General features: G+C 40.2%; 2 long non-coding RNA genes and 1 other non-coding gene across 4 annotated transcripts; 1 reads left to right on the top strand and 2 right to left on the bottom strand.

The window, feature by feature from the left end:
• Positions 1-4,094: 4,094 nt before the first annotated feature.
• LOC144370445 (uncharacterized) lies at positions 4,095-18,413 on the bottom strand. 2 transcript variants are annotated; one of them, XR_013430413.1, is made up of 3 exons: positions 18,190-18,413; positions 4,458-9,542; positions 4,095-4,353 (listed from the first exon to the last, which is right to left on the bottom strand). It is a non-coding gene; the product is annotated as an uncharacterized LOC144370445 (long non-coding RNA). The 2 variants fall into 2 exon arrangements; XR_013430412.1 differs by having other exon boundaries at positions 8,663-9,542.
• Positions 18,414-41,186: 22,773 nt separating this feature from the next.
• On the bottom strand, positions 41,187-41,293 carry LOC120884362 (U6 spliceosomal RNA). Its single transcript, XR_005726779.1, has one exon. It is a non-coding gene; the product is annotated as a U6 spliceosomal RNA (small nuclear RNA).
• Positions 41,294-58,037: 16,744 nt separating this feature from the next.
• Positions 58,038-133,206, top strand: LOC120884110 (uncharacterized). The gene is made up of 4 exons (XR_013430536.1): positions 58,038-58,151; positions 123,522-123,668; positions 124,152-124,308; positions 132,896-133,206. It is a non-coding gene; the product is annotated as an uncharacterized LOC120884110 (long non-coding RNA).
• Positions 133,207-141,257: the final 8,051 nt, after the last annotated feature.

Raw genomic sequence — 141,257 nt, 5'->3', positions numbered from 1 at the left:
CTTATTTCACTTAGCATGATAGTCTCAAGTTCAAATCATTTACAGGTAAATACCATAATTTCATTTTTCTTTATGCCTGAGTAATATTCTATCGTGTATACATACTGTAACTCCCCTCACCATATACATACTGTAACTCCCCTCACCACACCACACACACACACACACACACACACACACACACACACACATTCTTAAGAAGTTAACTTGGGGCATTTTCATAGGCTATCCTTTAAAAATGGATTACTATGGGTGGAAGATTTTTTCACAGTTTGCAAAATTTTCTGGGCCAATTTGTAAATTCTATGGTTATGCAAGCCTTTTTGTGTATAGGTTACTTTTTCATGTTCTATACATTGATTGTCATTCTTTAAAACAATTTTTAATATTGGTTGTTTTTAACTGAATCAAGTACACACCTGAACTTGTAGCTGGCTAATCATGCAAGTTAAAAATAACTTCAGAACCAGAGTAGAATTTAATGCTTGAATTTGCTTGTCCCTTTTCCTACTTTTCCATATTTATCTATTGATCATTCATATAAATCTATGTCAATGTCAACAATAGTTTCTGCATTTTTCAATTAACATTTCAATACAAATTTTTAGCAGCTGTGATTATGCCATGTAATTGGTTTTAAGGCTCACATCTAACCAGTCTGGGGTTTTTCTATCTTCAGTGCTTCACCTGGAATTATCTCTCAGCTTATTTTTCAAGGAGTTTTCTGAAACTATATAACTGATATATTCTCCCAGAAACGGGATTGCATTTTCCTTTCTCCAACAGCTTAATTGAATATAGAATTCTTGATCTACAAACCACTTTTCTCAAAATGAGCAGATGTAGCCTCTTCATCTTGTGCTTATTTTGTACCTGGGAGGAAAAGTGGGAAACCAGCCTATTTCTCCCCCTGAATTCCTGTTGGGATTTCTCTTGAGATTCAGTGTCCACCAGGGCCTCTCCCTTGGGGAGTCAGTGAGCCCCTCTCTCCTGGAGTCGCTCTTTGCCTTCGGTCGGTCACTGCTTCTTGTCCTATCCCCCCAGATCCCTCCGTCTTGGCCCTCCGCCCTCTGTTACCTCAGTTATCAGTCCCCTCTCCTTTTCTTCTTTTGTATCATGGATGTATTTCTCCGGCTTCATCTTGACTTCGTGGATTCCACTTTCTGGGATGCTCATTCTGAGTTTTACCAGCTCTATTGTGCATTTGGACCTGGTTTCTGATAATTGCCGCAGTCTGGCTGGGCACAATTCAGGAGCCACTTGTCAAAAGAAACAAACGCCAAACAAAACAGCTCCTCAGGAAAAAACCCTCAGAGCCCAACTGCCACCACCGGCTTCCCACCAGCCTCTCACCCCCACCCCAGCCTCTCCACCTCCCACAATCCTCCTGCTCTTGAGGTCGATTGGCTGGGTCGTGTGGGCGGAGCCAAAGAAGTCCCCCAATGAGCAGCTTCGTGGTCTGAAAGGGCAGGGAAACAGCCCAATGAACATCACCGCAGAGGAGCCAATCAGCTAGATGTTGCTGGGGCCGCTGTGAGCCAATCATCAGCCAGCAGCTGGAAGTTTGCTGGCAGCTGGAAGTTTGCTGGGGCCCCTTTGGCTGTGGCTCTCAACAGATAATGCCTTGTTCTTCTTTTCCTTCTTCTTTATTTTTATCAGCTATTTGACACCCATGCCATTATTATTGTCTGTTTGACTATGGCTTTATGTTTTACATAGGTCTTGCCGTTCTTATGCCCTTCTCAGACCACCATGTTAATATCTTCTAAGTTTAATTTTTTTTTAATTTTAAATTTTTTGGCAGAAGAGATTGAATCCAGGGATGCTTTGCCATTGAGCCACATCCCCAGCCCTTTTTTATTTATTATTTTGAGATAAGGTCTTGTGAAGTTCCTTGGGGCCTTACTAAATTGCTGAGGCTAGTCTCCATTTTGTGATCCTCTTGCCCCAGCCTCCCAAGTCCCTGAGATTACAGGCATGATCCACTGTGCCTGGCTTCCAACAATGTATTTCTCAGTCAGTATGCTATGGTTTTGATTTTAGATGTCTTCCAAAGACCCATGTATCTAGGACTTGGTTCCTAGTTTGTGGGAAGGAGTAGAACCTTCAGGAGGAGAAACCTAGTAGGAAGAAGTGATACCTTGAAGGGGATATGGGGAATTCAGCCCTTTCTTTTTCCTTTGCTGGTCAGCTACCATGAGGTGAACAACTTCCTCTACCAAATGTTCCCTACCATAATGTGCTGCATTGCCGCAGCGCCAAAGGCACTGGAGTCAAGCACATATGGAATGAAACTTCTCCAACCATGAACTGAGATAAACCTTTCTTCCTTATAAATTGCTAACCTTGGGTATTTTGCCACAGTGGTGGAAAGTTGAATAATACACAGTCCATGTTGAAAACAATCCTGTGGCAACATTGCATGGCCTTGAACACATGTTCTCTTACATGGACTCCATGGTGCTGACTTCAGATTTTTTTCTTTGTTGTATATCTTTAGTTGAGAAAAGATGTTGTAGGTATCTCTTTGCTTCATCACTCAATTACATTTGTTTGTTTCTTATATTTTCCATGAAGTTAATCTTAAAACTCCCTCATAGCCATAGATAACAGAGTGTCTTCATGTTCATACCTTTGGCCAGATTTAAACCATGATAGCTAAAAAGGAAAGCAGAGATTTCAAGGACCACTTCAAAATATCCACGACTTCTGACATGCTTCTCAGAATGGGGTGTTCCTCCATCTTTGGCAACTCGTACGCTCTCCTCTGCTTTTGGGGTGCCTCAACAGAGAAGTGTGGAGATCTGAGCTCCTGGTTTGCGGGAAGCCACGAGTGACTTTCTAAGCAGACATGTTACATGAAAAGGAAAGGGAGGTACCCCTAGCGGGAAGGGACCGGTAGAAAACACCTGCAATGGCTCAGGATAGACTAGTAGCATTGGGTGAAAGAGGAAAAAATGTACTTGAGATATAACCCAAAGAACAAGTAAAGACATAATCAAAATGTAAAAAGAAATGTTGAGGAGGTAGAATGGCACAGTGGAAGAAACGATGAAACAGAGGAGACACACAGCGGCTCCCCGGTGGAAGCCATGGGTAGGTGGGAGAAAGTCGGTTCCATTACAAGGACAGAGGGTTTAGGAGGAAGAGCCTCTCAACTGTAGGGGGGTTGCCCCAGGGGCAGTTCCCTAACGAGGGGGCTGAAGCTTGATTTAGATGACTTGTTTAGTGCTCCTTCTGTTAATATCTAATAAAGAAGATATGGGGAAACACGTTGCTCTGATCCTAGTGATCACCGTGAGGATTAGTGATCACATGGAAAAGTGGCCTCAGACTGAGCTGAACACAATGGGCCCTTGTCATATTTGCAGAAATCCTCTTCTGTCATCGAGTCACCTCCCGCCCCTATCCAGGGATGTGATCTTTCAGATGGGATCTCTTGTGCTTTCCTTCAGTCTTCACGTCTCAAGCAGGCAATGGGACAGCCAGGGGGCAGGGGGCAATGACGCAGGTCTGTGATCCCCGCAGCTTGGGAATCTGAGGCAGGAGGAATACAAGTTCGAGGCCCAGCCTCAGCAAACGAGCAAGGCCCTAAACTTAGAGAGAACTCATCTCAAATTAAAAAAAAAAAAAAAAAGGGCCGGAGATATAGCTCAATGGTTTTATGTCCCTGGGTCTGAATCCCAGTAACTTCCCTCAACACACACACACACACACACACACACACACACACACACACACACAAGAGAAAGCAATGGAACAAGACTGGGACTTTTGGAAAGTGTGGATGGGGAGGAAATTGCAGTCCATGCAGCGGCCATGCCCCGAGCTGCCAAAGAGGTGAGTGGAAACAGGATTCAGCATGGACTTGTTTCTGCTGAGACTTTTCGGTGGAGCCCAGTGGTAGAAAGAGCACTGGACTGGGAGCAAGAGAGGTGGGCGTGGCCAGCGCTCCACAACACCTGCAGCCTCAGGAGTCACTCCTCTGCTTTGGGTCTCCGTTTCCTCATCTGCCACCGAGCTGCAGTGTGGCTGCAGCAAAATAACTAGGGGGAGCGGAGCAACTTGTGTACATTGATACAGCAGGAGTGGGAGCCGTTTATTGTAGGACAGGAGGGGTATATATACATTACACACAGCTTATCTTAATTAACATAAACTAGATACAGCAGTCAACCAATAAGGAATCTCCACACTTAATGGCTCGCTGGCGTTACTTTACAAACCACTCCCTCTGGCAAAATGCCAGGCACCATCCTGACTTGTTTACAGACCCTAACAGCCACGTGAATAGGTTCTTGCAGTTCTAAAGCACAGAGGGTCTCTGCTTCTTCCTGGTGGTCCATGGCGAATCTATGGCAAACAACAAGGAAAAGTATCAGTGACACATAAAGAACTACAGCTGATCAAATCAGCCATGTGCAAATGACTTCTTTGCATAAGAGAAGTTACTAGACCTAGGCTCAGAATCAGGGTGTTCTGATGTCCAGATTCGGGGTGCAAGTCTCAGAGGGCTCCACATCATTTAGATGGCACCTCCTCTTCCGGGTTCTCCATCACAACCCATCAGGAGAGTGGTGACCATCATGGGATGACTCGGGACCAGCGCACCACATTCTCCAAACTTGGGAATGGAGAGACTAAAACCAGGAAAAAAAAATTATGCTGGCCTCCTCCAGGTCACAGAAGACATTGCAGGATAACACCCTCAGCAGGCAGAGATCCCACCGTGCACAGGGTGACGTGACCTGGGGAATGTCCTCCTCTGTCCATCAGGTGATGCAGGTGGTGTCATCCCCAAGTACAGCAGTACAAGTTTTGCAGGTGACGTCATGAAGAGGTCCACAGAGGAGGGACTCTGCCGATCTTTCCCTGATCCAAAGGTAACAGCAGTGCTCTGCTTTACTGGTTGGACCTTGCCATCACTGAGCTCATCGCGGAAGAATAAACTTAAAAATTTTTAAAAATTAAGGTGAGCTGTACTTGGCAACAGTGTTGACCCTGTGACACAGCCTATAAGCTAGGAATGCTTTTGGCTACAAGGAACTAGAATTCCATTTAGCAAAGGTTTTTATGACCTAAACACATTTATCGCTGAATTATCAGGGAATTCAAAAGATAGCAGTCTCCTAACTGATTGAACAGTTGGTTTGTCACAAAAAATTCAAGTTTTTGTCATTTTTCTCTGCTGTGCCCTTCCTGAGATTATTGGCTTTTGGTTTTTTTTGTGTTTGTTTGCTTCATGGTTATAAGATGGCTGCTGTGGCGCTGAGCATCCCAACCATATTTGAAAGTAGGTAGTATGGATCAGGACAATGGGCTTTCTACTTATAAGGTTCTGTTTATTTATTTATTTTTTTAAATCACTTCCTTTACTAGAATTCCCTTTCAACTGTGTTGGTCATAACTAGGACATGGGGCTTTCGTTCTGCAAGGGGAGCTAGGAGAGGGCAAAGAAGATGGGGGCGCTGGCTCTGGAGAATCAAACAGTCTATCTCCTCCGACTTCCAGTGAATGGCCTTGAGGCAGAGCAGCCTTCACCTTGCTTGAAGGAGGCTTCTTTTGTTTTCTAGAGCTACAAAGACCTTTGCAGGAGGAGCCACAAACTATAGCTGCCTGGGACAAAAATCTATTCAAGCTTAAAATGCAAGAGCATTAACTGCTCAGAGCCGTCACCAAGGAGAGATAAAATACGTCTGCTCTCTCAAGACCTGGGAGATGCTGGCAGCGTGATTATTTTTTTGGCTGGGAAAGCTGCTTAGCCGACAGAAAAAGGAACGTACCTGAACATTTATGAGTCGGCTTTTCAAAGACAGTGACCCATCTTCCTCTTCAACCCCCCCCTTCCCCTTCCCTGTAAAGGAACACTTAGCAAAACTAAATAAATTATCAGCCTCGCCATGAAGAAATGCTCTCCCAGGACCATGAGGGGAGTCTGAAGCCATAAAGGCAATCTTGAGAGCTGAAGTCATCCACAGGGAAGAGGCAAGGAGGGAGATGCTCTGGAGAGAGCAGGGGGCATGGCATTGGGCTGCAGCCCAGGGACCCGGGGCTGCTTTGTGCTGACCCCAAGGACTGGCTGGCCAAACTGTGATCATCCGGGGCCAGTCGAGATCATGCGATTATTGAGCTAGAACAAAGCCCGGTGGTGCAGGGGTTGGGGGTGGAGGGCGGAGCCGGCAGAGCTGGCTTCCAGGCTCTGCTGTTTTCATGCTGATGAATTGTTCTGGGCTTTGCCTTATCTGGAAAATTATAGAAATATTTATCTCTGCTAAGAACTGAATTACATCCTCTCCACTCTCCCTAATTCATATGTTGAGGCCTGAACCCCTAGTGTGACTATTTGGAGGCATCTTTTGGGAGGTAATTAAGGCTAAATGAGGTGATAAGAGCAGATCCTGAATCCTATAAGGCTGCAGGCCTTAGAAGATGAACGAGAGAGGGCGGTGGGCGGGGCTCTTCCCCTCTCCCTGTGCTCCGAGAGGTAATGTGCCTACACAGCATGAAGGCAGCTGTGGACGGGAGTACATAAGCCAGGAAGAGGACCCTCCCCAGGAATCAAATCTACCAGCACCTTGAACTTGGACTTCTAACCTCCTGAACTCTATAAGAAACACATTCTTTGAAGCCCCCAGTCTGATATCTTGTTGTGGTGGCACAAGCTGACTAATACAATCTCTTCGGGTACTTGAAAGAAGCAAGCAGGGGGTAGGTGGGGAGGCACACTGGGAGCTGCTGTGCTCCTTATCAAATGTCAATCAATGTCATGCCCACATGGCCTGGTCTTTTGATCACCACCTGAGCAGTCTGTCACCGGACTTTCTCAAGGTAGGCCAGCCTGTGGGGGCACATGGATGGCTGGTTTGGAAGATGTGCTCTTGGCACAAAGAGACAACCCTCTCCTGCCTCTCACTTGCTGCAATGGAAACCCATTGAATTCATAATCCCAAGCTGGGTGCTGAAAATGAAAATGTTTTTTGTGACAACATCGTCTTTAGGAGATGCTGTTTAGTTAATCAGATTCATGTTTCTGCTCTTTCATGTGTGCATTCTATCCCTCATGGACTGAATTAAAAAAAAATTAAAAATATTTTCTAACTCTCTTAGGGCTCATTCTCTAGATGACCTGGGCCAGATGCTGAGCCTGCAGGTGGCTTGGTGGCCTTGGACAGTCCAAAGGGATGGAGGTGTCAATTGCTGGAGAGTCTTAAAGGGAACCTCAGGCCTCCTGCAGGAGCTCTGCTGACCCTCCTCTAGTTAACACAACACTGGGACTTGGGGTCTGGACTTGGAACAAGGTTGGGCTCAGAGTCCTGTGTGCTGGCCAGCAGCAGAGGGAACTGGGCAAGTGTCCTCAGCCTGGAGCCCATACAAGGGGATGAGGTATGGCTTTTCTCTGGCTAGGAAGGAGTGGGGGTGCTAGCTCTCGGTGCATGACATTTACACTGAGCGCTCCTTGTGGTTTCTGACGTGGTATTTATTTTCACATCAGCATTTTCATTTGTCTTTGACTGTCAGGGAAGTACTTGCTTGCGCACACATGTGCGCACACACACACACACACACACATACACACACACACACTCCACTACCACCACTACCACCACAACAAATCTCCTTGTAAGGAGAAAAGCAAGGTAGGTTACAGTTTCCTTCTGGGGAAAAAAAAAAAAAGCCCCACAAACTTCTCACAGTATGATTTCATAGGCCATGCTAATTATTTTTTAGGGCGAGCATAATAAAACCCAGGTGATTTGCCTTCAGCCATTTCTCCTTATCTTCACACAGCTCTGGATCATTTCCCCACATGGCAAGCAATTACCGCGAGCCCTGCAGTTTTCACCAGACACTCTTTGTCGGAACCCTGCTAGAGTACACAAAGGTTAATATGCTTTTGCACTACAAAATCTGGGCATTATCTTGTGGATTGTAAGACATGCGTGTGACACTTTGAATTCAGACGATTTACAAGATCAGCAAAACAGAAGGGGATCCCACGGGGAGCCTTTTCCGCTAATGATTTCCTCATCAGAAAGTGGCTCAGGGAGGTGGAGTGGTTTGCACAGGCTTTTCTGCAGGGGGGCAGAGCTGCCCCTCCCCCAGATTCTCCAGGGATACCTGAGAGTGTGGGCTACAACCTGCTCACTGGTAAGCATAGATACCCAGAACGATACCTCCTTTGGGAAAAGTAATTTTATTTTTATGGTTATTGTATAATTTATATAAGTGAGGACTTAAATGTTAAATTTGTCATCCTTAAACAGAGATAATGGGACTAATCAGGAGAGCTGAAACAAATATTGGGAATGACTTTCTAGAAAGGGAGATTGGGACCTAGACATTGATGGGGACTGTGAGGCACATTATCTGCTCTTCATTAAGACCTCAGCTCAGAGATGACCCAAGGGGTTTCCCTGACTGAATGTCCTACATTTTTTTTTTTGCCACCTTGTCACCAGACCCTCTCCTTTAAATTGGGCTTTGTCTTCTTGACCTCACTGATAGCTTTCTGAAATAGCCTCATTCATGTGTAAAACTAGTTCCCTGGCTGTCTTCTAGGACATGACCCCTTGCAGCAAGGACCCTGCCTGTTTTCACTGTTAGATCCTCAGAACCCAGAGTAGTCACTGAGAAGTACTTGCCAAGTACGTTGTCTCCATACCTATGCAGGAAGCAGATGTCCCAAGAACCAGGGTGTGGTTGTGTTGGGCATCTTCTTCAAGCAGATAGCCACCCTGTTTAAGGATCCATCATTGACTTGTTCTCTTTTACTCATTCATTAAGTGGCCATTAGAATCTTAACACGTGTCCACACACTCTTAGGAAGTTTCCATGTAGCTGTTAACCCCGTAGCTCACAAGTATATTGCTTTGAGAGCGCCATCTGGGACCACAGAGAACCTGGAACTTGGGCTTTCTGGCTCCTCAGGCTGACGGTAGCACAACTGGAGTCTATGGCGCTAACTTCTGCACCACCATGGGGGATGAATGCATCAGATATACTGGATAAGGATGTTCCTCTGGAGGTAACCATGCCTTTCAATCTCTGGTCTGTCCACTCATTGTATATTTCATCATTTTGCAGAAGTGAAAATCAAGGCTTTGGAAGAATGAGCAGTGTGCAGGAACGCCCGCTTGGCACAGAAACCTCAATGGAGAAGTCCTTCCTCTGATTCCATGTGGTTGGATTTGCCTGGTAGATCACATTGTGGCCTTTGTTCACAAAGCCAAAGAAGTGGGCTCTACTACCCTTTCTCTGTGCTGCTATTCAGGAACAGGTAAAGCATGGCAAAGAGGTGGTCATGGCAATCTGAATATTAGAGTTAGAGATGACTTTCCAAATTGTCCAGCTCCTTCTTCCTAGATGAGGTCCTGAGGTCAGGACAGATAATCTGTTCAATGTCATATAACCAATCAAGATCAAGATCAAGGTCAAGGGGCTGGGGATGTGGCTCAAGCGGTAGCGTGCTCGCCTGGCATGCGTGCGGCCCGGGTTCGATCCTCAGCACCACATACCAACAAAGATGTTGTGTCTGCCGAGAACTAAAAAAAATAAATATTAAAAATTCTCTCTCTCTCTCTCTCTCTCTCTCTCTCTCTCTCTCTCTCTCTCTCTCTCTCTCCTCTCTCACTCTTTCTTAAAAAAAAAAAAAAGATCAAGGTCAAACCCCAGAGTTTGGGAATCCTGGACTGGAGCTTCAAGGCAAACGAGTCTCTGTGACACGGCTGGGTGGAGGGAGGGGCAGTGGACCATCTTACTCCCTGTCTTCTACTCTTCTTGCTCTAATGCCTCCCTAGCGCCATGGTCCCCCCTCAGGGTTTTCCAGCACAAGCCCTTTCATTTCACCCTTAATCTGCAATTCCTCAGATGGAACTCCTGGCCAAGGCTGGGTAACAGATGTCATGGCCCCTGACTGGACTGTCCCAGCAAGTTCATACTAATGCTGATTTCTTTGCTCCTTTTCTTCTTTGCTGTAGAAAACCCTATTTCATTGGGTCTATGGGATCTGCCTAGCAGTCAAGGCATCCCCACAACCCATTCCACCATAGTGACCCCCAGGGTTCCCTTCTTCCCTCCCTTCTCTGTGTCTCACAGCACTCTGGAGTCAATCCCTTTTCACTGAGTTCTTTCCCCTGGAATGACCCCATAAGCTGCAGAACAGTCCATCCAAGAAGCACAGACTTGGGTATCTCTTATTTCCATGATGACTTCAGCCAGAGATGAGTGGTCTACCTCTCCAAATTCCTATAGTCGTGGTGGTTTATACTATCCGATCCTCAACTAGCTATATGGTCTCTTAGACTGTTTCCTGTTACTTAAGGTGGGACGGGCTGTCTAGTCTTCCCAGGCAGATTATGAACTCAGATGATGTGAGTGACATCCTGGTCTCCAGTAATTACACATCAATTGACTGACTGATACAGAGCTTTCCATTTTTTTGATTTTTGAGAAAAACAACAGATAACAAGATACTAGCAGGGTCTTTAGTAGTTGCAGGAAGCTAAATAGATTGGGCCTAGGTTAGTTCCATGGTCTCATGTTCCCTGGCTTCTAATGCTTCCCACTGTTAGATTTAGGCATATAAATTCAGAGTTCTCTGTGCACTACCCCTAAACTTTCTGTAAATTTCTATGAATTATCCATCAGCCCCACCCACCCCTGGTCTGGAAGTACTAAGTCTTCTTTTAGCCTCTGCTTTTCCTGAAAGGGAAGCTGACTGTAAGTTCCCGACATCATTCTGATGACTATAGCAATAGTCCTTGATGTCACCAGCCCCTGATTATCATTTTGTTGCTGGATGTGGTCAATGAAAGAAACCACTCGGTCTGGTTGAAAAGCAGCTTTAAATTTTTCTTCCCAAACAAAATCAAACCTGCTTTGACATCAAAGGAGGTACTGGGGAGTATCAGTCTGAGGGATTTCCGTTTTTATCAACATTCTCTCCAAACTTCCTCCACTTTCAGCAGTGTGACAACTCCATTTAAAACACAGACCTGACCTTGTGACGGCCTTGGAAAGGCTGTTGAACATGAATGCCATAAAAGCAGGGTTTTAATGTCACAAAAATAACAGCTGGTGAGACTTGAATGGAAAAGGTTTTGGAAACCCAGAGCATGTTCATGGACATGTGCACACCCTGTAACGCTCTGCTTGGATCACATCCCTCATGGCTTATTAAAAATGTACAAACTTGAAAGAAAATTTAAAAAAAAAAAGAGGAGTTTAAATCTGGAGTGACTAAATCTGAGAGGGAGAGAAAATCCAGGGCTCTGACTTTGTACCTCATTGCAAGGCGTCCTCTCCTTTCCACTCCCACCCAACGGCTCTGGCCTCTCCTCCCTACCTCTGGTTTGCCCCCGAACAAGTCATTTACAAGAGATGGCTGTCGTGGAGCATAAAGAAATAATTTAAAAAATCTTCAAAAGGCTGGCAGCATAAAAATCCCTGGCTCTGTCGTTTCTCTGTTTCTGCAAGCAGCAAAAGATCCATAATTCTCACACTTAATATAATTCCAAGGCATCTAAAGTGATTTACAGTCGGTTTACTCAATACTTTCAGCTTTATTTAATGTAACAGTTATGGCACATAAAAAGTTTATTGAAAATCCTTTGGGAGTGCGATTGAGTAAGAAAGAGTCGTTGCTAATACCATTACAGAAACAGAAGGAAAGGATCTCAGCCTGTTTTCTCTGTGACCTTTATGGTTCCATGAACAAGGGTTATGCAGGAAGGGACTCTCTCACCCTTGCCATCACGTAGACCTGCACGTTGCCAGTGATAGGGCCGCCATCTTGGCTGTTTGAGACAGCTCTCTTTTAAGCTTAATTGGCAAAGCCACTTGGATGAGAGCCCCTAGTGTAGCTTACTCTGGAGTCTCTATTATTATGTAGAGTCCAGGTTCAGAAAGACCTGCTAAAGGGGAAAAGAAAGCATTATGCTTTCCTTCCCTCTCATGTTGCCCTGTTCTCTATTAAAAAAAAAAAAAATACTAGGCCCATCTTCCACTTGGGCCACTTTGCCCTGGAGTTCAGGTCAGTCTCTTAAAGTCCCCACATGGAGATTGTGACATGGAGAAGTGGGGAGACTTGGGAAAATGCCTTCCAGACCCTTTTGAGATAAGGTTAGTTATGCTATAGAGACCGAAGCTCTTCCATTTCCTGTGGTCTCCACACTGGTTGTGGCAGAAAGGAAATAATCTATTAAAGTGGTGCCTTTCACCAAGTCCATCTCAAAATACTTGACATTTGCCCACGTATCTGCCCAATGACTGTAAAAGGAAACATCTGGGAAGGCCAACATGAGGATCTGGACTCCTTGATATCTGTCATTTCAATGAAAATGGCCACTTGTCTCTTGGCGAATAATGTCATTACATGTGAACACTCTACCCTTATGATCACTTATATGGAGGAATTCTAAGAACCCTAATGGGGATAGAGTGGACTCTTCAGCAGATACACTATCAACATTTACTTTTTAAATACTCTTTTCCACTAAAAGTGCATTTAAATCCTAGTTATATTTGGGCATCTCTTTGGTAAATGTAGTACTCTTGGGAGTCCCCCCCATTACACACACACACACACACACACACACACACACACACACACACACACACATTCCTATCCTCCTGTCTTTGGGAAATGACATATTCTATACTTGTTGATTTTTATGCTAACTGAAAAAATGTTTTTCTTCTACATGCAAATTTAAAAAGCAAACCAAGCATTCTCCATGAATATAATTTCAAAGTAAATTACTCACTTTTACTTCCGTGTAAACAAAGTACCCAGCACTAAACATTTTTAATGTTTCTCATATTGTCTCAAAATCATTATATAACAGTTGTTTTACTGAGTGGTAATGCCCTGATGCTTTCTGTAACACTTGAAACTACTTGTTCCAGCTCTGAAAGGCTTCTTTGGCCTTCTGAGCTCCCATGAGCTCTCTTTCCCTTTCTCTCTCTCTCTCTCTCTCTCTCTCCCCCCCCCCCCCCGCGCGCCCCACTGTCAGCTTCTTTCTTTTCTTATTGTTTTACATTTTATTTTACTTTTAACTTTTTTTCTGGTATCTATACTGAAGGCACTGGCTAGTCACATTGCAGGCATGATTTTTGACATGTGAGTTTTTCTGAGATGTTTTTCTCTTGTTTTAGATTCTTGCCTGTGCTCCTAATATTTGTTGCTTCTAGTTAAGTGTTGGGCAAGTTGTATATTACATATGGGTATGTGGACATATATATTCATACATATACTTGTGAGTTAGTTTGAAAATTAATTTGCAAAATTTCCTACAAGGTTTATATTCGAGAGAAATGAAACATTGCCTTGCACTTCAGTTTTCTGATAGAAATGCCTATGCCCCTGTAACTTGGTGAGTTTTGGTAAATCCTTGTGAACTCTCAGACATGATGGGTGAAAATGATCGAAAACATTCCATGTGCCAACAGTCTGATGATTCAGTTCTACCATAGCAATCTCTTCTGTCTTAAAAAAAAAATGTAGTTCCTCTACATTAAGGAAGCATATGCCCAGGAGAGTGGGTCTTGGGAAGGAGAAGTGAACCCAGCTCACCTGTCACTGACACACTTCCTAGCCTTGCAGCAAACCTGGTAGGGTACTCTGCCATCCCCTGTGGCATTTCCTCCTGCCCCTGCATCAGAGAGTAATTTTGTGAAAATACAAAGGTATAGCAAGGCTCATAGTAAAGTTTGTATTTCTACCCATTTGTCTTCATCCCTGCCTGTCCTTCAGTGATGGTTGTAAGAAAATCCTTTTCCCTTGCTGGAGGTCCTTACATGAATCCCAAGAACTGTTGTTGCGATTGGCTGAGCTTTGTAATACTGAGTCACTGTTACGGAGAAGAGTGTTTAGGGGTTCATTGGAAAAATATCTTTAAATTGGTCTTTCCATAGTAACAAGCTACTGGGTAACATAGTATTTTGCAGTGTGGCAAGTGCATCAAATTTAATATCCTTCAAAGAACTTGTTGAGTAGGTATTATCACATTTTACAGACACAGAAACCGATCCCTGGATAAGTGATTCAATCAGTACTACATAGTCAGGAAGTGGCGGAGTTAGGACTAGAAGCCAGACCCAGTGTACTCCAAACCTTGTGTTTTTCCCATCATGAGACTCTGCCTCATGAAGAACAGATGTTCCCTGTAGTTTTCAAAGCAAAGCATGTCATTCCATCAACTTTGGGCAGCTCTCAGCCTTACAAAAGTAGAGAACATCTATATTAGATTCCTCTTGACTCTCGTATCTCACATTTTATTCCCCGAAAGATCCTGCTCTCACCAAATTCTACTGAGGAATTGTTTAATCATAAATGATGTTGCCACCAGTCCCAAGGGTATTTTTATTTTGATCAAGAACCTCCAAAGGAAACAAAAGCTTTTAACACTGAAATAAATGCAGGTCTAATGGCAGAATTCAGTTTCCTGTCAGACACGGTGGCAGAAAAAAACAGAGAGAAGGCTTTCCCCAGTGCTAGGGAGATTTCAGCATTTTTTTCTAGTGCTGATTTTCTTTGAAGATGAGCTTTGCATTACAACTTAGTCAATATGGACCAATGCCTTGCCACATGGGGGTCAAATGGGCTTTCCTGGTTGGGGGCAGTTGTATCAGTAGCCACTAGAGGGCAGCAGAGGGCCGGAACTGCTGGTGGGAACTGGACTTTGGCTAATTTCTCAGGAAAAGGCTTGAGTAGTCAAGAGAGACCCAAGGGGATTGCTACATATAGTGAGTTCTGGGACACTTCTCCCAGGCAGAGCCCTTCTTCGGGGCCAATGCATCTGTCCCTCAGCTGCTGGGAACACTGGCTGCTGACAGGTCACAGATGCACAGTCACTAGGAATTGCCCTATCCAGGGAACTGCTCTCTGCCTAAGGGGGCTGACCAATGATTGACCAATACAGGACCAGAAAGAACTGGCCTCCTTGCTTCAGTTTGTGACATGCCTCAAGGACCATCCAAGATCCAAAGTTTCAGGATTGATTGGGGCCTTAATTTTGGGTCAATTTCTCCTATCCAATTCTGCCTTCTTGAATTCCTTATACATCTGTTTCCAGAAACCACCTCTTGATTGACATGTGCCTCTCAGATTCAGTTTCCAGAGGCTCCCAACCAAGACACTCAATGGCTTGGTACAGCAAAGGCCAAGAGTTAAGCCGGAAGACGGAAGGAGTAGACCAGCGTTCTTCCTGGAACCCTCATGGAACATGGGCAGGGAATCCAAGGTCAGAGCTGGAAATAGACCAGGCTAGGATTATATAGGAATTGTGGATGCGACGGCTTGAATCCAGTTCAAGGCCCCAAATAGCATGGGGACCACAAAAGCCATTGCTAAGATCAGCAGAGTGGGCCAAGGGTGGAAGTAAAATTCCTTCAATAACACCAAGCAGGCTCCTCCTCTACCTTCCCTCTCACCGAGGCCTTGAACATTAAAGGCTGGCAGTACACCCTGACTCAAAGCCCCACCTAAGTCCCGGGTGTACTTGTGTTGACTGTACTTGCATTTCTCCCTCTTGGGATGATCCCTGGGCTGCTAAACTAGGATCACACAGCACATTCAGTCACGGTTCCTATGAAAACTTGGCCAAGGAAGGTTGGCAAAGAAATGGAGTTTTATTGCTTTCAGGCGCACTCTCACAGTTTCCCTGAAATTATTTTTAACCCTGGGTCAGTGTAGGCCATTGCCTGATTTTGAGTCCATAGTTGGATTTTTCCACTCACATAATAAAGGGTCCATACCTTTCCTTAACTTCAGCAGGATCCTGCTATCAGCCTCCCGTTGTCAAAGAAACAGACTCCTACCATCAAATGCAGCAAATCCAGCATTTTGGAGCATGTACCAGAGGCTGGGCCCTCCACAGGGAGATGACTGAACAGCCTATGGATTAATGTACTATTATTACATTACTCTTTAAGCTTCAAAGGTCTGCCAGGAGGGCTAAGCTCACTATCTATTCCATGACATTTTAAGAACAAATAATACATTAATATATTTAATTTGAGAATAAACACATACATTACAGGCAGGGGATTTTGTCTATGCTGATAAGGCACCAAATGACCTTTCCAGAGCAATCCCAGCACGCAGAGCCGAAAGGGGATGTGTTCCAAAAACCCTTTTGTATCCATTGGCTGTAATATGTGGGCTTTAATGCAGGTTTGGCCTGCGTGGAGCTGCAGCTGCCACGCTCTTTGGAGATGGGAGCCGTAGCTATAATTACCCCTTCGACACTAATCTGCAGGAACACTAAATCTTGTTGCCTCAAATTAGTTAATCAATTAAGTGTCAAACCACAAAATGTTGGAGATTTGGGTTTGTATTTATTATCTTGGCAGGCACTTCCTCCCTCAACCCCTTGGCTTCCTCTCTCTTCCCCTTGCTGGGGAACTGGCTTTTAAAAATGACCAGTCACTCATTGTTTATTTCTGGCCTATTAGCAAACAGTTGAAGTTACATAAGCCTGGTGCCCGGGACTGACGCAGCCCTAAGATTGACAGCTTGGCTGGCGTTGTGTGTTTTCTAGTGCCTTTCCTGGGAATCACTTAGAAGAGCACATAGCTGATGTGCCAGCATCTTCTGCTGTGTTTGCTAGGGTCAGCCATTTTGGAGCCTCCTTTAATTGACGGAGGGTCTTGTTTATTATTACGTCACTCTCACGAGGTGAGTAAGGAATAGGCAGTGGTGTTTCTAGAATTCTTTGGTCAGAACTTCTATTTTCTCTAAGTTGCTTGGCTTCCCAGCAGATGTGTCCAGCATGCTGCAGCTGTGGGCCCCAGGGGGTACCAGGGTGTGGCAGTATCAACATCCCAGGAGCTGTATCTAGAGCTCTGCATCTGAGCATCTCATAGGACTTGGTCCCAGACAAACAAATCACCTCCAGCGACCCTAACTCTTACCACTGGCTCAGCTTCGCCACACAAATGGGGTTACCTTCAAATTTAAAATAGGCATGGCTAGATGACAAGATTCATCAAGCTGTGCCTATGTCAAGGTAGGACATTGTCCCAATATTTAAGGAGTACATAGTCTCATTGAAGTAACAGAGATCATGTGCTTAACACACACACACACACACACACACACACACACACAAGAAATGCATATATGTTCAATTGCTGAACTATTCACTACATGTATATGTGGTTCCCACCACCCTTTCTTGAGACAATATATCTTTTTTAATTTGATAGGTGAGTAGTCTGTGCATTGGTGCCTGTCTCTAGTAATTACCTCTTTTATAAATTTTAGGGAGTTAAAATGTCCTTTCTTTGTGATAGGATGGTGAGAGTAGATCATTATTTTTGAAAATGTCCTTACCTCATGAAATAGAAGTTGACAAGACCACATGAGGCCTGAAAGATTTTATTTATTTCATATTTTTGCTTTGAAATTTTACTTCCCCGTGAAATCCAAAATTCTTAGTTGCCCAAATCAGCATCTTAACCAAGTCCAATACTCCCCTATTACAGCTGAGGAGAATAAAAATCAGCACATATTTGCCCAGAACCTGTTGCAAACCCTCTTTGATGCAGTGCCTCAGGCCCCTGAGGAGCTGGGGACAGTCAGAACGTCATTTCCAGGGGTACCACACTCTGGTCTGTGGAGTGTATTGGTCTCACTACTGCTACTCCCTTGGCTCCAAGTTCCGACAAGATCCCTGAACAGATTATGGCGACTTCACGTCTAGGAGAGATCTTGACATTCTAGGGTTAACTTCTGAGTTTTAAAGTTCAGGAAACTGAGACTCAGAGAAGGGAAGGGACTTTCTCAAGAGCGATGGCAGTTCAGCCCTGAAGTAGGAATGGATGTCCCCTCATACAGTGTAACACTCTTTCCTCCAGCCCTACTGGGTTCTGCCTGAGAGACACCCTACTGGGTTCTGCCTGAGAGACAACCTTGAATTTCCTTTGTCACCAAACCCACCACAGAAGCTTGGGGACTTGGGGTAGGAAAAAGTCTGTTCTCTTAGACCAGATCTAAGCTCTCCCCATAGAATTCCTGTGGGATCTCCCAGGACTGATGTCAAATGACTCCTATGACGAGAGTTAATGTGTGGTACTAGAAAGGCCTGGGTTTGCAGTCAGAGGGTTATATTGTAGTTTTACAGTGTGGACAGATATGTTATGCTCTGTATAATTCACATATCCTTGAGATATGGGCACAAAACTTACCTGGCAAGCTGCCGTAAGTATCCACACGTCAGTTTTCTATAAAGCACTGGAAGCTGAGTAGGTATGCAAAAGCATGAGTCTTTTCCCCTAATTTCCATTAGCCGGTGTGATTCTTCATTGAGCGGAGAGAACTCGTAGGAAGAGGGACTTTCCAGGTCACAGTGATTACATAGCAAGTCCTGTGACTGGGTTCGCTGCTAGCCACACTACCTGGAAGCCCTAAAGTGGTTCAATAGTTCAAAGAGTAATGGAAAAACCCAATAAAGATAGAAATAGGCCAGCATGCTTTAATCTTCACTCAGTACTGGTTTTTCAAATTCATATTATCTTACCTGTGTCTCAGCTTGTTCTTGAGGAAGTGCTGTTAGAATGGGGTAAAACCAATATATATATATATATATTTTAAATCTCTCTAATTTCATAGGGGACTCTCTTGCCTTCCTGGAGCTTTCCAATTCAGGCACTGCTGTACCTCTCTGCGGACACTAACGGCAAGCAAGGGCCCCATGAACTTGATGGGTCTGCAAGCCGTGAGGAGGTTTACTGAGCCAGTCAATTCCAGGCCCATTTGCCAGCCTGGTCTTATAGGTCTGCTCATTTAAAATTCAGCCTTTTTTTTTTTTCTTTTCTCAACACTTCAGACTCTTTCATTTTAATTTTCTCTGGACACGTATAAAACAATGTGAAGAGATTCCTGGAAACCGGTGTGCCTCACATCCAACAAGGCTCGGGTGGGCGAGTCCCTCTGCCTTCTCTCCTTGATGCCTTTCCTGCAAGACTCACTGCTCAAGCCAGGTTTTGTTTCCCGGGTTATGATTTACGCGAGTGGACCCTGGGCAGGGAAGAGTCGAGTATCAATTTCACTGGGTTACCGTGTTAAATGACCGATGCATGGATGGTTATTGCTGCCTCGGGAGCAAATGAAAGCCCTTTGCTTCCCTGACACCGCTGTCCCCCCTCTGCTGATGATCAGTTAAAAATGTAAATAAAAAGACTGCACTTTGGAGAGAGTCAGCTCAGGAGGGGGGGGGGAAAATTGCAAAAGCGGAGTTTATTGATCCCCTGGTCAAGATTGATGGCACAATAAGAGCAGGAGGCGAAGAGTGATTTTGCTTTTGAAAACGTTGATGAATAAGCACTGAGGGGCAACAAATAGCCGGGCTCGCCGAGTGATGGACGGTGGTGGGGGAACAAGATGCATTTTTATAAATGGGTGAAAGGAGAGGAGGACTTATTAAAAAAATGAATGACCACATGTGGCAGGGATATGCCAGTAGGGAGAAGAAAGCCATTGATTTATGTGTACTACTGGCATTTGAAAATTCAATAATAACATTGACAAATGAGAGGCAAACCTGGCCACAGGACAGCGCTGAGCCAGGAATGGAGAAAGAAAATGCCAAGGTCAGAGAGAAGGAACAGAAAAACATGCTTATGTTGGAAAGCCTTTACATTAACTCATCTATATAAAGACATTAAGAAAAATCCCTCCACTATCAGTGGCCGGCTCTCTGAGTCGGCGGGGCTGGCAAGAGGAGGGGAAGGGAGAGGGAGATCAGGAAACCAGAAGTCCTGCTGCTGCCTGCAAGAGAAGCCTGCCCTGGGCCTCTGTGCCTGTTGCTCCAGTCTGAAATTTTCCCTTGCAATTTGGGGGAATTTTCCCATTGACACCTGTATTTTTTTTTTTCCTGAGCAATTCCTAATGCAGATTTTGTTGCTAAAACTATCTGTGTGGCCTTTGTGACTATTAGTGCTTTTATTCACCCCAGTTGGTGCATATGTTATCTCCCCCACTTGTGGATCATGCTCCCTGAGGACAGTCCTTAGTTGGGTATCTCTGTGGACCTCCTTCTGGCTTGCAAATGAATAAGTGGCCGTGATGTGCCAGTTCTTTGGTTCCAGCTCATCTGACCCTTCTTATCTCCCTTTCTCCTCTCTCTTCTTAGCCTTAATGCCTTTTTTAAATTTTTTTTTTTGTACTGGGGATTGAACTTAGGGGCACCTGACCATTAAGCCACATCCCTACCCCTATTTTGTATTTTATTTAGAGACGGGTCTCACTGAGTTGCTTAGCTTTTGCTGAGGCTGGCTTTGAACTCACCATCCTCCTGCCTCAGTCTCCTGAGCCACTGGGATGATAGGTGTGCACCAGGCCCTAATGCTTTTTTTTTAAACTGAAATATCGTTCCCTTTGGTCCCATTCATTCATTCCTTCCTTCAGCCTGCATGAAGTACTTGGGCAGTGCTAGGCACTATGCTAGGTGAAAAAAAGAGACATAATCCTTGACTCCCAATTGGTTGTTAAGAATCTCATTGAGAAACAACACTACAGAGTTTTTTGTGCCGATTACTGTTTCTAATTAGCTTGACTCTCAAATGCCACCCTAAATTTCTGTGGGAGAGGTTGAGCTGCTTTGGGGAAATAGTGGGAGGGGAGTACTTGTTTTGCTTTGCTTTGATTCACCCATGGCAATATTTTATCTATTCCTTCCCCCACTCTTCTCTTCCCTCTTCTTCTTTAACTCTCCCCAATTTATTATCAGTTGTTATTCAGCTAAAGAAGGACACTGCAAATATAATAAGCTGAAACAATGTTACAAGCTAATGTGATTTGGGGACTGTAACATTTTAGCCACAGTACTGTCTTTTGTTTCTGGCTCTGCCTTAAATGGCAGAGCAGTGTTAGTGGAGGAAATCCTTCAGGGAGGAGGTTGGTCACCTGTCAACCAGCCCTCTTTGTCTGTCCCCCACTTTTGCTGCTACTCCCCTGTGGCTGGGGCTGGTTCCTATGATGTGTTTTCCAAATGCTAAAAGGTGAGAGGGGGTTTGAGCAGAAACATAAATCCTTGCTAATATCCTCCTGGAAAAGTCTGAAGCTGCAGTGTCTCCCAGGAGCCTGTCCATGGGCCTGATCCAAGTGGCTGGAATGGCTACAAGGCCCCAAGTGTGCATGTGTGATGTTTACTTGAGGTTTCTATAGGACTCCATAGACTTTTAGCAGTTCATCAGATTTTTCAACTTGAAAGTTTTTATTAACTTTGTCATGCTACCATTTCTTCTCTCTACTCCGCTTTACGTTCTCAGTGGCATAGAGGGCAGGAGCCTAGGGTTGGGATGGGGTGATCAGTAGTTTGTGAGAGGAAATGCAAGATTTTGCCAGCCTCCTGTGGATTCCCAAGCCACATTTTGAAGAAGACCCTTGTATATACATTCTTGTAGTCCTAGTGATCCCAGGCATGGCTGGCTATCAGGTACACTGGCTCCCATTCTTTGAGAAACTCATGTGAAACACTGTTTTAGTAAGTTTTCTTTCACTGCTGTGATTAAAAGATCCAACCAGGTCAATTGTAGAGGAGGAAAAGTTTGTTTGAGGGCTTATGGTTTCAGAGGTCTTAGTTTATAGGAGGCTGGCTCCATTCTTCAGGGCTGGAGGTCAGACCAGCATCATGGTTGAAATCTATGGCAGAGGGACGCAGCTCACACGATGATCAGAAAGCAGAGAGATTCCACTTTCCAGATAGAAAATATATACCCCACAGGCATAACCCCAGTGACCCACCACCTCCTCCAGCCACACCCTCCCTGCCTACAGTTACCACTCAGTTAATCCTACCATGGGATTGATGCACTGATTGGGTTAAGAGCCTCACAACCCCATCATTTCTCCTCTGAATCTTCTTGTGTTTTTCCACACATGAGCTTTTGGGGATACCTCACATCCACACAGGTAAACAAAGCACCTTGGTTGAGCCACTTAGCTGGGCTGATGAATGCAATAGGAGTGTGCTCTCTCATGGTGTGGGAGCTCTAAGGTTAGAGAATCATTCATAAATAATATTTTTTTATGAGGGTGGGTATTGAGGATTGAACCTAAGAGGCTTAACCACTGAGCCACATCCCAGCCATTTTTTTTTGGGGGGGGGGGAGACAGGATCTCTCTAGGTTGCTTAAGACCTTGCTAAGTTTCTGAGGTTAGCTTCAAATCTGCAAACCTCCTGCCTCAGTCTCCCAAGCTGCTGGGATTAATGGCGTGCACCATCCTGCTCAGAATAAATCATCCACTTCTATATGCCACTGGTCTATCTTATCCATCTCTGTCTCTCTCTCTCTGAGTAGCACATTGCTAAGTTAAAGCTTATATTTGTTGACTGAATAATAAAGTTTGTTTAGCTTCAAAGCATCACTTGCCATGAGGCTTCCATCTGCTTTATTGAGGAGAATCCTCCAATTTTAAATATTTTATTCCCTGAATCTTAATTTTTTTTAAAAAATGAATTCATTCTTTGTTCACGTGTATGAACTGGATTGAGGTAGAGAGATGGGGCATGGGGAAAGAGAAGAGGCTGGCCACCTCCCTCTGAGCATCATTGCTCAGGGGAAGGGGAGACAGAGAATCTGATCCCCATCTGTTTTCTGTAGAAGCAGATTCAAGGTATAGATTGTATTTTTTAATGGGCATCTGAATAATGAGCATCTCCCACCAATTCTGTTTCCTCTGAGGAGCGGGCAGATCATAAGCCCTTGAGGACAGCAGAGGCAGCCTGGTGTCAAGGTGGGTGCAGATGTTCCTGCCTGCTTCCTCGGACACTTGGTGGGAAGTAGTCCTGAGCAGGCCAAGGTGAGTCCACTAGGCAAAAAGCTTTGAGATGAACTAGCCTTTTCTCCCATGAAGCAGACGAGTTCCTTCCACTGGGAGCAGATCATTCCTCCAGGCCCACTCTGGCCTCAAACCATTTCTGAGCCTGAATTTCCTTATCTGCAAAGTGGGATCATACCACTGACCTCATAAAAATGTTGTAAGGGTTGCAGGTCAGTGTAACTTCGAACATACTGTGTGTATGTGCCCTGTCAATGAAAAAGCCACGTACTATGGCAATTGATGCAATGAGGTTTCTCTCCTCTTCTTATCTGACTATGTGGGAACAGTCTTAGAAGCCACAGGGGAATTTCAGATCCAGCAACATCCTTTAGCCTGGAAATCTCATTCCTGTGGCAAGGGCTGCTTGCTTTCATCATTGTGACAGTCACCGAGCAGATTCAATTGAACTGTCCATCACCAGGGTCTGGGGTCTGGAGGGTGGGAGTGAGAGCAGGAAGGAGGCCTAAAATGGTAGGCATGCTCTTGGTCAGGATTTGTTTTTCTCTCTTGTTTATGGGTGGGTGGTTGGGGCCTCTCATTCCACACTGCATGAGTCATCAAGTGGGAAATGTGCACAGTCTCTGTCTTCATTTACACAAAGCCTTTGCCTCTTTTCTGATGTGTGGGGTCATGGTGAGACGTGGTGGGTGGAATGGTCTGGTTTAACTTAGTCCATTTCTGGTCTAATCACTTTTTTGGCAGAGGGACTGTTATTTGTCATTTGCCGTCTTCCCACCCAGAGCTGCTGTAGTCCCTGCGTTCCATCAGAGCCTAGGCAGTGGTGGATGCAGACAGTCAGTCAGACAGACAGACAGACAGAGCCAGGAGGCAAGCTTCTGGGAAGCTGGGAAGTGGGTCTGAGAAAATGGATCTCCCTTCACTGCTGCAGAGGTCACGGCAAAAAGGAGGTCAAATTTATGCGCCTGAAGACAAAGGCAAGAGGATCCTTGAGTCACAGTCTACTCTTCTTCTATTAGGGTGAGAACACGGAGGCACATCCAGTCACACGGGAAGCAAAGAGCCACGACTGAAAGGGTGCTGAGGACCTCTTCCCAGATTTTTTTTTTTTTTTCTACTTCATTTTTCCTTGATCCTCATACCCACAGTGAGCAGAGAGAGAACGCTTTTGAGATGAATGGATAAGCATTGCCCATTTTCCTCTATGCCCAACACAAAGACCAACTTAAGATGTAGAATAAAATAAAGAGAAAGAGAACACTACCTATCATGGGATAGTTAATGCTTGATGGTTTATATCATGTGATATTCAAAGGTTCTTAACCGGGACATATGTGTGACATTCTTTTTTTTTTTTTGGCAGTCAGTCAGAACCCATAGGAAAGTGTAGAAATCGAGCATGAATTCCACTGGATGAACATACTATGTCATGTTGGATCATGGGTAAAATATATCAGCAGTGTGACCAGGGTCGGTAGGGAATTAAGAAAAAAGCAAAAATTGTTAATGACAGTTTCCTTTAGGCTTGGTTCCTGGCTTTGGTTTATGGGTTTCCTGGCATCTGAAATATGGGTTCTACTCTTCATTCCCCATGTGTCCCAGGGCAAGGTAGTTATCCTCTGCTTCCCCCTGTGTCTTCATCTGTAAAATGGGGATAATATTAATAATCACTCTCTTGCTGCTACAAAGATTGAATGAGTTAATATACGTACATCACACAGAACAGTGTTTGATGCATAGTGAAGCAACCAAAGTGAGTGACTGATTTTGCTCCAGTGGAAAGTGCCACTCACCTTTGAGCTCTATTTGCCAGGGGCATAACCATCTACCATCAATGTTTAGCACTGTGCTTGGTGCCTAATAGACCCCTTAAAAATATTTTTTGACTGAATGATAGGTAGAGTATTGATTGTTCAGTTCACAAAGCACTGTAAGACATTGTTTGTTATGGTGAAGATAAAGTCAGTCTCTTTTCTGCTTAGAGCAGCTTCCAGACTCAGTGATGACTGAGAATCCAGAGAGGCTCTGGTATTGTGTGGTTGAGGCTCCCACATGGAGGCTGACACTGGTTTTTGGCCTAGCAGGGTCCAAAAGCTAGTGAAGTGTCCAATTCTCTGCAGCCTCCAATTGGGGGAATTGAGTTCCAACAGCTGTTCATCAAGGTGTACAAGGCATATCCAAGTGAAGCAGCTACTCCTCCTTCCCCCAGACTCCAGTGCACAGTATTTCTAGCCATGTTGCTTTGGTGAGGCCCAGTGGTCAGGAGGGAAATGGAGGCTGCCATGGAGTGTGGGGGTTCTGGGGAATGAAGTGTCTTTCTTCAAGGCAGCTGGGCTTATTTTAATGGGCAAGGTCAGCAATGAAATGACCAGGAAGAGAAATTGCTGCCATTATGCATCAGTTGCAATCTTATATCAATTATTCCCTGTACCATTCCCTTTGCCACGGGCTGAAGCAAACATGGCCCTAATCAGTTTTACATCTCCGTTTAATTTTATTGGAAAGAAGAGCTGGCAATGCATCACAGAGGCCGGGTGTGACACAAAAGGTGACCCCCCTGCCAACTTAATGGCACAATACATAACCCTTAATGAAGTCGCTATCTTGTCCCTCTTTTGCTGTCTCAGCCCCGTGATTTACGATGGCATCATTTGGCTTTGCCCTCTTTTCATTTCAGCTTTGACAAAGTGGATGAAACAATTATCTTCGTTATCGGCCAGAGCAGCAGAAATGTGATAGTTGGGGGATTTCTGCAGGTGGACGGCCTTGGCTGGGGATCAAAACCAATGGTGAAATGTGCTTAGGAATTTTCCCCTGCTCTCCCCTTCTTCCTGTGACTATGAGCTTCTGAAGATGGATGGTGTATACCAATGAACAGTGTGAGTCCTATATCATTGTGGCAAGAAGTAATTTCAGGAGAAGGGAAGCTGCAGAGAGAAGAGAGCTTGGAATTTTGCGATTTGTTCTCTTCGAGCTTCGAATAATTTGGTTTTCCACACACACCCAGGCACGGGCAGGCACGGTTCTCTATTACACCATCATCTTACATCTATCCACCTGTGTGAATAGCCACACATTTTTCTACATGATAAATGATACCTTGCATTTATTCAGTATAATTAAAAATAATTTATTCATTCACATATTCAACCAGTGCATATTGGGTGCCTTTTAGGTGTTAATGAAAATTAGGTGCGGTGGAGAAAAAAGGAGGAAGAGCTATGGGTTTTATCCTCAAGAAATGAAATATTTTGCTAACAGATATGAGGCATGAGTATAAGAGAGAAAGAGATGTAAACAGTGGACACTATGGTTGTTCAGAGCAAGAAGTTATTTCCAAAAGGAGAGAGCAGGATCATAAAAAGGAGTAGAGTTTGAACAAACAAAATTGAAAATGCATTTATATCCATCATTTTAATCATGTAGATATGTAGATGGATAGCCACCTCTATAAATAGATTGGACTTTGCTAGCTGTTTCACGTTACTTTGCCAAAAGTACATGGGAGTTGGTGGGGAATAAAAAATAGTATAAGCTTTGGGCCAGAGCAACCGTGAGTCAATATTTCACTTGGTCGCTTTGGACACCCAATAGGGGTGAGAATATAGCACATCTTTTTGAAGAGTCAAGAAATTCAGTTATATTCCAGTGTCTAATACATGATAAAGACTTGGGCATCCATGGTAAAGGCTTAGTTAGATTTGTTATGTCCTTTTTCTATGGAGATTTAAAGATGAATACATATAAATACATGCTGTCATTGACTAAAGAACATTGTCTCAGAGCTCCAAATTTTTCTAATAGATTCGCTTGCAGAATTCTATTCCCAGGATCTTTCTTTCCCTAGTATCAGACACAGGGAGAATTGCAATTAGTTTTTACTAACTTACAGATTCTATGAAGTCCAAAGATAATTGGTTGGAGGTTCTTTAATCAATGAGATTCTCTTTGCAAATACCACTCAAGCAAGGCCTCTGTTATTAATGGGATTTTTGAAATGGTGAGGGTTTTCCCACCGCATTCTTCTCAGGTAGTTGGAGAGCTATAAAGTTGATATGGAGTACTGGGGTCTGGAGTGGATCCTTCAGAGAAATCTGCATGTAAGCTAGATTAAAAATAAATACGTCATATAAATTGACATATGTGTATACAGAGAAATCATTCCCAGGAAAGTCAATATACAGTCCATTTAGTCTCTGCCACCACTCTGTCCTCCTTCAGGGTAGAGAATGCGAAGAGAACCAGGAGGAACGTCTTCGTTCCTCTCCCTGAGTTTATTTTCTAAAGTAGCCCATATACAATACTTAAATTTAATATGTCGACACGACGATTGTTTAAGTCTATAGTGAAAAATATTAGTAGTAGCATTGAAAGAAAGTAAGAGTTGCCATTCAATATGCCACCAAGTGGTTAATGATCAAACTGTGAAAGACACCCAAGGGAATCCAAAAGGGTGTTTTTTTATGGTCATGGGGTCATGTCTAATTGCTCCTGTAGGCTTCCCCCTCCCCACCTGCCCAGTACCTGCATCCCATCTCAGCAAGGGTACCTGCTCTGCCCGCAGAGGCTCATTGATTGACTTTTGATACTAAATCTGGCCTGCAGTTTTGTCCCTGATGGGCGCCTTGCAGAATAAAATAATAGCAGCAACAGCAAAGCTCACAGTTCAGTTTCCCTTTACGTTCTCTTGGCATGGTATCCAAGAGAAGGGGGAGGCCATTTTCACCTGTCCCCCATTAACTGGGGAATTGAAAGGGCTCAGTGACCTGAATTCAGCTTGTACATCGTGTGCAGCACCACGTGCCAAGGACCATCCAGAGAGTCCCCCTGAGCAAGCAGGGGTGGGTGATGGGATAATCTCTGGGAAAGAAAACAAGACATATTTTGGCTGGAGTTGGGGGGAAAGGGAGGCAGGAGAGGGGAACCCTGCAGTTACTTCCTTCGATCTCAGTAAATTGGAAAGGTCTTTCCCTGATGCCTGCTGATATTTCCTGATGGAAATTTCTTCCATTGACAGAGATACAGATGGAGTTTGCCGACATGGGACTGCAGACACACTCTGGGATAATGAAAAACTGCCCACGGTAGCCATATGCTCAGCGGCAGTGTGCTAGAAGGAACTCCAGTTGGGTGAATACATAATAGCATTTTTGGCAGCATCGACTAAGGGGGATCCTCTGTATTTCCATGTCTTTTTTTTTCATCATTTTTTTGATCTAATTTGTGTGAATTTAAAAATTGCAGTCCTCTTATTAACATTCCTTATGAAGTACTCTTTCCTCCAATCCTGAGATTTATTTCCCAGAGATTAGGAAGACCTGGGGCAAGTCTAAGTTCAGAGAACAGATTCTATCTTTGGTTCCATTTCTTTAAAATTTCAATTATGACCATTCTTTCCTTTTATTTGAAAGTATCATATATTTGATAATGGCACTATAACCACAATGCAGTATTCCCATATAGTTTGGATCATAGTCTTTATTATCCTTGTTGCACAATTGTAGAAACTGAACAGGAATGGGTAAGAGTTAAAAGTCTGGTTTTAAGACATTTGCTACTGCATTTCAAGTTTAGATTCCTAGTTCATTTTATAATATAACATTGAGGGGCAGTTTTTTGTTTTGTTTTGTTTTATTTTGAATACTTGCCTTTCTTACCAGGCATAGCTTTGTGGACCTCTTTTAAAAAATATTAGAGGCTAGGATCTCCCTCAATATCATGTAATTGTATTTATTTATTTACTTCTGGAGTGTTGGTGTAATTTGGTCAAACTGATAGCACTGTTTGGGAGATGAAAACTTAATGCTTCTTTTTTCTTTCCAGTGACTGGACTCATTTTATGGGAAGCTGAGTCTCCATGGTAGAAATCTCACCAGAATGCTTTTAGGTGTGAAAATTTGTAGGCGTAAGGAAGCCCAATAGAAGGCGAACTGTTCTGACCCAGAACTGAGCCAGGAATATTTGAAGTCAGTGTTTTGAACCCAGTGTGCACAGTGAATAATTTGCCTCAGGCTTTCTGATGTAGACATAAACTGAAAATGTGCACAGGGCCTGAAAAACATGCTCTGGATCGAGGCCAAAGGAGCAGAGGTAGGTGATTTTTCTTTGCTTCCAACACTGTTAGCCAGGTCCTCTTATGGATCATGCGTGCCATCTTGCTGGCTAAGGTGCAGCTGGTGGACTGCACGGTCAAGGTAAGAAGTACAACCTGTCAGGTTGAAGGTAAGCAGCTCATTTCATTGATGCACTTGCTTCTTTCCTTTGGAAATATAGTAAAAAGATACACACCCTACTGTAGGACTGTGTGCCCTCCGTTTAACCTCCCAGTGTTCCTACTCCTCCTCCCCAGGCTTGGTTCCTTGCTAGGAAAATGTTAGCTAGATCAACAAAATCAGTCTAGTTCATTTCTGTGTAATATAAAACATGTTCTAGAGCAAGTAGAAATAGAGGAAGAGTTTGTGATAAAATGTCCCTGGTGCACCTAAGCCACAATATGAACCAGATATCTAGGCATAAAATGGGTTTGTTGATGGGAATTCAGTGGAACCAGTCTGTCTTTGGTTTCCTAAAGCTTCATCTGTCTTCTTCCAATGTCAGTTTGTATGTGGATATGTGTGAGTGTGTGTGTGTATGTGTGTGAGTGTGTGTGTGTGAGTGTGTGTGTGTGAGTGTGTGTGTGTGTGTGAGTGTGTCTCTGTGTGTGTGTGTATGTGAGTGTGTGTATGTGTGTGTGTGAGTGTGTCTATGTGTGTGTGTGTGTGTGAGTGTGTGTGTGAGTGTGTGTGTGTGTGAGTGTGTATGTGTGTGTGTGAGTGTGTCTCTGTGTGTGTGTGTGTATGTGAGTGTGTGTATGTGTGTGTGTGAGTGTGTCTATGTGTGTGTGTGTGTGTGTGTGTGTGTGTGTGTGTGTGTTTGATCAATGCACCTGAATGGCAGAGTTGAGGGTTGGGGTAATAAAGAGAGAAGATGAATTAACTTAAGGAGATATGAAGAGACTCAAACTGTGCCTTTTAAGTGAGCTTCTACCTGTTTAAGGGCATCAGAGGTGGCCAGAGACAGTGTCTTAGAGGAGCAGCCAACAGTTCCTGCGGTAGATTGCCTGGATCTTGCTGTGAAATGCTATTTGCTCAAGATAGCTCAGGAGAGATTCCTGACTATTTTTGCAGACCCCTGGTAGCCTTAGTCATTGAAAGGTTCTGAGAGGGGAAATTACAGCCCTGGCCACCTGGAGAATAAGTGGAATGAGCATGTAGAAAGGACCCTTGCTCTCTCTGGCGCTGGTTTCCATTGAACCCCCACCAGCAAACCCATTGAATGCCTAGATGCCTGGTGCCCATTGCAGCCTAGGTTCCCCAGAGACATTTTATCACAAATCCCTCCTCTACATCTACTTTTTCTAGAACATGATTCTGCTGATATGTTTCCTTCTGGAGCAGAGAGGAAGGAGAATGTTATGTTTTCACATAGGCCCATCACTTCAAAGCCTGCACTGAGGTTGTTTTTGCCCTAATTGCTCAGGCACTGATTTAGGGCCAGGTTTTTTTCTCTCTTTCTTTCTCAGAGAACCCATGCCAAGGCTTGCCTCTGCTAAAGGATTTGTCCTCAGAGCAGGCAGCAAATCTGTTCCTTTGGCAGAGGACAGAAGCCATGGCTGGTGACATTCTCCTGATAACCCAGCCAGGCCACCGGGCAGCCAGCATTTCCGCAGGGGGTGGACATCACATTATGTAAACAGAAATTGCTTCCCTATAGGAAGCAGTTTCCACTGACATGGTTTGTCACCTCCAAGAAGCGCAAATGGCACGACACATTCTGTTCAGGTGGGAGGGTGAGAAGGGGAATCAGGGGACGCTGCTTTCTTATTTATTTTTATAGGAGGGGAAGCTAAGTCACAGAAAGGCCAAAGGGCTATGGCCAGACTCTGACACATATGAAGGGGGTTGCTAGAACATAGGGTCTCAGGGTCTCTGTTGCACTTCTAATCCGGAGGCTCCCACCCAGTGGGCTGACCATGATTCATCATGAAACCCTGGTTACAGATATGGGAACTCTGACATCTTCTAATAGAAAAACACATTGTTGTCGTGTACAAACAATTAGTTAGTGACAGACACAGGAGACAGCAGGTGCCAACAGGGAGCTGGTGCCTATGAAGTCAGCGTAACTGGGTGTTTGTGGCTCAGCAGGTTGACTTCCTGGTCCCAGAATCCCTCTGCTGGCGTTTTTATACCTGGAAAGGGAGACAGCAGGTACTGCTGCTTTTCTGAGCCAGGGGATAGGTTTGTACCATGGCCCTAGAGCTGATTGGGGTAGAGGAGAGTGGGCTTGTGCCCTATGCCTCAAAGGCTGGGTCATGAGCAGGATTCTTCTTGGGAGCAGAAGATTGGGGGAATGCCACTCTCTTTCTTGGTTAACTCTCTTACCTCAAATCAGAGCCTTTCAGGCAAGGCTCTTGGGGGTTAGACTTTCTGAGATGCAAAAAAAAGAAGTGACAAGATGGCCTAGAGCCCATTCAAGCTCTGCCTGCAAGATTGCTTGCCTTCTCCTCTCTCCTTCCTCCTCAGCAATCTTTTGGATTCTGTGTGCCCCACATTCGAGGCTCTACACTTCTCCTTGGGCCCTCTCACTTTCTTTCACTCTAAAAGAAGTTAGGTAGAAGAAAACAAGGACAGATACGGTTTTCCATTATTCAGTCCCTAGCTTCTGGAAAAGACCATGTTAAAATGTAAAGAAGATGGAATTTAGAATATGACCAACAAGAACCTGAAACCCAGCTCTAGTATTTACACACCATGTAATTGAAGTAGGCTACTTAATTTGAATTTTGTATGACTTAACATCTTCCCCTGGGATGACCACGTTGGTCTAGGGTAGTTTCATTTGCTAGCTTTGAAGAGATATTGGAAGTCTCGGACCTGATTAAATGGGTAGCAACAGACAATGATAATAAAAATATGAAGAACAGTGGTAAATATGCCTATGGAAAGATGCTAAGGATCATATATCAGGAGAACTGCAAATTAAATCCAAAACACCAACCATATCAAATGCTGGCAAGGATGTGGAGCAAGGAGAACTCACATCCACTGCTGCTAAGAATGTACACTGATACCAACCAGTTATTTGTTTGTTTGTTTGTTTCTTTCAACAGTGAGGGAATTGCATAGATGTTTTAATGCAGAAAGATCATTATGTGCACTTCAATAACTAGGAAGTCTAACCTAAAACCTGAACATTCCATCCTAACCAAACCATGCTGACTGGTTTCTGTGTTCTGGCAGTTCCTTACAAAACTAAATGTACTGTTACTATATCATCCAGCCATGATGCCCCTAGGTATTTACCCAACCCATCTGAAAGCTTTATGTCCACACAAATACTGGCACATGGATGAGTATAGCTGCTTTATTCATAATTGACAAAACTTGGAAGCAACAAAAATGATATTCCGAAGACGACATTGGAATATTATTCAAAGAAGGAATGAGTTGTCAAGCCATGAAAAGACACAGAAACTTCAGTGCATATTACTAAGTGAAAGAAACTTGTTTGAAGCTAGAAAAACAAGAATATTCCAGGATACAACATTCTAGAAAATGATATTCTGGGGAAAAAAATAACATTCTGGGAGAAAAATACTACTCTAAAGATGTAAAGAAAATATCAGTGGTTCAAATAGTTTGGATTGAAGAAAAGAGGAACGAGGTAGAATACAGGGTTTTTAGGGCAATGAAACTATTTTGTATGATTCCGTATCTGTGAACACATGGTATTACACACTCATCAAAACCCATAGGATGTACAATAAGGAGTGAAGCCTAATGCAAATCACTCCCTTTGCTTAATAATAACGTGTCAATATTGTCTCATCAGTTGTAATAAATGTAGCACACTAATGAGGATGTTTAAAATACAGAAACTGAGTATGGGCATATGAGGGACATGTGGGTGTGCTCTGCACCTTCTGCTCAGATTTCCTGTAAACTTAGAAATGCTCTTAAAAAAGAGTGAAAAATCGAAAGGAAAAAAAAAAAGGGCCAACAATAACAAAAAGATCAAACACACCCAGAATCCTGAATAGTAGCAGGCTCTTTACAGTCCCCCCTCCTGCAGAGCTCCCCAGGTTCCAAGGTAGGAGAAAAGGAGGAAGTCAGGAAAAGTCTTGCAGATGGAATTAGGCTCTAGTTGAGCTTGGGAAATAAATGCCTAGATTTTTCAAGTTTTAAGGATCTGATGAAGACCTCATCTCAGACTTTGGCTTCCACTGCTTCTTCTCATTTCAGGGATATCCAGGCTTCCCTCTGCGCTGTTGCTGGACTCATGCACTAGTAATCGAATCATCAAAAGAGGGGTGACTAAGGGAGACCACCTATGGCCTGGGCTTTGTGGTAACCAGATATGAAGTCACATGGAAAAAGAGGCCCTCAGAACCTCACGGGTTTGACCTCATCTTCCTAATTGTCACTATGATTTAAAATCGTTTCCCTTGAAAACATGGTCTCACAATACTGCTATTTGTTAGGTGTATCATAAAAGTCTGGTGTCTGAGGAATGGGTAGGATTTGAAATGTCATCTTGGCTGACTCTCCTTATCTTTCCATACGGTCGTCATCTGTTTGAATTCTGATGACTAAGAGTTCTTTTTTTTTTTTTTAGAGAAACCTAGCTCATCTTTGGACAGCCTCAGATTGAAAGCTATGACTTCATAAAACGTGATCATTTTTTAATATAAGATTTAATGCTTTCAAAAATTTGGATGAGCCAGGCACTCTGGCCTATGTTGATAGTCCCAGCTACTCGAGAGGCTGAGGTTGGAGGATCACTTGAACTCATGAGTTCAAAACCAGCCTGGGAAACGTGAGTGAGACTTCATCTGAAACAAAACGAGACCAAACAAAACATAACAAAACTGAATATTGGATGAATAGCTGGAAACTGGTTGATTCCCTAGAGTTAATGTGCCTAGTTTTTTTTTTTTTTTGTAAAGCTATTATTTTCAGAGTTCTGCATTCTAATTTGTTCTCCTTTATGACAGCTTGGGTTCTACCTCTCTTGCCCATTCTACAGAAGGGGAAAACTGAGAGCCAATGGAACAACAGTGATTACCAACATCTGGCAGCAGAAAATATAAGTGCTCAGAGAGGAGCACAGAGATGGAACTGCAGAGGGGATTCTACGAGGCTGAGTCTCGTGAGACACTAGGAAGGAGCTCCTGAGTGCCCAAACTGCTCTGAGTTCTCCAAAACTATCCTTCATTTAAAAGGTACCATCGCATAATCCTCAGGAAATAAAAGGATGAGCAGCTGCCACTGGACTCAAGTCCATTATCCCATAGGTGGCCGTAGCGAATTCTTTCTAATTGGGCTTATTTTAGAGCATCACCATTTTTGGAGTTTGATATCGGAGTCTGTTGACAGGAGTCTAGAGCAGCTATCACTCAAACCTGAACCAAATAAAATAAAAATAGAGAGAAATAAATAAATAAAAGTGAGATTCAGCCAAAAATAGGAGAAAGAAGAAAATGGGAAGAAAGAAAGGGAGCTCACATTATCAACCAATAAACCCAATAATCCATTAGTGACCAAGGTTGTTGAATAATATAGTACTTTCCCAGTGCCATAATTTATACTGCAGACTAGAGAATAGACACGGTTATTAGAGTGAGGGCTACTGGATGACACATGATGCATGACCGAGCGGCATTGATCTTCACACAACAGGAAGGTGTCTAGACCGGGAGATGTATGGCTCTGCGATTCAGAGCAGGGCATATTTCATGTGAGGCCTAATGGAGTAGTGGAGCCCGTGATGGATGGGTTTGCCCAGTTTCAGTAGCACTGCAGTTACAGCAGTGCTAATGTCTGACCTCTTCTGAGCCTCGTGTCCTTCATTCAGTCAGGGTGACCTCATCGAAAGGGACAGAGAATGAGAGGGGGAGATGGGAGAGGGAGGAGAGAGGCAGGGGGCTTCAGGAAAGGTGAAGGAGACAGGGTTGGAGGGGATGGGTCAAAGGGGTGAGCGTAGGCATGCAGGAGGGATTTAGACAGGAGAATAAAAGAAGGGAGGGTGGGAAAGAGGCACGTGAAGGGCAGCTCTAATATCTAGGGCCAAAATCATTTGTCAATCAGATGAATAAGAAAAAGAGCTCTTCTGTGCTTCTTCCCCAATTCTGCAGCAGTTAGGAGTCTGATGTGGTTTTCCTGGGGTTCTCTTCACTGTAAGAATGGGTCTTCATCCCCAGAGGAAAGAACCAAGGGAAGAGGTGAGAGACTGCATGCTAGTGAGCCAAGTCTGGTGCTAATGGGGTGAGGAGATTCTGGGAGCAGCTTTGAGTAATCTGCATCGATTATGCAATAGCACAGGGAGAGAGCTGGTCCTCCTCCCTGCACTCCATCCCCTGTTAGATGATGCTTAATGCATCCTAATGACACTCTTGATCATTCCTAGGGAAAATTAATGATCCATGCTGCAGCCAATCCAAACCCACGGAGCTTTGTGGATGGAGTTCTTCCTTTCTCTCTCTCTTTTGTAAATTTTTTTCTCTGTGTCAGTGTTCAAGACTTAGAATTCCCATCTTGCTTCTTAGCTGATATTTATTTAAGTAAAAACCATCTATTATTCCTTAGACTTCCTTTCCCTGTTCTCCATCTTTCTAGGACACTCCTTATTTAGAGTTGACTGGTTTAGATGGGGCAGCAAAGGTTCAGATACTTCTATAACAACGTCCATTGTGCACCAAAGGGACACATTTTAGTCATTCATATTTCTTTTATATTTTCTTGCTGTCACCCATCTACTCCCCGGCCAAAATTAACACAGAACTTTCTCCATCAAGTTATGTCTATGATTTTTCAGCCCACAGTGAGACCTTAGAAGGTAATTTGACTTACTCTGTTAGGTTTTAAAATCTGAAAGGATTGTGTGGGTCAAGTTGGTATTTGTTTAGTTCAAATATCATGGATGGTACGTGTGTTGGAGGTCATGGCTATTATGGCATAAGGGATTTTCATTATTATGAACTTTGAAAGATTTTTTTTTCATAATACTAGCCTTTTTAAAATTCTTCCCCAAATTATACATTATGCCAATTCCACACAGAAGTTTTTTGCTTGGGTCTCTTTGTTTACTCTAACAAAATACTTGAGACTAGGTCATTTATAAAGAACAGAAACTTATTTCCCCCAGTTCTGGAGGTTGGGAAGTAAAGAGCAAGGTGTTAGGTTTGATGTATGGCAAAGACTGCTCTTGGCCTCCAAGATGGCACCCTGTTGCTGCACCCAGCAGAGGGGAGGAATGGTAAGTCCTTGCCTGATGAAAAGTGGAAAACCAGACAGCCAAATGGTACTTGAAGCTGATTTTATAATCCAGATTGAGAGGGATCTCATAGTCAAATAACCTTTCAATACCATGATTTGGCAAAACCTGAATTTTGGAGGGGACACATTCAAATCATATCAGCTATTCTTAACCATCAAGACATCTATTTACTGGCAGAGATGAGTGCAAGAGGACAACTAATATTGATGGAGAGCCTATAACAGGTTGGGTCCTGATCTTTGTTTGAGAAACAGATGAGAAAACAAAATAAATCAATTATTTTGAAATTTTAAGAGGACAAAAATTAAACAGGTTATCATACAATAGATACAATAGATACATCACAGAAAACGAATCATATTGTTGGGAAGAGAGTAAAAAAGCAACCAGTAGTTTTGAGCATCTACTTTATACCTGGCTCTGTACTGAGGAAGTGATATGAGGTTGATGTTATTGTGTTCTTTTTTTTTTTTTTTTTTTTTTTTTTTTTTTACCAATGAGAGCACCAAGACTCAGAGAAGGAAAATAAGTTCCTCCTATGGTCACATGGAAAGAGGGATGCCAACTTAAGAGTTATTTGGTTCTATGTGACATAAAACCCTCTCACAAAATTATAAATCTGCTTTATATCATACATAGAAATAAATTCTTTTCAGTATTAAAAGTGAAATATCTTGTGTGGAAATTTATAATCCATAGTCAAAAGACACATATTACAAAGCAAAAATATTAATAAATTTGCTTACATTAACATCTATCCAAGATACAGTAACAAGAACTGGGTTTACTTGTTCACCTGAAACAATTGAGAATCCAGATGAAATATGCGCAAAATAGGTCCCAGTGAAATGGGACACTAAACCTTGAGAGGAAGAAGACAATGAGTGAAGGGTTATGTGATTACCCCTGTGTCCTGCCTGGAGAAGATTCCCAGGCTCTAGAGCACAGAGGATGTGATAGTCAGTTTTGTATGTCAACCTGATTAGGCTACAGGTTGCCCAGATTAAACGTTATTTATGGATGCATCTGTGAGTGTGCTTGGGATGAGGTTAGCCTTTGAATTGATGGACTCAGTAAAACAGATTTACCTCCTCAGTGGGGATGGGGATTATCCCATCTGTGTGAGGCCTGAAAAAAATAAAAAGCAGAGGAAGGGAAGATTGATCCCCTTCTTGTCTGTCCACTTTAAGTGGGACATTAGTCTTCCAACTTTGGACCAATATTAGTATATATTATATATGGGGGTACTGGGGATTGTACCCAGGAGTGCTTTTCCACAGAGCTACATCCTCAGTTCTTTTAATTTTTTTGTATTTTGAGACAGAATCTCACTAAGTTTTTGAGGGTCTCACTAAGTTACTGAAGCTGGCCTTAAACTTGTGATCCTTCTGCCTCAGTCTCCCAAGTTGATGGGATCATAGACATGGGCTCCTGAATTGAAGACACAGGGCTGGGTGTCCAGAAAGGCAAAGGCAGCTAGTTTTCCAGGCAGAGGATTGAAGAGGAGAAGGTTGAACAGAGAGGACTTTGGAAACCTAGGGAAGGACATCTTAAGTATTTAAAGGTGCATATATGTGACAAAATGACCTGAAGAAACACCAGAAATTGAAGGAGAATCACCTGAAAGGTTAAAGAAAATAATATTAGTTCTAATATAGCTTTAAAATAGTAATATGTTAGCATTACTGTAATTGAAATGTTGGAAAATTAAAAATGTAGATTTAAAAAACTCACTTTTTTGTTTAAACATTTTTTATTTAAACCAGAATTTATTATAATTTACATTTTCTGGTTTTAATGGAAGCAAACTGATCAATAGATTTTTTTTCTAATTTGTTACATATGACAGCAGAGTGCATTACAATTTGTATTACACATATAGAGCACAATTTTTCATATCTCTGGTACACAAAGTAGAGTCACACCATTCGTATCTTCATACATGTACTTAAGGTAATGATGTCCATCTCATTCCGCCATCTTTCCTACCCCCATGCCTCCTCCCTTCCCTTCCCTTCCCTTTGCTCTATCTAGAGTTTGTCTAATCCTTCCACATTCTCCCCTGCCAACACTACTATGAATCAGCATCTGTATATCAGAAAACATTTAGATTTGTTTTTTGGGGGGGATTGGCAAACGTCACTTAGCATTATATTCTCCAACTCCATCCTATGAAGAATCCTTGGAAAACTGGGAATGAAACCAACATTTGACCCTGCTATTCCATGCCTCAGTCTATAACCAAAGGACTTAAAAACAGCATACTACAGGGACACAGCCACATCAATGTTTATAGCAGCACAATTGACAATAGCTAAACTGTGGAACCAACCTAGATGCCCATCAGTTGATCGATGGATAAAGAAAAGGTAGTATATATAAACAATGGAATACTATTCAACATTAAAAGAGAATATTTTTCAAGTTGATCCTTTGCTTATCACATTTTCAGTTGAGAGGGTTGCCATATTTGACAAATTCTGTTTACCAATGTGTGATCAACATTCAATATGTCTGTAGTATAAGGTTTTCATAGATGCTTTTTTTTTGATTGACAAAATTCCTTCAATTCCCACCTTAATTAGAGGTATCTAACACAAATGTGTGTTGAATTTTGTCCGATGCTTTTCTGCATTATAGAGTTAGTTCCCTTCCTTTCTTCCTTCCTTTCCTCCCTCCCTCCCTCCTTCCTTCTTTCTTTCTTGTCTTAGGGATTAAACCTCAGGTGCTCTACCACATTGAGCTATGTCCCCAGTCTTTTTTATTTTTTATTTTTAGACAGGATTTTGCTAAGTTGCCCAGGCTTGCCTCAAACTTGGGATCTTCCTGCATCAGTCTCCCGAGTCCCTGGGATTACAAGCATGTACCCCTGTGTCTGGCCTCTTTTTTATTCTTTAATAAATAGTTCTGATAGTTGGTGAATCACACAGAATATTAAATGTTTAAACCGCATTGTACTCAGTGATGAAACCACTTGTTCATCTTGTATTATACTTTTTATATATTATTAAATTGGATTAATATTTTCTTAATAATTTCTGTGTCTGTGTTCATGAGAAAAATCAGTCTGTTAGGGGTCTGTTCTTGTTTCTCTTCTAATTTTTATATCAGGGTAATGCTGGTCTCATGTGGTGAGTTGGGAAGTGTTCTTTCCTGTTCAATTTCCTGTGAGAGAGTACATAGAATTTCTATTTTTTTAATCCTTTCAAACATACTTGGTAGAATTGTCTGGTGAAATAATCCAGGCAAGAAAGTTGTGTTTTAGAAGGCTTTCCTGTGTTAGCTCAATTTCTTTCATAGATACAGATATAAAATGACTTCAGATTTCTACTTCTTACATCAGTTTTGGTATTTTTCCATTTATTGTTGGCAAACTCTCAAAATGTTCTTCACTTATTTTCTTATTATCTACTCAAGGGGACTGTCTTTGCTGGAAAATTATATTTCTCCTATTTTTTGCCTAGCATACTTATAGCTTTGCAAATTTATTGCTCTTACAAAGCATCAAATTTTTGTCTCATTGATTTTCTCTATTATCTTCTCTATCCACTCATATTTATTTTTATTTTCTTCTACTTACTTTCCCCATCCCACTCCTATCTTTATTATTTCTTTTCTTTTATTCTACTTACTTTGGTTTTAATTAGCTCTTTTTTTCTGTGTATTTTTTATTAGTTGCTCAAGACAATACAATGATCTTGACATATCATAAATTTGATTCAAATGAGGTATGGATTCTTATTTTTCCACGTGTACAGATTGCAGGATCACTGTTTTAAACTCAATAATATATTATAAGCATTTAAAATACAAATTTCCCTATGGCTATACCCTGCATGGCTTACATAACTCGTGTGTTTTGTTAAGTGTGAAATTTAGAACAGCATCAAATTCGTAAGAAATTGCAAAGGTAAGTACAGATATTTCCCATGTATGCTATACCCAGTTTCCCCTGTTATAGTATTTTATACTGTGGTGCCTTTGTTACAATTAAAGAACAAAGTCTGCATTTTATTTTTGTTTCTTTATTTTCCTAATGCCCTAGTTCTGTTCCAAGATCCCACCAAGGATACCACTTTATATTTATTAGTTGTGCAACTTTAGACTCCTCTTAGTTATGAAAGTTTCTCAGATTTTCGTTATTTTTTTAGCACTTCAACAGCTTTGAGGATTACTGGTGGGGTGTTTTGTAGAACTCCCTGAAATTGCATTTGTAAGATTTTTTTTCGTGATTAGACAGTAGTTATATATTCCATTTTTGTGCAATTATAAATAATGCTATTATAAACATTTATGGGCAGGTTTGTTTTGGACACAAATTTTCAAATTAATTGATTAAACACTTAGAAGCATTTTTGCTAGATAATGGGCTTAGAGTATGCATAGTTTCATAAGAAATTGCCAAATTGTCTTCCAGAACGGCTGTATCATCAGTGAATGAATGAATGGGATTCCTCCTGTTTCTCAACATCTCCCCACTTGGTGCGGTCAGGTTTTGGATTTTAACCAATCTTGTAGGTCCACAGTGGTATCATATTATTGTTTTAATTTGCAATTTTTCTGATGACAAAAGAAATTGAATATCTTTCCATAACTTAACTTCCATAACCATATTACTTTGTTAAAGTGTCTGTTCATGTATTTGCCCATTAGAATTTTTTTCATATTGCTGGATTTTAAGTGTTTTTACATATTTCGAATATAAGTTCTTAGTCATACATGTGTTTTTACCCAAGTCTGTGACTTGTCTGTTGGTTTTTAAAAAATTTTATTGGATTATTCATAACAGTTCCTTTTGATATAATTATATATGCATGGAATGTATCTTATTCTAATTAGGATTCCAATCTTGTGGATAAACAAAATGTTGAGATTTACTGTGGTATAGACTTACATGTGCACAGGAAATTTATGTCAGATTCATTCCACTGTCTTTCCTATTCTTATCCCTCCTCCCTTCCTTTCATTCCTCTTTCCCTAATCCACTGAACTTCTCTCTCTCCTGTGCCCCCTTATTGTGCATTAGCTTCCACATATCAGAGAGAACATTTTCCCTTTGTTTTTTTTTTTGAAGGGGTTGTCTGAAAATATGAAATATTTCAGGAATTTGCATGTCATCCTTGTACAGGGACCATGTTAATCTCCTCTGTACCGTTTCAATTTTAGTACATGTGCTGCCAAAGTGAGCACTATTGATTTTCTTAATTTCGACTTTCACAGAAGAGTTTTTGATTTGAAAGTCAAAATTAATCATTTTTCTTTTAGGGATTGTGTTTGGAATGTTGTGTTTAAAAACTCATCCCTCAATCCAGGGTTTTCTAGATTTTTCTCATATGTTTTCTTCTAAAGTTCTTCAGTTTTTCATTTTACATCAAAGTCTATAAAATTTGGGGGTCATTTTTTGTGAAAGAGTGAAGTGTGTGTCCAGCTCTTCTTTTTTCTTTATTCATAAATGTCCAAAGGTACCACCATTATTTGTGGGAGAGGCTTTTCCCACTGATTATCTTTCTAAATTTATATTCACTTTGTCAAAATATACAAACTAGTTTGTTGGAATTTTGATTGAAATTTGATTGATTTATAGATCAAGTTGGAAAATATTGACATCTGAATCCTATCGACCTTTATTTCATAAATATGGGATATCCTTCTATTTGTATGGATCTTCTTTTATTTCTTTCCTCAGAGTTTGTAGGTTTCTGGATATAAATACCATACATATCATTGTACTCATCTTGTGAGATTTATACCTAAGTATCTTTTATGTCATTGCAAATCATATTGTTTTTAAATTTCAGATTACAGATGTTTTAATGCTGCTACATAGAGAAGCAATTGACTTTGGTATATTAACCTTGTTTTATTCACTTATTCACCTCCTGTTTTTTTTTTTTATAGATTCCTTGGGATTTTCTACATAGATAATTAATCCAGCTATGAACAAAAGCAGTTTTATTTCTCTTTTCTAATATGTCTATCATTTCTTTTCTCTTTCCCTTTCTTTTATACTTGCATTAATTGGGACTTCAATACCATGTTAAAATAGAATAATAAGAGAAAAAATAATCTTTCATTTATTTATTTTTTAATCATAGGGAGAAAGCATCCAGTTTCCTACCATTGGGTTAACTGTGGTTCTTTTGTAGGTGTTTGGTAGAAAGTTAAGGAGTTTTCTTGATTCCTAGTTTGCTGAGAGTTTTTTGTCACTAATAGATGTTGGATTTTGTCAAATGATCTTTATGTACATCCATTGATGTAATAATGTAGTTTTTCTTCTTTAGCTTATTAATGTGGTAGATTACTTCACAGATTTCCAAATGCTGAACTAGCCTTGCACCCCTGGAATAAATTCCACTTGTTTTTGGTGTGTAATTATTTTTATTTATTTTTTTGGATTTAGTTTGTTAATATTTTGCTGTACATTTTGCATCTATGTTCATGGGGAATATTGGTTTGTGATTTTTCTGTTCTTATGATGTCTTTGTAATGTAATTTTCTGTTATTGTAATGTCTGGTTTTATATTACAATACTCTGATCTCATTGAATGAGTTAGACAGTGTTTCCTCTGCTTCTATTTTCAGAATTACGGAAAACTATCATTTTATCCTTAAATATTTGGTAAAATTTACAAGTGAAAACAGGAATAATATTTTCTTATTGTAAGGTCTTGATTATAATTCAATTTTTAAATAGATATAGACCTTTTCTGATTATCTATTTATCTTTGAATAAGTTTTGGTAGTTTGTGTCTTTTGAGAAATTGGACTAATTAATCTAAATTATCAAATTTGTGAGCATAGAGTGCTAATGGTATTCCTATATTTTCTTTTTAATATCTTCAGACTCAGAGTGTTGACTGCTTCTTTCATTTCTCATACAAATAAGTTTTATCTTTCCTTTGTTCTTTATTATTCTGGCTATAAGTTCATTACTTTTATTGACCTTTGCAATGAATCAGCCTTAGGTTTTATTGATTTTTCCCTATCATTTTCCTGTTTGTTATTTCATTAATTTGCTTTAATTTTATTATTTCTTTTCTCCATCTTACTTGAGGCTTAAATGGCTTTTACTTTGTTTTTATTTATTTATTTACTTATTTATTGTGGTGGTGGGTATTGAACATATTGAACATGGGCTTTGCCCATGCTAGGTAAGGACTCTACCACCTAGTTTCATTTCTAGGCCCCTTAAAGCACTTTTATTCATCTTGTTTCCCAGGTGAAAACTTATATTATTGATTTTAGATCTCTCTTTTACACTTACAAATGCACTTAATGCTAATATTTTCCCCTTATGCCCTGATTTTTTGGTGCAGCTTATAAATTTTGGTAAATTGTACATTCATTTTATTTAGCCTAAAATATTTTGAAATTTCTTTTAAGATTTTCTTCTTTGGTATGTAAGTTATTTTAAAGAATGTTGTTTAACTATCAAAAATGTGAGCATTTCTCAACTACCATTTCATTATTGTTTTTTATTTTAATTATACTTGGTGTAAGAGCTTACTTCTATTATCTCTCTCTCTTCTTAAAAATTTGTTATGGCGTGTTTTATGCCCCTGCTCCTGGTTTGTAGTGAATATTTCATATAAGCTTGAGAAGAATGTGTATTCTGCAATTGTTGGCTGGAACATTCTATAAGTGTCAATTAGATCAAGTTGATTGATAGTACAGTTTAGGTCAAGTATATTCTTACTGATTTTCTGTCTGTTTGATCTATCAATTACTAAAAGGGAGATGTTGAAGTCTCCAACTATAATAGTGGAATTTTTCTGGTTCTCCTATAAATTCTGTCATTTCTTTTTGGCTCTGATATTTTGACTTTCTGTTATTAGGTACATACACATTTAGGATTGTTATATATTCTTGGAGAATTGACTTCTCTGTTGTTATGAAATATCTGTTTTTTGTTCTTTATAATAACCCTTGTTCTGTAGTTTGTTGTGCCTGAAATTAATATAGTTACTCCAGCTTTCTTTTGACTAGTCTTAGCATGTAATAGCATTTTTCAGAATTTCCCAGAGAAACAGAACTAATGGAACACATCTATATAAGGAATGAGATTTATTATAATGAATTATTATAGTGAATGATTTGTTATAATGAATTATTCATTATGAAGGCTGATACGTCCATATTTGGCAGCATGGATTGGCAGGCTTGAGGCCAAAGAGAATCCCTTGTGTAGTTTCAACCTGAAGGCCAGCAGGTGGAGATCCAGGAGATCTGATGGTACATTTCTTTTCTAAAAACAGTTCATTTTAAAATTCCTTCTTGCCTGAGGAGGATGGTCTTTTTTGTTCCATTCAGGCTTTCACCTGATTGGCAAGGCCCACCCACATTAAGGAGAGCATTCTGCTTTCTCAGAGTTCATTGATTTCAATGTCAATCTTCTCTGAAAACCCTTTCCAAATTGACATATGAAGTTAATTATTGTACATCCACCTCTTATCAAATCAGCCAGTTTAGGCTGCTATAACAGAATACCATAGATTGGGTGGTTAAACAACACACTCACTTCTTATGATTCAAAGGCTGGGAAGTCCAAGATCAAGACGTTGGCAAATTCAGTCACTGGAGAGTGAATCTTCTTGCTTTTCAGATGACCATCTTATCACTGTGTCTTCACATGGAACAAGACAACACACTGACCTTTTTTTTTTCTTCTTTTTATAAGAGCACTAATTCCATTATGAAGGCCTGTAATGAACTGAATGTTTATGACCCTCCATTCATATCCTAATCCCTAAATTGATGATATCAGGCAGTGGGACTCTGGGGGAAGAAATTAGATCATGAGGGCAAAGCCCTTGTGAATAAAATAAGTTTCCTCACAAAGGAGACTGTGGAGAGACCCCTCATCTTCCCATCATATGAGGACACGGTAAAAAGATGATTTTCTTTTTTCATCTAGGTACAAGGAAGCTGGCCTTTACCAGACACCACATCTGCCTGTGTCTTCATCCTGGATTTCTTAACCTCCAGAACCCTAAGACGTAAGTTTCTGGTTTTTATAAGCCACCTAGTTGATGGTAGCTTGTTATAGTAACATAGATGGACTGAGAGAAGGCCCTGCTCTCATAACCTTATCTAACCTACTTACTTCCTAAAGACCACCACTTAGGGCTTCAACATATAAATTTTGAGAGGATGTAAACCTTCGATCTATAATAGCACTCACACACATCCTAAACTAGACTCAGCCTCCAAAAAAAGACAGTAACAAGGTCATACTTTCACCTAACATGGTATATCTGAAAACCCTAAGAGATTGCAATGCCCTTAGAAGATACTCCTCTTCTTGATTTATTGTAACTTAATGAAATAAAGTCAATATACTTATATTTTATGGTAAAAGGATAAGAAAGGGAGGGAAACAGATATATTTAATATACACAAATATATTCACAACCAAAATCAGGAAGAATAATCCATGATGACAGTGGTTCTTATTTCTGTAGCTGCTCACTTGGCCATAGATGGTATTCATAACTACTTTCTTTTACTGCAAGGTTCACATTACCTTTGCCTCAAACAAGCACTTCAGCTTGTCATTGGTTCTTTGACTAGGATGGTGATTGGAGCCTTTTTTCCCTATGAGTCAGGGCCATTATGCCTAAATGGGGCTGTTATAGTTTTCCTTTGGCTTTAGTCACAAGGCACGATGATGCTAAGTATACCTTAGGGGATCTCTTGTATTTCCGATGAACTCTTTCTTATGTTTGTTGTAGAGAAGAAAGCTAATTTCTCCTTGGTAATTAGGGTCAATAACTGCATGTGGTACAGTAACTCCTTTTATCTGCTGATTCAGAGGCTTGAGAAGTCCAAAATGAATGAACAGTGACAATCTTAATGTATAGTTTAATGTAATTATTGTCATTTCTCTTGGTGGAAGTATTTTTCCCTTTGAAACTAGGCCATCAAATTATAAGGTCATGGAAACAGAAATGATAAAATTTGCTAGAGATCACTAGGGGTAATAGTGAGCAGTCCCATTCCAATGTCTGCTCTTTGATTCCTGGACCTATAATCCTGGTTACAGGAGGAACAACACCATATATTGGACACCAAATCAGAGCATATATAACCCTCTGAAACACCTTGCCTTCATTCTGCAAGGTATTGTCACATGGTATTGTCAGTGCTGTAACTGAATCTTTAAAAGGATACCCCATCATTCTATCAAGACAGTTACCTCGGGAATATGAGATGGGAGCACATGGTAGAACCATTGAATTCCATGAAGTTGGATATACTACCATTCTTTCCTACCTGTTTACTTGATTTGCTGTAAAGTAAGTCCCCTGATCAAAATAAATTCTTAGCAGAATAACAAGCTGGTGAATAAAGCACTCTATAAGTTTGAAGGTGGTTTTGGCAGAAAACTGTGTGCAGGGAAGGCAACCCCATAAAAATTCAGAATAAGGGTCAATTCCAGTAAGATGATAGCATTGCCCCTTCTCTGATGAAGACAATTTAATGTTAACCTATCAATAAGAAGCTGTCTGATCATAATGAAGAATGTACTTTAAAAATAAACACTTTGCAAGGCTGGAAATTCAATTTGCTTTGTAAGTCATTGACTCATGGGATGAGATTCTGGGTTTAGTTTTCAGCCATCTCAGCTCTGGGGTTATAACAAAAAAGGGTTTCTTTCAGGACAGACATAGATTACACATCATTTATGCAGTGTGCTTGATCTGTAAATTTTAATCCCTTAGTGTATCCTCACATCCACCCCACTTTGTCCATCAACATTAGTAGCAGCCAGCCAATCTCATTTTACATATTAGTTTGATGAAAAATTTCAAAAGTATCATTACTTCTATAATTGGTTGATTAGGAATATTTAGTGATGATAGTTTACATGTTTCTGTTTTCATATCGTGGCATGGGCTATCAGTGCTCTTTTTACTACTGAAAACAGCCATTAGTGTCTTCAATTCCAATAAGACTAGAGAACCAATTCCAGGAACTCCAAAACCAATTCAGAAAATTCATACTTATGGCTCTGTTCTTCCAAAGCTACCCTCAATACCAAAATTTTTATTAGTAAAAATTCTCCAGAAACAAAATTAACTGATCATTTAAATATAAAATTGACTCACATGATAATGTTGACTAGCAGGCAAAGTCTTCAGTGTGGGACAGCAGATTGGTCACCCTGGTGAGCTAATTGTATATTTCTTAACTGAAGGATGACATATTGGAGGCTCAGGAATGCTGATGGTGCAGATGAAATCTGAAGATACTGTGCTAGAGAATTCTCTCTTGCTTTAGGAGGCCAATCATTTTGTTCCATTATTCAGGCCTTAAGCTGATTGGATGAAGTTCACTTACATTATTAAAGTTATGCTTACTTAAAGTTTGACAATTTAAATTTTGGCCTCCAAAATTGTCCTCCAAGTTGAGAAATAAAAGTAACCATTACATCACTGTATATCTTTTCTTATCTGTTTATTTTTTTGCAATGCTATAAATCAAACCAAAGGACGCATGTCACATGCTGGGCAAGCTTTCTACCACTGAGCCACATCCCCAGTGTTTTATTTTGGTGGTGGGGGGTGGATTGTGTCTCACTAAGTTTTCCAGACTGGCCTTGAACTTGCATTCCTCTTCCTAAGCCTCCTGAATTGCTAGGGTAACAGGCATGTGCCACTGTACCCAGCTTCATTTAGTTTTAACTTATGTAGAGTCTTTATATTTAAAGAGTGTTGTTGTTGTTGTTATTTGAGCAGTATGGAGATCACTATTGGTTTCCTATTCCATTATGACACTCTCTGTCTTTTAATCAGTGTGATTATACCATTCAAATATAAGTGAGAATTGATGCACTTGTATTCAACTTCCATTACAAGTATTTTTTTATATTTATTCTTTGATTCTCCCCCTTTTGGTTTTTTGCCTTCTAAAGATGTATATAAGCATTTTGTATAATTCCATTTTGTTCCCTCTCTTAATACATTAGTTCTATTTTGATCTTTTATATTTTTTTTTTCTAAATTTACAATATACATTTTTAACTAATATAAATTCACCTTCAAATAATACTGTAGTATTTCATGTAATACACTGTCAACTTATAATATATTATTTCCAATTTCTTCCCCTATTTCTTATTCTTTTTTCTTTTCTTTTGTTTTTCTAGCCAGAGATAGACACCAGGGGTACTTAACCACATTCCCATCCCTTTTTATGCAGTGTGCTCAATCTGTAAATTTTAATCCCTTAGTGTATCCTCATTATACATATTAGTTTGATGAAAAATTTCAAAAGTATCATCACTTTTATAATTGTTTGGGAATATTTAGTGATGATAGTTTACATGTCTCTGTTTTCATATCGTGGCATGGACTATTAGTGCTCTGTTTACTGATAGTATTTTATATTTTATTAGAGACAAGGTCTCACTGAGTTTCTTAGGGCCTTGCCAAGTTGTTGAAGTGGGCTTTGAACTCGTGATCCTCCTGCCTATGCCTCCCGAGTTGCTAGAATTACAGGGTTGTATCACTCCTGTTTCTTTTTGACAGTGATATCATACTTATTCATATGCTATAATCACCTTAAATATTTTTCCTGTAATTACTGTTCTTTGTTACGTACACAGTTATTATCAATACCTGCCCTGAGAGTATGTGTTTTCACTATCATTCATTAAAAATATTTACTAGTATTTCTTGTGATTTTTAATTTCACCCTTAGTTATAAGTATATCATTTAATTTCCAAATATCCATGAATTTTCAGCTATGCTTTTGTTACTAACTTTTAATTATCCCCATTGTGGTGAAAAAACATGATCCATGTGATCTCAATACTTTTATACTTCTTGAGTTGCTTTTGTGACCTTTATTTCTTGAAGAAAGTTTTTGGTGCTCTTGAAGAGACTTTTTATTATTGCTGGATAGAATATACTATGATATATGCTGATAGTATTGTGTACATTTTCTCTGATTTGATTGCTCTTCTCTATACTAGTTATTTTGGCTACTGATGAGAATTTTTAAATGTTCTAATTATAATTATGGATTTTTTCTAATTTTCCTTTCAGTTCTGAGAATGTTTTACTATGCCTTTTGAAGCTCTGTTTAGAGCATACACATTTGGAATTATTATTATGTCACCTTGATGAATTGACTTATATACCATTATGAAAATCCCATTTTTACCTCTGGTAATATTTACTTGGATATTGATATAACCATTTTGGTATTATAGTCAGTGTTTGAATAGTATTTTCTTTTCTGCCCTTTTATGTTTAGCTTATCCTTCCCTCTGCTTTAAAAATCTGTATCTTTTAGACATTGTCTATATAGCTCTTGCTTTTTTTCACATTCTTATAATCTTTAAGATTTACATAGAATTTGTAGAATTTTTCTATTTAATATTTTTATGAACATGTTTAATTTTCCCATCTTACTTTTTATTTTCTATTTATTTCATCTGTATTTTGTTCCATTTTTCCCTCTTTTTATTCTTTTGAAGTAATTGATTATTCTGTGATGTCTGCTCTATTGATGTATTAGTCATGTATCTTGGTTTTATACTCTAATGTTTATAGTTTAAAAGTTGAATTTCTAACACATCCCAAATTATTTCCAAATAATATTCTATCACTTTACATGCAATGCAAGGACAGCAAAAACTGTATGTTTCTGAAATAACACAACTCAATAGTAAAAAGACAATTCAGTTTTTAAAATGGCAAATGATCCAAGTAGATATTTCTTGAAAGATGATTGTAAATGGCTAGTAAGCACATTAAAAGATACTCAAAACCAGCAGCTGCTAAGTGAAAAAAGTCTGCCAAATATCTTACTGTAGGAGTCCACTCACTTGAAAGTCCACAGTAAGAAAATCTACAGGGACAGAAAGTAGATCAGGGATAACTTGGGATTAGCTGCGGGAGGTGTGGGGTGGGGGTACAAATAGTAAGGGGCTGATAGCTAAAAGAGATTCAATTTTTTTTTGAGGTGGTGAAAATATTCTAAAATTGATTATGGTGCAGTGGCACACACTATAATACCAGCAACTTGGGAGGCTGAGGCAGTAGGACAGCAAATTCAAGACCTGCCTCAGCAACTTAATGAGGCCCTAAGCAACTTAGCAAGACCCTGTTTCAAAATAAAAATATAAAAAGGGCTGGGAGATAGCTCACTGGTATGGCACTCCTAGGTTCAATTCCTACTACTCACCCATCCCCCCAAAAAAGGGAAGAAAATTCATTATTGTTATGGTTGCCCAACTCTGAGTATTTTGAAAACCATTGACTCCATTGAATTGCACATTTTAAATAGGTGAGTTAAATATGTGAATTACAGCTCAAAAAAAAAAAACAATTAGCAAACAATGGAGTACTTCCAAATTAATTCATTCTATCCCTTCAAATATTTTTGTCATTTTACTGCCCCAAACACTATAACTTACACAATATATTGTTGCTTTAATTTTTCTAAATGACTATCTTTGAAAGGTAAATAATACATAAGTGTATTTTACATATACCCACATATTTGATATTTATTGCATATTTTATTATTTTATTTAATCTGGATTTCCACATGGACTTATTTTACTTCAGTGCAAATAATTTTCTCCTTTTAAATTTTTTTTAATGATGCTGGGGATTAGAAACAAGGACCTTGTACATGCAAGGCAAGCACTCTACTAACCAAGCTATTTCCCCAGCCTCACAAAGAATTTTCTCTAAATATTTTTGTTGTTGTTATGAAATGATGATAAATCACGTCAGCTTCTGTTCATGGAAAAAATTCACCTTCCTTACATTTTCACAGGAAAGAAACTTTTGAGATCAGTTTTTGTTGGCTTTGGTTTAGGTGTTAGTTGGCACTTGTTACATATCATTCAATTGTTTTCTGTCTATCATTGATTCTTACAAGAAATCAGCTGATATTCTCATCTTTGCTTCTTTCTATTTATCTAACTATTTTAAAGATTTTTTTTCTTAAACAAAGTTTTTCCCCTAAGCTTTTTAAAATGATTCAATTTCATACTGCTTTCTTTGTGTTTATTATCCTTGGAGTTTATTATCCTTGGATTTTCTAGAGTAAATTTGATATGTTGATTTGTATTTTTCATCAAATTTGAAAACATGTAGCTGTTATTTTTTAACATCTTTTGTTTTTCTACCACAGCTCTTCTGGAAGTCCAGTCATTTATATATATATATATATATATATATATATATATATATATATATATATATATATATAATTTATATATTATACATAATTTATATATTATATATAATATTTATATATTATATATTTATATATATTTATTTAATATATATATTTATATATATTATATATATTTTCCCTATTATATATACACACATGTGTGTGTATGAATGTGTGTGTGTGTGTATATATATATATATATATATATAAATATCTCACTAAAGTTCTAAGAGCACCTTTAAAATATTTTTACTAAATACTTTAGAGAAAGAAGTTTTTAAATTTTTAGATTTTTTTGTTATGTCTTCAGATTTATTGTCTTTGATTCTTTAGTATCTAATTTTGTGTTAATTCCAGTGAAAAAAAAATTTTTGCAGTACTGGGCATTGAACCCAGGTCAACACAATGGCAGGCAAATAAGCTCTACCACTGAAATTTTAATTTCATATATATTCTTGTCCTTACCATGTCCACTTGGATAATTTTTATAGTCTTCATTTTATTCTTTGTTATGGTCTTATTTTCTTTTAAATGTTTAAACATATCCAACAGAATATTCTGTTGATCTACAATATTCTCATGACTGATTTTTTTCATTATAATGACTTGTATTTTCTTTCTTTGTATGTTTCATAATTTTTATCAGATTTTTCACATTCTAATTACTACATTTTTGGATGTCAATAATAACACAACTCAATAATAAAAAGACAACTCAATTTTTAAAATGGAAAAAGGATCCAAATAGACATTTCCCAAAAGATTGTTGTAAATGGCCAGTATGTCTGAATTTTATTTTCTTCTTTTTACTGAGTGTTAAGTTTTAATCCAATAGGTAGTTCATTCACTTATGAGACTTTCTTATAAGATTTGTTTCATTGAAACCATATTTTTTTCTCAGTCATTGAGTATCATAATGCATAAAAAAATTTAGGGGAGCTTTACTTTTTGGTATAAGGATAAATATGTGCATATTCTTCTAGTCATACTGTTCTTCCAGAATTTGTGAAAATTTTGGAATGGAACCATTGGAGGAAGAGAAATAAAATGATAGCATGTTCCATTGCAAAAATAAACAAACAACAAAGATTTGTTTCTTTTTTTAGGATAGGTCTTAAGTTAGGGGTAATATAATAAAATTAAAAGTCCTGGTCTTCTGAATTCTTTTATTCAGTGAATTCTCTTTTATTCTGGTTTGTTATAACTCAACATCTCCCTATAATCTTGAAACTTCAGTAGTTGCTCAGGCTTTATATCCCAGATAGTTGGATTTTTCCTGGTCAGATAAATACTGATGGTATAAATGTATCATTTGCTATTAGCCAAAGACTCTCTGGTTCCCATACATTGGTTTCTAGTCCTCTTTCCTTGTGTAATTTTTTGGTGTTCTTCCTTACAAATGCAAACTTTCTCAACTTCTCTGAACTCCAATCTTATTCTCCTTTGTTCAGCTTTCTGCTGGTCCTGCTTAGGTTTCTTCTCCCTGCACTGGGCCCTTATAAACCTCAGGAACAGAAAGCCAGATATGGATGAATATGAGGAGTAAGTCTCTTCTCAAGTATTTCTCTGCTGTCTGTATTCACAATCCATCATTACCTGTTTTACTTTGAGTGAAAAGGGTTGTTTCACATATTTTATAGTATTTTAGAGTGGTAAGACCAATTTTATCCAAATACATCATTATGGATGGAAAGAAAACTTCTTTCATACTTTCTTAACTGCCTCTCAATTTAGAGGAAAATTGTTGTATTATTGATACAATGGTAAAATTTTGTCAAAAATGAAGTACAGTGGCTCAGCGGTAGAGTGCTCTCCTAGCATGTGCAAGGCCATGGGTTCAATCCTCAGCACTACATAAAAATAAATACATAAAATGAAGGTATTGTGTCAACTACAACTAAAAAATAGATATTGAAAAAGTAAAGTACAGTCATGTGCCACATAACAACATTTCGTCAACAATGAACTACATGGATAATGGTGATCCTATAAAATTATATTGCCTATTGATGTTGTAGTTGTCTTAATTTGTGAAAGTACACTCCAATATTTGTACAAAGATGAATTCACCTAAAGACACATTTCTTAGAATGTATCTCTTGAATTAAGTGATGCACGATTGTAAATACATTGCAAAAACACAATTTGTTCTTTGACCATATTTTTGCTACTGAGGTTTTGATCATTTATATTTCTATTATCTGCATCAACCGTATCTTCTTGTTGTGGCCTTTGCAAAAAAAGACTCGAGTATTGTAAAATCTGTGTGCGATAATGATTTTTATGTAGCTTCTAAAATAATAAAATTACCTATGGCACTTGTTAAAAACCACAGCATGCTTTCCATACATCTTCCCAAGACACTCTGGTATCCAGGGTATTAGGAAAAGCATAGAAATTTGTATTTCAAGAGATATCTTATATATATATATATATATATATTTTATTTTAAAAGGTAAATTTGGGAGCACTAACATAGTGGTTTAAAGTACAGATACTAAAGCCAGAATACATGGGTTTGAATACTGACATAATATCTAGGACGCCTGTTATCTTGGAGAGGCTATAGTCCTCCATTTCCCTCAGGGTCACTGCATATGATTCCATGTTTTGTGTCCTACATGAAGATATGTAGCCAAACTGGAAAGAATGGGCTGGAATCCAGCACTCTGTTTGTAAAGCCAGAAAAAAGACATTTGTTCTTATAATTGGGCTGCCCAGAGGGGATGTCTTTCTCATTTTCACTGAATCACTGTATATGACTACAGTGGCTCCATTTTCCTTATCTTTGAAATAAGAGTAATAACAGAGGGCCAGACAAACAATTTGTGGGGCTCCTGTGCAAAATGAATATGTAGAGCTCTTTGTTTAAAACGCAGGAAAAAAATCTTTTTCCTTCTTTCTCTTCTCTCTCAACCTCCTTTTCTATTTGCCATTTAACTTTGTATTTCTAGAACAATGGGGGATACTTGCAGAGTAATGCAGACTCTCAAAGGCATCCAGGGCCCCATTCTAGGACTTAGTATGAAGGATATAAGTACCCAGTCCTAACCTTCCCTGTGCCCAAAGGTGTACTTACTGGGCAGACCCGGGGAAACAGTTCACTGAGAAGCCGTACTGGAGATGTGGGAGGGTGGTATGGCTGGAATTATGCATATGCTGAGGCTCCAAACAACTTCCAATACATCCTCCTTTGCCTCACCAGATCTTGCTTGCAGGTCACAAATTTCTAGATGGTGTCCATAGAGCATAAACTTAAGAACAGTGTCCTGGGAAGCTTCACTGGTTGCACACCCATTAAGCCATCTTTGAATAATAGTACTTCTGTTTAGTGTTTGAAATATAGTAAAAACTCAAAGATGTCAGCTATATTTTTTACAAAGTATCCAACTAGAAAGCTCTACTCAGTCCCTGGCAATGCACACAGACACAAAACCAGTGGGACTGTAACTCATCTAGCATCCTGATTCTGTGGAGCATTGATTTTATGAGATGCACGATCCCTGCCCTAAACAGGTCACCCAATCTCTGGGCACAAGAATTCACAGCATAGGAAGGGAGACAATTATATCCCAAATGAGATGAATTCTAAAAACAGAAACAAGGGTGAGATAGAATACAGGGGGAACTCACAGAAGCTTCATGTCAGTCTGTGGATGAGGAGTGATTTTTAAATTGAGTTCTAAAGGACAAGTAGGATCTAACTAGGTAAAAACAGGAGGTGAGGGATATTTCCAGAGTTCCAAATAGCAGAAACAAAAACCCTGAAACAAGGAAGAGAGAACGGAGTAACTGCAAGATTTTCACTATGATTAACAAATTAAGTTATATATGATTGGCAGTAGGAAAGGGAAACAGAGGCAATCAGTATCCAGAACCTGATGATCATTTTAAAGAGTCTGACCTTTATCCCGAAGGATAAGTGGGACATAGTAGGTAGAGAGTAGAAGTGAAATATCTTAAACATTTTATACAAAAATTTTGTTATGATACTTGCATTTTAAAAAGATTCCACTGGGGATATCTAGGTAAAAGAGCTGTAGTAATGAATGTCTAATTTCTGCCTTTCCTATCCTATGAAAGTGGCTAATTAAATTGTAAAAATAAAAGAAAAACATTTTAGTGCCAACAACTAGGAAATGTGTTGTCCACGGTCCAGCATATGAATTCAACAAAGTTTGGGTAAATAATGACATGTGATCTAATACATTTTCATAACTCTTAATATACACAGAATCATGTGCTCTCTAAATAGAAATATATCTTCTTTTGAAAAATCCAAGCAATGGTTGTGAAAATTAATTCTACTCTTGACTATGAATATATCTTCAATAAATTCCAAAGATCAGAAATTGTACAGACTCCATTGTCTGATCATAATGCAAAAATGAAATTTTAAGAATTGTAATAAAAGCATACACATAAATAATCCAATTATTTGGATATCAGAAAGAAAAAAAAATGCACTTTGTGTAGAATTAAGACAAGTAGAATGTGCAATCATAGACTATGTAGCAACTGACCAGTAATATGGATACACATGAAAAAATGATAATTATTTACCCCAAGATATTTGATAGATGCATTCAAGGAGACAATAATTCCTATGCTATTTAAACCATTCTAGAATATAGGAAAATTTGGAAATCCCCCCGATTGTCCAGTTGTCAAAATACTGAACTCAAAACTCCACAATTAGCACTTTAGATATAAAAAAATCATAGGTCAACCTTACTTTTGAGTATAAGTCCAAAAATCCTTGATAAAATTTTAACAAATTATATCCAACAGAATAATAAAGAATGGCTGTTCTGAGTGCCATGGTACATCCCTGTAATATCAGTTAATCAGGAGCCTGAGGCAGCAGGATCACAACCTCAAGGCCAGACTGGGCAAATTAGTAAGATCCTCTCTCTCTCTCCCTCTCTCTCTCTGTCTCTCTCTTACACACACACACACACGCGCGCGCACACACACACACACGAGACTGAGGATGTTGCTCAGAGGTGGAAAGATTATGTATGACTAAGATAGGATTATTCCAGGGATGCAAAGATGCCTTAATATTAATCTATTTTAAATAAAACTCACCACTACAAATACCCAAGCAAAATCATAACATTATCCTGACAGATGTCTCAGAAGAATTTATAAAATTTAATTTCCATTCCTGATTAATTGCAAACATAATTCCTACTAAAATTGAAATATAAAGATATTTTAACTCAATGGATGATATGCATATTAAATAAAAAGCCATAATTATATTTAAATAATAAAACACTAGAGACAGTCCCATTAAAGTCTAGGACAAATTAAACATACTGGCTACTATCATTATCATTTAATAGTATTCTGAGAGTTCCAGAAATAGCACGAGAAAATGTAAGTCTTAAATGTTGGAAAGGAGGAGAAAACAATTTATGTAATTTGCAGATTATATTCTTGATAATTTGGAAAGTGGTAAGTATTTGGAAATTTATTAGCATGAAAGAGTATTTAATAAGGTGGCTAGTTGCAGAATAAATATACAAGCATCAATAGTTTTAATCTATACTAAAACAACAGGTTAGAAAAGATGTAAATAATTCATTCATATAATATTAGAAGTATGTTTAACTCCTGAGAAAATAATCAAACAAAAAGTGGGCAAGAGCTATAGGAAGAAAATGTCTTTCTTCTATGGAAACATGCAAATGATCACTTTAATTAATGTGGATGCCTGACATTTTCTTCAACCAGTAGAAATGATATTAATTTGTAACTTAGATGTAATCACAGTTTAGTTATCTGGGGGACATCAATGTAGAGATGAATACTGGAGCCGTACTGGATCCCCCAGGGAGGTTTTGCAAAGAAGGAGGGTAAGCCCAGAACGTTGAGAAAAAAATTGCATTTCAGGGATGGCATTGAATATATGGGCTGAAAAAGAAGAGATGACAACAATGTCTGAAAGAAAAAGAAAAAAAGCCTAGTGTAGAGTCATTGAATTGTAGGAAAAAGAAGCTGTCCAAGAGCTAAGGTGGTGTGGGAGCAGTGAAAATGCGAAAAGGGCAATTGGGAGAGGGTGCCTTTAAGGAAAGAGGGAGACGTCAATCATGATACATGCTGCCATGGGGAGAGGAAACCAGAGCTTTAGAGGTAGCAGTAAGGAGGTCGATGGCATTTGGGTAAGACCTAGGGTGGGGAAAGACCAGAAGTGAAGATCTGTGCTCATTGTGGGCCATGCTTCATCCCCCACATGATGCAAAGAGACTAAGTGGCCAGGATTTTAAGCTGGAGAGGGGAGGAACACAGGGAACAGATGCTTCCCAGAGCACATTCTTCATTTGTGACTGATCTCTGTTATAGTTTGGATCTTTAATGTCCCCCAAAGGCCCATGTGTTAAAGGCGTGTTCCCAGCTCACAATGCTATTGGAAAGTGGTGAAACCTTTAAGATGTGGGGCCTAGTGGAGAAAGGTCGGTCATTGGGGGTGGACCCTTGGTGTACCCCAGCCCCCTCCTTTCTTTCTCTTTGCTACTTGGGCATCATAAGGTAAATAGCTCCCTGCCATGATGCTCTGCCTTGTCACAGGCCCCAGAGCCACAGGTCCACGTGACCATGGACTGAAACTCCCGAATTTATAAGCTAAAATAAACCATTTCTCCTTATAAGTTGATTCTTTTAGGCATTTTGTTATAGTAACACAAAGCTGACTAACACACTGATAATTCTTTTACAGATAAAGTTGAGAAGCATTGTGAAAGCCAAAGTCAATCTTTTCAAAAACCATTGATAAATGGCAGATGAAGAGCCACTTGCAGAAGGAAAAGAACAGCAAAATTGGGTGTGCTTGCTCTCCTACCAGTGAGTCCTATCCCTAGCATGTTGCTGTAACTTTTCCTACAACCTGTTCATCTGTCTTCAGCAACCAAGGGTGGCACTTTTGAGAGTTTTATCTCTCCCATTCCATGCTAGATTTTAAAATTGTTATAAATAACTTTAGGATATATTTAGACATCATCACAAAAGCAATGGGATATAATTTGCTCTAATTCAGTCCTAGAACTTCTCCTCTCCCTCTACTTTACTGATCTTTGTTGGAAGAGATGCAAGATAATCGTAAAACATGGAATTTGAGAATAGGTAAGAAGGTTTAGAATGACTGATGTAACTATCTGGGAGAGACCATTTCAGATAGAGGAAGCAGCAAGGGTGAAGACCCTGAGAAGAGGACCTGTGAAACTGTTGTAGGAATAGAGGTCAGGGTGACCAGAGAGTGTGGAGGGAGGAGAAGGTAAGTTCACAGGGGGAGCCGGGGACACTGATGGTGTAAGTTGGGAGGTGACTGATACAGAGGTCTAGGGAGGAATGCTGCAGTAAAGAGGGAGGTGGTGAAGAGTAGTCCTCCAACATCGAAAACATTTTGTCCTAAATGACCTGTAGATGGATTAGAAGTCAGGCAAACGTGTTATAGGTGTGTGCACAAGATGGTGCTGCAGATTTCAGGCTCTCTAGCTAATTGCATGGTGGTGTACTTACTGAGATGGGGAAAGGTTGATGTACTAGATGGAACTCAAGCAAATCTGATCCAAAAAAAGGAGGGAGGGCTGGGGCTGTAGCTCAGTGGCAGAACGCTTGCCTAGCGTGTGTGAAGCACTGGATTTGATCCTCTGCACCCTATAAAAATAAACAAAATAAAGGCATTCTGTCCATCTACAACTCCAAAAAAAAATAGAGTGGATGCAAATACACATAAAGTATAACTATAGGTAAGATAGATTTTTGAATATGTTGAATGAAGGCTTTAAATAATTATAGATTCAGTTTTCCTTATCAAAATGCATGGGATCAGACATATTTTGAATTTTGGATTATTTTTGTTCAATTTGGGAATATTTGCATATACTCTAAATAATGAGATATCTTAAGGATGGAACCCAAGTCTAAACAAACTTCATTTATGTTCATGTAGACCTCATACATGTAGCCTGAAAGCAATTTTATCCAACATTTTAAATATTTTTTGTGTGAAACAAAGTTTCATGTTATAAAAATTTTTTACCTGTAGCAATATGTTGGCATTCAAAAAACTTTCAGATTTTGCAGCATTTCAGATTTCAGATTTTTTAGATTAGGGTTGCTCAACCTGTACATGCCAGTATATTAATAAACTAAGTTTAAGTGGAAAATGTTTGAGAAAAAATATCAAAATTGAACAAAGTGTAATGTAAGGTGGGGAAAAAGTACTTTGAAACTAAAATAATTTCTATTATTTCCTCCTCCAAATCTGCATTATGTATATGAATGTTATAGACATATAGATAAATGCATTTCTAGGCCTAGATTGTTTTATATGTCAATTTCATTAATTTTAAGAGAGCATTTTATACATTTCACGGGACAGGAAATGGGAGGTGTGTGTAGAGGGGGTGAGGGAGTAGGATGGGCACTTCCTTGACACACACTTGGTGTTAAAGACAATTAGGGCCACGTCTCTCCTGTATCCAGAAAAGTAATATGCCATCTTTTTCTATTGGAAGATTCCTGATGAAAAGACCTCCGATAGTCCCTTATTCCCGTTGGTTGGAACTATTGTCCTTACAACTTTTGAGTGAGCATCTCCTAGTGTCTGTCCCCGGTGGCTGCAGGGCCTCCCCTATTCTGTGGGCTTGGATTCATCGCGTTCTTCCCTAAGCCACCCTTGTGCCTGCTGGTGGGGGTCTGTTCCTTCATATTCTCCTGTACCTTCTCAGCTCCAAAAAGGGCAGACATTGACTTTGGGCTCCTTCCCACCATCTGGGTTTATTATAAAAAGCTGAGTGGCAAATGAAAGGTCTGGGGAGTGACCAAAGTGGCACAGGAAAGTCTCACTGCAGTTTTAAAAGGTGGGATGGCCATCTGGCCTAGCAAAGACACTCATTTTACATTTCCACTGGAACATGACTGAAGCCATTTACCATTAAGTTCTATTTGAATAAAATGGTAGTAGACATTTAGGTAATATTACAGGGCAATAAATGTTTAAGAGCCTTAGGGGTATGAGCTTTCCAAATGTAGTTCAGACCCAGATGCTAAAAATACTTGTGTGTGTGTGTGTGTGTGTGTGTGTGTGTCTGTGTGTGTAACCTTTTTCAGACTTTTAGCTTTTGCCCACATAATGGAAGAGTTTTCTCCCCCTTTTCCTTTTCTTTCACGTTCTGAATTGTTTAAGAGTTTCCTGGCTACGGTCCCCACCTCCTCCCCTTTTCCCTTTTTTTACTACACTGGGTAGAAGAAGCATGAGGGAAATGTAGTTAAAATTCAAAATGCTTCCCCTTTATCATTACCATGAATCAACACAATAAATGAGCCCCTTCAGAGCACAGTAATAAGAATTTGATAAATCATCAGCCAAAAATTAACTAGATGTCAAAACAATCTTTGGGAAGTGTGATGGATTAGGGGTGATAGCAGCAATTAATCTCCCAGCATGAGTTCACCGGAGAGACACAATGTAGGGAGATGGATGGGGGGGATTCAGGCCTCGCAAGGTCAGGACACTCCTGAAAGGAGTGGGTGGAGGGTGGAAGCTGGTGGAAGAACAGAGAGAGAGAGAGAGAGAGAAGGGGAATCATCTGAGTCTGCAATACCCAGGCACCCAGCAGCTGAGCTAGAGGTCAGTTACGTGCCTTTGAAAAGCCCTGTCTCCAGCTGCTCTCTCTGATGAGGCAAGCACTTTCCCTCTTGCGCTAATAAATGCCACAAGTCGACTCATGGGGATCAACACATGGCCTCCAAGAGGGGGAAGCCTTCAAGGGCTTCATTTAGAGAGCCTGGTAGCTCCTTGTAAACAACAACCAGCAGGAAGAGGAACAGGCGGGGAGGGAAAGGAAGAGAGAACCGGAGTCTGGGAAGAGCCAGAGTGGTAACTGGAGCGCGCCTCAGGAACGCAGGGTTCAGCTCTGGACGTTCCAGGGCGCAGCCCAGGGAGTGCTGATGGGTCCAAGGAAAGAGGAGGGAGGAGAGCCTCCACAGGCGCCAAGCTCATAAATCTGCCCCTTTGGGATGCGGCTGCCTCTTTTATGTGTATTTTTTTTTTCAAGGAGTTTGTAATATTGGAAGAAACAATGTTGGAAACGATATTGGAAGAGGATGCAGGAAAGGTCCTGTCTCCCTCTCCCCAGCAAGCTGGGATCCCCGAGTCAGGCCACATATCTGCATTCTGCCATCACAGGCTCCTGGGCCTACATTGGAAATGTGAGCTGGACTTGGTGCAATGGGTGGCAGTGAGAGACGCAGGAAGGGGAGAAAGAAAGGGACCCGGAGTCCAGCTGAGCCAGTCAGGGGATGAGATCTCAAACTATCCCGGGAAAGCACTTTGTTCTGAAGAGAGCTCCTCCAGGTCCCATATAATGGCTACAATATCGGAGAGACCCAGGTCAGGCCCAGAGGGCTGGCATGGCTATGCTGTTGCCTTACTCCTCCCTGGAAATGGAATTCTTTATTTACTAAAGTTCCTGCAAGATTTACCTGATCAGGCTTTGATGCTGCCCCTGTTAACACGGATAAGTGCTTCCAGGATGGCTTTATAATAATCATAGAGCAATCATAAGCTTGATAACTATCCTATGATTTTTGTTTACAAAGCTCTGTGCGAATCCTAGATCTTCCCCTAGGGTTGGTCTCTCTCTCTCTCTCTCTCTCTCTCTATATATATATATATATATATATATATATACACACATACAAACATATATGTATGTATATATATGATGTGTTAGAATATATTTATATAGCGATGTTATTTATATTTATAACACATATTCCTAATATACAACAACAGAATACTAATGCTTTTTCCTAATGTAGCCTATTCAAAACTCCTCAGTTCTCACATAAGGAAAGTTTAGTCCAGAAAGGTTACATGGTTTGTGAGGTATCAGTAACTCTGTGATAAGGAAAAGAATACCTGTGGCATTCCGCAGCCCAGGTGCTGCTCTGCTCAGCATTGCCTCGGGTCTTTGATTTCCCTAGCTCTGATTTTGGTGATGTGCAGAGAGGCTGCATGACTTAGTATTGTTCCTAACCTAACCTAAAGACACAGCAGCTCTCTAGAACTGAATTTTTTTTTCTTTTAGCAAAGTCTCAGCACTTTCTAGCTGCCAGGAAGGAAGGATGGTAACTTGGTTTATTTTTCAAGATTAAGAGAAAACCCCAAACCTGGAGCATGGAATTGGTTTCCCTGCTATTGAAGTTTAGACCATGATCATCCCTCAAAAGGTCCATGTGACAAAGGCTTGGTTCTTAGGGTGGTTCTACTGGGAGGTGGTGGAGCTTTAGGAGTCAGGGACCAGTGGGAGGCCTCCAGATCCCTGAGATTGTGCCCTCAACAGGACTGTGGGACTTGATCCCTTCCACTCTCCCTCTCTCTCTCTATCTCTTGCTTCCTGGCCAGGAGATGAGCATTTTTGGTCCTCCATGTGCTCCCCACATGATGCGCTGCCTTATCACAGACCCAAAGCAACAGGGCCTATCAATCATGAACTGAAACCTCCAAAACTCTGAGTTAAAACAACCCTTTTCTCGTATAAGTTGATTTATCTTAAGCGTTTGTTAGTCGTGACAGAGAGCTAACAGACCTGCTACTTACTAGAAGCAGGTAGACATTGAGTTAGTTACTTAATTGTTCCATGTGCCAGTTTCCTCATCTGTAAAAGGGGAATAGAAATCATTTTACCTCATCAAGTGTCATGAGGATTGTGTGTGTGTTGTCTCTATGAAGTCCATGAAAAAGTTGGTTAATATTCTAGAGCTGACAACCTTGTCCTTCTTCCACCATCACTGTGACTTCTCCATTGACTCTGTGAACTGGAAACATTTTAAAGCAAAGATGTAGTGCCTATTCATGTTCTTACTCGGTGCCTGAAAGAAAATGGGAAGAAGTATCATGACATCAAATAGGCTAAGGGTGTTCTGGTTGGTGCTATAGCAGAAAGCCCCAGAAGGGCATTGGATTCTGGAAAGACCAAGGTGCTGTTGGGATTGACAGATCCAGATAATTCAGAACTACTCTGGCCTCACTGTACCAATATGGCTTCTAGGATTTCCTCTAGATATTCTGAGGCTGTAGGGTAACACACTTATAAAAACTGGCAGACACAAAAGCATGAATGTGTACCCATAGGTTCCATCTTGCACACACAGTGATACTCACTCACAGATGGAAAGACATGCTAACTTAGCACAGGTGCACATGTTCACACCTAGTTACAGACAGAAACACCTAGGGCAAGATATACTTGGATTCACACACAGCCACATCTACAAATTCAAATGCACATTGCTTTACACACCCAGAGACACACACAGACAAGAAAAGAAACACAGCTGAGGTTTTAGCAGCACTGCACATTTTGCTGAATCTTGATCAGGACTCTTCCTCCAGCATATCACTAGGGGGCAAGCTTGAGATCAGGCACTGGGTACCATCCCTATTCCTTTGCCCAAATTCCTAGTACCAGTGTCAATCTTCTGTGCCCTGGTTGCCTACAAACTGTTCTCTCACCGACCAGGTCAGGAACTGATCCTATAATATGACATATTTATGTGCAACTCAGAGACCAGAATCAGAATTTCTGGGAGACATGGTTTGGTGGGTTGAATTTTGTAATCCCAAAAAAGAATGATAGATTGAAATCCTAATCCTTAGCACCTCTGAATGTGATCTTGTTTGCAACAGGGTTATTGCAGATGAAATTAGTTATGTCAAGATGAGGCTGTAGGGGAGCAGACTGAGCCCCTGAGCCAATGTGATGGTGATGTCCTTATAGAAAGAGACAGCCATAGAGGGAGAAGGTCATGTGATAGCAAAGCCAGGGGCAGAGCAGTGCAGCTCCAAGCCAAGAAATGCCAAGGTCAATGCAAACCTCCAGAGTTGTCAAGAGGCAAGGATGGAGTCTCTATCGTTTTGGGTGGGGAGTGTCCCTGCACACACCTTGATTTTGGACTTTCAGCCTCTGGTGTTCAAGTTTAACTGTTTTCAGCCATCCAGTCTGTGATACTTTGCTAAGTTAGTTCTAGGAAACTAGTACACACATAATTTGAAGAAGAAAATATGACATATTTAATATTTCATTATAGTTTTACATTCAGAAATTAAAACAAAATGTTGTTCTGAGAAAACAACATCCAAAATAAAGAGCAACGTTCTTCCAAACGGCTGCAGATAAGAAGACCATCAGGTCTCGCGTTGGATGGCTCCTTATGCCTTTGGCATAAATGCTGGCGGCCTCATGGTGGCTTCTAAGCCCTGCTGGACCTACCCCTGGTTCTGCTCTGGCCACATGTCCCCTACCTTCATCCTTGCTTGCTCTGTTCCGCAGCACTGGGGCCTTCTTCTTCAGACTCAGCAGGAAAGTTCCTCCTCACATCCTTGCAATCACCTTTTCCTGACTGGGATTTTTTGCCCCCCAAATATCCTATCTCACTCCTTTCAGTCTTTGCTCAACTGTCACCTTCTCTTTGAGTCCTGCAACCCTAAACCCCACAGTCTCCTAATTTCCCCTTACCTTGCTGTCTCCATAGCACTTACTGCCCTACCCCGTAATTGACTTCCTTATGTATATTATCTATCTCCCCATGCAAATGTTAGATCCCAAAGAGGAGGGTATTTCCCCCTTTCTGTTTTGTTCCCTACTGTATTTCCAGTGCCTAGAGTAACATCTGGAATAACTAAGTGCTTGACGCATCTTTCTGAATGAATGGCAACTTCTCTCCTGTGAATCCCTCTCTGGGGAGTGTCAGATCCCTGGGGGTTTAATACTTGCTTGGGGAAGATATAGGTTTAAGTAACTGAGCAGCGTGAAGCTGGACAACCTGTGGAATGAGATGTCCAAGCCAGTGGAGGGAGTCCTGAGCTGGGGGTTGGGGGCTACTCTACTCATAAGTCCAGCTGCTGCCTCATACCTGCTTCAGGGGAATGTTGGGAGGATGATAGAGATGATGCATTTAGGTCCTTAAACAAAAGACATCCTATGGAAATGGAGTGTTATTACATAAACTAAACCCAGAAGTATTTCAGGAAATAGCTGAACTGAATCTCAGCCAGTCTCTTTGCAATCATTTTTCCCGGAGAAATTTAATAGAACAGCCTACAAAACTATGATGCAATTTTCTTTCCTCTTTTCTTTCTTATCAAGTGTTCCTACCTTCTAAATTTCACTACAGGCGCTATCTTCTTCTTCTTCTTCTTTTTTTTTTTTTTGTTCCTAGATGGTAAACAGATCCATGATAAAATTTCTGGATTGGACTGAGGGGTAGTAGCCTGTGCAGATCACTGGGCCATGAAAATGCCTTTAGAATTCCTCTTTTTTCACAGTGGTTTCTACCACAGGGAATAAAATGTATTACTGAGAACAAATGGCTGCATATTTAATTATGTCAAACCCTAAAGCATTTTGGGTTTCGTATTTCAAGCCTTCTTTGTTGTTTAAGGAGTGTTAAGAATTGAACTATATGGTGTTACTTCATTTTAAGAGCAGTAAATGTAACTTGAACAATAGTTGCGAATGTCAGACCTACTGCGTACAGACTCTAAATACTATTTCCTTCTTCCTTTGACTAGTATGTGTGCTATTTAGTGCCCTCTGCTGTCAGGAAGAAGTGTGGTAAAGTTTTGGATTAACTATCAGGAGCACTTAAATCACACAGTTTTGATTTTTTTTTTTAACTTAAACTGATTTTAGTGCAAATATTAACTGATGCCTATTACGATCCTGAATCCTACCAAGGTACTGTTAAATGGCTCTCACTGAACTGCTGGTTTACGAAAGCTCCTAACAAGTAAAGGTTAACTTGGAAAAGTTGATCTGTTCTGTTTCTTTGTGGTTTTTTTTGGGGGGGGGCAGGGAGGGGAGAGGTGACCAGGGATTGAACTCAGGGGTACTGGACTTCTAAGCCACATCCCCAGCCCTATTTTTAAATTTTATTTAGAGACAGAGTCTGACTGAATTGCTTAGTGCTTTGCTTTTGCTGAGGTTGGCTTTGAAATCACAATCCTCCTGCTTCAGCCTCCCAAGCTGCTGGGATTACAGGCGTGCTTTCTGAACCCTGGGCATGGTCTAGATAAAGTAGGAAAATGGAAAAATCAGGCAGATGTGTCACAGATTATGAAGTAATAACTCAGAGTATGGCCTGTACTTCAAAACTAACTGAGGATGGCTCTGGAAACTTCTCTAATCAGTCCTGGTTGAGTTCCATAGACATAACTTAGTCTTCTATGGTTACATATTAAGGCTTTTATCCAAATTAACCAAATTTATCAAATTTATGCTCTTATAATTACTACTTTTAAAAATTATTTTTACCTATGGAAGAGAATGTTGTAAAAGTAACTTAGTCTTTGGAAGTCGGAGCCAGGTTAAACAAATCTAGGTTTCTCCTTCATTAACTGTTGAATATTAGGCATGAGTGATGTTCAGCTTAGGTTTCCGTATCTGAAGGCAAATGACACCTACTCCACAGGATCATTTGCTTATTATTATTTTGTAAGATTAATTGAGAAAATGTACACAAAATCTCTTATTAAGGACTCTGGCATATTAAGCACCAAGTTAAAAATTACTTCTTTTAAAAAAATTTCTGTTTTATGTTTGATTCTAATTCCATGCTTCAATCATATCTCATTCCTAAATTCAAATAAAGAATTTCCTAAACATCTTTATCTTTTTTTCTTTACTATGATATTATCTTGGCTTATAATAGTAAGCCTACATACAGGAAGCAAAGGGGAAAGAGAGAAAATAGAGAGAGGAGAAGATGAGAGATGGCTACAGGGACACTTGCAATTTTTATTATTTTGATTCTTGTTCCTGCTAAAAACATGAAATAGGAAAGCATTTAGCTGGCAGATCACAGTGAAATGTATGTCCTTGGCTAAGAAAGATGTAACTGGGGCTCAGATAAGATACAGCTACTCAAACGAAATATAAGGAAAAGTGATTCATCTGGAGGGGAAATATCACAAGTTTCCAGATTTACCAATTTTAAGTAAAATTATCCTTGAGTAATATTTAAGCATGAGAGATAAATGAAATCTCCTCAATTCTATTGATAAGTCAAAACATTCAGTGTTTGTGCTTTTATTTCCTGTGGCCCTGAAAGTTCAGAATAACTGCTCTGAAAACTAGCAGAGCAAAGAAATCAACATTTCCTGCCCCCCGCCTTCTGAAAGTCAGTTGAAAAACACAGGATGGTTCCTGTCACACACACAAAGCCGTTATGCCACATATTATTGCTCTTGAAGGTAACTTCTGAGGACAAGACATCCATTCTAGAAATTTCTTAATCATTAGATAGACTTATTTTCGGACATCTGAGTGAACACTAAGAAGTTCTTCCAGGAAAATCTGAAGTGCTTTCTGTCTGTGGGGTCCCATGTATTTCCCAAAACTGGGTGACTGGAGTTGTCTGTTGGTTTCTAGAAAAAGGGTTCTGAGTTACATTATCTCTTCAGTATCTTGCCAACATTAGAATTCTCTGATCTTTCAACTATTTTACCAGAGTGATGGAAATAAAAAGTGGAGAAAGTAGGTGGAAGAAAGTCTTAGAATTTTTCACCTCTAGGCCTATGTCCACCCTTATTTCAGCATGTCTCAACCCTCATAAACCATTTCAGCAGAAGGAAAGCTGCGGAGACTTGAAAGTGAATTTTATATGATGCTGGTATAACCTGGGACACACACAAGGAAAATAAGTTTTCAAAGAATTGAAGCTCGGGTGTAACTCAGTGGTAGAGCATGTGCTTAGCATACATGAGGCCCTGAGTTCAACCCCAAACAAAAATAAAACAGGACAAAATTGTGTTATTTGTGGGTAGATCAAGTCATAGGAAATACAGATGTTAGTGGTAGGAAGCTAAGCCCCCCTTTATTATGCAGTAAGTGTCTCTCTTTTGGGGTGAGCCACATACAGATTATAATGAAAAAAATCATGAATTTGGACTTCCCTGAATTTGAATTTCTGCTCTGAAAACTTATGGTGTGACAGTAAGCATCATTTATTTATCCAATCTTTATACACATCTAGTGTGATGAAAGTGTGTGTTTGTGTGTGTATGTATGTGTGCCAGAAATAAATAGAACATGTCGCTGGTCATGTGTAGCCATGTTGTATGATAGGAAGCCAGAAGAACAACGAAGAGTTTTGCTCAAAGACACTGAGTTCATTTAGGTTTGAGGTGGTTAGAGATTTCCTGGAGGGTGATAGTTGAACTGCATCTTTAAAGGCCAGTAGTGGTTAGTGAGGAGGCGTGGGAAGGAAGGCAGACATGAATCCAACACATGGAAGAGCATGGGAAGGGTCATGGAGACAGAAGGCCTAATGTGTTCCCAAACCTGCAGTAGAAGTGGCTGGTGGGAAGACTGGGTAGAGGTGTGGGACAGAGATGAGAGAAGGGTCTGGGGACTGAGCTACAGGCTAGCAAAGGTTCTCCATGTAGGAAAATGGAGACATTTGATGCATCTTAGGACATGGATTGTTGGCCTCAGATTGATGGCTTTCCACAGAAGGACAAATGATGGAAGATATGTGGAAGACTAATAGAAATGGGAAGTGAGAGGTGCATGGACTTGCTGTCAGATAGTGTCTGCAGAATATTCAGGTGTAGATGCTCTCTTCCCGGATGAGAATGGAATGAGAACAAGGAAAGTCTGAAGGCAGGCCTGAGGTTTATCAGTACTTTGAGAGTGGTAGAAGAAGTTCAGTTAGAAAAGACAGGAGCAGTTGGGAGAAAGGAGAAGAACCTGGGAGAGGTGGGGTCATGCCAGGCAAGAAGGATGTTCAAAGAGGGTGGGGCTGGTGGTGGTGTTAAATACTACGGGGAAATCAAATGGGTTAACTAATAGGACACTGTGTGGTGAGATCATTGATAATTACCCATAAAAATACTCCATAGAAGACAGGTGTTAACTGGGCCTGGCTGGTGAATAGACTATTGAAACATCTACACTCCTACTCTGCTTTCACCCATTTTCTGTGGGTTTGTTGTGAGTGAATAAAAGATCTTCATAAAGCCAAGGGGAAATCTAAATAGACCCTCTAGCTTGGCATACTCTCATTTACTTGCTTTTATCATCAACTTTAGCTTTGCTATAGGTAACATCTCCGACGTACGGGTCATGATTACCTTGTTGCCTAGGCTGACGTTCATGAACCAGGAGACTGCTTTTTATCTCTCTCAAGCTGGTTGAAATCAGTGAACCTTCTCCTGGGTCTGTGAAAGTGTTGAATGAGTGATCTTTTCACATCAGAGGACCAAAACTCAACCCTTGGAGTGTGCTAAGGCTGCCATTTCCCGAAAGTGCCTCGCATGAAGAGCCATGAAGGTTGATTCTGTATTCATTGAAAACTGATTGCAGCACTTTTTCTTATCCCCAGTCACCTTGCCCCATGCCTCAGACCACCCTGATGATGATAATTCTTCTTCTTCTTCTTCTTCTTCTTCTTCTTCTTCTTCTTCTTCTTCTTCTTCTTCTTCTTCTTCTTCTTCTGGTATCAAGGTCTGAACTGCACCTCTGAACCACATCCACAGCCCTATTTTGTAATTTATTTTGAGACAGGGTCGCACTGAGTTGCTTAGCATCTCACCATTGCTGAGGCTGGCTTTGAACTGGCGATCCTCCTGTCTTAGCCTCCTGAGCTGTTGGGATTACAGGCGCGCACCACCACATCTGGCTACCACCTTATTCTTTATTCCACAAATACCTCTAATCCTTACCCTTGAGGAGGAAGATTTGAGACACAGGTCTCTCATCTCCTCATGAAAAATCTCTTTCTTTTTTGCAAAGCTCTTTCTTTCAGTATTGGACACCTGTGTTGGGGGTCAAAACCAGCCTGGTTTGGTAACACGTGGAGATAAATGCTTTTCCTTTGTATTGTTGCAGAAATCTTACATTTTGTTTGTGAAGTCACAGATGTTAAAGGGGTTTGCACTCAGCTTTTCTATTTCATCCACCTAAAGAGAAATATTACCAACAGGGAAAACAGCAAGTTTTACCTTTGGAAACTAAAAAGTAGGCAAAGGGTGTGACATTCATTCTATGGTTTCAGTGTGTCCCCCAAAAGTCCATGTGTTAGAAATGTAATAACTAAAGTCATAGGTTGATGGTATTTTGAGGTAGGGCCTTTGGGGGCAATGAGGTTGGATGAGATCTTGGGGGTAGGACCCCCATGATGGTATTAGTGGCTTTATAAAAAGACACAGAGAAACCTGAGCTAGCTTGCTTGTACTGTCTCCCCATGTGATGCCCTCCACCATGCTCTGGCACAGAAGGAAGGTCTCACCAGATGCTGTTGCCTGCCTTTGGACTCCACAGCTCCAGAATCATGAGCCAAATACACTCCTTTTCTTGATAAATTACCCACTCTGTGGTATTCTGTTGTAGCAGCACAAAATGGACTAAGATAATTTATTTACTCAGTTCTAAAGAGAAACGGAAAAAAAAAAAGACAGACTGCGATCACAATTTCTCTAAGCAACGCGGTAGTGCTATTATCCTCTGTGATTATTTTGACTTGATTTGAAATGTTTATTCAAATACTTACATGAATGACTAATCAAAAGGATTGTTAAAACTGCCTTACGTATGTGAAACACCTTCACAATAATAACAAGGTTTGCAGGGAACTTATATTATGTTTTTAATTGCTTTTGTCAGTCAAAAATATCAACTGAACCCCCACTTGAAGTTGAATGCTGAATTTGAGCTAGGAGCTGGCAGTACAAAGGGAGCACAGAAAACCCCGTTGATTAACTTGAATGCTTAGGGCATGTGTATTTGGTTTTCAGGTGAGCTGCTGAACCCTTGATGAACTTGTAATGATTTTTGTTTCAACTCTATAAAAAATCTTGGCCCAACTCTCTGGAAAGATGGAGACTGTAAAAGATGGAGACTAGGGGTCTCTCTCCCTCCCTCTCTGATTCTAATTGAAATGACCAAAACAATTGAACACCAGAAGAAACTCTGTTAGTGCAGGAAACAGGAGGACAGCCATTCACAAGGGAAAAACTTGACATTTCTGCCAGATTCAGCCGAGGAGGGCTGGAGTTCAAGTAGAAAAACACAAGCTTTAGAGGTCATCAACCAGATTCCATGCCCAGCTTTGCTGATAACTGAATCTTAGGGCCCCACCGTTCAGTCCTTAGTAATCAGAGTCCTCCTACGTGAAATATAGCTGCTGGGTTCAGCGATCCCCCAGAATCATCATTAGCTCTAGGGATCCATGTGCCCACCTCGGTGGAGGCCTAGTCAGTAGATGGAGATTCCAGCACTTGCTCCATACTCGGTCATCTGGGTTCCAATCTCAGATCTTTCACACACTAGCTTTGTCATGCTAGACAAGTCGTTCCAACTCTCTGTGCTTCTGGTGATTCATGTGTGAAAGAAGAAGAATCATCCTTACCTCTCTAGACAGTGGCACAGACTAAATCTGATAACATATTGTGAAGTCCACACAGCAAAGTGTCTAGTATAGGTTAAACACTGAATAAAAGCTATTATTTTTTATTTTTTGGAGAGGTTGATCATATATTTACGTTTTTGATTATTAATTGACACATAATATAAATATTTAGGAGATACGGTGTGAGATTTTGTTCCATGTTATTTTGGCCGGCATTTTTGCTGTTTTGAATCATGCTGTAAAAGATCTGACAAGAACAATTTTCAGGAGGAAAAGTTTACTTAGGTCTCATGGTTTCAGAGGCCTTAGTCCACAGATAGCTGACTCCTTTGCTCTGTTCTTACTATGAACTATAGACCCCCATCATCCTATAGAACACCAGAACTTTTCCCCTTATATAAGTTTGTACTTGTTAAGCTTTCCCTATCCTCCTCTGCCCACTCTCCTTCCCAGCCTCCAAGTTCTATGAGGTCAATACTTGTAGCTTCCACAGATAAGGGAGAATGTGCAGAATTTGTAGTACTTGTCTTTCTGTGTCTGGCTTATTATAATTATTAGCTGAATAAAATGTCTTCCATGCTCATCCAGCTGTAAATGACAGAATTTCATTCTTTTTATGGTTGAATAATATTTCACTGTGTATATATATCACAATTTACCCATTCATCTATTTAAGATCACTTATTTTGACTCCGTATCTTGGTTATTGTGAACAGTGCAGCAGTAAACCTATGTGTGCAGATATCTCAACATACTAATTTCCTTCCCTTGGGATGTAAACCCAGTAGTGGGATTCTGGATCATGTTAAAAGCTACCACTATTATCATCAGTATTACTTATTATGCAAATAAGTTGGTATGTTCCTTTGGTAATTATGCTTCCACAGACATATTTTCATAAATACAATCTCTACACATCCTATTTGACATGAGAAAGAAAATATATACTGTAGACAGGCATATGTGTGTATCATTAATCATATGCCATATGCACAAGTATATATGAAATACATATATACGTACATGATAAGGGGATGCTACAGTGACCAGAAACAAAAGTAGATAAGATAAACTTAGAAGAGTTTTCCATAGTTTGTGAATTTGAAATGTTTCTACAAGAGGAAAATGTCTGCTTAGTTAGTTAGGAATCCTCTCAACTTGCGTGATAAGACCAAAAAATAACAGCTGCGTAGAGAGGTAATTTGATGCATTTATTAAGAATAAGCAAACAAGACCTGGAAGGAGCCTCAGCAGCCACCTGAGCCCAGTGGAGAACCTGCTTTTGCCTCTCTACTTCAGGCTTTGGAACTATTTCAGTGATAGGTCTGTCTCCTGAGGTTGTCAAAAGCAGGGTTATTTCCTTGCTTTGGTGACCCTGCCATACTGACTTGTCTACTATCCCCTGCTGGGATCCAAGGTTCCTAAGACAAAATTTAAAGGAATCGGTTGGTTACCATCCTATATGGTGCACTCTTTGGAGGCAGAATTCTTGGACTAGATCACCCCTTAGGTTGTGGAGTTTTCTGCTTTGCATGTGGCTGGACTACTGTTTTGGGTTGAATTGGGTTCCCTCAAAAGAGATGGGTTGAGGGAACCTCATGAACTTATGTGGAAATAGAGTCTTTACAGAAGTTATCAAGCTAAAATGATGTGTTTCAGGTGGACCCTAATCCTATCTGTCTAGCTTCCTTACAAAAAGGGGAGAGTCAAACACAGACAGACACACAGACAGAGAATATAAATGGAAGCCGCTCAGAGACAATGCTATGAGAGGCAGAGACTGGAATCATACTTCTGCACACCAAGGATTATCTGGGGCTCTCGGAAGTTGGAAGATGCAGGACAGGATCCTCACGCTGCAGAGGAGCACCTTGATTTTGGACTCTGGTCCCCATAACTGTGAGGTTATGTTTCTGTTGTTCTAAGCCACTCGTTTTGTGGCACCGTGTTATAGAAGATCTGGGAAACCAATATGGGTGTCCTTCCAGGGCTTGTTTGTGACCAGCATGGCTGTTCATGGTGGCTACTGAGGTGGGGGAGGGGACAGCTGATATCAGCTTTCCTGAGGAAAAGGTTTGGTGTGCTGCAGAAGCTTCATCTTTCAGAGATTGGCCATCATAGATCTGATTTGATTAAGAGGAGGCTTCAACAAATGGCTGATGAGGTTTTATGCCTCGGTGTTTTACAGCATGATTCATTTATGTTTAGATGTCCAATTACTCAATTATGTGACTACATAATGTTTAACCAACAGACTGTGTTTTCCTTGAGGGCAGAGACCATGGCTGACTGTTGGCAAGAAGACGGTGGAGAGCTGTGGCTCAGAGCACAGCATTTGGAGTCACAGCCTGGGTATGAACCCATGCCCTTCTACTCATTAGCTGTGTGATCTTGCTCAAATTACATAACTTATGCCTCCATTTCCTCATCTATTAAATTAAGATGATAATTATAGTACTTACCTCTTGATCTCAGGTTTAAGCGAGGTGTTTTCATAAGGCAAATGGAATGGTGTTGGAGACAAACTTAAGAACCCCTCAATGTCAGCTATTATGTTAGTTTCCATTTTCCCCAGAATCTAGTATAGGACATTGCATACGTGAGGAACGCAATGGATATTTCTTGGACAACAAAAATATGGTGTTGTTTCAAATGACATCATTCTGTTTTGGCCAAATGATGTATGTTGGGGAGTGGGGGTATGTGGACAAGTCAGATGGATTGGGGATTTTCATAGGCCTACCCTTGGTCTGAGCATTCACAGCAGGAAGAGTGAAATGTGGGCCCTCAAGGTTATGGGATCCTCATACTTTCTTTAAAGAAAAAACTGTGAGCAGAGGAGCAGGACTGAGACCTTCTGTGTTCTCCTGTGTCCTTGACTTCTTTCATGGGGCATGAAAGAGGCAAGAGGCACAGGAGAAAAGACCATTTTAAAAAAGGACCATACCTATTCCACACCTGCTAGGTTGATAAACAACAGTTTAGTTTCCAGAGATGATGATCCATCTCCTCTACATTGATCTGGGAAAGAGGATTTCAATCTCATCCACTATGAGACAGAGGGGGAACAATTTGCATTCCCATCAGTGAGAAAAAGAAAAGATAAAAGAAAACTAACCAGGGCTGGGGCTGGGTTGGGGCTCAGGGGTAGCACACTTGCCTGGCATGTGTGAGGCACTGGTTTTGATTCTCAGCACCATGTATAAATAAATAAAGGTCTATCAACAACTAAAAATATATTTTTAAAAAAAAAGAATGAAAAATAACCCATTGCTTTTCAACTGGATGGAGGAGGTGGGTCTTCTGCTTTTTTCTTGTGGGGATGAAAAAGAAATCTAAAGGTAGGACCATTCCTTTTCTGGGTGTTGTACAAATACTTTTCCCCTCTCCACTATTGTTTCCAAGTCGTTGCATTGAAGTTTACTCATTGCTTCAAAACGCCAGCAACATCTGTTTAAACGTCTGAAGCAATGTCAACGTTTCCAGGCCACAGCGACTCTGCCTAATATCAGAGAAGATATGTATGAACTGTCAGCCAAAATGGCTCTGTAAAAAGGCCCATTGTAAAGCTAGAAGTTCTCATCGGTTGAAAGCCATGCGGATTCTCCCTCCTTGTGGGTCTTCCGCTCACTCACTGTACTCTGTAGTTAAGTCTGAAATTACAAGTCTGAAATTTAAAAATCTTGCCGTTCAGCAAAATTAACTACATACTTTTGATTGATAACTCTTACTTTTAAAGGGAATAGAGGGAGGATAAAAGGTATTCTTTTGGAAAGGGACCTGTGGTGTTGTCAAGAGTTTTTGGATCTGAGCCCATTATAGATAGGCTGTGGCCTAAGGTCAGCCTTGTTGTTTAGTGATCACCAGACACTCGGTTTTTCCAGGAAAAAGGGTGCCTAATTAACGTGGCCAGGTATGCCCTGGATGCTAGGCCTCTTCTCTCCTTGGTGAGGCTAGCAACATTTCCCTATCATTATAAATGACAGGCCAGTAGCAGGTCACAATGCATCAGTCCTTGGGGCTAGGTACAAATGCCTTTCAGAGTGCGCTCATTGCCGACTGAGTAAGAAAAACTCATGCAGGCCAGCTGCTCATGTGCCAGTCTCTTTAACAAAGGTTCCTTTTCCTCATCTTCATTTTTTCCCTCTGAGAAACTTGCTATCCTAAGTCAAGTGTGCCTCTAACACTTTCAAAAGATTATCACGTCCCTTTTTGTCATCTTTAAAATTGTATTATTGCCTTCAGCTCCACCTCAGTTTTCAGGATTTGATCCCATTCTTTTCATTTTGAAAATAGCCTGGGGCCAAGATGGAAAAAGAAACAACCTGCAAACCAATTTTTAAGCAGTTTTTAACTTACCAAAAATGTCAAGTTACTGCACCTTTTAAATCTCAATAGATCTATTTGTAGAAATTATACCAAAATCAGCAATTTCCTTGTTCTCATCGTCCCTCAATCTTTCCTCCGATGAATCTATTGCAGAAATCCTCTGTGCCCAGGTGGCTGTGGGAGGCCCTGTAATTGGGTGTAATCGGATCCTAGGGGAGTTTCTCCAATGAAGCTGAGATTCTTTCCACAAGAAACTTTGGAGAAGTAGAGTCGATATAATGAAGTCCAGAATTTTCCAGACTTCTCTTAATATATCCATCATGTCCAGCCTCATCATTGACATGTTGACTCTCTTGTTTCTGATTTAAGCTGTCAGACTCAGTAAAATTGCCCTGACAGCTTTAGCATATGTGGCAGAACACTGACAAGATGTTACTTACACCTAATTAAGCCTGAGAGCACAATAAACAATCCCTGCATCCTAGCAACCTAATTTCCTTGGGTTTTGAGTTTTCTGGATCTTGACCTCAGCCCTTTGAAATTCAGGAGAATTCGATATGGGGGTTCTTAGGGAGATTGTAGTTGCCACATTTCAATATCAAAATGGAAAATAGTGCACAGAAGTGAATTGGAAAGGAGAAATGAAAAAAAAAATCACACATAAAGGGTCAGAATGGGAGTTTAGATGGGAACTTTTGGTTCCTCCTGCCATCTTCACTGCCTCTGTGGAGTCAGCTAAATCCAGTTGGACAGGTAGTAGACAGGGCAGCAAGAAAAATCACTCAGAGGAAAGGTAAAGAGTAGGAAATGAATACTGTGCTTAGCACAATGACTGAATATAGAATGTGCTAAGCTCAATAACAAGTAATTGCTCCAAACAGTCATTATTTAAAAGGCCATGGGATATACTCCAGGGGGAAGAAAAAAAAAATCCCCGGTCTTCTAGTCTTTTAAAAGGAGTTTCGATCGAGCCCTCTGCGGTGATGTGGGTTGGAGTCATTCCATTTTGGCCGGGGCTTGGAGCTTGTGGCTGTCCCCTTCTAACTCTTTCTACCTTTGTCCCCTGCTGACATGTGGCCTCTTTGGAGGACCAGCCGTTCCCTCCCATGCAGAGTGGGGTCAACTGAACATGGGGATGTAGGACGGCCTGACCTTCTCTGCTCTGTCCCCTCTCCCTGCCCCCAGCAGGAATTCACAAATCCAGTTAAGGGTGAAATTTTGCCATTTCCTCTGTGGAACACAGAGGTTTTATGTGATGACAAGTGAATGGATTTCTCCTCTGCTGAAGTCTCCAATTCTGATACAGTTGCCAGAGGCAGAAAAAAAAAAATCAGCACTTTGGCAGAAATAAACAGCCTTTTGCCTTCAAAAATGCTTCTAGTGTTCCCCCCATGCCTCCCCCCCACAACCCTCTCTTTTAAAAATTTCCTTTTGTGTGTGTGAATGTAGGAGAGAGAATGAGCTTTAGTTTTCTTTTGCTGGGTAGGAGATGAAGAAGAAGTCGAGGTGCAATCACAAATCGTCCGGCTCCTTGTCCCATCCATCAAGGACACTTCTTCCCTCCTTCTTTGCCAGCTTGGGGTCTTGTGAGTTCTTTGGCAGAGGCCTGGTCTTTTCTCCTGGAGGGTGAGTTGCTAAGCACATTCATTGTCCAGTATCTGGACATCCCAGCCAGGAGTCCAGAAACACTCCATTTCCTGGCCTCTTTTTGGATTCTGATCACTCCAGGTGTGGAGACCACTCAGGAAATGCAAGGCAGGACATATCTTGCATGTTTTTTAATGAGCACTTGCTGCCGGGGACCCAGACACCTAACCAGGCTGTTGGCCTGCAGCACAGCGTAAGCCCTGAGGGTGGAGAGAGGTTAATAATTATTGACAAAAGAAAATGGAAAGCTTCGGGGTTCCTGTGATTTCAAAGGAAAGGCTCTTTTATGAGCTCTGTGAAAGAAAGCCAGGTGATGTCTGTGCTGTGTAGGGCATCGGTGGGTGATTCCAGCCCTGGGATGGAGGGGTGGAGGAAGGAGGTTTAATGAGAGAGCTAGATGGTTTGACCGCTTCATCATGGGAAGAGATTGATTTTTTAAAAAGAAGTTTTATTGGAATAAACAGGAGGCATATTTAAGATGGCTTTACCTTGGCAAGGTGAGGCTCAAACCAGTGCCTCCTGAGGACATTGACTTTCATCTCCTGGAGAATCCTAGCTCCTAGTTTTCCTTTCCTCACCTCAAGCTGGGACTGAAGTGTCAAGGACAAGACTCCTGCTGGAGCTGTCTATATAGGGCCAACCTTGGCCCAATCTCCCCTCCTTGCTGGGAAGGCTGAACATTCGGTGTTCACAGAATTTTGAAGCAGAAGGACTGTAGGGTTATTTTGTCTCACATCGTACTCCCTACCACCACCGTTGGACTGCATAAATGTTGTAGATTTTATGCTAATTTTTTTCTTTTCGCAAAAAGTGGGGTGTGACTATTATATGAATGTTTTTAAATTGTGCAGGTTTTACTTAAAAAGGATTTATTATGTGCTAGGGTTGTGGCTCAGTGCTACAACGCTTGCCCAGCATGTGTGAGGCACTGGGTTCAATTCTCAGCACTGCATATGAATAAATGAGTAAAACAAAGGCCCATCAGCATCAAAAAAAATTTAAAAAGAAAAAAAATCATTTATTATTATTAGACTGTCTTGGGTGCAAGATTAAGATGCATGGTCCTAGTAGCTCAGGAGGCTGAGGCAGGAAGATCGTGAGTTCAAAGCCAGCCTCAGCAAAAGTGAGGCACTAAGCAATTCAGTGAGACCCTATCTCTAAAAAAATACAAAATAGGGCTGGGAATGTACTTCAGTGGTCGAATGCCCCTGAGTTCAATCCCTGGTAACACCCTCCCCCCTAAAAGATGCTACAGAATACTCATGAAATACATTAAAATTAAATAGTTCAAATCAACACACATTATTTCCTTGTGATCACTGAAGTATTTTTCTTGTCTGAAAAAGAAAAGATTACACAGTAACTATTCTCGGTGTGTTATTACAGTAAAAATATTACACTTGAGACAATTTACTACAGTGTTGCAAAATTTGGACTTAAAAAAATTTAATCTTTTGTGTCTGAAGGTTTTGCACTATTATCATAGGTTCCAATGTGATGCACCACTCATGTGTTTACCATTAATACTGCAGTGTTCCAAACAAACCACGTAAGTCAGCTCTTAACAGCACACTGACCACTGTGCTGTGTGCTGAGAATTCTAGACTTCTAGAATGTGCAAGAAAACAAATGCGCATGCGTATGCCACTGAGGAGTACATTACTGCTCTGCTTACCTTTCAAGTGGTGAGGGACTGAATCGTACCATGTGGCACGATTATGTGATGAGAGGTTAAAAACCAATTTTTTTTGGTCTGAAAAAACAGGTTGTGACGATTATGTGGTGGTGATGGTTATGTGGTGAAACATAGTAAGAGGTTAGGAAATGGAGACCTAGAAGGGTGACATGAGTTATCCAAGCTTTGCTTCTGCTTAGTAGCATAGTTAAATTCTGGGACCAGAATGTATTTGTTTTTGGTCTGTTTCTGTGACCAGAATTTAATTCTCATTTTTTTTTCCCCTGACAGAGCTATTTCCCCTTTACAGAGTTTCCCCAAGTATGCTTTGTGGAATCATACCAGTTCTGGAGTATGCTAATAAAGTGTATTCAGAGTGGGTGTTTGGGAAGGAAGGGAGAGAGAGATGTGTGTTAAGATCCTCCAGACCATGAATTGAAGAACTTTAGAAATATAGGATTATGCTAAGTTAAACAAATATGTTTAAAACTAAAAGAATTTTTCCCCCAGTGTTGGGGATTGAACCCAGGATCTTAGGCATGCTAGGCATGTGCTCTACTTTGAGGTCCCCCTTTATAATTTAATAATCTCTTTTTGGTAGTTATTATTTTACACAACACACTTGGGGTATTCTTTCCCTGCATTCAGCTCAGCCCTTCTTAGGTTAAGTTGGCAAGTTGCTGGCTTTCTCTCATCTTGACCTAGACCTGTTCACTTGCCAACTACCAGGGAAAATATTATATTTTGACACAGGCACTAGTCTAGGGACGTGAGCCCTGGGTCCTACATCATTTCAGCAATGTCTATTTAAGCTTCTTGAAAGCAAACACGAAGCTCTTCAGACCTCAGTTGCTTCATATGTAAAATGACAGTGTGGGCTCAATGACCTGTTAAGTCCCGCTGCCTCTCTTTATTGCTTCTGAGTTAGGAATAAGGTTGTTTTCTGTCTGTGTCAGGAGGCAACGTGAAGGAAGAGATTTGCCTAGCATCTCAGAGGTGTATGGTAAGCTCTCAAGTTCTCAGGGATTTTTCTTTATGAAGATGGTTCAAACAGAAAATATCCCCCCCCACACCAAACATCCCCATTATTATGAGAATGCTTTGTAATTGGTAACTCAGGATACCCAAATTCAGAGTTTCAGGTGGAAAATTTTTTAAAGTTAAAAAAAAAAAAAAAGCTTAATTTCCCAAGTGTTGATACTTCCGAGAAAATGAAAGCTCTTTACATTCTGGACCTAAGCCCACTTTGCAGCTTCTCTTCAGTGCAGTGGCTCCTACATTGCTAATGCGCAGTCTACATCCTTGCAACTCTCAAGACAACTGACAAGTAGAAAATGTAATTTCAGCCCAATTCAGTAGAAGGTACCATGGTTTTTCTGCAAGGAGGGTTGAAAGAGATGTTCATATAAAAAGAAACAAAAATCAGATGCCCTGGTTATGGAAAGTACCCATTCAAATTCACAGGCTTCTCTCTCTGCGGGAAGATTCTTCAGGTGCCTGCCTTGTCTTCTAGGTCATTATGGATCCTAATTAATCCTCACTGAGAACCGGTGGTGTTAATAACAAGTTCTGGAGGGTTCAGGGCCATCTCTTTCCCAGTTTGCAGACTTGATCCTGGCATTCTTCAAGAAAGGTCCCCAGTCATCCTAACACTTTGTCTTGCAATGTGTGGAAAGTTCTGGATGAAAACTTTTCCACTTCTGCCTCCTCCTTGCCTGCTCACTCTCTAAAAGGAAGATGAGGAAAACCGGTTGTGACCCTTCCTGTCAGGGGCAGAACTCGGCTGATGCTGCCTGGCTGGCTCCATCTTTGGTTCTTGTGTTCATCCAGGGCTCTCTGGGGCCCCTTCCCCTCTTCTTCATTTCCAGCTGGCTCTGCATGCACTTTGGAGGCTCAGTGAGAGAGGTGAGGTCTGCTGACCCTCCGTCATCAATCAAGCTGCCTCAGCCAGAGCCATTTCACAGCCAGGGCTTGCAGCTCATTGGCTCTTGGGAGTTGCCTAATAAAATGACAAGAGGCAGGAGTTCATTTCCTGTCCCTTAGTTCCTGAGAGGAAGGAGATGATGGGGGTGGAAATGAGTAGAAGGAGTTTTTTTTGCATCTTGAGTATTTGGGGCTGTTGATTCCTACCGGCTAATCAGGTTAAAATCCAATGCCTTCAATGAACTCTGTTTCGTTGAAAGAGACTTTTCAGAAATTCGGTCCCTTCAGTCTGTTACCTTGAAATAGAGGGTACATTTCCCTTCTCCTTAACTCTGGATTCAGCTGGCTGTTGGTCTTGGTGTATTTTTTTTCCCCTTTCTTTTGAATGCCAGGGTAGAGGGGGTAGTCTTTGAACTATTGCTTCCAGAAATAATCTGAATCCAGCGCAGGGGGTTAAGAAAACCCAAGATCAACGAGATCGACATTGACCATCAGATCAGTCGGAAAAGCCGGGGCCCTCCATTCCTGATGTTCCCACCTCTGGGGAACACCATCAATCTCTCGCAACTGGGAGCAATTTTCTAATATTCGAGTTTTTCTGTTTCTTCCTGTCCCCTTCACGACCCCCTGATAGGCCTTCCCTCCCACCAGCCCTCCTTGATGGGTCTTCTGTTGTGTGGCTGCCTTCTAATCAGGGTCTATCATGTGGGGGCTGTCAGGGGAGCAGGGGCCTGCTTTGGGAGGGAGAAAGCTGGAGATCTCTGAGTAAGCCTTCCTGGTTCTGTGACAGAATGACATCCCAAAGAGGGCAGACGGGGCCTATGGATGGACGATACTAAAATGAGACCTGTTGGCTTTCCCCCAAGAGCCTTCAAAGGTTATATCGACCGTAACTTCCCACTCTTCATATGGAAACGCCTGTGGTTTTCCCAGCTTCCCAGGCCCATGTCTGCTTTGAAGTGAGCTTTTTTTTTTTTTTTTTTTTTTCTGAATTGTTGTTGCCTGGGAAACTGTGGCCCAGTTTTGGCTTCAGAAAACATCCTAGTGGCCATAAAAGGCTTTCAGAGTGCTATCCTTCCAGTAGGGACCGTTGTTCAAGAAGCCATTTCCTGCTGATGTGCCATATTTTAACAGGGAAAGAGGATACAACAGGAGGCCATGTTTGTAGGTTTGAGGCAGGTTAGTGTCAGATATGTTTGCAAAAAACACGTGGAAGTGTATTATTATAATGTACTGAAAGAAACAAAGACCTTTGCTCATTCATTTAACAATGCTAATTAATGTTGTTCTAGGGTCTAGTAGTAACTGAGAAATAGGAATGAGACCCTCAAAGTCCCTCTTCTTTTTAACCTACACTCTGAGGAGGGTCAGACAATAACAATACACAGATAAATAAACACAATAGTATTTCTTATGGTAAGAAGCAGTGTTTGAATCCAGAGCAGGGTAGGGTACCTTGGTCCTAGAATGTTCTTTTCTCCCAATTAATCACAAAAGTGTGCTTTACAATTAAGAAAGGCTTTTCACTTGTTGTACTCCTCACAATCTTGTTGGAGCCCCAGCAGGAATTATTACTGTCACTTTTCAAGCAAAGCAGCAAAAGCTTATGGGAGTGAAGAGACGGGTACAGAGTCACGTGTGGAATAAACCAGGGCTTCATGCCGGATCTTCCTACGCTAAATGTAGCACTATTTCCTCTCCTCCTGTCCACTTCTCTAAGCTTATGGAGTCCATGAGATTCAATTTGAGAAGAGACAGGGAGTATGTGTTAAGGAGAAAGAGGAATGTACACTATGGGGAGAAGGCGGTGGCGCCCTTCAGCCAAGAATGAGTTTTTCACAAGAGCAGGAAAGTTCCTTAAGTGGCCTTTGGCTTGGGAAGGGCTCTGCTTCATCTCTACTTGACATTGTCCCTGGGAAGAGGGGAGCCGGGGTGGAAGCGATGGGGAATGTGGGGAAGGTTGTCATTTCCATGTTGCCTGTTATCCATCCACATAGCCCCTGGGGCCCTATTTTCAGACTTGTCTGCTTGCCCAGAAAGGGGCAGGCCCAAGTTTCACAGAAATTAGAAGCACATACACTTGGCCTCACCAGCAGAAATGATGAGGAGATGCATGCCGGTTCATACCAGTGCCTCCAACACTCAGGAGCAGAACGAGCCTGCTTGCTTGAAAGTGAAGGCCTCTAATTAGAATCTGAGCTTCAGAGCATGTTCGAGTCCCAATGAATTTCAGACATGACAGACCAACTACTTCATTTCACAGACAAAGGACTGAGAAGGGGAGCAGTTTGGCTAGAGCCACCCAGGCCTTGAGTGAACACCAGACCCAGGGGACTCAATCCTCTGATTCCTGACCCAGTGCTCCCTCCTCCCTCTCAGGTCACTTTCAGAGTTGGCCCCCAAACTCGGAGCTTGGTGACAGCCCAGCCTTACTCTGCTTAAGGCTGATTTCCACCCTCATCTGTGACTCTTACGTTCAGGCGAATAAGCACCTCCTTGAAGCTTCTGGCAGCCTGGTCCCGTGATTACTGCAGAAACAAGGTAGTAAATCAAGGTGTGCAAGGGGAGCAGCGGTGGCGTGTGCATCTGAGCAAGGCATGCTTCTTACCAAGGACCTCACTCCTGGTTGCAACTATATCATACCTTTTACAAAAAGTCACTTTGAGGTCACTGTTTTTTGTCCAGTATTTCAATACATTAAATGCAATTACTTCATTGTTGATTTACCTGTCATTACAGGCATGTGTTTGAACATGATTTATTGAGTGAGTTTTGTGCCAGTTGACTTGCAATAGATTGCACAATATTCAAAGGGGCTCATTTGCTTGGCATTACATTAGAGGCATGATGATTGCAACACAAAGCAATGTAAATGAATTCTGAGAGGCTCCATCATTCATGTTGTCATGTACTGAATCCTATTATTATTTATTACCATAATTGTACTGTGTTTCCTGGGGCGATAAATTAGGACTGATGGGCCCCGCTGACAGTCATGGGCTGGACTCGCTCTATATAATTTAATAGGGATACTGTAGAGTCTGTGTGTTTGGAGGAGATTTTGGTAATGGTTAAAAAAAGAAAGAAAGAAAGAAAGAATTTTTTACAAAAAGTACAAAAACCTTCCAAGTTTTTTTCCCCCTCCTCTCTTTAATACCTTGGCTGCATTTTAAGTCTTGATAAAAGCTGAACTAGAAGGAAGAAAAGTTCTGTCTTTCAACACAAGATGGTTGCCTCATGCTGTAGTGCTTTCCACACCAAACACTGACAGGTGGTGTTAACTCTTGCACCAACAGGGTATTACTGTGCATCAGAAGTCTAGAATTGACTGAGAATCCGATGGTTACCATGATGGTAGTCATTTTAATCTACTACCATATTGAGCCTGAGGGACTTTGGGTATCTAATCTCATCTGTTGGGACAGTATTTCTGAAGAAAGCAAAGGGCATGTTTTTTTCCAGAAGAACAGAGTAAGAACAACACAGATTTGTAGATCCCAAATTGCTCTATGAGATGCACAAGTGCTACACAAACATCAGCATAATATATTATTAAAATCATACAATGCAAGCATTGAAAGAGATCTCAATTTTCACCCAACTCAACCAGGTCATCTTATAGATGAGAAAACTGAGGTACAGGAGGACATGGCCAACATGAAGAAATAGTCATTAGAAATATCCTGCTAAACCCCAATTATATGAATACTATAATCAACTGGCCTTTGGGTTGAGTGGCGTCCAAGGAGCACTGAAGAATAGTGAAGCATAGAACTGGGCATTACTACAGGGAGCAGTCAAGAGAAAGACCCCCAGTAACCTTAAGTCTCCTCCTGGATCAATTTTTTTGTCCACCTAGCAAGAACTATGACTGTTAATAAGGTGAGAGAGTAAGTTGTTAGTCAAATGGTGTTAGCCCAAAATCTCTTTGAATCCCCGTTTAGTGTAAATCTTGTTGGATCAATTTTTATTGCAGAAAATAATCAATCTGTCTTTGACCTCTGGGTCAGAGGTCAAGAATTTCATAATCCTGCAGAAAGAAACTTTTGACAGTTCACACATGTGTTTTTCTCCTCTATCCTGATTCATTGCAATCACAAATATCTTGCTTAAGAGTTCAATGCATGTAAAAAATAAAAAAAAATGAGTGTCTGCAGAATGAAACCAGGAAATAAGGTTGAATTCCGTTTAGGGAGGTAGGGAGTTAGAACTGAATTGAAACCAGGGTTTAGGCTTCTGTATATAATCTCCTGAATAGAGACAGCATCTAAGTAGTTTTATTTTCTATTACTCAAGAGCTTAAAGGAAGGAATTCATCCCACTTATCTGAATTCAGCGGTGTTCATACGTGGCACTAAATGGTTTTATTCAGATTGATCCCAGCAATCCCAGTGCTATAAAATCAATGCATTGCCACCCAGTTGATCTGATTGGGTTGTTAAAACAAGAGAACTAATCAGACCACTTCAGAAAAAAAAAATCAGATCTGATCATCTATGTGTGATTTGCCTGTTCCCCGCACAACTGGCATTATAATCAGAAAGTCTCCTCAAATTGGTGGAGCCAGTTGCCTCAGAGAGCTTTGGCTCCCATTTGCCCCATCCTTCCTGGTAAGGTACGAAGAAATCTCTTCACTTTTGACCAGTTGCACACACCACCCAAACAGTACCCTGTGCTTCCCAAGGATTGGACATGGCAGCAGTCTCTTGGCATTTCTCTGTCTTGCAGCAAGTGGCAGAGTCTCTTGTTTTATCAGGCTCAGGAGCAGTCTGAGGCAGTGGCCATCAAGAACAAGGAGGAGGAAGGCTACTGGGAGGTGGAAAATAGCCAGAAGTTGCCTGTTACCTCATCAACTGAAATGGGGCTCTAGGTTGGTGTGTGTGTACCCCCACGCAGAGTGAGCCTCATGGTTCCTGTCTGGTTGTTCCAGAGCCTCTGGGTGATCCTTGTCAAAAGAGATATCTAGCTTCACCAAGTGCTGACCTCATGGTCCAGGGCTTCCATCTAGGGAAGCAGGTAAAATCATACCATTAGCAAAAGATCTTAAATTTGGGATTTAGTTTTTGATTTATGCTTTTATAAAGACGTTGGCTTGTGGCCTAAGTGGATACAATGTCTCTTCATCAAAAATTTGCTCTTGCTGGTGTCCTGTTTTTTTTTTTTTTGCAGAATTGAGGAAATTAACCAAGTGCTTTTATCTATTTATATCATGGTTGTGGCCATATCAGTCCATTAGAAGAAAATCACCACCACCAAAACACAGACAGGATAAGAGCATTATTAAGATAAAAGGCCCCAATTTATATAAAAAAGTACTATAGATTATAATTCTGACATTAAAACAAAAAAATATCATGCATGATTCATGAGACTATGTGGAGGGGAGGAGTAGATTTTTGTGTGTCTAATAGAGGAAACCCTGGCTGGTCTGGGGCCAAGGCCCAGGACGCTCTGAAGACATTTTCTTTGTTTTGGGATCCCTGGAAGATTTATTGGCCCAGGATTTACAGTTTAAGCATCTCTTCGGACTAGAAAGCAGGACACACTAAAATAGGACCACCTGAATTTGCATGGCTAGTGTAAAGAGGACAACATGGAAAATATTGGACAAAGTCCATGCCTCTGGGCCAGTGTCTGAGCCCATCATAATATGAGCTCTTCATATTCTAGACCAGTATCAACCTACTCCAAATTTACCCCTGCATATTGTTTTTTTTTTTTTTACCCTGTATGATGGCTTGTGAGAGCATCATTGAAAATAATGAAATGTGAACATTTGTTCTGTTTAGAAACATTCTTAGCTCCCATTTCCTCTTTCCTTGATCTTTTCCCTTCATACCACACAGGTGTGCGTGCACACACACACACACACACACACACACACACAAAGTTGTTCATGATTGCACACATTCGTAAGTTTAGATCAAGGCAGTGACAGCCAAATAGAGCCCAGGTGTTTCCCCCCAGGTACTTAAAATTTACAAAAGAAACTAATGAGCCTCCAGCAACAGGACACCACGGGAGCCCCAAACCTGCACCTTCCTCCTGGAAGCTCTGATCTTAAGATGACTGAGCTCTTGTTCTGCTGCACAAGCTGTTCCCTTCTTTGTGTTTCTGTAGGAGATATTGCTCCTGAGGTTCATTCAGTGGTTTCCATCAGAAGAGCCCTGGCAGCGAGTCTACCGGCACTCAGAAGCACCCCTTAACAAAGCCAAGGACAACCCCCCCCCCATCCTTTATTCCTCAGGCCACTGCCGGGCAAGCTTACTGGGATGAGTCTGTGCCATTGGCTGTGGGTGACCTCGAAGGTGGTCATAGTTAAGGGGTCAGAATGTGCTGAGTGGGAGGAGTGGCCCATAAGGAAACCCTGTCATCAAAGGTATGATGAAAGGTATGGCCTTTCCTTTTGGAAGAGAAAGTTCCAAGGTAGCTCCTCGTCCTAGAAGTGGAGTAATTAGGCTGAGTTAAAGTCCCTGAGTTTTTGGTGAAAACAAAGCTGATTAAAAATCCTAACTCTGCCGTTTGCTAGCTGAGGCCAGTCAGGGAATCTCTGGACATCTCGGAACACCATCTTTTACAATGCCGTGACAAAGCCCCTGTCGTGCAGTTCAGGATTATCAACACTCTCTGGAGCCCAGGAGCCTATGGCAACAGGGTCCCAAATGACTGACTTATGCCATGAGGTTTATAGCTCAGAAAGAGGGAGATGCTAGACTCTGAGAAGAAAATCCTTAGGGGTCAGTGGAAGAGCTGAAGGGTTTTGACCTGTGACATTTGGATGCTCTAAAGCATCTCCATGTATCAGACTTTTCAGGGCAATGACAATGTTCTTTGTCTGCCCTCTGCAAAATGGTAGCCACTGGTCTCCCAGGGCTATATAGTACTTGCCTAAGGCTAGGAAAATTCAGGCACTGAAATTTTTATGTTAATTTTAATAATTTAATTTTTATTAATTGTAGCTTAGTTAACTTTGTAGATGTCGTAGATGGCCATGTGGCTAGTATTCACTGAAGAGGACAATGTCTAGAATGTCTGAATTCTCTGGAGAGTTCTAGAAGTCTTCAGGGATCTGATCCCACCCCACACCATATAAATCAAGCCTCTGGTATGAGAACCTGGCATCAGGTGTAAAAGTTCCCTCTGTTGGCCTGGGGATATAACTTGGTGGTAGAGTGTTTGCCTGGCATGTTGGAGTTCTATCTCCAATATGACACACCATAAAAGCTAGAATTAAAAATCTCTACTCAGATAGTCAGGGATTTGGTATGGTAGGTGTGTGTGTTAACCATGACTGCCTACTTGCCAGACAGGAATACCAATGGAGACTGCTTGCTTAGGAATGTACCAATTACACATTCTTGGTTGAGAACTATGTCAGCTCTTGGAATAAATTATGGATGTCTCCATTTGGGGCAGGCCGACAGGCCACAGTATTCTTGTAGGATCTTGCTCCACAGCATTTCCTCTTATCTCCTCTAAACCATCTCCTTCTCCCTAGAGGTACCCCCTCAATCCCATCAGCCCAGAAAAATACCTATCCAAGACTATGAAAGGTTTGAAGCAGACTTCCCTTTTATATTTTTCCTTAAACCTTCCCAAAGGGAAGTTTCCTGTCATGCTGATGGTAGGAGGGCTTTTACTTGAAGGATACAAGGATGTCATATATTTTGCCTCCTTGTAGAGAAACAGTATCATTGATAACTTGAAACCCAATTAGACCAAACAGGAAATGCCTCATTAGGACTAGAGAGGCCAGAATAGGGTTTTAATGAAAAACACATTTTATTTCTCAAGTAACTGGTCTTAGGTTTATTCCAAAGAAAGTCCTCAGGGTGCAGAAGAGAGAAAAGTAATAAAATGATAATGAGGGGGCCCAGAACCGCATAAACACACCATTGCTATAAGGAGTTACTTCAAGGAAGCGTCCTGCTGCTCCACCAGGTCTTGCTGGCGGTGCCCACAGACATTATTCCTGTCTCAGGTCCAAGTGGAGACAGCCACACTCAAAACCTGAGATGTACAATGAGAGATGTTTCTAGAAATTGAAAGGGAGAATGGAGGTGAGTTTCTCCTCACCTCACTGTTCTGGTTCCTGCACAGCCCACCCTTCTCCAGGCGCGGGTTCCCACTGAAGGCATGGACCACAGTTCAGCCACAAGTCCCCTCAGCCACGAGACTGCTGAGCCCCCTGAATCGTGTTCTCCAGAGCCCATCCCACTCCCAACAGCTGGCCACTCTACTGGGTAGAAGAGGCAAAGAAAGGAGAAATTGCTCCTCAAAGGAAAGAAATCTTATTCAAAGTGTTCAAAAGCCTTGGATCTGTCCTGATTCTGGTCTTCAGCTCTATGAGTTCTTTTTGAAAATGAAAAGTGGAGGCTGCTTCTCCCTGCTTTTACCTCATGAGCCACATGGCTGAACTGGAAGGAGTCTCCAAAGAGCCCACGTAGTATCTCATTTAATCCTCATGACTATCGTTATCTCTGTTTCTCTATCTCCACTGAACAGAAAGATGAAGGGGCTTCTTCAAGTGCTACACCTGGTCAGTAAATCCAGGATTTGAATTGGTCTCTACCTCCAGTACCTGTGCTCCTAAAACTCCACATTGCAAGAGGAGGAATGGGCTGCAGCGCCCCCTGGTGGTCATCATGAAAAAACCAACAGTTCCTACATTCTTGGATTCCTGCCTGTGCTTCCTCTTCTGTGAATGCTCATCAGTCCCTCCCTCAACATCTTTTTCCCAATCCCCCCTTTTTTTTCTGGTTTGATGAGCAGTGTCCCCCAAATCCCCCAAAAGCTCATGTGTGAGTGAGATAATGCAAGAATGTTCAGAAGTGAAGTGATATGATCACGACAACTATCACCTAATCAGTGGATTGACACACTTGATTGAATTAACTGGTTTATATCTGCAGGTGGCCAGGGTGTGGTAGGAGGAAGTAGGCTATTGGGGACATGCTTGGGGGGGGTTATATTTTGTCCCTGGTGAGTGGAGCTCTCTCTACTTCCTAGATGTCATGTTCTGAGCTGCTTTCCTCTGCCACACCCTCCACCATGATGTTCTCTGTCACCTGAGGCCCAGAGCATAGCGCTGGCTGACCATGGACTGAACCTCTGAAACCATGAGCCACAATGAACCTTTCCTACTTCAAGATTTTCTTATTGGGTCTTTGGCCACAGATTGCAAAGCTGACACATTATTTAATCCCAAATTGTATCCTCCTTTCACATTTGCCTTTATATCCATCCTTTTCCAAAGAACCTTCATCTCTTGCCTTTTATATAACTGGAACATCTATACCTATTCCTTGGGGCCTCTATTTTTTTTTTAAACTCTCATAGATCTCCTCAAAGAATTCCTTGCACATTCTTCCATTAGGTGAGCCCCAGCTTTCCTTTGAATATACTATTTCTCTTACAACCCTTTACAGTGTACTGTTCTCTGATTCTGTTATCCCTTTCCCTTGACTGCATAGAAGGTGAAATTGGCATGTCTAGTCTCCCCACCATTTATTACTTTTGTTTGGTGACTGTTATCCAACAACCTGGCCGGTATTGGGATGTGTGTACCATTGTTTATAACTCTTGCTTTCTTTAGCCACCCAGTGTCTGATTCACAGCCTTCCTTCCCTTGCTAAAGTCCTAGGAATTCCAACTTCAAAACTGGTTATCCTCCCAACTCTACTCAAGCTCCAGATCCTCAGGGAACTTTGTCTTCCCTCCACAGAGCTATTCACCTGGGCAGCAGTGATGGTCATCTCGGGCAGTGTGGCTTGAGTTCTTGGGTCTAGCTTTAGGGTCTAGGCCTAGCCATTTATTTACTGTGTGCCTCTGAGCAAATGGCTTATCCACCTTGTTCCTCAGTTTAATCACCTGTAGAATGGGATAATAGCATCCTACTCACTAGAGCATTGTCAGGACTTAGTAAGATAATGTATGGATACTTCTTTTTTATCATTATCATCATTAAGAATTCCTTTATAACAGGAGTTCAAGGATTTGAACTCTTAGATTTTCTGAGACCGTAACCTTCTCCTTGCTTTTGACAATTGGTATATGAAACAATGCTCAACATGACTAATCATCAAAATCATAAGGAGGTATCACCTCACACCTGTTAGCATGGCTGCTATTAAAAAGACAAAAGATAAAAAAAAATGTGGCCTAAGGAATCCTGTCACCACTAGGTTCTCTTCAGTCCAGTAAGTTCTGTCTTTATACTATCATTTGCATGTTGCTCTCTAAAGTCAACTGTGCTCATGATTCCAATCATTGATTCAATAAAAACCTACTTAGTTTGTACAAGGCCCTGTACATGGAAACTTAGGTAAAGTTTAGGTGTCTTAGATAAAGTAAGACAATATCACTCACACAGAGTTATTAGCTAAGTGCTCTAATACACGATTCCAGCATAGTGGAGTCATAGCCTGGTGCAGATGTGAGTCAGTGGGCAGGGTGTTTTACAATTTTGAGGTCCAGCTCTTCTATCTGGTGCTTCATCATCCTTTAGGGCTCTGGGGACCTCCCCTGGAGACTTTGCATTCAGTTGGCAGAAGAGGAAGCATAAGAAAGGATATTTGAGCTTTAGAGGCTGGGTCTGGAAGTAGTATACATCACTTCATCCCCATTTTATCAAAATGAAAAAAAATGTAATCTAGCAAATAAGTCAGAAGAAGAGAAGAAGCAAAGATATAAATGAGCCTAGGTGGTGCCTGACTTTGAGAACATACAAGATTTTGGAAGGGAAGTCAAGAAAGTGGACAATAATAATATAATGCACTCATTGCCCAGAGTTAAGAGCAAGTTTTGAGTTTGACTTTCAAGAAATTCCTAATTGTAGCCGAAGTGACCTTGCCTGGTTACATTCCTTTAGAAATTCCTTGTTCTCCGCTCAAACTGAACTGTTGATTCCTAAAGCACACCTTGTGGGTTTCTTTTTCTCTTTCTGGGCCTTTTTTGTTTATGAATTTTCCCAGTAGGTTTCTTCTTCACCTGACAAAGGGCCACCATTCCTTCAAGATTCACTGCAGATACCACTGAGCAGTTTTCCCTGATTCTCGTGTCCCAGGTAAAGTATTTGCACTCTGTGGCACACATTTCATTCTGCCTTCTGTTGTGCCGAGGTCTTACCTCATTGTCAGTCTGAGTGTTCTGCAGGAAGTACACGTGAAGCTGCTGCTGCTGCTTTTCGCTTCTCCTGAAACATGTACTACAAAGTCTGGAAGGAAACAGCAACACAAGATGTGCGCTTTGCTAAATGGAATCATTGCTTCTCTTTCCCATTTCCTATCTCTCCAATTGTGCCCTAAATTTGGGAAGTTCAAGGCATTCCTAACAAATTGCCTTGCACTTGACATTAATAAGTGCTTGTTGTTTGATTTATCGATCAAGACAGAACATGGTACGGGGGTATGAAAGCTACTCAGGTTCTTGTCCTGAAACTGCCACTACCTAGTTTTGAGCCTGCAGGCAAGTTTCCTCCCATCTTTGATCACCTATAAAATGAGGGTTGAACAAAGTGTCTCCCACACTGCTTTCTAGTGCTCAGACTAGGTCTACATCTTGCTGATTCCTTTTGGAAAGCCACCAGGGCTCTGAGTTGGGCACAGAATAGTTGAAAGTGAACGCAGTGTGCCAGGCTAAAGAAGTTAGGTAAAGAGAGCAAGATATGTTTGATTAGGTTGAAGTGCCAAATTATAAGAGACAGAGAATGAAAGAACAAGAAAACAGGAAAGACCCAACTGGGATGGGCTGAGGAGAGAAGCTGAACCGAAACAGCAGGGTGAATGCCTGAAGCATGAAAAAACTTGTACAGCATTGGTTCTCAATGTGGAGTGGGAATGGGGAGGCATTCCTGCCCCTGGGGGGAGCTGGGAGTTCATCAGAGTGTTTTTGATCATGATGATGATTGGCAGTGAGTGCACTGGGCCCAGGGCTTTTTGTCAAACATCCTACCGGATATATGAAATGGGATAATTCTTTGATGGGTGGGTTGATTTGTTTGAAAATTACAATGAGAAGGATTAACTACTACACTACTAGCACATGGAGGGTTGGGAAACACCTTCAAACCATATCAAAGGCATAGCACTTTCCTTGGATTTCTCCTTGACATAAAAAATAGCATGTTATATGATTTTTTTAAAAAAATTATGAACATAGGTTGGTTGTATGATTCATTAACTTTACTGCAGGTCAAGGAATGGTTTAAAATACTTCATAGAAAAGGAACATCAGATGTGGCTGAAGTGTGGCCCACAGATGTAGAGCAGCAGGGATACATGAAATACTTGTCATGGGAGGAGATAGCATAGGATTCATGGCAGCAGCATTCTTACCAGGAGGGAGTCTTTGATTCTGTTCTATGGACTTGCAAATGTTCAACTTATAATTAGTTCATATGTGTCTAAAATTCTCACATGTATTAAAATAAAACCCCAAACACCATCCTATTAGTAGTCTATATTTGCATAATGCATGGTTCACTGAACATTTTCATTTCAAATATTTCATTTGGGTTTCAAAACCATCCCACAAGGTAGGTACTTGCCAGTGCAATTATCCTCATTATTTTCTGAGGAAATTGATATGAGTGGAGATTAAAATGATTTGCCATAGGTCACCTTTCTAGTGTGTGTGTGTGTGTGTGTGTGTGTGTGTGTGTGTGTGGTGACACTGGACATTCACACTCACACTTCTTGCTATGTCACTGATGTTAAAAAGTATGGCGTTTTATTGGCACAGAATGTACAGATGAACAAACACAGATTCAAGCCATGGCTCTGAGTCTCGGCTATTGACTCATAGAATTTCTGGGAGAATGAAATGAAGTCATGTATTCAAAGTGTCAGGCCACTGTTGACCACCAGAGCTGGGCATTTGGAAGATACTCAATACTTATTAGTTCCTTTGCCAAATGTCATGGCTTACAAGAAGGTGCCCAAGTTATTGTCATGAATGCAATAAAGACCAGGTACTCTAGACAACCATGGAAAGCTGGTGGCATGTTTTGCACAAGTGGAAAAATACAAGGGCGAGCTCATATGAGACTTCCTTGCTTTGTCAATTGTCAAGCTATGTCAAAGGAGCAATCATACCATTCTTCCCAGGTTAAGTTTTCAAAGTGTTTATTCTCCTGCACCCCCTTTGGGGAAGGCACTGCTCGTTCTTTAACTCAGAGGTAATAGGTATTAATAGGTATTAGTCTGACTGTTTGGGACATTAGAGCCAGTAGCTAACTCCCTGCTCAAGAGCATCGGTGAAAAGCTTGGCAAACAGGAAGATGTCTCACCGTGTCCTGGAAATCTCAGAGGAGGCACCAAAGTCCCACCACATGGCTCTGGATTTCCTTTCACCCTCATCTCCCAAGTAAGGACCCAACCTGAATAAATAGAAGAGGAGAAAAACAGGAAAGCAATAAAATAGCCCACTGGAAAGTAAACACACAAAGTTCTCTCTACCCACAGGCTTCACGGGAAACTGAGAACATCAGAATCTAGGAGAATTAGGCCCCTCTTGTGGTTTCTGTGTGCCTCTGGGTCTGCCTACTCTTCTCCCAGTGCACCAAGGGCACAGGCACACACTCACACATACAGAACTCTACTTCCTTCTCCCTGTCATTTCCAAGTAATAGGCTGACTTCATGGAGCTTCTGCAAGACCACAATACATCTGCTCCAAGTTAAACGAGGGGTAGAAGACTATCACCAACATATGCCTCTATTGTTCATTTTCCTTTTTTGTTAAGCTTTCTACTACCAACTCTGCTGACTGTGGAGCTGGCCATTGATCCTAGATGAATGCCCCTAAATGAATCGCTGTCATAGATGAAAAGCTTTGGACTGGAGGCCTGGATTATCATTCTAGCTCTGTCACTGCCACCTTTGAAGGTTGCTCTTCTCTGCTTTAGTTTTTGTTGTTGTTGTTGTTTGTTTGTAAAGGGACAGCGCAAGGCTAGATGATATCCATGGAAAAAACAGGAGATACTATATACCCAAGGCCATGAGAATTCAGAAGCCCTTCAGATATTTTCAGATGTATTGACTTTCCCCCACTGAAAGCAGAGGTAGCCACATCGAAGAACACCCCTCAATTCAAGAAGTAGATTGAAAAGTGCCACCATCAAATGTCTCAGAGCTCCTGCGAGGCATCCAGATGAAAAGTGCAAAGTTGTCCTTTAATTACTCTGAAAGTATAATTGTAAGCTCTTCCATCACTAATTTTAAAAGGGTGATGCATGAGTGGTCCTACAGAGAGCGAACACTCTGTAATATCATGTGCTATTACTTCTCCAGATCTTAGCCACACAGGAAGTGACTGTTTTGATGAGAGGAAAGAACTGGACCACTTCACCCCCATATCTACTTCTTGCTCTAATTATGACAATTATCTTTACATTTCTTTGCACTTGCGATTTGTTGAAAATAACCTATGGGTTAATGTGATCTATAATTTCAAGAAACACATTAAAAAACCTCAGATTGGGACTAACCCAAGAGCTAAGACTCTTTGGCTGGATGTCTCCAGCAGGTTGACCAGGTAGCCATGACCAGGGTCACCATCTCCTCAGAGCAGATCAGCGACCACACATCTTTTTCTGTGCCTTCAGATCAGTGCATTTCCATGGCCCAATTTTTGGCATATGAAATTGGCCTTTTCATCATAAAAATTATTCCGTAACCTCTCTTGAGTGGTGATTCATCTTTGGTTTGAGATCTCCTGCATGCTGGTTTCTTGGTGGGGTGGGAGAAGGAGATGATCTGTTTTCAAAGCCTTCAGTCAATACACAGGCAGATCCTTTCTAGACAATGAAGCCACTGTTCAAAACGAGATGCCTGCTTGGGCAGATCCCGAGTAGTCTGATTTAGGAGGTGTGAAATATCTGCCAGGCCCCACAGAACCACTGGGGTGCCAATTATATGCCAAAGGAATCCAGGACTGAGAGAGAGAGAGAGAGAGAGAGAGAGAGAGAGAGAGATTTAAGCACTTAGATTTGCTGTATAGGCATGGCTGAGTTTCTGTGTAATATTAGCCTGCACTGCCTTAAAAGAAGTGGCATCTGATGTCCAATCCTCCCATTCCATCCTTACCACGTTACAGAAGTACCTGAGCTTAGTATCTAATTAACTGATGTTTTCTTTGAGCCCTTTGCTCTGGGGCTGTGAGCCAACAGATACCTTTATGGTCTGGAGAATGCAGCTGTTATTGCTAACTCCCTTTGTCCCTCTGAAAAGAGTCATGGTGCCATCAACACACCATCAACACAGCCCTCCAAAGTGTGGTATTTTATTTAAAACATAAGTATTTATTTGGAAGTTGTGGATACAAACCATCTGGAAGAGGTTTAGAATGTGAATAAGGCACCAGCTCCTGTTGTGTTAAAAAACACACTATCTTTATTATGGTACAGGGGTCAGGAGTCATCTAATTTACACAGTGTTCTCCTTTCTTCCTCTATTCACTGGGCAAATTATATTACTAAAATTTACATAATTGAAAATTATATTTCTGAAAGTGCAGTTCTTTATGTATTTGTCCCCTGTCTATAAACAACTTGAGCTGAGAGACCATATTTTACTTTTCTTTTCTTCTTCTTTTTTAAACAAGCCAATGTTCATAAAGGATCTGGAATGTAGTATTTCTTTAACAAATATTTAGTGGTGAATGAATGAGATTTGTGTATTATGATCTTAGTGATGACATCAAAAAATATCTGTTAGTCAAATTGCTTTGCGTTTATGAGTTTCAAATTTCACATCTCAAAAATAAAAGGACTTTTGCTAATGGTTTTCAAACTTCCTTTTAGCTTCCACATTCTAAAATGTTTTGTTCTTATTTAGAAAATCTGATGTTACATTTTGCTCAAATTTGATTACTCTACAAGGGAAACAATAAAACTGAAGTTACAGATCTTTTTTCAAGAAATATTGAGAATCAGATAGATCAATGGCATTTCTGAGACCTATTAAGAATTATAGCATCTTTCTCCCTGGTGTGTGATGCAAACAGCATTGTTAATTCATGCATTAACTGTTCCATGCCTGAGGCTTAAATTGGAGAAGGTAAATACAAATTACTAGCAGTGCTTTCAACCTCTGTCAAACCATCAAAATGGGTAAAATGTAGTTAAAGTAAGTATAAATTGTAATCCTTAGAAGAAACTATTGGTTAAAAGAAGAGGTGGCTATCAAAATGCCTGAGAAAGAGGTGAACACAAGAAAGGCAGTTCTGGGTCTCTGATAGCATATCCTACTGCTGTGACCACTTGAAAAAATTTCAATCAAAGAAGTAAAATATTTTCTTGCATAATCCCATGTCTGAAGGCAATAAAAGCTTACCTATGAATTGCTCATGAGCATTGCAGCACTTGTACAAATATTTTTAAAGAATCCAGAAGTTTACAGGATTAAAGGGGAAGTACTGACTTGATTTGTTCCATCACCCTTTACATTGAGTTCCTGGTCTGGAATCAGTCATTGCTGGCCTGTCCTCTACTTTCTCTTTAACTTCCTGAAACTGCTGTTGAGGTTGAGGATCCTTAAGCAGAAAGTCTAAAATGCTCTGAGTATAGTTTTCTCTTGTTATCTGGAGTGCTCTCAAAGTGTCATGTGTTAAAGGTGTGCTCCCCAGTCTGTGACACTACTGAGAGGTAGTGGATCCTTTAAGAGGTGGAGCCTAATGGGAGGAAGTTAGGTCATTTGTGGGTGCATCTTGAAAGGGATTCTGGGATCCTAGACACTTCCTGTCTCTTTCTTTACTTCCCAGACACCTTGAGGTGAACAATCCTCCTTTACCACTCACTCCTGCCATGAAGTACTGTCACCACAAGCCCAAAGCAACAGGGCCAAGCAAGCATCAATTGAAATCTATAAAAGCATGAGCCAAAAGAAACCTTTCCCCTTTAAAGTTGATTATCTCAGATATTGTGTCTCCATGCTGGAAATTTGACTAACACAGTTCCAAAATCTGAAACTTTCTGAGCACCAACAGGATACCACAAGTAGAAAATTCCACATTATGAAACTTTCTTCATGCATAAGATAATTATTAGTAAGCAGTATTAGTATTTGGTATTGGGGAATGAACCTAGGGTTTCATTCATGTTACCCTGAGCTCTCCCAAGTCTTATAAACAAAATTATGTAAAATTATAATCAAAGTATATCATATAAAATTTATATCTTATAAAATTACCTTCAGCTTTTTAAAATCTGTCCATCTATTGAAGGGCATCTAAGTTGGTTCCACAGTTTAGCAATTATGCTGCTATAAATATTGATGTGGTTGTGTCCCTGAACTATACTGTTTTTAAGCCTTTGAATATAGACCAAGGAGAGGGATAGCTGGGTCAAACGATGGTTCCATTCCCAATTTTCCAAGAAATCTCCATACTGCTTTCCATATTGCAACCTAGATGACCTTCAATAGATGCATGGATAAAAAAAATGTGGCATATATACACAATGGAATATTACTCAGCAATATAAGAGGATAAAAGTATGGCATTTGCAGGTAAATGGATGGAGTTAGAGAAGACAATGCGAAGTGGAATTAGTCAATTCCAAGAAACCAAATGCTGAATGTTTTCTCTGATATAAGGAGGTTGATTCAGAGTGGGGTAGGGAGAGGGAGCATGGGAGGAATAGATGAACTCTAGATAGGGCAGAGGGGTGGGAGGGGAAAGGAGGGGGCAGGGAATGAGAAGTAATGGTGGAATGTGATGGGCATCATTATCCAAAGTACATGTATGAAGACACAATTGGTGTGAAAATACTTTGTATACAATCAGAGATATGAAAAATTGTGCTCTATATGTGTAATAAGAATTGTAATGCATGCCACTGTCATATATAAATTTAAAAATTAATTTAAAAAGTAAAATTACCTTCAGGCTATGTGTAAAGGTACATATGAACCATACGTGAAATTCATGTTTAGATTTGGATCTTGTCTTCTAGAAATCTTCTAGAAATCTAAAAATTATTTACATGCAAATATGCCCAAATCCAAAAAAAAAACCCTGAAATTTGGAACAATTTTCATACCAAATATTTAGTAAGGCACCATGGACCTGTGGTCCTTTTCCCACCTTGTGGCCATTCCCTTCCTTGTTCATCTATTAAGCAGCACTAGCCAGTGCTACAGGGTACAATAGAACGTGTAATTGTTTGGTGTGACGCTGGGAGCATTACTCTAAGCACAATAGTGGACAACCTGCAGCCATGCTTTCAGCCTTCCAGTCTCAAGGAGGTTTTCAGAAACATCTCAGTCTTTGATTGGGGACTCTTTCATCATTACTGCAAAACTTTCTTCACTTTCCTCTTTTGTTCTCTACTTTGAAATCTTCTGCTCTCTTCTGAAGCATCGAAGAAAACATCACCGACATTTTCTGAGTTTGATTTGGCTCAATGGTAGACTAGTATTATTTTTATATGATCATATCAGTCCCGAGAGCCTAAGAGACGCTTGGTACCTCCTCTCCAGTGAGGAAGGGTTTCCATAATTTCTTTCATAAAGTTGTATTTTCCTCTGACTTGACACATATATATATATATATATATGTAACCCTTTATATTTGTGCAGCACTTTATCATCTTCATGGTGATTTCATTTTTTATCATCTAATGTGACTTGGGTCATCATTTAGCATGAGCCAGCCAGCACCTCCTAACCAGGCAGCTCCGAGAAATTTTTTTTTTTTTAGTTATCTAAGCATTCCTCTTTCCTCTTCAAATTGGACTGTACATTTGTGTTCCCTAAGGATTATTTTAAACATCTATCCTCTTGAGATCATTTCCAGCTTAGTAAGAAGACTTGGGGGAAGGGGAGGTTGATTTTGAAATCTAAAAACTCTTGACATGTTATGCTTAAATAGCTGGGCTGCTCCTCCTGCTATGCCAAATCCAATTTTCTCTGTTCTTTCATTCTTTCCTTTCCACTATTTGTATCTCGTCACCTTCTCTCCTTTCTGCCTTCTTCTCTTTTCCCTATTCTTCATCTTTTGTATTAGTTCTCAAAACGTGTGTGGCACTTGGTCAGGCCTCACACCCTCATTACCCTGACCCATTGGGTGACAGTCCTCCCAGTTCAGTATGCCTTTGCCCATTCCAGTCCCAACCACCCCAAAGTTGCAAGGAAACAGCTGATCTTCAAAGGCATCTAAACATGTCATGTGGCATCATCTCCTCATCCATATCTAGGTGTTTCAGGAGAATTTGGGGAATCATTCCCAAACCATTCTAATCTTGCTTGGGTAATATTAAGACATTAGTCCTATGTCTCCTAGGATGGTGGCCACTGTCATTTTCTATGGAGCTGCTCTTCATTTTTATGTCCAGATAGAGTCACTTACAGCAAAAAGTATCTCACTGGTTCAATGAGGTCAAATGCAAAATTTATAATAATTTCTAGATAGGAAACCATTGGAAAAGTCCATCTCTCAGGAAACCAGCTGGGCATCTCCAGGGACAGTCCCTGAGTCCAGGAAGAAGATACCCTCTTTGGTTTTACTCTCACTTGCTATTACATTTTTTTTAATGCTGTGAAAACCACTATATTATTTATACATATTTTCTCAAAAAATACATTTAGGAATTAGTGTAATTTTAGTTTTAAGCCCTATCCTTTCTCCAGTCATGCACGTATTTAGACTTTTTATTCCTTTATTAACACAGGGAAAATGAAGACCATTAATGACAGTTAGCAGATATAATTTTAGACAAATACAACTTCTTATCAAATAAGCCAGCAATAAGTATTTGATGAACAGGGCTTTTCAATATAACTTCCAACACTAATTTAATGAGAAGTATCAAATGATTTTTTTTATTCTGATATCGCCCATGAGACAAATGATACTTTGCAGGCCTATTTTTAACAAATGAATTATTGACTTAAACTGGCACAATTAATCACAATATAATGGGATCAGGGGATGTTAGGGGCTCATTCATCATAGCTGCTGATGAGTACTGACTCTTCCGAGAAATGAAACTCTTTAATCACTCCTAGATTAACAGTAACATGCTTTCAAATTTCAATCATAGGAAACGGGCAGTATAGAATGAGAAGGAGCCAGGGCTGGAGCAGAAAATGAAAAAGGGAATCAGGCAGAGTTTGTTGTCTGCAGTGAGAAATCCAACTCTTGCCTGTACTGCTCAGTGGTGATGGAAATGTGACTCATTGGAAAAGCAGTGTGTGGTATGGGCTGAGAACAGGGATAGCAATTAAAATTCCTGGCATCTAGGATTACCTCTGCCATTAAAAATTTGTGAAATTCCCAACAAGTTGTTGGATTTTTCTGCAAGATGGATATAGGACAATCTTTCCAAGTCAAGTTCTTATGAAGTTAAAATGAATTAACTTATGTCCTCATATTTTGGATAATTAGAAAGAAGAATTCCTTTTATGTAATCCTCCTAATTGTCATAGAAGATGTTTGTTTTCTAGCTCCAGAAGCCATGACTATTAGATACATCTGACTAATAGAAAAAGATATGTAATACAGTGTGAAAGACAAATAAGGAATTCAGAAGTTATATTTGCTAATTCAAATGCATCAGTTTCTGTCTTAAGCCCTGTTGGTATAGACAGTGGAGTATGACATGTCTTTGGCTCTTGGGAGTTTGAAAGCACATTGGTCAGACAGACAAGACAGTCACATCATTTGGACAAATGAAAAAGTAAAAAGACAAGACAATGGGAATTGTTGTTGTCTTTCCTGTTCCCAAATGTTTACACGTAGGAAACAGAAACGATACAGAAAAGGTAGGCAACTGCTCCCTTCCGTATGTGGATACTACTATGATTTGAAGGTGTGTCCCCTCTAAAACTCATATTGACATGTGGTTGCTTTTTTAAAGTATTAAGAAGTGGGACATTTGAAAGGTAATTAGGCCATAAAGACTCCACTCTTGTGAGTGAGGAAAATGCATGATAAAAGGTCAGATCTGGCCCCCTGTTGCTTGCCCTTGCCCTCTCTTGCCCTTGTGTCTTCTACCATGAGATGACACAGCAAGAACATCCTCACCGGGTGCTGGTACCTTGAACTTGGATTTCTCAACCTCTGGAACTGAGAGTCAATAAATTTATGGTGATTACCAATTACCCAGTCTATGTTATTTTGTTATAGCAACACAAAACCGACTAAGATAGTGACTGTGTTTCTTGGTTAGCCCAATTCAATCCAGGTTTATACCAATTTTCCCCTTCATAATTATTCATTGAACTTTCACTTTCAAAAGTGTCTTGGTTTGCATAATACATTTTTTTTTGCATAATACATTTTTGAGTCCAACTAGGAAACATGACTAACTGAAGTAAAGAAAAATGGAATGAGTAGAGGAAGAAAGAAGTTATAAGCACTAGCCAACAGTGATATAATAAAGGAGATAATTTTTCTTATATGGATATGAATGTTTATGTATACATACTTATATATACACATACATATATAAAATATATAGCTATATATAGCTCTATGTGGCCATGTATGAATTATTTTTAAATAGTTGTATATTACATGTAGATAATATGTCATGTTATATATAGTTATATCTATATGGATATGGTTTGTGTTTGTTTCCCTTCTCTAATTCTCTAATACTGAACATAAGACATGTTAATCATTGTTGACTTTTTACCTCCTTACATTTCCTTAATCTTATATTTCACATGGAAAAAATGACATGGAACTTGGTGGCTTTGATGGTCTTTCTGGAAAAAAGATTTGCTTATGGATTAATAAAGCTTGTTTGCATCATACTATATTAAGCATGATTTTTATGTTATCTTGATTTGGAAACTAAATATAGCTAAGAGGTGTGTGATGGGTGCCATATTGATAAGCGGTTAGACTATGCTGAATTTTTTGGTTGTTAATGTGCTTCACATTTCCTAAAGTCTCCTTCTGAGTTGTTGATGGCCAAAAGCCATACTTGCATGAGATTTGGGAATTAGGCTAAAGTAGCTAGCTGTGGTAATAGATTCAGAGAGGCCAGAAAGTTCCAGCTTGACTTTGGATTTTTCAATTCTAGGCCTAGTTCTTTATTCTAATTTCCTACTCCATGTCCAACTTTTTTCCAGTTGGCCCATAGAGAGACACTTGGCTATGGACCTATATATTTGTTTCATAACTTTATTCTCTCCTTGGCCTTCCTTTAATGACTGGTCATATGAGGCTTCTCAAAGCGACTTCCCTTGTCCCCCAAATCTTCTTCTTAGACCAGTACTTCCCAGCTTATCCCCAAATTGTATGATGTTTGATGGCAATTCACAGTTGTTCTGCTTATCTGGTTGAAACTTATCTGGAGAATTAGAGAAGGAAAACAAAAACAAACCATATCCTTATAGGCATAACTATAGATAACATGACATAGTATCTACATATAATATATAACTAATATATATATTATATAATATATTATATAATATAATATATATAACATGACATAGTATCTACATGTAATATATAACTCACAGTTGTTGTGCTTATCTGGTTGAAACCTAATTGACACAGATATTCTTGAAACAGACAAAGAAAAGCATTTTACAAAATGAGGGAGAAATGAAATGAACAGAATTACAATGGTAGTGGAAGATTCCAACACACATCTCTAGTCTTTCATAGCTCAAATAAAAAACATAAACAAGTTATGTAAGTCCTGAATAATATAATTAATAAGTCTATATGTGTAAATGTGTATATATTGATCTTTCTATCCAACAGAGACTATACTTTATTTTCCCCATCAATAAAACATTTATGAAATATTGATCTACATTGTGTCTCAAAGATAAACTTAAAAAATAATTATAAAAAGCAGAAACTGGATCAATGGATAAACCTTGAGTATTTGTAATAGATGTCACAGATTACAGTATCATGTACTAGAAAAGATGTGAAAGAGAAATCAGTATGATAATAAACATTCGTTTGAAACTATGACCTAGGTGCAGTGTTAGGTGAGGGAGGCTTTTGAAGATAAATAAACATGCCTGTGCTTTCCAGGCACTTACAGTGTAACACAGTAAAATCAAGAGGGCATCCCAAGCAAACTATGGAGCCTGGTCACAGCTTGGAATTGAAATTGAACATTGCTATTCCAGATATGCTGCTGGGAGGTGAGGATGATCTGTGACAGAGACTGATTGAAATACAATCATTTACATATGAAGAAACCAGTCAGAAATCTAAAAGCATTTGAATTGTATGCAATTGAAAATGTGAAAAACTGTAGTTTTTTTGAGATGTTTTAGGGAGATGAAGTTCAGGGTCATAGAGAATATCATAGTAGGGTAGAGAATCAAGGCTGGGGAACATAAAGTTTAGAATTAGAACATAAATGTTCACCAGAGAAAAGGGGTTAGTCTAGGTTAGTTATAATGGATGTAAAAACAGAAGATTGATCTGTAGTGCTTCAAAGCTTGGGGACTGCTTTAAGATGAGGAGGAAAAATGAGTCAAAAGTATGCCGATTTAAAACCTGGAAGACATTCAGGATGATGTCAATATTGACAGAGATAGATTATATAGTGTTTTACAATTTCTAAAATGACTTTCAAGCTTTCAAAGAAAGATAGCAACTTAAGCATATGCATGTAATTTCTGGCCTCTTGAGTCCTGCAAAAATCACCTACATAAGCTAGTAATAGGGTTTCTTCTGCTTTGGAAACGAGATAATGGTGCTAAACAAGCTCTAGAAACTTGGAGAAAAGTTGATGGGATGAAATGTAGTAGAAATCTACTATATCTGACTGTCAAGATATGCATGCATTGTCCTGTATGTGAGTGGAGTTTGTCAAGGAAGTAAGCCAAAGTGACCCCATCAAATCTCTCCAATCCTCCACTCACCAAAGGCTCTGAGCAGTGGAGAATTGAGTTTGGACATACCATGGGATGGCCTGGGATACATTCTCATTCTACAGGATTGTCCTTATACCAGTCGGGCTCTAGAAGCTGCCTTGAGCAGGTGGCTAATGCCAATTCTTGATCCTAGCACAAATCACAGAGAATGGAGAACAGTCCCCAACTATTGGTTACTAACTCACTACATCTTAAAGGAGACCAAGTAAATGTGAATATATTAGCCTGGCTACCTCCAGATTCCTCTAATGCTGGTGAATCCTTGCACTATTAGAATTGAAAATGAGAAAAATCTTTCGGATACATTTTTCTTTTGGGAGGGAGGGGGCTGAAATTTTTGTGCAAGTGAGTGTGTGTGTGTGTGTGTGGGGGGGCTTTTGGAGGGAAAGACACAAACTCTATGATAGAAACCATGTCAAATCTTAATACTTCATTATCTTCAACTCTTGACAAGTATGTATAACCTATTTTTAAAATGTGAAAATGGAGAAAAAAATAACACAGAAATATTCTGCTGTTTAAAAAGAAACCATAGAATCTGAATAAGATTTTTTTTCTATAAAACTCAAACTGCTACAATAAATAGGGAAATTGTGAACATTTCTAATATATATGCTCTATTAAGTATATATTCTAATATATATATATACTTAAGCAGATACTGCATTTGTGAACTTTTAGTACTATCATAGAGAGCTAACAAGATGAAACCATGAAAGACTAAATTGAAAATTAAAAAAAAAAAAAGCAAGTAGAGGGGCTGGGGTTATGGCTCAGCGGTAGAGCGCTTGCCTCGCATGTGCAAGGCCCTGGGTTCGATCCTCAGCACCACATAAAAATAAATAAAAGTTATTGTGTATAGCTACAAAACAATAAATGTTTTTTTTAAAAAGCAAGTACAGAATTTAAAATCTCAAAGTATCAGTGAACAGGCAAATGGGTACTGATGACAAGTAGAATCAGTGATAATGAAGGAAAATCCTAGAAATTCTCTCAGAACTCAAAGGAGAAAATGGTTGGTAGAGGTGGTGAGAGAACTGTGAAAATACTTGACCTAGGATATCCAACATATTCACAGTGGATATTACACAAGAGACTATAGAAAAGAGAAATGTTAGAATTTCTTGAGAGATTCACAGAGTACTGAAAGCAATGAATGAAAATGATAACCAGGCACATCTGATGAAATCTGGGATATAAAAGTCATTCTCCCTATCTAGGCCTAGGCCTACCTCCCTACTAGAGTTGAAAAAACCTCATGGTCGTATTTGAAAATACTAATGTTTTAAATGTGTAAGTAGACCCCAGTTTCTTAGGATTGGGAGCCAGACAAAGAATTCAATATAATTCCCGTCAAAATTCTAAGAGTATTTTCTTTTTTCTACTTTTATGAAGTAATCAGAAAGTTCATCTGGAAGGTTTTATGGAACATTTGAAAAGAACAATACATATGGAGACTTATGTTTCTGGATTTTAGAAGATTTTGTATAGCTGCTATAATTAAGGAGGGATGATATTGGAACAGAATAAAAAAACTCTTGGAACACATTATAGCATACCATTAATCAAGTGATAAAAATACTACTTTAAATCAGTGAAGAAGGATTACTATTGAATACATAGTGCTGGAACAATTGGCTAACGATTGGAAAACACAGCTACATATCTGCCTCATATCATTTGCCAAAAGAAATAGTAGACGAATGAAATCAATAAACATATAAAAAAAATAAAACAACTAATGACTCAGAAGACAATGTAGGTAGCCATCCATCTTACCTCACATAAAAGTAAGGTAAGAAATTACAGAAGAACATATTGAAGGATTTTAAAACATGAAACAATTAAAAACCTATATTCATCCTAAAATTACAAATCAATTTAAAAGATTTATTGGGAATTGAGAAGTATTTGCACCACTGAGATAAAGCTAAAAATGCATAAATAGAAATGTGTAAATGTAAAACTACAAAACTATAAGTGTACTTGAAAAATTCAGAAGAAAAATATAAATTTCATCAGAAAAATAAGCAAGAATCTTAAAAACAGGAATTTTCAAACAGAGGAAGAAATAGTGGTCAATACATATATAAAGATGGGTTAAACCTCATATGTTATTTTGCTATGGATGTGTGACAAATTATCACAAACTTGGTTGCTTAAATAAACAAAAGTTTATTCTTACAGTTCCAGAGTCCAAGTGAAAAGCCATTTTCATTGGGCCAACATCAAGGTGTAGGCAGACATGCCTGCTAGAGGCCTTAGAGGAGAGCACGTTCTACTTCTCTGGCTTCTAGCAGTTGCAGGCCTTCCTTAGCTATGGTCACGTCACTTCGATCTCTGTCTCTGTGGCCACACTTCCTTTTCTTCTATGGGTCTGACCTTTTTCTACCTCTCTTATAAGGGTACCTGTGTTCCCACTTAGGATTTGCCCCCATAATCCAGGATAATCTCTTCATCTTAAAATCCTTAATAACTGTGCCTGCAAATTTTCAAAATAAGGCAACATTGACCTATTTCAGCAATTAGAGCCTGATAGAATTGGGGGTCAATACATAGCCTACTAAACAGAACTGGTAGTCAGGAAAATTTAAAATTATTATGCAGTATTTTTATTTATGTAGAGGTTAAAGATAATTAAACCAGCGTTTGTAAGGGATTGGCTGATAGACTATTGGTAAAGTGTTTTTAGAATGCAATTTGGTGACATATATCAAATTGCTCAAAGTGTATTAACTTTTTCACTGTTTTGGTGTTTTTCAAATGGAGGTAATTAGGGCTCTGCATGAGGATGATCATTACAGTATTATTATAGTACTCTTAATAACAGTTGAACATCGTCGGTAACCCAAATGCACAGATTATTTTTTATGAAGGCAAAATATACCAAGCATACATTAAAAATAATCTCTTGAAGATTATCTCTTGTGCATAGTGTACAAGACAAATGCTAAGCATGCTAGGCAGGAAACTACACTATGATTCTAGTCTTGTTAAATAGATAGGAAAACAAATAAATATGCACATTCAGACATGAAATGGGAAGAACATACTCCATCATATTAGGAGTAGATAACTGTAAATTGTGAGATTATAAGTGTTTTTTATTTTCCTTGAAATTTTTTCCCAGTCTTTTCAGATCTCTCAATGAACTTCTTTTGCTTTCTTTCACTCCTATTCCTGCTATATCAAGGTTTTAATTGCTTCTTAGTGACTTGATCAAAAAAGAATGAGTCGAGTAGGAGTAACCTCAAGAGAGGAGGGAACATAACGGTGAGAAAATTTTATGCTAAGGTGATAATGGTACACACAGATGTCACTTTTCTGTGATCTCTAGGGTCTTGGTGACAGCAGTTATCTGGGGCTGTGCATGGTGAAGCCCTTGAGGAGCCTTTTTGGCTTTCTGACATATACAGAATATGCCTCCAGTATTTGTTTTTATGAACCCCAATATTCAGAAGCCAGATGTCTCTCTACTTTCCCCTTTTCATATGAGCGTTTATGTACACTGGCTTTCTGACCTGCCATAACACATTCCTGAGATAAAATAATAATACACTAAGATCTATATTTCATATCAAATGAAATATTTTAAATTACCACTATGATTATGTTTCCATTGTTTTCTAGTTTTGTGAAATGTTCAGGGACTATCAGCTTTCAAAGTCTCCTATCTCGAAACGATGGAAACTAATATTACATTCAGAGCATTAGGCATACCTTAGTTCTCTTGGCCTGAAGTGATATATGTGTGCACACATGGATCAGCTTCAGACCCTGTGTTGCAAAAGAGAATGGCACGAGATATGATGATTTCCAAGAAGAGCACCTCAGAAACCTAAACTACTGACTCTATTAGAGATCTACATTTGGCCTGCAGGAGTGTAATTTTTCCTTCTCTCTCTCGAGCAAAACTCTTACTGAACCACAGAGTGGCATTTTGCAATAACTGCAAAGCTGAACACTGGGCTCTGGGGAAAAGTAACCAGAATATAGAAGCTAGTAGGTCACAAAGTGTCTGGGCTCTGCTTCTTGGGAGAGGAGTCTAACATAGGTCCAGAAAGATAATTTCTACAGAAATTCCTAGAACCCAGAAAGGCCTAGAAATAGCAGAAGAAATCACAAACGCTCAAGGGAAGCTAAGAGAATGGGGCTGGAGCTAACGGGGCCCTATGGATGGGGACAGATGGCTTAGCATCTCCTTTCATAGACCAGTGGCCCAGGATGAGGAGGGAAGATAATGCACATAAGTGGACCCTCGTCCATCTAGAGGACACCAAGCTTCAGATGTCTTCCCTTCATGATGTGGCACTGCTTAATTGCCTTGAATTTGGATGCCCCCCCAGGAAGGTAGGGGACAGAAAGGCTGAAAGAACTCAAGTGAGTTTCTACCTCACTAGCTGAAAGGGGCTCCCATTGTTATTGAACTAACTCTCTGGACTGGATTCATCCTGGCGGAGCCAGTGTGCCCATCTGCTGGGTCAGCTTCCCATGGGAAGGAGACAGGACTGGACAGGGGAAGGCAGTGGGGTGGGCCTGGGAGGGGTGGAAATTTGCAGCACTCTCTTCTATGAGCAGAGCCTGACTTTTCACTCTGGAACCAAGGCTGGTCCTGAATGTTCAAGGGGATCTGGTAGCCCCAATGGCTTTTATTTATGGATTTTGGAAAGTTAGAATTGAGAAGAGAGGCCTTAGTTTACAGAGCAGAGGAAATCCAGAGACCTAAATGTCCATCTGGCCATGTTTTCATTCACTGGTTCCATTTAACAGCTTCTCACAACATATGCAGCTTACATTCTGGTATCCGGCACATGTAGACTTTGGCTGGGGTTATCCTCCTGAGTTCAGAATTTATGATCGTGCAAATAGACATTGAAGGGAAGAGTAGGCACACCAGAATAACAAGAGGGGAAAGCCTTTATTGCATTTCTTCTGGGTCATGTTAGCTCTGTCCTCACCAGTAGAAGACCAAAGAGCTCTGCTTTTTCCCCAGAGGGAGGCTGGGCAGGAAATGAATATGCTGAGATTTTGCTGTGGAGTTGAGGAAATGGCGCTTTTCATTTTTTTTTTTTTTCTGTTAGCTCCCTAGAGCAGGATGCTTAGGAAGGGAAGGGAGGCCATGGAGCCCTTTCTGGCTCTAAGAAAATGAGGTCATTTGAGCAAGAAATATAGCAGGCTGGTCATTTAATAGCAGGGCCCAGAAACTTATAAATACTTCCTCATTAGGGCAAAATAGCAACTTATAGCCAGACTCACAACTGGTTCCTTTGAAGTCAAAGGGAGTTAAATTTGAGCAAAGGCTGTGAGCATGTTAAGTCAGTTTAACTGATGAACGATGCAAAGAACATGCATTTCAGGGGTTATCCAATCCTTGTGTGATTAATTTGGATAGTGTGAGAGTACCTAGTGAGTGAGGAAATCTTGTCTCAGGAAAGAGAAAATAAAACATTGAGGTGTTATGATGATTTTTCATAATCATTTAAATGCCATATGTGAATTAAATTATCATTATTTGACACTTCCTTTCCACATGCCTTTTCTTGATACCATCAAAGCTTCTTTTTGCTGAATAGTTTGCAGGTGCCATCAAATACGATGGATGAATCTGTTTTGCATTTTCAAAATCAGGGAAAAGGCAAGAGGCAATAAGGAAAGAATTAACAGTTAATTGATTACCTATCATTGACCAGATCCTGCCACGAGTACTTGCTTATTTCTGCTTTATAGATAAGGGCATTAAAGCACAGTGAGGTTAAGTAATTTTCCCACGATAACATAGAGAAAAGTCAAACCTGAGTTTAAACAAGGACTAGATGACTCATTTCCTTCAGTCCTTACCCTTTTCATCCCCCTGACTTTTTTGCTCATTTCTTTCTTTGTACTGTTTTTGGTGAAGTCACCAAAAATTTTCATCAACAAATTGACCAGCACTTTTGAAGTTTTGCTTGGATTGACATGAGTATTTCTTGCTGGTGGCCCCTCACTCCTCTTTTATTGTAATTCTCTCTTCCTAATTTTTTTTTTTGTTGTTGTTTTGTATTAAGGATTGAACCCAGGGGCATTTCACCACTGAGCCACATCCCCAGCCCTTTTTAATATTTTATTTAGAGACAGGGTCTTGCTGAGTTGCTTAGGGCTTTGGTAAATTGCTGAGGCTGGCTTTGAACTTTCGATCCTCCTGCCTCAGCCCCCTGAGCTGCTGTGATTACAGGCATGTGCCACTGAGCCCAGCCCTTCCTTAAGTTTGATGACTCTGTTCTTCCTATGTGACATGCTGACTCTTGGGCCTCATTTTATCTGATATAATTAAGACAAACAATAAGACTCATGGTTCTCATGTAGCAAATGCTTTCTAAGTTCTAAGCACTGAACGTTACCATCCAGGTAAGTTTTACAGCTAGCTACCTTAAGGGGTCGGTGTTATTAACTCTATTTGGCAGATGAGAAAGCCAAGGATCTGAAGAGTTTCCTAAATTGAACAGAGTGCCACAGCTACCAGATTGTGTGGCCAGGACAAAAACAGGCCTGCCAGGCGGTGCACATGCAGGACAGGTGGCGCTTTTTTGCCCTTGCCTCGACCTATGATCCCTTTTCTTCACTCCACATACTTTCTTGGAAATCTTTCACTCCAGGACATGCTTCCTCTACTTCCTAAATGTTAGTGGCTCTACTTCTGTCTTGAACTCTAGACCCCTGTGTTCAACGGCCGAGATGTGCATTGTCACCTGGAAGTGCCTCAGGCCTTCCCACTGAGTCCTCCCGTCTGTCCCTGCCTCTCTTCATCGCCTCACCACTCATGCTATTGCCTGAGCCAGAAGCTGAGAATGGTTTGTGTAGCTGGCCTTCTCTCAGCCTGCTCTACATCCAAACACAAGGACTCTTCCTCCTAAAAATCATCTCTCCCATCTCCCCCATTCCCCTTCTCACAGCTTCTACTTGAACACAAGCTCCAGGCTCCTCTTCTTTGGCCCCATCCAGGACTCTGCCCATCTACTTTCTGCCTTCCAGTCTTGGGACCTCTGTCTCATTTGCACCTTGAGTTGTTCTATATCAAGTCTGATCACTGCGTATTGTTCAGAGTCCTCCAGGGATGTAGTTTCCTTAGTATTTTGTTGAAGCAAGGGAATCCTGTTTGCATTTCTCTTATGAGAAAGCATCCTATACAGAACAGATGAAAGTAGAAGGCATTGACCATGTCTGCTCTGCCTTTCCTTTCTTCCCTTAAGTGGCCTCATTCACTCATTCATGAATACATATTGACTGTGTATGAAGGATGTGCAGGTGTTGTTGTAGGCACCAGAGCATAAACCAATGAGCAATGATGAACATGAGCACCTGACTACCTGGAAGTTACATTCCAGCTATGGCAGACACACAGGACATAAGTGAGAAAATCAGTAAATACAGGTACACTTTAGGCTGAAATTGTAGCTCTGTAGCAGAGCACTTGCTCACATGCATCACATTTAAATAAATAAAAGTCCATTGACAACTAAAAATATATTTTTAAAAAAGGTAAATTGTGTCACATGGTGATAATCATGGTAAAGATTATGAAAAACTTGAGTGGAGTAGAGTTTGGCACTTAAAATAAGGAGGTCAAGGACGATCTCTCTAACAGTGTGGGATTAGGTCACAGACTTACCTGAAGGAAGAGACACAGGGGCATGGACACGTTGGTGAAGAGCTCCTTTTTACTAGGAAATGGAAACACCAAAGCCCTGAGGTCTCAAAGCTTGGAGACCAGGGTGACTGGAGTGGAGTCGGGAGAGGTCAGGGGCAGAATGTGAGATTGTGGAGGTACAGGACCAGTGGGGTTGATCCCAGTAGACGTGGCGGCCATTATACAGACTTGGATAAACCTGTCCTGCAGTTGTTTTGGGCAGAAGATCAACATGACATCATTTAGGTTTTAAATGTAAAAGTGGTGTATTGACATGAAGCTATGGGAGGCAAAGGGGGAAGCTAAGAGAGAATTCAGGTGAAGCTGTGCACAAATTCATGGTGAGAGATGGTGCAACCTGATCAGGAGGGGAGCAGAGAATGGGCTAGATGTGGCTAGATGAAGGACAGGTCCTCAATGGAGAGCAGACTGGAGTTTCTCATGGAGTGGTGGCACCAAACCAGAGCACTGTTTGGAGACTGAGTCTATGAGATAAACTTCTGCACACCTTGACAAAGTGGAGAGCAGTTCTGGTGATAGGTCCTCCCTCCACGTCCAGCATTGGCTCTTCCCATCCCGACACACCATGAGCTTCTGTGATGCCTGTCATGTCAGCCCACCACCCTCTTCCTAGCCTCATACTTTGCATATGTCCCCTCTTCCCAGAGTGTGACCTCTTTGCAACCTTCACCTTAAATTCCAGCTCAAAATGCCACTTCCTTTTTGTAACCTTCTCTTTATTTCCAGATCTGTCTAGAAGCATCTTGTCTGTGCTTCAATTTATTGTCATCATCCCATTAAAGTCATACTTGGAATACTATAATTAATTTCTGTTTTCTCCCCTAAATCATTAAGTTTCGTGAATGCCCACACTGAGTCATTTTCTCTTGCTACCATAAGGCTGGCATGCCATGGGTGCTTAGTAAACATTTACTAAATGGTAAATGAATGCCTATTAATTTCGAGACTCATTCCAAAATGTGAGTAGCATTTAAACTGTGAGCGCAACTTTAGCCATAAGACCCTCAGGACTAAAATTTTCTCTAGGTTTACCTATGATGTGAGCGCTGTTTTGCAATGTGAGTCCAGGATAACAGTTGCATGTTTGCGTTTATGAGATATATATATAAAAAAAATGTTACAGAGTTGGGGACTTCCAAGAAACTGAGAGGTCTCCCGTTAAGCCCCAGTTCTTTCAATCAAGACAGAAAGATTTCAGACATGTTGCTGAGTAACAGAAATGAGTTTATTGAAAAGGGAAAGGGCTCACTCTCAAGGGAGTACCTCTCCTGCACTCCAGTTTTATTGGGGATCCCAGAAAAATTTTCAGAGAGTCCTGCCCAGGTCTACTCTTGACTTTTGATGGACAACAGCAGGGTAACATCAGACTTTCAAATACCTACTGTCAGGGAAACTCTAGGTCACCTTGGCCCATGCTGATCAGTTCTATTTATATTCTTGACCATATGTTCTTACAGATTTTATGGTTAGAAGGAACTATCCTTACCTTTTAGAGTTTTAGGATCTAGTCACAAAAATCTTCCCCTTCAGGGTAACTTGGATTACTCTTTTTTTTTTTTTTGAGAGAGAGAGAGAGGAGAGAATTTTTTAACATTTATTTTTTAGTTTTCGGTGGACACAACATCTTTATTTTATTTTTATGTGGTGCTGAGGTTTGAACTCAGCGCCCCACGCATGCCAGTCGAGCGCATTACTGCTTGAGCCACATCTCTAGCCCCAGATTCCTCTTATCAACATTATTTTGGGCCTGCATTTTTTTTTTCTGCAGTGAACAGGTAGTTTGCTGAGAAATGTGACATTTCCTGTCCACTTAGGCTGCAGGTAAATTGCTTCTTGGCAAAGAAAGCATGTGGGAATCAGCGCAGTGGGCCCATTTTATAGAATTATTCTCTTAACCTCGTGTTCCCACCGTTCTCATTTGTCTATTCCCTAACAAAGTATCCCACAGGATTGTCTCCAATCCCTTTCACCCCAGTACGTTCTTTGAACTGGGAATACAGGAACTGGAGGCAGCCTGGCATTGAAGGAACATGAGCCACCTGCTGTTTGGGACTCCTGTGCCATTTGGGAAGTTTTTGAAGTTAAATAATATCGTTTACATTGATTTGATGCTATAAAACCTTTATATTATGCAACATTTGAAAGATATATGTGGGATACCACCCAGTCTCAATAAGCCAGAAATGATCCCACATTAACAGATGTACCATGTGGTCCCTGGCCCATGGTTTACACTGGACATTTTGCCTGAACTACAAGATTTCTTTAGAAATGGGTACCTCTGCTTTTAATTTAAGCTTTGGCTTGGCAGCATGGCCCAGGTGTTATTTGTATAACCTCATACCTCATGGTTTTTCTAAAGTAAAAAGAAAAACAATACTCGGATGAAAGACTTCCATTTCACAATAAAACTCACAAAAATATATGGTTAGCTCCACTTCACTTGGCCAGCTATTAGTTCTGAGCAAAGGCTTTGTGGAAAGTTAATTTCCAATGTATTTTTTAGTAGATATTGATTTAAAACCAAGGAATAATAGGATGAAGCAGATTTGAAGTAGGATCTGCATATTCTTAAGAATGAGAAATACAAATTATTATGTGACTGTTCTACTCAGGCAATGTGTTAGACACTTCACATTTTTTTTTATCTTGTTTAATTCTGACTACAGCTTTTCAAGGTACTTTATTCTTGCTTTCCAAATGAGAAATTATAGGCTTAAGGTCACATTGCTAGTTAGGAAAAAAGAGCCAGTTTTAAAACAAAGTGCTGTCAAATTACAAAGTTCTCTACACCACACACTGATGGCTTCCTGCTTTAGTTATTTCGTACAGTGAACACTTTAATTCCACAAATATATGCACTGTTTAAATAAGATTTTCATAGTGTTTATAAATTATTTTTGAGTTCCATGACCTTACCTCTCGATATGCCCCAGACACGCCTGGTTTATGTCCATTGCCTTGGTGAAATTATTAACAGCACCACCTCTCACTCTCAGAATCCCCCATTCTGGAAGGTAAATTATATGGTCACCCTCTCTTGGAACTTGTAGATCACTCTGCTTATTCAGTTGCTTCCTGATGACTCCTTCTCCTAAGCTCTGGGGAGTATTTCCAACTTAGCTTCCTAGAACCATCTCTATCTTCAGAAAGGCAGGAGAAAAATATTCAAACATAGTCATTATACTATGAAATCAACAAGACAATGCAAGCTGATTTTAGTTCACTGAACAGATTGACTGAAGATTGTTCCAGTTGTTCATCTGGAGAACCAGATTTAAAATGTGTTGTGCTAGAAACTATGGTATTTTCAAAAGAGAACTCTCTCTATATATACACACTTATGTAAAGATATGTATATATATGTATATATAAATTGTGTGTATATACACACCACATACACATGCGTGCACACACATACACACAATCACAGTGGAGTGCCGCTCTCTGTAGTGCTGGCAGTTGGCAGGCAGAGTCTCTGAGAAATTCAAATGAGGAAGAAGTTGATTCTCCGAGCCCCATGCAGAAAATAACTTCTATGTCTCTTGAGATTTGGGAGCTCTTCTTTGATGGCAAAGCATGCTCCTGCTCAGGGTTATCCAGGTCTGAGGCTAGAGAAGCCAACCTTTCTTTTGTCTTCGTAAGCCTGGTCATGAGAACACAGATATGAAATAAATCTTCAAAATGTGGACTAAGCAATACCCCAAAGCCATTTCATCCTTCCTAGCCACTGGCTTGCCTTTTAAGGGTAGTCATTCTTCATCTGTGTGAGTTGGTCTTGTGGGACTCCACTTCCTGTTTTGCTCTTGCTAATTGAATTCCCCAGTGGGATGGATGAAAGCATTTCTGAGCTGGCTGGAGAAGGGAAGAACACAAATGCATAAACTGTAAATACTGATGACAACGGAATCTCATCCCTCCTGTTGTTATTTATTTTGAGATTTTTTTTTTTTTTTTTTTTTGCTGGGGCAATAGTTTTACGTTTGACATTTATATAGGTCACAGTGAGCTAATAGCCATCTGCCATCTGGGGACTCTTTTATAATGAACATTATGGAAGACTATGGAAAAATTCTCTGGCATTTCTGATTTGCACACAAGCTGAGATGGGGCTGGTCTTTACAATATGCTATTTCAGCTCACATTAGTCATGAACTCAAGCGAGGGACTCACTCAGATTCATACTCAGAGGTGGTGGCTGGGAGCCTGGGCTGGGCTGAGCTGAAGCTAATTTCTTCATCATTCTCAGATATAATTTTTTGGCAATAGGATGACTGGACTTCAAGCTCAGGGTTTCAGGGAATTTTAAAATAGATCTAATGGTCCCTGGGCAGGACAATGGAATTTCTATGAATCCTGATAAACCTGTGCTATAGTTTGAATCTTAAATGTCCCACAAAAGCCCATGTATTAAAGGGTTGATCACCAGGCTGTGGTGCTATTGGGAAGTAGTGGAACCCTTAGGAAACAGGGTCTAGTGGGAGGAAGTTAGTTTATTAGGGATGTGCCCTTGAAGGGATATTGACATTCCAACTCCTTCCTATTCTCTCTTTTTCCTGGTCACCTTGAGGTGAATAGGCTTACTCCAGAGTGTGTTCCCTGCCCTGATGAACGCCTTACCACAGGCCCCAAAGCAACAACCTATCTGAGAAAGGTATGAAACCTCCAAAACTATGAGTCAAAATAAGACTTTCCTCCTTATTAGTTGATTATCTCAGGTATTTTGTCACAATGACAGAAAACTGTCTGAAGCAGTTTGCTTTATGCTTTCAAACATGTTTTACTACATGTGGATGGAAATGGAGGTGGGTATAAGAATAACTGGAGGAGAGGACAGCTGACTTCTGATCCTTACAAAAGATGCAAATACTGCATATAATAATCCCTATTTTCTATCTTCATAAGGGATGTATTGGATGTATTAGTTCATTACTATAATGATAAACCTAAAACAGATTACTTTATAAAGAAATGAGATGTATTTTGGTTCATGGTGCTGGGGGTGCAAGATCTAGGGTCCTTATCTTATCTGGCAATGACTTTCTTGCTGACACAGTCCCCAGGTGTCACAGAGCATCACATGACAAAATACAGGAACCATGCATGTCTGTATGTCTCTCTCCCTCTTCTTATAAAACCATTAAGATTTAACCAAGAGGGCTCCACTTTACAGTCTTAGTCTGATCTGATCACTTCCCAAAGGCCCCAGCTCTAAACAGCACAGTCAGATGTAGTCTCACCCTTTTAATTCCTCAAAATGAGGACTAAATTTCAATACATGAAGCCTTGGATGCACACTCAATCTACACCCAAACTCTAGCACTAGAAATTGAATTTTGGATATTCAAAAGGTTATATTATAATAATATAATAAATAATATTATATTAATAATATATTATTAATTATTATTTGTTTAATATTAATAGTATATTAAACAAAGAATGGGACATTAAGCATCAATGATTCTCTCTCTCTCTCTCTCTATATATATATATATACACACACACACACACACACACACACACACATACACACACACATACACATATATATGTATGTGTATGTGTGTGTGTGTATATATCTATATCTATCTATATATCTATATCTATCTATATCTCTATATCTTTACCTATCTACATCTAGACATAGATATAATGAAGGGAATACTCAACATTCTATTCCTAATGACATAATGCAACATCAGCTATAATCTTGCCAAAAGAATGAACCCTCAACCTGATCAGTCCTTTGGATCCAGCTGTTAATTTAGAGGAAATACAATAATGAAATGCATCCTGAGTTTGCAGTTGGCAAAACACAGACTATAAAAACTCTTCAGGTTTAATAGCCCAGATTCTTTAGCAAATGAACTATACAGAAAAAAAAAGGATAGAGGAGAGATCAGTATGTTAACTGATAACAAAGAGACACATTATAAAACTTTTTTCATTGATAAGATTAAACTTTACATGAAAGGATAATTATATGGTGTTTGAACATAAAGAAAATCAAGGACATGATTAGTGTAAATTTCAATTAGTATAAATTCCAACATAGCAGCTTTTCTTATGGGAAGGTAGGAGTTGTGACTGAGATGGAGAACATAGAGGGGTTTCGGGGTGGCTGAAAAAGTTTTATTTTCAGGCCAGGATATAAGATGCTTGCCTTAAAATATTCTAAACTTTGCTTTTTTTTTGGATGGTTTTATTTTAAAATAAGAGCAAAATAAAAAGAGGAGGAGCGGTAAAGAAAGAAAATGAAAGTGAAGTTTTACATGTATGCATAATCCAAATCTAGACTTTAAGTGTAAGTAAATGGAAATATGTCCCATTTTTTTTCCTAGAATAGCTCAACATCATCATGAAACTAGTTTTTCCAATACAAATATCAAGATGTTGCTTTTCTGGAGCTAATATTAAAGTTCTTGTGGAAAATATACATACAAATTATTAGGAAACAACAGAACAAAGATCTATGAAGATGACTAATCTTCTAGAAATTAGAAGATAATGCAAGATTTCTATACTTAATATATTATTGTACAAGCATGTGAACAGACACAAAGAGAAATGGCATGCAAAAGAAAGAAAATAATAAACTTGGGTGCATCTAGAGATTTAGTACAAACACGCATTGCTTAACAACAGAGATGCAATCTGAAATGTGTCATTAGGTGCCTTCATTATTGTGTGAACATCACAGAGCGTGCTTACATAGATGGATATCACATCATGAAGCAATATAATCTTATGGAACCACCATCATATATACAGTATGTCATTGACCAAGACATTGTTATGCCATTCATGACTGTATGACAAAGTTGGCATATCAAATCATTGAGCCTAATACAAACTTTTTAGTAATTGGCCTTGAGATTAGATAGCCATTTAGACAAGGAAAAATTGATCTATTTCTCACATCACACATAAAAATAACTTCAAAGGTATCAGAGACATATATGTAAAAGTTAAATTATACAGGTATTTTTAATAACTGAATTCCTCTTTCACCTAGTTTCAAGGAAAAGTTTTATTATTATAATTCAAAATCAAGATGCAAAAAAATTGATTAATTTGCCTCATGATAAATTTTTTAAAATGCAGGTCTGGGAGTATAGAACTCAGGGGTAAAGCACTGTATGCATAGCATGTGTAAGGCCCTAGCTTCAGTTCCTGGCACGGGAAGAAGAAGGCAGAGGAGGAAGAGAAGAGGAAGAAGAAGAAAGAAATGCATAACAGAAAACACCCTGAGCAAAGTCAGAAGACAAACAGCAAATTGGCAGGAAATATTTGGAACATACACAAAAAATAGTGGACACATGTACAAGCAACTCTTAAAATTGAGGGGAAAACTATCCAAATTCTATAGAAAAAAGGTCAAAACATACGTAGACAGACAGAAATTAAGCAAATTGTTTTGCAATACAAAGCTGTGTATGACAAAATTGGCCTACCAAGTGATCCGGGATAATGTAAACTTCTCAGGAATGGGTTCTGCAATAATTGAACATGAAAAAGTGTTCAAGTTCACTTATAAAACTGCTCTGAAATACACTAATGTACTCTTGGCCAACTCACCAGGGAAAGAGACACAAACCATTGGTGAGAATGAAATGGCACCATCCTCATAATTAACATACTGTATTTGTGTATCCTTTTACCTAGTGATTAAGCCTACAGATGCACCTCCAGTAGTACAGCAGCACACCATAAGGCTAGACACTATATTTCAACTGCAAAAGATTAGAAATTATATAAATGCTCAAATAAAGGAAGTTTGTTGAATCAACTGGTATATTCACATATTTGAGGACTCAAAAACTAAAAAAGAATTAGATTTTTATAATCTGATATAAAATGAATTTTAAAGTATCGGTTAATGAAAAAATAAAAAGCAAAACAACACATAGATAGATAACTTTGTATAAAATGGAGAAATAAAAAATCATAATTTTTTTTAGTTTTTAGTTTTGAAATAATCTATATTTCTCCTATTTATTTTGGAAAAAGGACATTCAGACAGTATAAACCGAGGACTAATGACACCGATTATATCTGTGAGGGGTAGATATGGGGAAAAAAGCAGTGTGCAATGGATAGGAGAGAGGGAATCCCTTTTTAGGTATGCCTTTTCACATAATGTTTCCTTTTGGAATCTTTTTATTTCTCTACAAATTTAAAAATTAAGCAACTTGGGAGGCTGAGGCAGAAGGATTGCAAGTTTAAAGCCAGCCTCAGCAACTTAGAGAGGGCCTAGGCAACTTAGCAAGACCCTGTCTGAAAATAAAATATAAAAAGGGCTAGGGATTGGGGCTGGGCTTGTGGCTCAGTGGTAGAGCTCTTGCCTGGAATGTCGTGAGGCACAGGTTTCAATTCTCAGCCCTGCATATAAATAAAAAATAAAGGTCCATCAACAACTAAAACAAACAAATAAAAGTTTTTTTAAAAAGGGCTGAGGATGTGACTCAGTGGTTAAGCACCCCTGGATTCCATCCCAAGTACTTAAATAAATAAAAAAATAAATGGCACCAAAGAGGATGGGAGAAAGCTCTAAAACTGCTTGCAACCAGAAATAGGCAGCACTTTATTTCAATGGAATTCTACGACCACACTGAAGGGAATGTTTTATCCCACCACACTGAAGGGAACATTTTATTCCATGCAACTTTTCAACAAACTGTTGTGACTATATGTACCCTCTTCTGAAGAAAAATAATGCAAACATATCTTGAACTTTTCACAGTCATTGCTTTTGTAAGCATAGGGATACAGCCAATTTAAAACTATTTTGGTTTGTCTATTGTCCTATTGAGCAAATGAATAAATACATTGTTCTTATTGGTTTTGTGAGCTTGGATTCCCACTGTAAGGTAGGAAGACATAAACCTGAAACAGAAAAGATTCAGAAATATCATTGAAGAATTATTTTGGACTAAATGTATTTATCACTATAAGTGAACAATTTCAATCATGTATATTTACTAATTCTGTTTGCCATTAGACCCTTAAAATAATGGCATTCTCAGAGTAATAGAAACCACCCAGATCTTGTTTTCTGAATACTACTCTTCACTTAATGGAACCAAGACTCCTTAGAGAAAGGCTGATGGTAGGGATAGGGCAAGACAGAAGAGGTGTCTGGGACTACTTGTATTGACAAAAAGACAGAAAGGACTTTAACAAGGGGCCAGCAGGCACTTGCTAGAAGACAAAGGAGAGCTTGAAGAGGTTCTTCTAGCCAAATCTGGAAGAATTTGAACATCAAAGTAAATAAAGGCAGCAATAAATTATAATCCAATGAAGGAACGGCAAAAATATATCCTAAATCCATTGTGAGGATTGACGGAGAGTCGTCTACACACATGTCTGAAAGTACACCTTGTAAATTCTTACTAATTACAAAAGGAAAATAGTAATTCCACAGCAGAGAAGTCAAAGGTCATAATTAACATCATTAATAAAGGGCAAATAGACTTAGGGAGCTTCCAGATGTGGTACCCTGGGAAGAGCACCCTCAGGCAGGGATCACCCTCAGCTGAAAGGACAGAGCTGGGGTCTATTTGAGTGAAAACAGCAGTAATTCCAAAATGAGGGTCACTCTGTAAAAGAACTAGCCTGCACTCTGCCACAATGTCACCTTCATGAAAGACAAAGAAAGGCTGAGGCACTGGACAGATTAGTGGACTAAAGGGGCATGACAATCAAGTGCAATATGTGACCCTTGATTGGGTCCTGTATGGGAAAAAGGCCATCAAGGACATCATTAAGACAATGGGCAGTAGTTAAAAAATGAATTCTGGGGATTTGATAGAAGTATTGCATAAGTGTTAAATTTCCTGGATTTGATAACTAGAAGAGAAGATTCCTATGTTTACAAAATATACATTGAAGTAATAAGGGGAAACAGCCACAAAGAAAACTACTCAAAAATTGTTCAGAAAAAAAGGTGTGTGTGTGTGTGCACCATGTACAGTGTCAAGAATGGGATCCTAATTAGAATTAGTTATGCTCCGTGTATGTCTAATATGTCTAATACTCTCTACGGTCATGTATATCTAAAAAGACCAGATTAGAAAAATGTTTAAAAAAGAAAAAAATATAGACGTGTGTGCACAGGTTGACAGAGAACACAAATATGGCAACATTAAAAATTGATGAATCTGGGGCTGGGGGTGCAGCCCAGTGGTAGAGTGTGTGCTTTGCATGTGCAAGGGCTTGGAGTCAATCTGCAGCACTAAAACCAAGAAATAACGACAAGAAGAGCAATCTGGGTAAAGGTTTGAGGAGACCCTTTGCACAGTTCTTATAACTTCTGTAAGTTTTTAGAATTATTTTAATATAAGTTAAAACTAAATTCAGACTTTCTTTGTGGGAAATTGAAAGAAGGACAGTACAAAGAGTGGGTTGTTTTACTCCCTGTGAACACCATTAACGGTATTTGATGAAGTTTCATTGTTTATCTTGCACCAGAAACTGTGCTAGGTTTTAGTCTTTAACCTACTCTGTTCCCTCATGCCCCCCCCCCCGCAAGGTCAAGATGGCATTGAGTCATTTTTATCTCCTTTTGGGTTCAAAGTCTCTTTGAGACCCACTCTGTGCTCAATGTGTCTAAATGAACTAGATTCTCCCTAGTTCTAACCTTAATGATTCCAGTTCCTCTAATCCTTGTTGGTACAGTGCTTCCACGGCTGGATCAGGGGGCAGACTGCCACAAGGCCCTTTCACGGGCAGGAAGAGCAGCTGAGGCATAAGTTGGCAGGATCTTGCTCTTACAACCTGAACCATCATCTCTTTGGCTCTGGAGCTGCCACAAGACCTATGCAGGTAGGAGTCCCCAGCCACCTCCTCACCACAGGCCGTAAAGGCTAGTTTTCATAATTGGCATTCTGTATTTCTATTCATCCGTGTTTGCACATGGTTTCAAGAAACTGTAACTCAAACATTATGTTGGACATTGCTTCTCTCCCTCACAACAGCATGGGGAGTGGACCATGTGGGAGTTCCACCCTAAGCCTAAGCCTTGTAAAGAAAATAATAAAATGAAACCAAAGCCCCAATCAGCAAAAAGCAATTGGGATATTTAATTTTATTTTCTTTATTTTGAGTTTAACAGTTAGTCGCTGTTTCTGATTAAGAAACTTCTGAGTGGGAACAAGGGCCTTTAAAGAGAAACACATTATGTTTTGGCAGAAAACCTTAATGACTTAGAACATAAACCTTTGTGAAAGGAGCAGAAGGCCCTGATGTTCCAGGGAGGCAGTGACTCATGTTGGAACTCTCCATCCTGTTCTTTCTGCTTCCTCCAAGGAGCAGGAGGCCTGGAATCTCCTTCCCATATAAATTAGCTGGCTGCATTGTGTCGAAGTGAAGGCCTATTTATTTTGCTAGACTGAAGCCAACCCTGAACTTGATGAGAGTCCTGTGCAGAGATGAAGAGGAAGAGGCAGTGCTATCTGAGAATCAGGTGAATTTCTCTTGCAGGTTTGGGCAATAATGATAGATGGAGGACCACTGGAAGGCTTGTGGAGACCACGGGGGTAAATGTAGTCATCGGATACAATATTATCATTCATTCATCCTTTACTTAAAAAAAAAAACATTGAGAACCTTCCATATTTCAGACAATGATTTCAGGGACTGGGGATAAGGTGGTTGGAAAAGGTCCTCATGGGGTCTCTCTACAGTCTATCAGGACAAATTGTCTCACAGCCAGATAACAATACAGGGTGGGAGGATTTTGAAGTCCTACAGGAATATAGGAAAGCCCAAAATCCACTCTGCTGCATCAGGGGTTGGGTTGAGCCAATGGAAGTCTTTACAAAGGAAGTGATGTTGGAGCTGCTTCCAAAAGAATGAGTACAAGTCCATGGAGATGAGGAAAACCTGAACAAGTGAAAAAGACACGCATGAAAAACCAATGTGAATAATGCAATTGGACGGAATGACATAGGTTTCTATGCAGAGAAGGTATAATACAAAATAGGAAGGGTGGATTAAAATGTGATTTTGGAGGTCTTTGTATACTAGGTTAAGGAGTTTGATCCTACCTTACAGCTAGGAAGGGCCATAAGCAGGGAAGTTATATTATCAACTGTGGAGGTGGATTATAGAGGGTGTTAAAAAGTTAGAGCAGTAGTCAAGATGTGAAAGAATGAAATTTTGAATGAGTGCGGTGGTAAGGGGAAGGGAGAAAGTTCCTGAGCTCTGAAATGTGCATCTGAAGACAATGTGGATGTTGAGGATGACAGCGAGATAAGGCTCCTGAGATGGCTCCCTATTTTATACCCTGCTTCCCAAAATGGAATTGAGAGGCATCTTACATAAAAAAGGCAGAAACTGGATCTGAGCTGATCTAGAAGGCTGGATGTGTGACTTACTAAGACGCAAGAAAAAATTCAAAGACTTCAGGTTGGTAGGAAAATTTGAATGTTGAAACAGAGACAGGAACCATACAGTAGAACCCTCTTATTTACAGGAGATTTATTCCAAGACCCCCGCTGGATACCTGAAACCACAAATGTACTAAAGCCTGTACTACACTACATGTTTTTCTATGCATTCATATCTATAATAATAATATTATTGTTACTTATAAATTAGTAAGAGATTAACAAAAATAAATAATAATAAAATAGAACAGGTATAACAAAATACTGTAGTAAAATTAATGTAGTATAGAGATACCACTCTTTAAAAATATCTTATTGTATGTAAGATTTTCTTATTGTATATAACATTTCTTAAAGAAAACACTTTATGGATTCTCTTTGGTGTATCTGAATTATCAACAGTCCTGCTCTTGTGCTTTGAAATAATTTATTTAGAAAAATAAGGGTTACTTAAATAATTGAGACTTCTGCCAACTGCTTAACGAGTGGGTAGTATATACAGCATGGATGCACTGGATGAAGAGATGATTCATACTCCAGGAGGGATAGAGCAAGACCACTTGAGATTGCAACATGCTACTCAGAATGGTCAACTTTAAAAATTATGAATTGCTTATTTTCTGGAATTTTCCATTTAAAGTTTTTGGGCAATGGTTGGCCCTGGGTAACTGACACTGCAAAAAGCAAAACTGTGGATAAGTGGATCACTATGTATGTGTGTGTATGGCCAGAGATGGATCAGTTATTGACACCAGATCTTCACCTCATTAGGACTTTGTAGAAACATTTTAGAAACTGTCTAGAGAGAGCTGGCTTAAAAACAAATATTCTTCATTCCTGTAATTCTTAATCCTTTGCAAACAATAAAGTCACTGTTTCCAATAACTATATGAGTTGCCACATGAGCTATCCCAGGGCATTTAACCTACTTTAGATAGGGCCATAAGATCATCCAGGGCCAGTTTCCACACCACTCTTTCCCATACCCTGCAACAGGCAGGCCTTTAGAAACAGAACTGGGACTTAAAATTAATTTTCCATTTCACTGTTCTCAGTTTTTGTTCCAATATGCTCACCCTGGCATCTCTCTGGTGACCTTGCTTAGTGCCTCAGCTCTGGGATTTTTGTAGTCTGTGATGAATGACCTCTACTTAGACAAACCAAAATAGGCATGTTCGAAGGTCAAGCTGGTGCAAATTTTCCTCATTTTATACAATAAATTATTTACCACAAGTTGCCCCTAAACTGCTTCTCATTGCTTATTTTTGGAGGAAGCAGGCACTGCTTGCCAACCTACCTATGTGATTTTTCACCATGTGGTAACATGGCCCCCAAACCTTGCAAATGTTAATTTTCCTTCCCTGTTCCAGCTCTTTTGTGATGCATACAAATGCATATACATATTGCGGGAACTTGAAATTGAAAGAACCATTTGTAACATGGAAATCCTCTTCTAATTGTAAGCTTTGCACACCTCCCTGTTTTCTGACCCCTCCTTGGCATGCAGTACTATTGTACATGGCTGCCTTTGTCTACCGTCAGCTCTCTTTCCTGCTTTCTGACCTTCCTTCAGTGCTACATTAGAGCTAGGTTCTTTGGGGAGTTTCTTCTTTCTGGAGGGGTGCCGGATGTTTGAGTTCTTGACAATGAATTTTCATAAAGTGGAGTTCTTTTATGTTGTGATATCTGCTTTGGCTTGATGATTCCCTAGTAAATTCTAGACCAATCAACAAATGCCAGTGTTTTATCATTTTATTTATTTATTTTTACTTAAAAAAATTATTTGGCATAATGGGGATTGAACTTAGGGCCTCACATATGCTAGGCAAGCACTTTACCACTGAGCCACATCCCCAAACTGTTTGGAGTTTTAAACTAGAGGATCTTCAGGAAATTTGCTTGCTTTATTTGGCCTCCCTATTTTTTTCTTTAATGGTGTTTTGAACTTACTTTTTAATGTAAAAGTAACACATAGTTATAATAAAAATTTCAGCCCTGTGGAGGTAATTAACCAGAAGAGAACTCTATTAAATCTCTTATGTATCCTTACAGAAATTAAATGAATTTAAATACGGACATGTTTAATGTAAGTTGGATTTTATCACATATTCTTTACTGCAACTTACTTTTTTTCTCATTAAACAGTACATCTTTTCAACTTAGTGGAAACAAACAACTTCAGGAGGTAGTTTCTGATTCATTTTCCTATTGCTATCTCTTGTGAATACCTCAAATGACCACTTAGTGGTAAGATGCATGAGAATGGAGTCAGGAGAGCCTAGCAAGCACATAGGATCAGGAAAGAACAGGGTTAAATTTGCAGGCTTACAGGCAGAAGTTGAGGAATGTGTGTGGAATTGGGATAGGTTTTAGAGGGTTTGAGTAAGGATAGACTGGTACTGACCTACTCAAGACTGGTGCATCTTAAATTGTCTGGAAAAATCCTTTTAGCTCTCCATGACTTCTCCCCAGCCCCGTTTGTTCTTTGATATCTTCCTCCACTACTGTTGGGGTCAGTCTCCTACCTGCACAGGTACATGGCAAAGTGTAAGTGCATTTTTTTAATTCTTTGTAAAAATTTAGAAAATGCTATGAATATCATTTTTAACTTGTATAAATACATGAAAGCAAGAAAGAAAAAGATTGGCATATCTGAATTTAGTTAAAATAGGCAATGACTAGAGGGGGACCATTTTAATTTCTTTTTTTAATATGGTCATAGCTGCCTTAGGAGTTTTTTTTTTTTCATGATACAGTGTTAGGCAGTGGGACAAATTTATTACAAAACTGCTACCATATATTTGCTTACTTGTTTTCAGAAAATGCTTATACAAGACCTACCACATATTCTGCCCTATGTATGCACAAGCTCAAATGCCTCCAGATAGCTAAAGACAGCCATATTTCACAGTACAAAGAAACAAAGCTCAGAGAGTTTAGGTGATTTGCCCAAAGCCTTGAACCTGGTGCTAGGCAGATCCTTGTTTAAACATCAGCCTGAACCTCTAGAATCTATGCCCTTTCCAAGATATTATACTGGTTCCCATAATGGCAACATTTTAAAAATATTATTATTATTACTAATATTATTGTTGTTGTTATTATTATTATTATTATTATTATTATTTTTTTGCAAAGGAGAAAAGCATGCTAATAAAACAAGGAAAACACCATTAGAAAGAAAAGTCAACTGAACTTGTGACATTTGGATTACTCTTTGAAGCCCAGTCATGTAATCATGTTGTTTGCTGCCTTTTAACAAGCAGGACACAAACTCAAGACATGAAGCCAGAGACCCTATTATAAGAGTCCACTGTACCCACAGAAAGGAAGTCTAGAAGCCAAGGAAAGAGCCTTGGTACATGAAGCATGGGGTTTTAACATTTCTTTGAAGTTTTTTTTTTTTTTTTTAATGAAAGATTATTGTGACATGGTTAAGATTAAAATGGAGTTAGTAAACACAAGAATTTTATCTTCCCAATCTGGGTGATTTGACAGCCCACCCCGCCTATATTTGATTTATCCGATTCCAATGTGTCTTTAGCATTTAACTGCTCGAGTGGTTTGTCAAGGGAATGTGGTCATATTTTAATTTCTAAGGGAAATACATACTGCTCTAATGTCATAACTCATGAAACAGCCCAAGAGATTTTTCTCAAAAAAGAAATGCATGCATATGTGCAAAATCTATGTGGACAGGTTGATTGTTTTCAAGCATGTCCACCTTTGGGCTGAGACCAAGTGTCCAAGTTTTGGCTGAAGAGCAGCTCTGTCTCCTGGAGCACTGGTGGAATGGTGGGGAGTTATGACAGTCTTGCTGGTGCACAAACTTCTGAGATCAAATTAGTCCAGTCAAACCCAAGAGGGCATCTGGCTGGAGCAACTGACACTTCTCAGCAGCCTTCAGCGGCTGCAGTATGATAATGGCCAAGCCCAGCAGTGAATAACCTAATCAAGCCATTAAAGGAAACAGAAGCCCTCTGCCCTGTTTGATTTCTTCCCATAATGATATAAAGTGCAGTTTAATGAAGTCAAAGGGGTCCCGGGCCTCTCAATGTGTCCAGGCCTTTGCAGGCAGCACTATAGAGTTTGCTGCTGATGTTCATTACCAGTCTGCGTCTGGTTGCCCTGGCCAATGGGCCCTGCCTGCAAGCTACCTCTTAGCAGGGGCTTTCTGGGGCAGTTTTCTGGTTGCTGCAGCCCCGCCTGCATTTTGTCTACATAAATTAGACCTTGTGCAGCATATTGGCCTGTCAGGGGACTAGGAAGAAACTGTATATTGTTTCTGGCATCCCTGAGCCCTTCTGCCCCTGACATCTGCTGTGCCTGTGACAGGGAATACATTCTTGACTCATTATCCAAGCAAGTGGAATCCCACCCTGACAGGACCATTAATCAGAATCAAGCAGTCCAGCAAATAAAAAAAGAGCGAGAGTGAACGAGCATGTGAGTGAGAGAGAGACTAAAGAAAAGAAAAGAGACACTTTCTAACTTTGGCTCTGGTGTCATTCGGGGGTCTGGACAACTAGCAATCTATCTTTCTGAGTGACAGTCCTGATGGATGGCATTATTTATGCTTTTGTGTATTAAAAGACAGCTCTAGCACTGGCTTGTCATTTTCACAGGGGTTTACAAAAAAAAAAAGTTGAAATTTAATTTGGAGGAAAAGGAGAGCAGAGATCAGAGGAGCCTGGCGAGTTGACAGTCTGCAGAGACAAGAGAGGGAACTGAGGGCATTTGGGTCCAGTGATTTGGTGGACAGAGGTGGACTGTGGATGATGAGCTGTTGTAGGTGTATTTGGTTGGGACTCTCTTGTGTCTGGATAGATGAGGGATCTCTGGGGCTTTGAAATTCAGCATATGTTAGTCATTTTATTGAGATGAATGTTTAGATTTTTGCTGAGAAGAGATGCAAATGGAAAATACATTTGAGGATTGGGGAATGTGTTTACACATCTATACATGGAAAAAGTTTAAATTATTGTTTTCATAACTAGAGCATTGCCTGAAACTGGAACTTCATAAATACAACTGGTAATGATATTACATAGTACATATTAAGTATTAAAGAACACATATAAGCAATGGACCCAATCAGGTTGATGAAAACACCAGGATGGGTCTATGGATAGGTACTGGTGAGAATAAGAGTTTGGGGTAAAGAAAGACGTAGAGACACATAGGAATAAGAAATCTATGCACAATTTGCTCACATTCTATCATTCCTGTGACCTAGAGTAGGACGCAGGAGGGAAAGGAATAAGGATATAACTAAGAGATTACAACACTGCATATTTATAACCTTCATTTAGAACTCTATGCTCTTGAACGACCTTACACTTCCACAGACATCTGCTTTGGGGCCTGACAGCCAGAATGCATCATTTACTTTAAATTAATAACATAAAAAGCCTCTAGTCCTTGGTTTATTCTCAATTTCTATCCTTGCCATGCTGGCGCCTTCTTCCTTCTCCCTGAAAGTCCCTCACTCTGAGCGGCTGCAGTGTTAACAATGTTCCCTAGCAAGGCAGCAAAGCCCAACCCTTGTCCATGAACCCTGGAGGGGACCAATTCTGCAATTCTCAAGTAGGCTCAGATCAACTCTCAGCCCAAACACCAGCTGTCATCTTCTCCCTGACTCTTCCTCCTCTCCTGGAAGGAGGTGTGCAGGGGTTCTGCCCCTTACCTCTGTTTTTGCCAGAATCACCCTAAGTGTTGCCAGTTCTAAACCTTGACCTTGGAGGATCACAGGGAGGTTAGTGGAAACTTTGTAACATCTAAGATCCCATAGCTGGCATGGCAGAGGATGGCAAAAGAGCCTGTGAGATAGACTATTTCAAGTTGGAGTTAGATTTAGTTTTCTGTTTTGTTTGTTTGGTACTAGGGATTGATCCCAGAGGTGTTTAACCACTGAACCATATTCCCAGCCATATATGTATATATATTTTTAAATTTAGAGACGGAGTCTCTCTAAGTTGCTGAGGCTCACTTTGAACTTGTTATCCTTCTGCCTCAGCCTCCTAAGCCTCTGGATTACAGGTGTGTGCCACCAAACCCAGCTTAGATTTAGTTTTAAGAGTATAGTTTAGACCAGGACTGTGGTCTAACACCAATAATTGTTTCTTAACTTGCTCATTTAGGATGGGGGCATGTGATCCTTTCAGGAATGAGCAGGCTTGACAGACACCTCAAGACCCTGGGGTACCAGGCATTGGACCAACAGTTGGCCAATCAAGAAGTTAAGGCCATCTCAGACAAGATTTGAACATCTGGATAGAGGAAGAGCCACCAAGCTAAGTGGAACAAGCATTGCCATCAAAGAATTCTCTCAGGAAGGAGTTATTATGCTTTTGTGACAAGGATTTAGACTTTCTGAGCTACCAAATTCATTAGCAAGCCTCAGTGTTCTTAGCAATAACATAATCATAATTACTCCTTAGCATTGGGAAGATTAAGTGTAATGACGTGTAAATTACGTGACAAACATGCTGGCCCATATAGATGCCCAAAGAATATCTTGAACTTGAAGGATTCATGGTCTTAAAAGAAACACAATTTTCTTCTAGCGTTTTAACAATGTCTTTAGTTTTCTAGGCCTATTTGAGAAACCATTCTTTTCAAAGAATACCTTGGTCTTTCACTTATTTTTATAAAGTGTCATATAGCATCATGGGCTATGTTTCAATTTGAAACTAGAAGATTGAAAGAGCTGATAAAAGAGAATGACCTGGTAATAAGTATAAAAACTAAAGACACAATGGAGGTTTTCAAAATAAGGCATTTTTCTCTAACAGAGAATATCTCCTGTGTTACTCTTTAGGTCACATAGAGCAGGATTGACATGAGGTGAACATAGAGTGACTATGGGCCATAGTCCTCTATGGCTCCAGGGGAAAATCTTGCTTTTTCAGGAGGGATACTACTCTCAGAGATTCCTGTAGAAGTTTGGGGTTAGCTCCTCCAGGGATACCTGCATGAACTGTTGCTTCACACAGTGAGGAGGAGTTAACTCATCCAATGGTATAACTTTAAGACAAGTCAGTGAACATCAATGAGCCTCAGTTTCTTCATTAAGAACATGGGAGATGATCATATTTCTTTATAGGGTCATTCAATTATAGATCTTACATGAGAAGAGTCCAGCTCAGTATAGTGCTTGGAGCACAGGGTTGGCAATAAGTGGATGTATTATTATTGCCATAGTCTGGCATTTGGAAACTACTGGGCATTGACCCAGGGAAAGAACCTTTAGTTGTAACTCTCCCCAACACAAATGTTCTTTAAGAAAATACTAGTATAAATGGCTTTACTTCCAGATGGTTTATCTCCAACTGAGTCCTTCAGGTTGAATATACTGAAAATTGGAGTCACTCTTAACAAGGACAATTAGAAGAAAAGGAAACTGTGGGCCGAAGAGAGAAAGGACATAAAGTGGAAGAGATACTAGGAGAATAAAGATATTTGCAGTGCTGCTTCAAGACAAAACCAAACTTGGCTTTGGGATACATCCTTGTGCTCTTTGCAAGGTGGGAGCTGAGACTTGAGGAAGGGAAAGGTCAGGGTGAGGTCGATGTCTGCCTGTGTACTGTGTGGAGTCACTGGGAACGGGGCTCCAGCATGCAGGGGAGGGTGGCTGATAAAGCTTCACTTTTTCCATTACAGGAGTCCAAGTTCTGCTTCATCTCTAGGTTCCTGGTGGGACTGGGAAAAGGGAGGAGCCCAGGAGGAGGGAGCCAATAACTCTGAGTCATCTCAGACAAGATTTGAACATCTGGATAGAGGAAGAGCCACAGGAGGGCAAATCCTCTTGGTATCCATATTAAAAGACACTAATTAAAACACATTTATATGCATCTCACTGTAACTGAGAGGCAGTGGAGAGCCTGAAGACATTCTAACATGGCAGGAGGCTGGAGTAATGGAATTCAACTGTAGAGCTGCCAATAGTCATAATTAAACATCTGCAAATTGTCTTTTGATAGTCTCTTTAGTGAATTGTCTTCATTATTTTAGCAAACCTGAAAATTCTCTAAAAGGCTTTCATTTATTCTCCTTGTCCTCCCTATTCTATTTCCCCCATAATATTTTAAGCTTATCCTTTATAAATTCTTGTACTCTTGGGATTTTTTTTTTTTTTTTTTTTGCTTAAAAAGAAAAATTCTATAGACATCTGTCCCATTTTTTTTCAGGGTAGGTGGGTGACTTCCTGTTGAACAGGTGAGCTGATTGCTTGTGGACTGGACTGCTCTGTCAACAGCTGGCCCTGATTATCATTTGGGTCTCCTCTGGGCCGATGCTAAGCGTTGGAACTCCTCTCTATCCTGCTTCCAATCCTTGGACACTCATTTTAAAAGTCCTGCTCTACTGCTTTCACCGGTCGTTGAAAAATGCATGCAAATGTCTTAGCCCAGTGTCTGGCCCTTACTATAAATGGTTTCTATTCTTATTATCATATTCCTAGGAGAGCAGTGATCAAGTACAAATGGAAAGACTAGAGCTGATAAATTTTACTTGATGGAGAGTGAGAGAAAAGCCATGTGAACCTGGAAGATGAAGCAGACCATCTCAGAAAGAGGTTCTATCATTATTTATGTCCAGAGAACGGTTAAGTGGTTTCTGTACCAGGTGCCAGAGACAGAAATGGGAAGACAATCCTGACTATCACAGTCCAGTAGAGGAAATAAATGCACAACTTACGAACTAAGTTATTGAGACAGACACAGAAGAAGAGAGATGTTTACAAAGGGAAACTTCCTAGGAAACCTCTTGGGCCTGTTGGCTGGCCCAAAGTGACCGTCTCTTTGGACAGTGGGAAGTAGTGGAGTCGTTTACTATCTGAAAAAGGAACTTGCTGTTGCTTTCAGTTCAGAAGTTCTAAGGCCTGGGTAGCTGCCTAGGACAAATCTCAATTAGGCAGACAGTTTTCTTCTAGGTCCCTAAAGTTCATTTGGTGGACTCAGCTGTTTGTAGAACTCAAGGGAATTATTCATTAACATCGGTAAGAAATGCCTGACTAACATCTGGCTTGTTGGGGGCTGGGCTTGACTAATTCCACTTGGAACAACACCAATATTAGTTCTGCTTGGATTAACACCAGCACTAATGATGACATAAGACTCTTACTTCATTAGCCTGATGAAGGGAAAATCTTGCCTGTTCAGCCCAAGCCAAAGAATAGAGCCCACGTCCAAGACGCAGGAGCTGAGCCTAATGAGCAAATCAAGCTAACTGGACAGAGGAAACAACCCGAGCATGGAGGGAGGGCTGCTGTGGAGTGTTAGGAGGGATACCCTGAGCCGAGACAGCTGCGATGGGTAAACCTAATTATTTAAGAAGTTATAGGGGTTGGAGGCATGCTGACCCAAGTCTTATTTTTTAGGAGCAGTTAAAACAATGTGAGAACTGTTTTAACTTTTATATTTCAAATGTTCAACAATCTATTATGAGAGATGGCCTGTGCTCAGGGAATAAAACCATCAGTAGTTTGATTTGCAGTCTTATTTCTTCCTAACTCCCACCACTGGCCACAAATACACACAGACTTCTAGATAGATGGCTTCTCTGTTACCCAGTTAGACTGCAAATATGTAGTAAGTATATGCCATAAATCTTGCAAGGAACCAGAGATCTAGCAGGGGACAATGTAGGCATGGTTTCAAAGCTTCCAGGTTTCCTTGTAAAACTCACGTTGGAGTGGGCAATACCAACAGGTAAACTTAAAATTGAAGGATGACATACAGGAGATGGAATAGTACTTCACTCAGACGGGCAGAAGGTGGGCCAGGAAATTCTTGGTGTTGGGTCAGCAGAGTTGTTTGGGGGAAGAATACAGGGGGAAGGATGCTCTGGCAGAGAGATAGCTACTCAGAACACTTTGGAGGAGGAGCGTTAGAAGTGGAAGGGGTCAAAGACAACTGCTAAGATTTGCAATAGAGCTGGAAGCAATGAGAACCAGAATGAGAAACAACCCAGAATCTAATCATCACCTGCCAGTTGGATTAAGGAGTTTGTCAATCACTCTGTCTCAGATGACTACCTTTAAATTCCAGAACCTTGAAGCAAGGGTCAGAAGGTCATTTCAGAAAAGAATTGTGGGGTCCTACCAGCCGACATGCTCCCACTATTCTTTTCTTGGGTTTAAGATGTTTCGCTAAGCCTGTGGCTTTGTGGTTTGAATTCGGATTACTCTACCTTTCCTTGTTTCTCCCAACCTGGGAATGACAAATGTTGAGAGCCATGGTTACGTTCCTCTTGTCATTCTGACCCAGACATGACCAGGACACCAAGCCATGGCTGCCATCCTGGCAAGGCCAACAACCCAGATGCTACCCTTGGATCAGGAACTCCCAGGAAGAGACCAAGGAATCCCTGAAAACAAGACCCGCATTCTTTGCTGTCTGGCTGCCTTCTCTTCATAGTATTTCAAAACTGAGCCCCAACGTAATAAAGTTTTACTCTTCTCAACTGGTTGAGAAACACTTAAGTCTCACCTGCATGTTTGTCTAAATATAATTGGGTCTCTGGTTAAGTATGTCAACAAACTTGCTATGACTATCTTGTCAGATGTCATTAAGTACTTCCCATGCCTGAGAAGGTATTTGTCCTTTTGTTTATATATGGTATTAGGAGACACTTATATTAAATGAATCAAATAGCCCCACCAGCTCAGCATCCACGCCAGACCTTTAGCAGCCAGCAGAATTCATTAGTGTAGTGAGAGGCTGTTAGTCTTATGCCAAAAGCCAAATATCTAGTTAAGGCAGGATTTGAAGACTACAACTTAATTTCCCCCGAACAAACAGAAGGCAGTCTGCTGGTGTAACTTAGTTGAGTTTATTGCAATTGACAATATTAAAATTAAAAGAAAAAATAGTTCTTTTTTTTCCCACTGACTTAATGAAATGGAAAGGGACAGTCAGCAAGGACTGGTGATCTTGTTGTGTGTCTCTCTTCATGGCAGAAAACAGGCGGGAGGCCCACTGTGGCCTGTTAACTCTGCCTGTGTCCTTAGTAGCAAGGAAGCTTGAAGGGAGAGGAACTGGGAGCAGCCACAAGGAAAATTCTGGGCTCTGAGTTATCCCACTTTCCCTGTTCCTTTTATTCTGAGAGTTCCAAACAAGAGTTTTTGACTATTCCGTTCCAACCCCCGGTAATAAGAGCAAATTGCTATGAATGATTAGTAGGATTTCCATGAAGGTAAAAGAAAACAAATGGAAGGATTGACAGTCCAGTTTTAAATTGAGGATTTCTCAACAGTAAGAAAAATATGTTCCATAGAGTCTAGTTTAGGAGGTGACCACAGCAATTCAAATTTGCATCAGAAGCAAGATATTTGGAAGGAGTAATTGCTGCTGCTGATTAAAAATAACAGAGTCAATTCTGAGTTCCCCATTTCAAGAAGGTCATCTGGGATATCAGCTGGATTCCAAGGTATATGGAAGTTAGTGCTGCTTTCAAAGGGATTCAGTGTTGATACGGTGACTTTATTTTAAGCATGTGACATTACTCATTTGTTTAGTTCTGAAACTATGGGGAGTCCTCACTGGCTCTTTTCCTCAAAGAGGAAAGTGGGACTCAGAGAGATTAAGTAACTTTCCTAAAGATACACAGTTGAGTACTGGAGCTGGGATTCTAGCTGTTTGATTACAATGCTCCCAAGGGGCATGGTGAAGTGTGATGGGATTTAATGATTGTTTTAATTTGTATAGAATCTGTATAACTACTCTTTTTAGGTTATTTTCTAAGAAGTTGGAAATATTACCTTTATGGGCTTTCCCACTGGATGGTCTATCATGGATACATGTTCCTCCTCTCATTCCTTCTCATCCTATCCCCCATTCTATAGTCTGTGAAGGGGTTAACACTCTCCATGTTCCAGCACTAATTTGGTCACTCCTCTGCAAAGGACACACACACACACACACACACACACCCCATGACTCTGCAGAAGGCTCAAGAGATTTTTCACTTAGAGGCTCTAGTCATAGGCTTGGGTGCCATAGAAGTGAGCCTGAGACTGGTCCAGGAGCTGAAGACTTGATGTATCGTGTTTCTTCAGTTAGGAGACAGCCAGGCCTCCTGGGCAGACCATCAAGTGCCTTACATGGACATGTCCTGAGCTTCCAGAGGGTGTTCCAGGAGTGCTCCCCATTCCCCTCAAGGAGACTGCATCTTCTATCTCTCTTAAACTTTGCCCCACCAATCCCTTCTTCCCACTCTCATTTTCTGACATACTACCCCTCCTTTACAATGCATTCAATCTCAACAGTTGAGGTGTAAATTGTCCTACTTCTATTGTTTACTGTAACTTGAGTGTCTTTCCTCTCCAGCCTAGTTTGCTTGCTCAAAAGTGGGAAAATGAAGTCCCATGTCCTTGTCGGGTAGACATGGGGTAGGCAGGGCACACAGAGAAGGTCTTCTCTAAGTTGCAGTTCCCTATCCCCAGTGATATGGTTTAGATGTGGAGTCTCCCAAAAGCTCACGTGCGACACAATGAGGATAAATGTTTGGGTTATACCCTTAACATAATCAGTGAATTAATCCCTGATGGGATTAACTGGGTGGTAATTGGAGGCAGGTGGGGTGTGGCTGAAGGAAGTGGTTCATTGGGTGGGGCTATTGGGTATCTATTTTGTATTTGGTGAGTGGAATCTCTCTGCTTCCTGATCTCCTGTGGGCTGCTTCTCTCTGCCACATGTTCCACCATGAGGTTCAGCCTCACCTGAGGCCCTAGAGAATGGAGCCGACCTTCTACGGACTAAAACTTCTGATACTGTGAGACCTTAGATAAACCTTTCCTCTTCTGCAGCTGTTCTGGTTGGTTTCTTTTAGTCACAGCAGTGAAAAAGTTGACTAAAACACCCAGAATGTCTAAAAAATTAGTTACATCTCATTCTGTAAGGATGAGGTTATTGCAAAAGAAACAAAGCAAAACAAACAAACAACAACAACAACAAAAAACCTTCATTGTTCCTGCATAAAATAACATTTTTATTCCTATTAATAAACTTTGACCTTATTGTGCTAAATAAACAATTACCTGCAAACCTTCCTTATACACTTTGGGTAACATTATTTCAAATTCTTTTTCTGCAAATCTGACTTTTCAAATTCCTGGACTTCTCTCCTGCCCACAGAATGAAACATCAAGGGCTGTGTGTTTAAGAGTTTTATTACGACAGGGGGAAGGGTCTGTGTGTGTATTTTGAGGGGAGGGCTATAGAGATCATGACTGCATTATTTTCATTAGCTACAAAACCCTGGTGGCTACTCACTAGTCTATCAACTATCTCAATCTCCAAAGTAACCCAGAATCCCTCTGCTTCGCATTTCAGTTTCACAGTAAACTCAATTTTGGAATTTCTTCTGAGCTAACTAATATGAGTCTGCTGTCTTTGCGGTCTTGCATACTGGAGGCTCTGGCTACCTATGCAGTCTGGATAGAGGCCAGGGTTGGATCTCTGGGGTTTTCCTCTTTGCAGACTTTCGATTCTTGGTTCAAAATGCTGATGTAACCCATCTATATTAGTTTCCTAGAGCTGCAGTACAAATTACTACAACTTTGGTGGCTTAAAACAGAAATGTATTCTATCACAGTTCTAAAGGCCAGAAGTTAGAAGCCAAGGGACATTCTTCTTGTAGAGGCTCTAGTGGGGCACCCTTCCTTGTTCCACCTTCTGGTGGCTGTTGGCATCTTTGCCTGATGCATATCTGTCTGCTCCTGTGAACATAGGTCTCAAAAGGGCCTCTGCCTCTCTCTTATATGTGTGATTGCATTTGGGGTCCACCCCAATTACCCAGAATAGCTCAAGACCCTTAACAGAATCATCTCATTTGCCATATGAGGCAATATTTGCAGGTTCTGTGGATTAGGAAGTGGTCATGGCCAGCACTCAGCCACCATGCTCTCTGCTTGTCCTGCCTTATTCACACCTCCTGTCAGCACTTCTTTTAGTGTGGCATGTCCATTTCTTCTTGAGTTATATCACTGAGAATCATCCTGTGGTTTTCTGTCTCCCAAATGATCTTAGGTCTTCTCTGATCCCCGAGGCAACAGAATGACCTCGTGCCTTGTAGGAGGCCACCCTCCGTCTCTTGCTTGTTTTTCTTCTTTTCTTGCCAAACAACTCTTAGATTCCAATGTGAAAAATCAGAGCCTTTGGTTTTTTTTTCCCAACGGGCTGTGATGTGTGTCCCTCTTTTCTTGATCTCTCCCCTCTTTAGCCCTCCCTCAGCAATGACAACTCTCCATAGCAACATCATCCCATCCATATCAAAGGCTGCAGCACTAAACAGAAATGTTCCTTGGTCCCAGATGATGAACATCAAGAAAGATTAAGAAAAGAAACAACTAGTAGCTTAAGGAACATTTCCATCTTCTTTAAAATTATTGATTTCCCCTGAACTAAATGCATTAGAAATAAAGTGAGAAAAATGTTCAGTTCATACAAAGCTATTAAGTCCCAGAAAACAAAACTTTGGCTAGTGAGGAACTACATCATTTCTAGACAAGATGTTCTCTAAGATAAGGGGTAGCAAAGAAATACCATCTAGCAATAAATTTAGATCTGGGGGTCAGGAGACCTGGGTTCTGTTATTCTCTCAGTGACAAGTTATGTACCTAGGAAAAATTATTTGGTCTTTCTAAACCTTAGAATCCTCATTTGTAAAATGGGGATAATAATATCAGCCTTGATGCCTCCCAGGGCTATTATGAGAATCAAATGAAATGATAGTTCTGTGAATACTTTGCAAAGCAAGAAAAACTGTGATGTAATTTAGGGTTTTCTTCTTGCAAGTATCAGGGAGCTTGAGCTTGCTTCATATAGACGATCCTGAACCCGGACTTCAGGACATGAGCTGCGTCTTTATCTCCTCCCCAGAAAGTCACTGAGTTTAGAATTTGCAGATATAACTGTGAATCATAGGCCTTGCTCTTCATGTACATGTGAAATATCTAAGTAAATATTATGATATTTAAACCTTAGTTTCTTCATCAGCAGAATGGGAATACTTCTTCCTGTTCAATGTAATCAAGTGAAATAATGTATTAAAAAAACACTTTTTAGAGATTGAAAATTACTATGCAAATTGAAGGTCATGGTATTAAGATGATTGAATACTCATTGCCCTTCTCTTCTGATGGCCTGAACAATTGGGGTGAGCTATCATATAGACTACTTACCTGCTCCTGACCCCAGGAGTTAATGGTCGTTATTGTAGTCCTCCTCCTTTACTAGTATGACAGTGGATATGGGCTGGCAGTAGAAAGACACATCAGATTTGTTTCTTTTATGTGTCTCACCAACTGAAGGAATATATTAGGATGAGTTAGCAATTGGAATAACACATCTCTGCAGGCATAATACAACAAAGTGCTATTTCTCATACTGGAGTCCAAACCAGGGTGAGGGAAGAGGAGAGTGGGCTGTGTTCCATACCATCATTTAAGCCAAAGCTTCTGTCTGGGGCTTTGCCATCCTTTAGGCTTCTAAATATTCCATTTTATTCTATCCATTCAGCCTATTGATGAGCCTGTTCTACAATGTGGGGGATTTTAGTGGTTAGTCCTCGAAATGGTACTCAATGTTCCTATCCCCACCACCTTGGCCAGAACTCAATACCTGGCCCTACTTAACTTTAAGATTAATGAAGACACCAGTGGTGTATCCAGTATGCATAGGAAAAAAATGTACTTGTTGGTGAATCCTAATAACCTCTGCCAAAATGGAATAGTTTAGGTTGATTTAGAGACATTTAAATTAGGATCAATTTTCCTTGGTCCTTAGCCAAAGACAATAGACTAAATCTAAAAGGTATTAGGCATTACTCAAAGTAAGAGAGAGAGAGAGAGCACATGAATATTCCATACCTTATGGATGGGTGAGATCCTTAAGATTTATATGTAATTCAGTTCTTTTAAATGTAAATGCATTTCTTATCAAATCCTACATCATTGAAGAGTACATCAGTTAAGGTATAAGGCTTGAAGTCAGATAGCTTGGTACAAATGACAACTCATCAT

This window comes from Ictidomys tridecemlineatus, chromosome 14 (genome assembly GCF_052094955.1).
Source record: "Ictidomys tridecemlineatus isolate mIctTri1 chromosome 14, mIctTri1.hap1, whole genome shotgun sequence".
NCBI lineage: Eukaryota > Metazoa > Chordata > Mammalia > Rodentia > Sciuridae > Ictidomys > Ictidomys tridecemlineatus.
Note: the sequence above shows the minus strand (reverse complement) of the source record. Positions and strands in the feature narration are given on the sequence as shown.